Below are 144179 nucleotides of genomic sequence, written 5' to 3'. Positions count from 1 at the left end.
TGGGTTTTATCTCCAGGGAACACATCCAATTTTATATTTTTGATGTATTGTGTTTTAATTGCTTTTTCAACAACCAGTAGCTCAACAGAAGTGTTTTATCTTTTTATTATTGAGTCTTCATTTCTCTGTAGCATGCATGCAGTTTCCATTCATTTACAAACACTTTCGTTTGCGTGAACCCTCATCCGTCTTGAATTATTGGCTTATATTTGAAGTGAATCTGGGAAGACTGCTGAGGGGCGCAGACCTTGGCAGCAGAAAGACAGACAGATCTGTGGGTTAACCTCTGCACCTCTGGTGGGAGAAGACAAGAGAAAGACGAGCTATAAAGCAAATAATTCTCAAATTTCAAAAATAGCATATGTGCAGATTGCTGATGCTTGTTAACCCTGAAAGTGTTGGTAGGGTGAGGAAGAAATATTTTCTTCCTTTCCAGGGTTCTGTAGGCTCTCATGTCTCACCCACTTCAGCTGTGTATGCAACGTAGGAGTGGACTGTTGTGGAAGTGAAAAGGGTCTGCACGTGTGAGATGATCCCAGCTGTGACACCAACTCTGATCTAGGCATGGGTCAAAAACAGCCCAGAAGCAGCTTCATTGACAAGACCTCAGCATTTGCCAACATCCTGCTTCTCTTTGCCATTTCAGGTTGCCAAATTCAGAAGATGCAGTTGTAAGTCTATGGCTCTGCCTTTTGAGCAGCAGAGAAAGGCTATATCTCAGCTTGGTGGACTAAGGACGTTCTGAGCTCCCAGGTGTCCAGGTGAATTCAGCTGTGTCACAACCTCTTACCAGAGCAGAATCTGGGGGTCCGGGTAGTTATCGTTGCATTACCTCATATGGTCCAGGTAGTTATCTTTGCACTAACAGCAGTCACACAGCCTGAAAGACAGCTATTGCTCATGTCAACCAAACCTTGATTAAGATGGTTGAGAGACCAGGACTTAGACGTGTGCCATGAAGCACACCCACCTTTCCATCTAACTGCAGCCTCTAGGTTTCAGTCTTGCTAACGATTTGAGACAGGTTAAATCCTGTCTTCATCAAGTTCAAGACTCTGATTTGGAATCAAGATCTAAGGTTTGATCTAAAGCTATCATAAATAAAATTAATAAAATAATGATGAATTAGCTTAATTTGGATTAGTCAAGTATATATATATATTCTCTGCAATTCACCTGAGATGTAACACGCCAAAACATTGCAGCAGATATCAGTCAAATATGTGATTTCTAAAGTGCTAATTCTAATGTTGTTTAAAGACAGATTTCTCCATTAAAATATCACAACTGCTTGTAAGACATAGCTTTTTTTTTTCATTTTATATGCTAAAATAAATATAAAGAAGGACATGTTGCTTTATTTACATATCTTAACCTCAAGGAGTGGCAGACACCTCAGACTCATGGAATTGCACATCTATTGGAAATCTTCCCGCAGAGATTGCAGCAGTATACGTGGTACCTGTCTACTTGTGTTTAATGTAATTGTATTAAAAGATGGCTGTAGCGAAGTCTTATAAAAAAAAATAAAAAAAGCAACACACTAAACAGGAATATCTACTATAATTTTGGCAGCGCACGGTTCAACTTAATTTTGAGATTTTCATTTCACGAGGGAGAACGGAAAAGCTTCCTTATTTCCTTAGATTTTTACTCCTAGAAAAAGCAACAAAGAGAGGGGACTTGCTGCAATCATTCTTCACAGCAGGGCACTGTAAAACTGATAATAATACTTAGAAACTGGTAACGGCAATATTTTTTTATACCTTACAATGGGAAGACCACAAATACATTCTGCCTCTATTAAGAGTCAGCTATGCTAGTGGACCAAAGCAAGTGACTGAAAAGTGCAGCATTCTGAAGATCACTGAACTGAATTGATTTAAGCATTATAAATTGGATTCTGTTTTGGTTCAAATAATTTTCTTTTCTCTATCAAAAAATAATTGTCCAGTTTTTAAAGGGGGTATCTAGCAGTTTAGTAAAATTTATTTTCCTTGTTAAGTTGCAGAACTTGCTTTTGCAGACTGAGCTGCCTAACCCAATGCCATCAACAAATTATCTAAAGCACGTCTTGAGCAGTTCTGCGTATTTCAGCACAAGTTTTCTTTGAAAAGATGACTTACGTAGATCTATCTACAAGAAGAGGCTCCTTTGGGGAGTTTTACTTTAACAGACACTTAAATGTTTCGCAAAACAGAGGCAGACTCTGAACCTGAAGGAATTTTCTTTTAAAATGGTGCTAGCGGATTGTTACTGAGAAGAGAAGGAACAGGGAGTAAAGCATGCCTGGAAAACATTACTGCCGGTCACTGGTCTGAAATACTTGGAGAAGAATTAGTTCGCTCACTTGAGCAGATCTTTTTCTCCAAGTATTCCAGAGATCATACAGATTTAAAGCACTTTCAGATCAAGTTTTTGGCTCTGTTTTGCCATTTCCATTTTTTCAGCATAACATTCACACAGCTACATGCAGCTTTACTAGAGACCACAAATAATTATTATTCATGGTTTTGACAAGTTGAAGAGTAATTACTTAAGAGATTTAACTCCTTCTTACGTAAACTGCCTAATATTCTTTGCTTCTGTAGCAACCAATGTGTTTTCAATCCAGAATATTCAGAAATCATGAACTACATTTGATGACATTAATTTCATTTTCATGACAGCTGGGGTTTTTTTTGGGGGGGGGGGGGCAGCTAACAGTGGTGGGGGGTTACTTTTTTTTTTTCTTTCTAGAAAGAAAGGTGAGATTTTCACATCATTACTTGCTTTGGGGATTTGGAGTTTCAGGAAACTTTGAAACTTTGCAGTGGATGCTTTGTCTAGCATCCAGTGGGCATCCAGTTCACCCGAATGTCTACTGCGATCTGGAAAGAAATACCATCTGTCCGATAGCACATGGGTAGATGAATTCCTCCTACCTCACCTGCATTTGGCTAATTGTATCAAAGTCACTACCGCCCTGTCCAAGCTGGGAAAGAGGGACAAGACCCAAGATCTTTAATTAGTTTAGTTTGGTCTGACGTGTCTGTTTCAGCTTAATATCTCCACTTCTGCCTGTGAATAGTTAGAGGATATGGACAGATACCTTAACAGTGAGCTGCCACTAGTCGACGTACCTCAAATCAGGCATGTACGCCCCAAACTCTAGTAAAATCTCAGGTAATCAGAAAAGCTTGGTACCACAGTGGTAGCACATCCAGAGATATCAAAACACTTAATAAACACAGATAAACTGAACTTTAGCATCCTATTGCTGTATTCATTAGAAAAAGTTAGGTATTACTAGATTAGCAATTGTTTTCCTGCTTCCAATTTGAATGCCAGAATAAACATCTGGAGATCCAAAAAAAGCTGCAGGAGTGGAACTCTCTGGAAGTCTGATGCTGCCCACGGTGGTGGCAGGCTGTGCTGAGACAAGGCGACCCGGCAGCTTCACCCCTTCAGCCCTGGCCTCGTGGGCGCTCAGCACAGGCACAGGGCTTTGCCAGCATAGCTGTTCCTGAGAAAGGACAGAAATAAGCATTACTGCCTTCCCTCCACCGCAAACAGCCCAGCAGAGTCATCTGAGTGGCAAGGACTTGTCATGCCTTTCTTCATCAATAGTGAAAGAGAAACTTTGATTGCCATTAAAGAAGCTTTTTTTACATTTTCGCCAGGCTCTAACAAGCATTTCAACTGTTCATTCGCATTAATGTTGCAAGATAGGGTGTAACCTGTAGACTAACTAATTAAATGCTCTTTGATTTTGAGTGAAGTGTTTGGTACAGTTTAGACAACAGAGTCTAATTAGCGCTGGATGTTTAATCCAACTAAAGACCCACGAAAAGCAAAAGGTGCTGAAATAAAAAGTCAGTGAGAGAGATGTGAAGATAAAGGAGAGTAAAATAAGGAAAATAAAATAACCCTTTGCTGTGCTAGAAACACCATTCCCTCAGAAAGACCTATATTAATTATGAAAAATTGATGAAATCTCATCAACTCAAATGTCCGGCTGTTTAGGGTAATACAATGGGAAGCTATCCAAAACACATTATGTCAGCAAGAAACAGATTAAAGGTATTTCACACTGTCTCAGTGCATTTCATTTCTTCCAGGCAACAAATTCAGCCCGGTATTTTTACAATGGAATAAAAGCTCTGTATGTGTTGCTTTGTGCGCTATGATTCACAGCCTCTCAGCAGGAACTAGAATGTTTGCCTTAGCAGCACCTTCTTCTGTGAGCAAATGCAGCCAATTTATGGTTTTCCTTGGCTGAGAAAAATGTGTATGCAACTTTCTACCAGTATGTAGTTAATCCATAAACTTAAAAAAAAAAGATAAAGATCTCAATAGATGGGTCTACAGTATAGCTTTAAAACAATAAACTTTTATTCAGTGCATATGTCCTCTCTAAGAAGGGATTAAGCTGGATGGTTTGGGAATAACAAAGTCTAGATCACCTCCCCAGCTCTGCACTAATTACTCGGTACTATCATCTGCTGAAGACCTGGAAGCAAGGTGTATCAAATCAGCGCTAAAAGCCATGGCCAATTTAGTTTTTCAGCACCTCCGGTTCCTAGGCACCACTTTTTTTTTTTGCAATGGGGAGTTAGTTTTAGTTTTAGGTTTTGGTTTGGTGAAACTCTTGGTTTTTTTTTTCTCTTTCAGTGTATTTTCAATTTATTTATTCTGAAGGAAAGAAGGTGAACAATGAAGTCAGGAGGCTGGTAAAACATCGTATGGTTACACTACCACCACTACTGCCTGAATCGGGGTGATTGAAAAAAAAAAAGCACACAGATTAATTGCAGTACAAACACAGATGCCTTAATCCTGCAGCAGCAACCTGGCAGTGAACGTAGAATCCAGCCCTCGTTTTCTAAGAAATAACATTTGGGTAATGGTGTGCAGCACCCCTATCCATCTGGTGGTGTGTGGTAGGGCGAGGATGCCTATGAGGGCAAAGCTTCCTGAGGAGGGACGTGTGCCCTGTGCTCTGCCCCAGGCTGCTGGGGAGCGTAGCCGTGGTATGGGTGGGTGCAATGACAAAGTGGTGCTTGGCCCCTGTCAGACGTGGACACTAGTAGCTTGAGCAGCTCAGACCTTATGAGGAGCTATGATGGGGCAGGAAGAAAAATGGTCCAGCGGTTCTGGAAGCCTCTCTCTGCCTCTGACCCCTGTGGCCTGTCTCCTCACACCTCACTGCCCACATACAATGTTCGACAGTGTTTGCCTTCTACATACAGCAACTGTACCCTCTTGTTTCTCCTCAAAACATGGAAATCAGGACGAGATATTCCCCAGGGCTGGAGTCCTGTGCAGCGGGGAAGCACGCTCTTTGGGACAGGCCTCAGTAAGTTATGGCCAAGGTTCCTGAGCAAGGCTTACTCATGGTCCCCAGTTTCTGAGAAACTCACAGGACAGTCTGGAATTGCAGCCTCACACAGGCTAACATGGAACCCAGGCCCCAACCCCAGCAAGTCATGTATGACCAGACCCTCTGCATGGGCTCCACGCCAAACGTCTCCGTGCCAAAAGGAGGACAGCATGTTCTGCTGTGCTGTGGACGTGTTTTTCTTCATGGGCTTCAGGTAGGCTGCCTTTTTTTTGTTTGGATTGGCATCTTACACTGTCAGAGAGTGAAAGCCAGCATCAAGCAGTTGCTGAGCTGCTTTCGTATATCGCTGCTTGAAGCAAAGTCCAAGTCACAACAACTGCAAACTGGAGCACTGAAGTCACCAAACCCCTGTGTGCTTTGGCCATTGGTACAGAATTGCCTGGCTGCTTCACAGCCCACCACAGGCAGCATTTTACAGCACAATGTCCATGTGTGTCATATGGAGACTTGTATGTGGCTTATGAGTGAAAGAGGCCGCAAAGGTTGCTGGGCTGTTTTTGGAAGATTACATCAGTCTTAGAAAGCCAAACAGTTTTGTTTACATCTGCACTGCATCTACAGGCACGGAGCTTGGCATTAGCAGCCCTCTCATCACACCCATGTTTTCTTGCCAAAAGAAATGGTTAGTTCAAACCCATTTCAAAGCCAGGGCACGAATTAACAATTCGCAGTTTGGACATCTGTAGGGAAATGAAATGAATATTAGATCACATATGGGCATTGCTGCTACAGATGAGAAGTTTGGCATGTTTAGGGTGTGCTTACATTTATTGTCTCCCAACTTTTCCTGCTTACCACTTTGATAAACTTGGTAGAGCTTAGCAAATGCTTGGTGGGCTTCACGGAGCAGCCTTGGAGCGCAGGAGCTGTTTTCCTTCTGGCCATAACTAAACAAAAATACGTGCTCCAGAAACACATGCAATGTGCTTCATCTGCGTCTTGGGATTCAGCCCAGAATTGACCTAGTCCAAAGCAACCCTCCTGACTGGGGTATAGTCTAAAATTCCGAGTGTTTCTCTCTACAAATATCTTGGTATTGGGCAATACAGCTCTAATGCATCTGTAGCCAGAGTGCTCTGACACTGGGTTAAATGTTTTCACCTTCGCTACTTGTCAATCTTGCAGCTACTGCCATCATGAAGGAAAGGGAAGAACTGACTCAGCAGTTAGAGCAGCAGGGTTTTATACAGAGCAGCGCAGCACGCAAGGTGGGCACCATATGTTCCTGCCCTTCAGCATCTAAGAAATATCAATTAATTCCAGCAGGCACCAACACAGAAGCAAATACTAATTAGAGATTTGGAGAAAGTGGTGGTATTAGCAGTCTAAATATTGGGGGAAAATCATGCTATGCTTAGAGGCACTCAAAGGAGGACAAACTGAAGGTCATTTGCATATTTGCATTAAAAAAAAGATGTAAGAGCAGTCAGCTTCCCCCTCCTCCCTCAGCATGCTAAGCCAGAGCTAGCTTGGTCAGGGCTAAATCACAGGAGATTTGGAAAACAGGCTTAGCAGCTCATATTTGGCACAATGAAGAACAGCAAATCAGGGAAGGCTCTCATATGGGTGTCTACAATGAAGCTACAAGAAAGATACCTTCCCTCTGGAGTTTTGTGAATGTCACAGAGCATCTCGGTGCTACTGATACATAACTAAGTACCACAATAACAAACAACAATGTCTTCAAAAGTACAAATTTATGTAATTTCAATTATTTTGGGAAATCCATCACTAGTTATAAGTACACTAAATTTTAACTTTGATTTACTGCAGTCTTTATCAGGAATGTATTCTTAGTGGCTGGGAAGCTTACATGGCCACAAGGAAGAAGGGTTTGGTTTTAGGCTTAAGAGCTATTATAGTCTCTGGATAATGACAAAGCAGAGGTGTATCTTATTTTCTTTTTTTAGGGGTCATTTTTATATATACATTTGCTCTGTTTAGGTGAGTCCCAGCAGTGGATGGAAACACAGTAAGGGCAAAGTTCAGCCTTAAGAGGTTGGGTACCCAAGCTCTCTCAATGAGCCCAGTCCAGAGAATTAGAATATCATCAGCACTGACATCCTCTTTAATCTGTGCCATTGATTAAGAAAAAAAACCCTCAACAACAAACCAACACATTTAAATGCAAGTCCATACTTTGAAACGCAGCCAGAGGGAGAAGGGCCAGAATGCCCAAAGCCATGGAAAAGTGGCTTTCATATCAGTGACCACAGCTTAACAAACCCATCGACTCTTCTGTGCTTCCACCCCACCACCTGCAATCTGTCAGACCCTTTTTATTGTAATATACACTGGCAACCATTATTTGCACAGAAAAAAAAACCAGAATAAGAAATAATTACTGAACTTCCAGGTGTATTTTCATAGCAATTTTCATTTCCTCCAGTGCCAATGAAGTCTCTGGAGACCAACAATACCTCCAGTCTCCAGTATTTCTCTTGGAGCAGAGGGAAGTCATACCACTGGTGGCATGCCCTTCTCCGTCAACTGTTCTTTTTGCTCTGAGGTAGGTTAATGCAGTCCTTTGTTTTTCTGTTCCCCCCCCCCCCCCCCCCCCCCCGTAAAATCTTTGTTGATGCTAGAGGGGAAATGATGAAGAGCTAGTTCAAGCTGAGAAGATGAGAAATGTTGAAAACTTTACTCCAAGGCTGGTTTTCATGAAAGATTAAACAGAAACAACTGGAGCAACAAGACTACTGCTTGGGCTGCATGTCATCTGCTATTCACATGGATTAGTGCTGAGAATGAAGAAATTAAATGGATGAAGGTCAGAATTGTAGACAGTACCCTGGCACACTGCTCATGCAATTAGTTGAAATGAAACTCCTCAAAACTTAAATTAATATCTGGGGCTGGGTGTTGTTTATGAAGTCACAGCTGTTGCTTTATGAGGAAGGAGGTGAGGTGAGAGAGATTCAGTGTTGCTCTTTGTGCTTAACTTGCTGCAATAATACCAGATCTCTGAAATTAAATCACAGCCCCAAAGTATGGTCTTTTCACTGTCCATCAATTCATTATTACTTTGAAGACTGGGAAAGGCACAAGGTCACCAAACTTCAAAAAGCATACAAAAAGCCCTTTAAATGCTTATGAGAGAGAAAGCACCTGAGGTTTAGGAGAGAAACTTTTGCACCAAGAAGGGCATTTACAAGATCATACCACCTCCTAATAATAAAAGACTGAAGGCCACATGAGACATTGCTTCAGGCCAGTTTAGTGGTTAGACAAAAATGGAGGCAAAATATCAAACCAAATAGTCATTATACACAACATGGACTACAGTTTCCTGTGTTTTTTTTTTCTTTTTTTTTTTTTTTCTTTTTTTTCTGTCTCCCTTTGCCTTTCTCAGCCCAGTCGCTCTTTGAAGACTTTACACATCAATTAGTCTGTCTTAAAGGCAGGTAGGGCCTGACTTTTTGCCATTGTCACCACCAGTAGTTTTCCTGTTTGCTCTAACATCCCAGGACTTACTTTTTTCTCCATCAGGTCTTTAGATTCCTTTAAGTCAAGGACTCTAAAATTCCCTGCGCTAAGCTTTGTCGGTTTTTTGAAAGAACAGGTAATATTCAGGTGGTTTACTGACCCCAACCCTAGAATAAGAGAATACTACTAAAGAGAATTTTCCCTTCAGCATACTATTTTATTCATGACCTAGACCACGCAAAAATCTGAAACCTTCAGAGAAGGTTAAGACATAGACTTAGAGGTAGCTGAGAAGTTCTGTGCATCGTATGAAAATAAAATCTTGAAGACGGTAATGGATGCTAACCATGCAGTACAAACCAATAAGTACACTTGCAGTCCCACATTTTGGTGTTCTAAACACTTTAAATATTGGGCTTTCAATCCACATCACAAACATCACTGGGGTTTTAAAAAATTCTAACCTCCAAGCCTGACCTCCAGGCATATTTTATCATTGGTGGCACCTGGAGGTGCTTGAAATGCCAAAAGACTCTTGAGCAAGAATACAAAAGTTTCACTTGTGTGGATATGCTGCTCTCAGGAGGGTGAAATTCAATGGAAGAAAGTAAATGTTTTTTTGTTGGTTTTTTTTTTTCCTTCATGAAAAGACTCATTGTTTGTGATAGAAACTCTAAAATGCTTAATCCTAATTAAGATATGTGTGTCTCATATTTGGTAAGTGTATGAAATGAAAAGAAATGGCATTACTGCAGTACCTGTCCAGCAAAATCCTTGAGAGACTCCTTGGGTTTGTAAGAAAGAGTCTAATGGGAGAGTTTGCTAGAAACAAGAGTGTTGCTCTTCTGATCCGACTGACAGCTGGGGAGGCAGCACCAATTTTCCTGCTGAATTCAGACTGCTGTATGATAAACGCTGTTTTAAACTGAAAGCTTGAAATATGAATGTAAATTATTTGCATCCTGAATAGCATTGCTGACCAAAGGACACCGGGTAGGCAGCACAGGTTATCAAAACCACATCACCCCAGCCCTGCTGTCTTCAGCAATTCTAATCTAACAACAAATCAAAGGAAAGGTTTGATTCATCTGGTTTCATGAACAAACTGTAATTTGTAATTTTATAGTTCAAAGGACTATGGAATTGGGATTTGTAATTGGATCAGAACAACGAGTGCTCACCTCTGTGGCAGTGCCACTTAGGGAGCACCCGTGTTACGTTTTGCATCCTCATCAGTCAGTTCAGGAGTCTGAGGTTTGTAGCTCACTACAAAATGGTTCTGAGATGACCAAAACATTTGCCATTTTCAGGGCTAAATACACAAGCCACTTTGACCTCCGGAGAGAGGCAAATCCAACTTTTCCACATTCAGTAGTCCTGGGAGGTGCTGGGATGTTAATCATCTCTATAAGGACCTCAATCAATAAATTGCAAAGCAAAGGCAAAAAGGAAAAAAAAAAACAACCACCTAGCACAGAAAGCTCTGCTGAGGCTGCACTCAAGGTGCTTTTATAACATAAATAACAAAAGCAATTTTACGGCTTGGTGACTGAAAGGACACGGCTGTATGGAGCAATTATTGAAGTGGACAAAAAGCAGATTTTCCCATGGGGGCCAGATTAGACCCATTGCTATGGCTGTGCAAAGCTGCGGGGTGGAGGAGGGGACAGAGCATTTTACACCTGGCAGCAGGGTCCCTGGGGAAAGGGGGGCTCCTGGACTTCAGAGCGAGCTTTAGCCACTCCTTCGTATTCAAAGGTGGGGAACGCTGAGGGAATCAGTGAAAATAAAATAACTTGCTAAACTGCTGAAGCATTCACTTCAGCAAATGCTTATCAAAATTTGTTTATACTCCGGCAGAAAATTATTGGTTCAACCTTTTGGGGCTGAAGGAGGGTTAGCTGAGACTGGGAAGCCAACACCAGGCTATGGAACCGGAGATGAAACCTGAATATGGCAGGATCTGAAGAAATTCAGGTCGGCAGGAACTACAAAAGAGACCAGAGAGGGAGCAGACTGCCCTAGAGGAAAGGGCAGAGCCTAGCAAGGATACAGACACCGGAGATTTAGGGATAATCAGCAAAGCGGGATTAATAGGATCCTATCTGGACCTTCTAGGGTCCTCCTGGCATGAAGGCAGGAGAGATGAGGGCATGGCTGAAAGAGATGAGGTGCTGCAGGGGTAGCTGGTGAGATGAGATGCAGGATGCGTATGGTGGGGACAAACTGCTGCTCTGGTGGGGGCCCGTGGTCCCCATCAGTACCTGGATGGCCAGCCCGGGGCGCTCGGGCAGGCTGGGGCAGCGGTGATGGCACACTGGCAGAAAACCTGGTGTCTGGGAACAGGGACAAGAATAAAAGGCTTGCCTTGTAACGAGAATTGCTCCTACAACCTACGTACAAAGCAAAGCTATTTTGTATTAAGTGGCTTAAATTTTCACTGTCCAAAATAAGAACGCAATCTGTTCTGACCCGTTTGCTATGTTTCAGGTTAGCATAAAAACGTATAAATTTTATACGCATTAAAACATAAAGATTAGCATAATTTAACTCCTAAAGTTCAACTTTCCGTCATAGCTCTATGTATTTCTGTTCTAGATTTTAAAGAGAAAAAAATTTTGAAGTAACCACTCTGTTTTAAGCCAGTGTTGCGGTTTGAATCCAGACAGCAACTAGGAACACGCAGCTGCTCGCTCCCTGCTCCCTCCTCCCCCAGGAAGGGTAGGGAGAAGAAGGAGAAAAGGAGGAGAAAGGAAAAAGAACTAGTGAGTTGAGATAAAGACAGTTTAATAGAATAACAGAAAAGGAAAATAACAATAATAATAACAATAGCATCAATAATAATAATAACGACAGAAATCACTCTCACTGCCCGATGAATTGGCACCGTCGGGAGCAGTGACCACGAGCGCCCACACCCCCAGCCAACCCCATTTATATACTGAGCATGGCCTCTAGGGTACGGAATGTTCCCTTGGCCATTCCGTCCTTCTGTCTGTGCTCCTTCTCAGCTTCTATGGGAAGCTGAAAAGAGTCCTTGAAAAGCATAAACATCACTTAGCAACAACTAAAACCATATGCACTGTTGACATTCCTTTCACCACAATCACTAGAAAGAAATTTAACTCTGTTCTGGCTGAAACCAGAACAGCCAGTTTGTTTTCCCTCAAAGGATTTCCTTCAGAATAGGCCGTGCTGACCCATCTACCCACAGATCTCTGTGGCCTGAAGTGGATTAATTTTCCACCTGCCATTATGCCAGCATTTACTACATTTCCTGGAAATTATAAAAGCAGAGAAAAAGGACATGGTAACTAGGAAATCTCCAAGCTTTTGTCCTGGATTAACAGATTTTGGAGGGAGTTTGATGGAAAATGGACAGCAAGCACAGCTTCTCTTATCAACATGTTCTTTGCCTTCCTTGGCTTTTAATTTGGTACAAACTTTGTTAAATGTTAGTTACCCTTAGTTCAAATTGCGCAGATCCAAACTACAGGTGTACACTCCTAATAGCAGAATAAGTAATTAAAAGTAAAATAAATCGTACATGAGCTTGGGCATGGCAACCAGGCCATGGCAGCACAAATTGGTAAGGAGGACTGCAAACCCCTCAGCCTGACAGGAGAGGGACTTTGCTGATGAGTGTGACAAGAAGGGTCATGAGTGGAATCCAGACTGCCTGTCTCTGTTCTGCAGAACTCTGAAGTAGCTTGTCAGATGGAAACCATTAGGAGACAGTCTGAGCATAACACTACTTTGAAGACAACTCTGAGGAAAAAATAGCTCCTTGTAAAACCAACACATTCAGCTCTTGGGGTGTTGTTCATGAATAGTAAGTGCAAAGCAGCTGTAGGAGAGCCCACACACCACCACGGGCTGATGAACTTTACTTACCCTGGGGAAAACTGTATTTTTCAGGCTTGGTCCTACCAGCGGTGTACGGTCCAGAACCGAGCGTAGTATTTATGCCACCATGCCACAGAGGTCTTCCTCTGAAATGCAGGGAAAGTACAAATGAAAACACAAAATGTCTGCACAGTCATTTTCCTGGGGTCACAAACAATTGCTTTGCTTGACATGAAGAATTAATGTAGCGCCTCAAACGCAGAGAAAGAAATGGAGGCTACACAGCGGTACTGGTGGAACATGTCTCTGAAAAAAGTTCCTGATCCTTTTTCTTTTCAGCAATGGTCTTTGATTAATTTATTGCTGTTTTTAACGTTATTTTTTGCTTTCCTTTCAGCCGTCATGCCATTTACCTGTTGTGATTTAATGAGATTGTGGCTCCACAGGCAGGAGTCTTAGTGATATGTACGTACCCAAGCACCCAAAAGCAGTGCTCAAACCCCTAGGTTCACAGCTCCCAGAGAAAGCTGTAAAAATTTGATGCTTTAGTGCTTCTGAAAATTCCACAAGAAGCAAAACTTTACAGGTAAGCATGACCAGATTTCCACTGATTTAAAAGAGCATCAAGCAGCCAAATATCCTTGAGGATCTGGTCCTAACTGCTTTATAACATGGAGCCACAGCATGATTAGGGGACTAGAATATCTGTCTTATGAGGAAAGGCTGCGGGACTTGGGTCTTTTTAGTCTGGAAAAAAGACAACTGAGGGGGGATCTTATCAATGCTTATAAATACATAAAGGGTGGGTGTCAGGAGGATCTGGCCAGGCTCTTTTCAGTGGTGCCCGGGGACAGGACAAGAGGTAATGGGCACAAACTTGAGCATAGGAAGTTCCACCTAAACATGAGGAGGAACTTCTTCACTTTGAGGGTGGCAGAGCACTGGAACAGGCTGCCCAGAGAGGTGGTGGAGTCTCCAACTCTGGAGACATTCAAAACCCGCCTGGACGCGTTCCTGTGCAACCTGCTCTGGGTGACCCTGCTCTGGCATGATCTCCAGAGGTCCCTTCCAACCCCCACCGTTCTGTGATTCTGCGATAAGATGGAGCCAGACCCTAAGCTTGAGCTGCTTTGTGTTTTCAGTAGCAGCGACTAGTTTTTTCACTGGTGTACATAGGGGTGCTAACAGGCCAACTCCAGAATGACTTACGTATGACCAAATGTTACGTAGATCACACTTGGATTGTCTGGCACGTTGTTCTCATTGTATTCTTGATTTTTTGTCATAGAATTTGAAGAATTTTAAATATTAACTCTCTGTCACATCTGCATTTGAAGAGAAACATCTAAAACTCAGTTTTTTAATATACCAAAAGAATTGAAACTAACAAGTTGCTACTTTGTGGCTGGCATTAATGAATCTATAGCCTGTATGTCTTCTACCAGCCAAGAAGATATGCTTTAACGCACGAAACTATGGAAATGAGGTTGGGGTTGCATGGGGACACTCTGAAATAAAAACACAAGCAGCTCTGCGAGAACACGGGCTGTTGGAGGGATACCGTGTTAGCAACTGGGAGCTGGAACCCAAGTGAAATGCCTGAATAGGCTGAAACAAGGATGGGATGTGATACAAACTCCACCGGGCTCTGGCTGTCCCAGGGGACAAAAAGTGATTTGTTAATGCCCGCAGTAGCTGCTTGTGGCAGAAATATGTCCATGAGTATTGCTCGTATGGGAGCTCAGCAGAACTCCTGTCTCAGCAAAATCATTTGAGAATAGGGTTTATCGTAAGCTGCTGATGCTACACACTATCTTACCAAGGTGTTGAAAGACGTTAATATTTTCTTTAGGACAACTGCAGGAGACATACCTGATGGATCGACGGCCTTGCTATGTGGGGGGAAAAATTCATGTGCCTCTTTTGTCAGGAATGCATAAGTAATTATTTGCACTTGTTCATTCTGGAAGAGAGAAATTGTTTGCATGCGAGCAATAATAAATTAAGCATTTTAAATATTTGATCCTCTGCTGTCAGAAAAATGTCGGTACAAAAGCAGTTTCCAGTAGCTAAGATTTATAACAGAGATTCAAGCCCTTTGTGGAAAAGGCCTTGGATTTAAGGATCTCATCTTTTTCTGTGGTGGAAAAATAAGTAAGAACATTGTCTATTTAGGAGAATCTATACGCTTGATAAAAACTTTATAGCTTTTTCAACTGGCTATTAGATTTAGTATGAACCCATTTAAACATTGTTATTCTTCCCCTTATTCTTAGCTGAAATGTTGGATTTTGCTAATGCACATGGCTGGTTAATGGGGTCACCACAGTATTGAAAGAATAATTGTCAGAAACAGGGCAAATTGTTTTCTCTGTGGTTTATTGTTACCATTACTTTGTTTTGAGATGTATATCAAACAAAGTTACCTAAATTGCCTCTGAGAATCTCATTGCAACGTGATGGATTCCTGCAGTGTAGCTGGAAGAACCGATTGCCTTGTGGTCTTAACACACTGCTCTGCTTTCTCCCCTCTCCCCCCGCCGGTCAATTCGATAGATATTTTGGTTTAGCTTCTGAATAAAAAGTTACCATTGTGCTACCTCACCTTCATCACAGCACTGTGACTGTAAGTACTTCAAACAGACTTTCTATATTTCCTAGGGCAAGAATAATTATGCAGGTTATAATCATAGTTTCTACAAAATACATTATAGTAACTCTTATGAAGGGAGTATCCATGTAAAACTGAGTGAAAGGCCAAGTACACAAGACTCAATTGAGTCCTGCAGTAAAAACTTAAAGAATGTTTCTTCTGGAATGCAGTTATGTAAAAATGACTTCTGTTTTCCAACCGAATTGCTCCTTACCATAATCCAGTCACATCTGCTTAGTTATTTGACAGAGGTGACTTTTATTGCCTCTTCCCTTTGAGATATAGTACATACCAGTGCCACTTTAACAGTCTCCTTTCAGTGCAGAACCACGGCTCGCAGACAGAAAGAGACAAAGACTCCAGCAAGCCTTTTCAGCCCAGCCCAGCTCTCCTCTCCTCCCACCCGCTATAAAGATGGTCTTTCTCTAAATTTCTTTTTTTGTTGTACAACTTGTAATTTATTGCAAGTATCCAGAGAGGTAAATTGTCAGGCAGCTTCACATTAGGGTGATATTTCTCTTCTGACAACACTAGATGGACCCAGACATAGGAAACAATGTGGGATCATGAGGTGTTTTTTCTGAATATGATGCTTTCAATTCAACATCTTCAAGACTGCTTCAGCTGTAAATCTAAATTTGCCAGATATAACAAGGATTTGACATTGACCCTTCGCCTGACAGTAATACATTTTTTATCTTTTAATAACATACAGAGTGCTGTGTTGTGATTTCAGGAAGCTCTTTGAGTAAACAAATCATATTCATCGCCTAGAGACCAACATGCCTTCCCAGAGTCTATAAAGATGAGATAAGCTGAAAGGTAGGCTTGGAAAAGTTTTCAGCCAGCTAACAGCAGAAATTTTTTGCAGGAGTACATTCTGTTTAGAAATTAATGTTTAAAATGTTTTGGTTTTTTTTTTTTAAGGTACAGTTGTTTGTACGATTTCTTGAATTGATTTCTCGATACTGTTTGATACAAGTGTACTGAGGGTTTCAAACTGGATCTTCAGCCTAGTTTCTCAGGAAAACAAGTTTTCTGTGCTCATATAGTCCAGCTGCCGATGCCGAGCAAATTGGTATTGAACTTAAACTTCAATTTACAATGTCACTTAAATTTCATATCACAGTAAAAGTAAGTCCCTCCAAATTCTGATGCATTCTCTGGTCATCAACAGTTAGAACAAGAAAAGCAGATGTATTAGTACTGTTGCACTTCACCCCACGGCAGAATCACTGAGGTGTGGGCAGGTTTTGGTCTGGTCTGGTCATCTGCCCTATGGGCAGAAATACAGAAATGAGTGAGGGTGGGCAAGGTCAGTATTGCAGTACAATAATAGTGATGCTTTTAAACAGAAAATGAAGACCACACCAATAAAATTGAGGAATTTTGTTCAAAAGACACTCTTGCAATGGCTTTCCAGGGGATATCGGCACTGCAGTGAGAAACCAACACAGGCATCGAACGCTGCACGTACCTTCAGGTCCTCCCAGCAGAGAGCAGCACGGACTTTCCTCCAGATCTAATTTTGGATGACAGCTGCCACTTACAGGGAACGTCGGTTGGCATCTGGCGGTAGGAATGAAATGTGTCCAGCACAGTAGGACAACAAAAAATTAATTAACTGTGGGCTAGCTTGGGAAGTTAGCTGGCTGAGGGGAAGCAGCAAGATTTGTCTGAAATTAGAGGAATAACCTCAGTGAAATATTTTAGAATGTGAAGGGGGGGCACAGGCATACTGGCCAACTGAGAAGTGTTTCCAAGTACGTATTTGGAAAGCGAAGGCAGAAAGACACATGCAACATTGAAGAACGGAGGACCGAGCATCACCCACATTGTCTACATGTATGTCTTGAAATTTCTAATGAGAGTTTTGAAACTGTGTTCAAACTGGAAGGGAATATTTTTGTGTAACACAGCAGAGAATAATTGCTGGCAGATTGAAAACGAACAGCATGCGTATTGTACCATTTATTTTATCAATTGAATTCTATGATTTGTTCCTCATCCTACAGTCTCCTAATGGCATTAAGTGATGATTGTGTGCTAGCATGGGTAATCAGAATGAAAATTAGCCTTTTTCAGTTGAATTAATTGTCTCTATTTATTCTGCTTCCAATTCAGTTTTTAGCTATTATTTATAGTCTATTTAAGAAAGATTGCATCTCTTCTGCAAAACCACTGTCTTCAGCAAAACCGCTGTCAGAAATAAGAGCAGTCTTACAAAAACTGAAATAACGCAGCATTTCTCATTTCAGTTGGATGTGCCTTCCATACTTAGTTTTTGGCTTGAAAAGAAAGCCATTATATTCAGATAATAGTTTTCCCAGCCAAAAGCATGTGCTCATATGGAAAAGATTGACTGTTAAACTCTAGCAAAATCTGTAATCTACGTACAATGATATTTTATAATAGAAGACTGTGCTAAGTAAAGGCATTTTGTTTTTATTTTGAAAAACTCCTGAGAAACCACAGGGCTGATGTATCTGAACCCAGACCAGGAGCCTAATGTCTCATTGTGCTGTTGACAAAAGCTGATTTGTTCAGTGCTAGGGGAGACTGGGACGGCTGTATCAGAGTTGTTGCAACATGACAAAGGTCGCTATCTGTAAAACCTTCATCTTTTATGGGAGCTGGGTACATTAATTCATGAAGTGCTTATTACTGATCAACCATAATAATTGCTAAATGACCCGGGGCTCACTTCATTACTGTCAGACCTAGGTAAAAACCCACACTGTTGCCTTGATTATGTATTTTGAGGCAATTTTTTCCCCTTGCTCTGGGTCTCAGCCCCCCAGGCCCACCAATGGGCAGTAATCACAGGCCTTTGTAGAGCATCCTCTGAGAAACAAGAATTTCCCAGCAAACACTAGTTAAGAGGTGAGCAGGATGATCCAGGGTGCACCATTCCCAAGTGCTCAATTCAGTCAGGTTTTGTGATTGAATGGTGCTGCTCTTCCTCTCCTTGGGGGATTTTTCTCAAAGCTTGGGAGAGGTAAAAGGCTGTATCTGTAGCTGGTCCCTGTATTGTATGCTGTTGATTAGAGGATGAGCTTAAATTGAAAACTAATAGCATGAGTTGGAAGAATCAGAGAAGCCAAACTGCTTCTCACAGGTCTCCAGTGATACCTAATGTTTGCAAAACAGCATGTTATGTGCCGGCAAGCAAAGCCTGGTTCTGCTGTGCAGTCGGAGCAGCAACGCTCCCCACACAGACCTCTTCCCACCATCCTCAGCCAGCACCACCTTCTCTGTCTCCCAACTCGCCAGCTGCCCGCCACGACATTGGCAATCCACAGGCTTATTTTCTTCTCCTGGTCCCTCACCTGTCCAAAACACAGCTGCACCCTGTCTGGGCTACAGCAGAGCCAGCCAGGGCCCTGCCCAGCCCCATCCAATGCTTGAAACACCACCCCCACCCCTGCTGAGCTCAGGTCCCTCTGGGTCTTCCTTTCCTGCCCACCCCAGTGTCCCATGGACATGTCAGCATCTTGCCCCATCTGAGGCGTCCCCTCCGGCACCTGGGAGGGAGCCTGGCCACCACCAGCTGCACAAAACCTTCCTCATCCCACCCTCATCCTCTCATCTCTCCTCCTCCCAGGGTAAATACCATGCTTTTCACCCACCTGACAGGAAAAGGCCGGCTGTTCGTGAAGACAGGAAGTCTTGGAGGAGTTTTCCACAAGGTCCATCTGCCACACTTCCACTCCGGTGGCCCAGCTGCATTTATTTGCCTGGCATGATGGGCAAGGAAAACGCTCCACAAGGAGCTGCAGTGCCAATCCACAGGAAAACTAGAGCACAGGTTTTGGAAAAGCTTTTACTGTAGCTCACACACAGGTAGGAAGAGTTTAAACAAAATCAAAACAAAAAAAACACAGAGGTGAGTGTGGGAATCTTTTAAGTGACCCTATCAAAGCAAAAGTTTCTAGAGACCCCTATTTTAGTTATTCGGGAACTTGTTATGGGACGTTTTATTACAGCATATGCTTATTACTGTATTGCTCAGGTATGCAAAGGACTAAAGGATAACGCTATTGGGAAGACATACAACTCACCATTGCCTACACAGTAAATCTTCCAGTAGGGGGGAAGAGGAGTTTACAACTTCAATCATCCTTAATGCCCTATGATGTACCAGCACAGCTTTTAATTAAAAGTGCGGAGCAGGAGGAGTTTTTATTTCACTCCAGAGCAGGACGGGTGGTAACGATGAAAAGGGGATGGCTCTTTACTTATTAATTTGCATTATTACAAGTACTCCACCCATGAACATCCATCTGGTGCCCAAGAGCCAAGGGGCTTATTACTTACAGGGCACGTTCTCTGCCCAGCCTGTGAGCTTGCTGCAGATCCCACTCACAGCGACCTGGCAGTGGAAGCTCAGGAATTTGGCATGCCCACGAAGCCCTGTCTTGTGAATCTTCAGCCAGAATGTGGCACTTCACCATACGCTCTGGGAATAAATGAAAAAATCTGCTCCTGTGTCATGTGTATTGCCTCCAGGGAGCAAGAGTCCCAAGGTAAAGTAAAGCAGACTGGCAGAACAGCAACTGTGAAGCCAAAAGCTACTTGAAGGGCACTCTGCAACTAGTCATTTCTTTACTCGGAAGGGTGCTTTCATCTGCAGTGCCCTATGGACAGATGTGGCCACATGTCGGTGCACTGAAGGAAGCTGCACACATCATGCCTTAGTGACATTAAGCAACATTGCCAGTTAGTTTGGCCCAGAGCAGTGAGGTTTTTTTGTTGTTTTTTTTCTCTTAAAGAAAAAGATCTACAAAATCAAAGGCCGTTTAATTTTCAACTTTCCTGCTAAAGAAACACTAAAATAAAACCTGCATTTTTATGTTCGGTTCAGAGCCACCTTGGAAAACCTCAGGGGTCAAAGCCCTGGTGTCAGCAGGGCTGCACGAGGGGTCCCCGAGTCACCTCCTACCAACTGTGAAGGGCAAGAAGCCCACTTCTATCACTTTAAGGCAGACAGAGATCCTGGTCTGGATGCTGGGGAGGAGGCAGCAGCGTCAGACTCTTGCTTTCAGTTTCCTCACCACCGAAGGAGGACCCCTGGGGTCAGTGCTCTTCTCGCCCTGGCTGACAGACAAATTTAGGGCCTGTCACAAGCTGCAGTGCTGCTCCAGGTGTAACCGTGTTTGGAAATGCATGGCCCATATCTGGTGGTGTTTATATGGGAAGTGATGCCCAGGATAGTGTGGGTCCTCTGGTCAAGCAGGTGTCTCCTCAGGCATCGTTTCCAGCTACTCTCCCCAGGCACTAACACTGCGGCTGCCTCACAGGCACAAAAAAGTGCATCACTTCTGCAGCAAAGCCTGTTGGATACGTCCACATGACAAAGCTTCACATCAGCGCTCATTTAGATCCTTTCCTCTGGTTCTGACAGATGCCATCCTGCACAGCACAGCTGCAAAGATCATTTTGAAGCCTGCTGCGTCGTGCTTGTTGCCTCCCCCTGTGCTGCCTTCCCTTTGCTTCCCCCTTCTCGACAGCAGCGAACGCAAGCAGTTTGTCTCCATGTTTATTGCCTTCTCAGCACCCTGTCCCCCCCGAGCTATCATTGCTCTTTTAGTGGGATGCTAGATCTCCCATGATTGGTGAACTATGCCAAACACTATCAATTCGGGTTAGATTTTTCAAAGAGTCCCGCTTTACTTTTTCCATGCTGTTTTTTATGTCAGGGAGCAGCTCCCTGTAAATGCCCAAACAGCCGCTTTTGCTCAGTTTAAATGCATTCTTAAAACCTTTCCTATTTCACAATAGCTGCAAAAACAGGGCAAGAAGAGAGCCGGTGTTGTGCCAACCGGCTCAGCCAAACCTTGTCTCCGTGTTCCTGCCCCCTTGCCTCTCTGACCTACATCAGTCATTCTTTACCAAGCTGAAGCCCACAGGACCGGGCTCAGATCAACGATTTTTTCCATGTTTTTATACTGCCTGTAATAATAAGGTAGTACAACTGTGAGTAGGGCCCTCAACAACTCAATGCCCTCAACAGCAATACACACAGCTCACACTCTGACCGACAACCAGTCACTACCTTATAGTTTATAATGCAAATATAAAGAAATTCCTTTCAACAGCTACAGGAGAAATTTTAGGTTGCCATCAGTCTGATGGAGGACTACGGCAAACAGCCATTAAATTAATTCACATCAGCTTTATCTTTTCCCCAGGTTAAATCACAAGGAGCAAGGTTTTCAGGCTTGAAATTGGCTCTCCAGCACGTGGTACAAGGGCAATTCCTGTCGCTGTTTATATTTTGGAAGACCACGTCTGTTCTTTGCTTGAAGCTCTGTATTAAAGCCCTCAGTTAAACTATGCAGCCACTCCAGTCTGACAGCAGTTCTCATTCCCAGTATTGAAATACAACGAGCTAGTGAAAGGCCTCGGGTGCCGTGCTCCCCCATCTGACATGGTACGACTCCCAAGGGGTTGCACTGTGCCCTGCAGAGTGCGCTGCAAAGGATTTTTGGTTGTCCCTTCAGGTATAATCTACTAAATACATGGAGTCGCTGTGATACAGGTATGAGAGCCTCCTAGCCAGCAGTGCTTAGGTATTTTTCAGTTCTTCTTTACCTGCAGGAAGAGAAAGTTTGCATTGGTGACAGCTGACAAGCTGCTTGACAAAATTGGTGCGTGCAGCGTGACTGGACTACTGGAGAGGAAGCAGCTGCTTCCAGAAGAACCCCAAGAAGAACAAGCAGTTGCGTGTTAGATGTTTAGAGCCCCATTAACTAATGGTCTTTTACAACCAGATGAAAGTTCTAGAGGTCAACGCAGCTTCCACGGATCCTGGCAACAAATTACATTTAAAAATGTGTAAAAAAAATTAGTAAGTTTTCTAAAGGGGTTTGACTGGAACAGTAGAATAAAAGAATTGCGTTCTATCTTCTCAGGCACTTCACAGAGTTCTTTCAAGAGATGCTGGAAACTAAAAACCAACCAGAAACTGATGTGCTTAAAGACAAAACAGAAAGTAGGTGAATATTGTGGCCTCCTAAGTTCACAGCTAGAATTGATTCTGAATTTGAGCATGTTAGAGAGATAAATGTGATACAATGACCTTGATTAGTCCTTTTCTATTTTAATTAGATTTTGCCTACCCCTTTCACAGGGGATGAATTTAAAAAAACCCCGATCCTTCATTATATGAATTAGCACTATGTTGTGAAACACATCTTGAATGACAGGCATGTACCTACTCAGTCTAAAGAGAGAAACTGTATGAAAAGCAGCCTCACGGGGGCCTGGCCCACTGTGCTACGTTCTTCGGGATCACAGAAGAAAAAGCACCATAGTCAGTAGGTGACGCTCTGACATTCAGATAAAAGGTACTTACTTAGGTAGTGCCATGAGACTTGCAGGTGCCCGAGAGAATTAGGAGATACCAGCTTGAAATTGTTTTCTGTTCACTCCCACACAGGAGACTGCATTCTGCATTAGGCTTCCCAGGAGTCTCTTGCACCACAGAAATCATGGTTACATAAAATTTCTCATTATGCCTGCTTAATTAGGCAGAAGAGTTGGTAAACTTATCAAAACATAAGCACAGTCTGACATTTTGATTGCAAGCCCCTTCAAGCGATCAACTCTCTGAAGCCCTGCTCACGCTGCGACTGCAGCAAGATGCAGAAATGCTGTTATCTGCTCTGAAACAGAATATGAGTTTTCCCATTTTTCTCTTGGCTGTGGCTTTGCTACAGTCCTCCATCACCCATTCTAAGTAGTTCTGGAGTCAAAACAGCTCTAAATGAGAGTTTGAGGCTAACGGAGGGCTCCCGAGGTCTCGGCCAGCCAGAGGGTACAGCTCCCAGTGCTTGCTACAGCAACTGAGAACTCTGCTACTATAATGAGTTACACGTGCAAGCCCCCAAGCCCTTACTCAGGGAGCATTAATTACATGTTATGAAAAATCAGCTAAGAACCTAGAAGGGGAGAAGCCGGTGTTTGCTGACATTCTGCTCTTGTGGGTTTATCTCTGTGCAGGACTGTGGGGAAAAAACACCCTATTTCCTTAGGCTGGAGTGGGGAGTGGGATGCCTCCAGCAAGGCTGCTACGTTTTCTCCTAAGAGAGAGGAAAGGCCCAGTGCCTCTTGCCTGGCAGACGCATGGCCAAGGGAGCAGCCCAGGTGCACCAGGGCAGGAGGGAGCAGGCGAGACCAGGGCACGGTTTTCAAGAAAGACGCACCAAATCTGTCATATTTGTGTTTCAAATGCTAACTTGTACAAGCCATTGAAACAGTATGAGAAAGATGGTGCTACAGGAAGAGACAAAAAAAATAAGAGATCTATTCAGCTTCCTTTTGACAATGTATCAGGATGGTGCTTTTTTCCCTACAAACTTTCTCCAGGTACTGACATACTAGCTGCTTCCAAGGTAGACACGAACAAAGGGTATCATTCCTACCTAAAGTGAACATAAAAGTAGATCAGAGGAATTTCACACTCTTGAGTGCCTACTTTTCCCCCAGAAATACAACCCAGAATTTGAAGCAATGGTCAATAATGGGTGAAATTTCTTGAGCTGTATAAACAACTCTTTAAAAGGTGTTATGCCCTATTTGAAACATAAACAGTACTAAATTGAGTGGCGACTTGATAATTGTGAAAGAAAATACCTAGTAAAACCAATAATTTACTTCATTTTGTTTTTAATAAATAAACTGTATATTATGAGCATATTGGAGAAAAAGTGCAAGCATATAAAAATTTGTTTCTGTAAAGACTTTTAAAAAAAAATTAAGGGAAGCCTCTAATCTCTTTTCTCAAGACTAGAAGAAATATTTGTTGCTTCGCTATACTCAGCCCTTAGCACTGCCCCATTTAATTAAAAGCATTTAATTTACAGTACTCTAATTTACCGTTGTAACATGATGTGCAAAGAAACCCAGTTTTGTGTAGGTCTCATCAAATTCTGGCTTTTGCTAAGTCGAAGCACTTCACTTACTTTGCACCCTCAGTCAGACAATCCCCTGCTGTCAGCCCGCTGGTGCTGTGCGCAGCCATGCAGCCCCCACAGGGAGAGCGCTGTTCTTGCCGTGTTACTGGTGATGGCGGAGATGACCAGAGCTAGCAAGTGGCTGGAGGCAGTACGACAGCTCTCAATACCTTCAATTTAATTGGAGAAGTTAATACAATTTTTTATTCCAATGCATCATCCCATTAATAACTCCATGTGCTGCAGAGCTTAAAGTTCAGAGTACATAACTAATCACTTATTAGAGAAAAAACAGGAAGGCAAGAGAGGTCTGGAACCAGTAGACTTTTCCCACAGATGAAACTGCATCCTCTCTGCATCAATCCCACACTGAAACAACCAGCACTGAAATATTTTACTATTTGACATCATGAGATTACAAAAATTTCACTGAAGTGCAGCAATTTCACTTCCCAGAATTACTGCCCCAGCCTCTCTTCAGATTCAGTATTTTTGCATCATTCAGAGCACATTTAGGTGCTCAGGTGTGGTGGTTGTTCCCCCCCCCCCCCCCCCCAGCATTAGACAGAAAATACATCTGATGTGCCGTAAATATGTCAAAGAAAAAAAAAATCAACTTCATCTCTTCTCCCCATGCACCTCAGATTCTTAACGAAGGCTGTCAAAATGCAGCTACAGAAAATGCTTTGCTTTACTGTGTCTTTGTAACATGAGTGCCCTTGACTTTCCTGCTAGCTTAAAAGGATAACAGGACTTCACATCGCCACCATCAATATGTGCGTTTAAGAGCGTTTTTAGACCTGCTTGGAAACTTCACCGCAGGCAAAACATTTTGCCTTTTGTGGTCCTTCGGGACCAGCCCATGGCCTGTCTGCCACTGCTTCAGGCACACGCCGCTCCCCTCCTTATAAATTGCGTCTCACAAAACCCTAAGCAAAATGAAAGAGCCTCTTTTGGCAAGGAGTCACCACATGCTCCAGCCAGCGGGAAAAGAACCGCTTAGGAAGAAAAGGAGTAAGCTCCAACTCATTTCAGGAGAGATTTGAATAGTTTATTTTGCCCAATCAGAGCCCTTCAGCATAATGACACATTCATATACACATATATGAACATTTTTTCTGAAACATTAATGTATAATACATTTTAAATTTAAAATACCAGCTGCACAGGTATTTTTATTTACAAAAATATTCCATACTTAATTTAACTTCGTTATGATGACATAGTTCAGTTCAAGTACATGTAAGTAAAATAACTCTATGCAATCTAACATAGTTGTATTTGTAACAGTACAGTTTGCAGTTCATATGAAACTATATTTGTAGACAGATGGATTTGCAACCCTACCTAAAATGCATATTCCAGTAATCACCCTCAGAAGAGCTAGTGGGGCTCAGCAAGACTTAACTGAAGAATAAGTTGCAATGAACAAAAAGAAAAAAGAAAACACACATGTACACACTAAGATATACGTAAACGAGAACTGCTACACACCAAGCATGCTTACCCACAAGTGGGCAATGTTAGAAAAATTTACTGATGTTTTTTTATTTTCCCCCCCATGGTGCTGGTACAATGAAACAGTAGCATAACTAGAAAGCAGCATCTTTTCCTAGTTCTAACCACTACAGATAGCAGAGCTCAGGTCTAAAAATAACACAGTACTGCTTATTTACAATTCCATTTTAAAAGGGAATATTTAAAACATGTTCCCACCCCTCTCCCTTTGCATCACCTATTACTGAATGGTAGTGGTAATCCACATACAACTCCTTACATGTTTTCAACTGAAACAGTTTAACTTCTAGTTATTATTTGCCTGGTAATATGTAACTTAGGTACTAACAAAAACAGATACAGGCGTCAAAGGAACCTACAGCTGTGTGACTTAAACACTTCTAGACGCTTTACATGAAAAACTAAAAGGAATACTGATTGACACCTTTCATTTGATTGTTCTATGTTTCTGTCTTGTTTTTTTATTTGTTTTTAAATGAATGCTCCCATCTTTAAGCCTAAACTTTATAAAGTGAAAAAGAACCCAGAAACACAGCACACTCACCTGGCTTGAAACAGCAATAAAGTAGATGATATCCAGCACATCTTTATAACATGCATAAGAAGGAGAAATTGGCCCATCTTAACTTAGCTTTCCAATGAGAACTGAAATAAAATCGGTTCAGCTGATTTGCCTACACTACACATCTTTTTTCTGTTTTACTTACTTCCTCCTCTCAAACATCATTGATTTCTGTCTACAAAGTATTTGAAGATTTTGCGGTAGTAGCAAAGCTCTCACCATCCACTCAAAGAGATTCTTGTAAATTATACAGGAAATTGGCTAGAATAAAAACCCAAAAGTTTACCTCGCAACAAAAGTAACCTTGCAACTGGGAGAGGGACACAAGGCTTTGCACTTTCCCCCCCACCCTTAAACTTCAGCTGCTCTCAATGCCCACCCGGGTATGTTAAACCATGAGGAGAAAGCAGAGGGCACTTCGGCCACAGGCTGTAAGTTTTCCAACACACATTCAGTGTACAAAGAAACCCCTGATTTACACGTAAAGAGCTGATGTATAATCAATATTCATATGTTACTCAAAGAAAATATTTATTGGACAAACCCCACTTCAGTTTTAGGGAATTTTAAAAGTCTACGGAATAGAGCTGAAAATAAGCCTTTCATGTGTATACCTTAAAAAAATAAATAAATCACAGACTGCAGTTATTGAGAAAACTTTTACATTAGGTTAATTTTCTGAATGCACTATCTTCCTTCTCCATACTTAGAGAATTGTTTAAGGATGTTCCAAATGGGAGGTAAAAATAAGTATGATTATTTTCTGCAAAGCAAAACGGGCTATTTGTTTTCATTGCTTAGTAATTGTATCATCTCGATATGAGATATGAATGTATTCATAAGCTTAAAACAACTTCTTCTATGGATAATATACACACTTTAAGTACTTCGACTTAAAAATTGAACATAAGTCTTTTTAAAATTAAAGGTAGAAGTGTACATATAAAAATTATTTAACTAAAAGTATATTCTTAAGCAGTATGTATAAATATAACAGATTTTATTGTATTATCTAGTAACAAATCTGAAAGTGTTGCAGTAATTTATAAACTCAATGTCGACACAGGATAAGTGCCTTTCATTAGATTCTATATTGTATATACTTGTATATACATATTTTGCTAAGAAAACACACATTCTAAATGATAGTCACATAATTAGCAAACGTGCCCAAAAGTAATCCGTTCTAAAGTCTTTACTGAATGTGTGTGTTTATATACAAATAATGAACCTGAACTGCACAAATACAGAAACAAAATTAAGTAATAAAATCCATGATTGAATTAAAGTGCAGGAAAAATTCAAGTTTAAAAGTTCAGGTAAGATCAGTGCCATTAATTAAGCAAAAAAAAAAAAAAAGGAAAAGAAAAGGAAAACAAAAAGGAAAAAAGGAAATTAACTTGCTTCCAAAAAATCCTCCTTTGGATGTAGCTTTCCAACATCACCTGCCATCCAAGTACCACCTCAGGCAAAAAAATCTTTGCATAAAGACAGACAAGGAACACAGCTATATATATTTTGTAACTGACTGCTTGCTGAAGAACAAATCACTGGAGATGCCTGTGGTGTAACACTTTCAGACTTATTTGGAATACACGCATATTTACACATATCAACATTCAAAGTTACAATTTGGCAGGACTAAGGTGAAGAAAAGCTTCTTCAGTTTACAGTTCCTAATGAGAGACAACACATATAAACAGGTACGTAGCAGCAGTTTCTTACACTTCCATCAAAAAAATAAAAAATAGCTCAATTGCATTTTATAGTTTTCCAGACACTCTAAAAAGAGATTCACACAACTAAAATGCTAGTGAAAAAAAGTGGGGTGCTTCCCCCCAAGGATTTCAATAGACTTTGCTGTAGAAAAGGTGCGCCACCAATAGCAGAATAAGATGCAATGACGTGTGTATGATCAACTTCTTTCCACAGAGAAAGAAAAAGGAACATTTTAGACTAAAATTGTACATGGCCCCTTTTATTGACCAAGAATCATTTGTGTATTCATCTCATGAGCAATCATTTCATTAGTTTTCAAATCTAGAAGCATGCTCTGAACATATGTAAAGAAAAGATTCAACTATGATAATTCTATAACAACAAATAAGCCACTACTCTTCTTGTACTGGCAGATGGTCTCTCATTGCCTCTTGTTTTGTTTGTTGGTTTTCTGTTTGTTTTGTTTTTTTTTTATTTTGTTTTTTTTTTTTTCTTGCTGGTGGTTATCAAAGGCTTCATGATGGGGAAGTTAAGTACGCATTCAAGACACTCATCTTTCATTGAACTGATACCATGGATTTGCTGAAGAGTAGAGTACTTTTGCCATCCTCTCCCACAGAGCCCAAACAGACTAATTTTCCACAATTCTGTGGCTCTGAAATGTAGTTCCTCTTCACCAGGTGAAATAATCATCAGTCACCTCAATTTATAAGTGTGAGATAAGGAAGAGGACAAGTGTCAGATAGGGTATTTTATTTTTGGAAATGGTACGGATAGTTTATCTAGCTTTCTTTTATCTGAATTTTGAAAAAAATTATGTTAAATATGCATTAATTAGACACTAAAAAGGAAGTTAATTAACATGCAGAGGCAAACATTGTGCAGCAAGCTGAGTTAAGTAACTGGAGTTAACATTGCCTCAATAGGTATGGGACAGAGCCATCAAGAAATCATAATGCTGCTTGTTCAAATTATCATGTTCTCTTTTGTTAAGTTCTTTGAACTGTGGACACGGTATGGCATGCCCTTGTACTGGCAACCAAATTCACTTTTTTTAATTAGATGTTACTATGCATAAAATCAGAAAATTTATCAATTCGTGCTATGAAGTCCAAACATATTTGCCTTTCATTTGAAAAAATGAATTAAGAACCACTAGTAACTTTAATATTTCATATCCCTTAAGTGTTTTGTAAGGTTGCCTTATCTATGCAATTGCAACATCACTTTATAATACAAATATAACCAAGGTTTTGCTTTGGGAACATTTGGAAAGTGTGCAAAAACACAGAAGATGTGATGCTTGGAGAAGCAAACCCAAATGATTAATTTCAGACAATGCAGACCTATCAGCTTCTAAGTACTCTCTTTTATAAAACAAAACCAATCAGTAACTACTGCCGCTTTGAGGAAAAAAGTCTAAATTAATTTTTGAAATGCAAACATTTATTTTAAGGAATCCTCTCTTTTTAAAAGAGTTACGGTTATTCCTACTGCTACAGCAGCCATTAACAAGTTAGCTCAGCTATTTTATTTACCTCACCCAAACTGAACAGTATTTCAGCAATTCCTGAAGTTTTAGTGGACACTTACCACTGCTCACATTGAAAAAAACAGCTTCAGAGACTAAATCCAAACTTTAGGCCAACTGTCTTTAGTGCCGGGTGGGACTGAGATAGGTACTTGTAAAATAGCTCCACTAGCAGGATTTAGGAATTTGCTAACGAATATACTGACAATTATTAAATATTAGATGCTTGCCATTATTCATGCATCAGCACCTCCATGGAGTGTAAAACTGTTTGAAAACCTGAGTCCGAGATCATCTGATTTCATAGTAAAGGACTGACGGGGCACCTAGAACTTCAGTTTGAGCAAAACTATCTACCTCAGCTATTTTTATTAATGGCTGTAAAGATACATTCTGTTAAACATTTATAAAAAAATCACAGCATGAATGGAACCCACAGCCAACTCTAAATGTTATACAAACCGAACCAATAGCTATTTTTGGCAAAAAAATTATATTTAACTGAACAGAAGTTGAAGTATTCTTACCACAATGAAGATGTTACCACATTTCACATTGCACGGCCATAACACAAATGAAAACTCCCAGCATGACACATTCCAGTCATATTATTCACTTGACTTCTTTAATGCAAAAAATTGTGTGTTCTCTGGTTTTGCACTTCACAGAATATGATGTGAATACAAGAATACTCGATCAGGGGTCCAAGAAAAGACTATGCACAGGTCAACTATGTATACAATTTTCAACATGAAATCTTCCAAGCTTCCAGCTTTTCCGATGAAAGAAGTGACAGCAAACTTCAACTCTTCATCAACAACAATGGTAAGTATAGGGAGTCGTAGAGAGGTTAAGTGTAAGTCAGCTACTGTCCAGCAAGACAAACAACTTTATTCCAGCTCTTGGACCCCTGATTTATTGCCTCTCCTCACAGGAGGGTATAACACTGGCGGCAATTACAATAGCACAAGAACTTTTGGCATATGAAATATTAACACAGGATTGACCCTGCATTGCCCCTGCCCATCTCACACTAAGTTTTTCCTTAACCCTCTTTTCCACATGTTCTAGTTACCTTCTCTGTTCCAACTCTCAGCTAACCAACAGCTAAGAAACACTCAAGTTTGTTTCTTTGTGTGTGTTTCTTTTAAATATAAAGCTCCTCAGTTAAAGCCACGACTGAGGTAAAACAGTGTGTGATTTGTGCTAGGAAACAACAGTATCCAATGGTGAATACTCCTTTAGATTTCAATGGTCCTGCCAAAATTAATGAAAAACCAGGATTTTTCCATCAGGACAAAATTAAACAGATGTCATTGATGAGCATCATCAGAATTGGTACCACTTCTTGTCTTTGTACTTCAACATCATCTAAAAAACAAAAAACAATTTCTAATTACTGTTTCTATAATGTACCAAAAAGCTCAGTGATACATACAAATTATTTGCTTACAAAGCAGCAGAAAGATGGGACTTCAGTAAGACTTCTCAAAACTGCACCACCACCATTGCTGAACAGTGACGGTTTAGCATGATGAATTTTCTAATGGTAGCATCACTGCTGATGATCTGGCCTCAGATAGAAAAAGACATTTTTGGGAGAATGGGAAGGTTGCACAGGAGTTTAGGGGATGGCAAGAGATCTGCCTAGACATGGAAAAGAACAACCATCCTATGTAGTTACATAGGAAAAAGAGTTAACTTGGACTCATAGGGTTCGCACGCAACAATTGTTTTTTTTTTGTTTGTTTGGGTTTTTTTTTGTGAATCACAGGAATCTCACACAGAACATGACTCTTGTCTAATTCTGTGACAAATTCTTTAAGTAATGGGACCTGAGCTGTGCTTTTGGAAGTTTACATGCCACAGGCAAAAGGTATGCTCTAGATCAACATGCCACAAGACAGAGCTGTTTACATTAATTATTAGGAGTAATGATCAACTGATAAAAGGGAAGTGTCCTTTATAAGTGATATTGCATTCTCTTCAGATGCCTCTAACATGCCTTTGCAGATGTCAGTTACTCACAGAACTTGCATTTATTTGCTAGAGAATCAGTTTAATGTTAGTTTAACATGTAACACACTCACCTCATGAGCATGTTTAGAGAAAGAATCAGCACTGTAAAGCATAGCTGCAGTTTTTTCTTCCAGTTCTCCTAGTTTCTGTCCTCTTTCATCTAGTGCCAACCGGGCTCGTGCTAGTTCACCAACTACACCAGATGCTGCTCCTTTGACACCTTCAATACCCCCAGGCCCTGGAATATGCTGGGCAAGACTCCTTGATGCCTTCCCAGATGCCGATTCTCCAACTGGAGGCATTTGCAAAACAACAAAAACAGAATAGTAAGGTTTTCTATCATTATTACATAAATACCAATGTAACTAGTTTATTAAGAGGTGTTGTTTCTTTGCATGGACACCAAACATCTAATCATAGGCATGACTATAAGCAATACTCACTACTCAATGTTACTAGATGTTGCTATTTAAATAAAACTGAGATTTTTAAACATATTTCTGAGTTTCCAGGCAGGTTGTAAAATTATAACCTTTTCATGGCTCAAGTGTGAAATTCAAACTCTCTCAACAGTGTTAGCATCACGGTCATCAACAGAATTGTGCTGGTGAAGTGATTTTTAAGAATATAGCTTACTTCACAGGGAAGGTGTTGGGAGTTTTGAAAATACAAGTTGTGGGCAGTTCTGGAAGTGCATTTCTGGTGTAGCCAGCCCGTATGACTCCACCAGCAGAAGTTTCCTTTGATGGAAGTTCAGTTTTAGATGCAGACACCCGAGTATTACGTGTCTGTGCTCTCATTATTGTAAAACTCTAGTCAAAAAAAATAATGTAAATCATGAAAAGGCAGTACAGCTGTAAGAACAAATCAGCTCATCCTAAAGTAGACACTCACGACTTGTCTGCTGAACAGCTCTCTAGACTCCAGTGATCGCACTGACTACATCTGCTTTGCTTGTAATGGGACATCAGCCACGTAGTTCGGTCTAGACACTTAAAGGACATGTCAATCTCATGCTGAATTGTATACTCTACAAAAATGAGTGAAGGCCAAAACATTTTTGTGTGCTGAAGTCAAACCAAATAATCTTTACCTTTTATTTTTAAACAATGAAATTATGGTGTAAGTATTTTTTTTCCACCTGTAGGAAAAGTAATATTAACTTATTCAACAAGTTTTGCTGCAGAATTTCAAGATTTTCTGATTTGATGCTTCTAGAAAGAAAAATTTACATTTCAACTAACACTATGAACACCTTTCTGTGAATTCCCAATAATAAAAAATAGAAATCACTTCACTTATTACAAATTCTGCTGTGACCCTCATGTTAAATATGGCTATTTTAAAGACATTTTCAGATGTGTTTTGAATTGTCACTGAACTCACTTTCAGACTACAATTCATTAAGCTTTTTTTCTCCCATTCAATACTATTTTCCATCTAAAGATCTGAGCCAAAAGTTGATGGTGGAAACTTGAAATGATGTAAAGAGATACCTTCTAAGGTTAACAAGAGTGCTTTTCTCTGTTGCCATGTAAAGGCAGATTTTCCCTGCCCCAGTCATACTAATTAAACATACAATTTTGCACACAAATTTCTCTAATAGAATACTTGACCAATATTTCAAAGTATTACACACATATATAAAGACAAGTAGAATTTTTAATGCAGAAAGTGACCTCTAAATATTTGATATTTGTTCAAAACGTACAGGCCCAAGTAGTAAAGTCTAATTTAATTTTTATTGTACAGATCAAACGAACCAATAAGAAAAGAAAGGACTGCCAGGAAGTCTTGTCTGTTTTAACAGCTATGTTTCATGTTAAAAAGGAAACAGTTCTTACAAATAAACTTGCATAATATGGTGTTATATCTAGAAAATATCTCAATAAATGGAAGTTATTTTCCTTAAATATATTATTCTATGATTCTATTCAATGATTCCATAAAATGCTGCATGCCACCACAGTAAAAAAAAAAGTTGTAATCAAAACAACAATGAGGAAATGATAAAGTAATAAAAACTTTGCCAAATCTGAATTTTACTGTCCTATGAACAGAGGATTGAGTTGAACCATCATACAGTTCTGTCCTTGCTCTCATTCCTAAGGCACCTCTGCACAAGTCTAATGAGAAAAAAAGAACCTTGCAAATGAACTGAAGTAGAATGGAGTTTTTATTTTCTCACTGTCCAGAACAGTGTTATCCAGAACCAGCCCCTTTCAGTTCAACAGCATTAAGAAAATGATGGTCAGTACTATATACTTCACAAAGATGAATAAAAATAAGATCAGTTGTCCCATTTCTTGTTTTAAAATCTACTCCTGAATAAATGAGGTAAAGGAGCCTGGGAGAAAATAGTACGATGCTTTTCTGATCTTGTTGGTAAGGTGTACAACACAAAAGCTACGAAAAAGCATTCTTCATTTCCTTTTTTACTTTCCTCTTTGCAAATGTAATGTTTTATTAACACAGGTAATATATTTCTCAAGGATCATTGGTTTCCTTGGGTAGAAATACCAGAAAAATAGTGAACACTAAAAACTTACAGAGTTCTTCTCTGTCGAGTGACTGTGCCCCACCTCCAAACAGGCCTTTAAAGAACCCCCTGTTCGGTGCTTCTGGTGTTTCTACAGGAGTGAAGAGCTCACCCAACATTTCCTTTGCAATGAAAAGGAGACACAACAAAGCACACATTATTTCACACACAAATTAATGGAATATTCTTTCGCTTCAAGTATTTATTTTGTGTATTTGGAGTTCAAAATTAATATGCTTTAATAAGCATCTGTCTTTGCAAGGCAACTTAGGAAATAACAAAAAAAACATACTAAGAAGTCTGACAGTTGCAAGCTTGTAGCTCATGAAATTTAGTAGCAAAGAAATGGGTTCAAGTAAAGCTGTATTTGCCCCTCAACAACTTGGGCAACACTCCAGATTTTGTTCTGCTGAAACTGTATCTACAAATGCTCGTATCAATGTGTGGTACAGAAGTAGAGCTTACAGCCTGCAACTCTGCTATTTCAGTATTCTATACAACTTCCAAGCTGAAGCATGGCTGAGAACCTTTTCAAGCTGTTAATAACCCTGAAACATAATAGCTTCCTTCAAATATCCTGAGTTAGCATTCCCTGTCTATGTCAGCATGCACCTCACCAGCGTCAATTGAACAAGCGAGTTTTGTTAACCGCACATGTTAAACAAGGAAGTTTCCTATCAATCAAAACGGAAATCAAGTAAGAAACTGTTTCAAATACAAGAGGATGGATGAAACAGTAACATTTAAGAGTAGGGGAAGTGATTCATCCTGAATGAGACTCTACAGTGAGGAAAAAAAAAAAAAAATAATCAAAGCACAAAAGTCAAAGTGCTCAGCTTTACAACAAAACTGTAAGCACTGTGAATCTAGAACCAAGAACTTCAGAGTCTAAGAAAACAGTATTTTTTTTTAATGCATTACCTGAAGATTTTCACATGTTTCTTGACTGTAAGTGAGCCTCTGTATCTCAGTTGGTGAGACAAGATAGAGTGCTTGTCCGTTATTGGTGAAGCAGAATGTTCTGGCTATCCGCATATTGGTGAGTGGCAGATAATATACATCCAACAACGGCCTTAAACTTGGCAAACTTAAGAAAAAGAATTAAAAAAACACCACTAAGTATAGCAGGATTGTCTATTATTGATCAAATGGCTCAATTCATTATTTTCTCTTCACCATCTGTGTAAAGTACCACATAAACAGGCTATCATTTAATGCAATTACAAAATCAAAACATAAATATGAAATTTTTTCAAGATAGCACCTCAAAAGTGAAATTTAAATAGCTGCATCACAGATGCATGTAAAACATCATTTTAACAATACTCTGAGCATGTAAATCACATACTGACTTAAAGCATTATTCAGTAAATACTAAAGAAGTATTTTGATAAGTGTCTACCAAAGGTTTACAATTAAACATCCAATCTCTTCTCTCAGGTAAAGAATTTCTCCTTGACCAAAAATACAAGTCTAAAAGATCTCTCCTCAAGAACACGTGTAAATTCACAGGGATGTGTGTGCTTTCAAAGGAAAACAGAACGCAGCAGCCTCAAACAACCATCTTATGAATTACGTCCACCTTGTTTGTCTGATTGCACATTTAAGAGGAAGTCCTGTTAGAGCAAAGTTTGCTTACCTTGTATTTTCTGATTCTGCGTATGTAACTGCAGTACCTACTGCATCAAGCTACTGAAGAACAGATACAACACGCTCAGGCTGTAACAATGCTCTTGCTACTAAACATTCCTCTCCCTCAAAGTAATGATAAATGCAAGTAAAAAGTGACTTTAACACCTGATGTCTTGACAAACAGAACCCAAAATAAACTGCTGTCTCAACAACATCCCCTGTGAAATTTCTGTAAATACAATTTACATAAGATGGTAGCTGCAAATGTACCAACAATACATTAAGCAGCTTCTGCTGCAGATACCATCTGCATAAGTTTATTATTTCTAGAAACTAAAAAAAAGCAGTAAAGGGGCAAAGTGAAGCCAAAAACTATGAAAAAGAAAAATGCAGTAACCGCAACAGTAAGCGTTGTTTGGTTTTTTGTATGATACTGCGATTTCTAATTACAGATTGTGGCTGGTATCTATGACAAAAGGAAGAACAGGTAACATGATTTTGGAAGGAAGTTCTACAGCTAAGAAATAAAAAGCCATATTCTCTTGTAAGCACATCAGCCAGAAATGACGCTTCTGCCATGCATATATCTAAAATAAGAATATTCATAAGAGTTAGTAACAGGGAAGTGCTTTGCTTCAGATTGATGGAAGCATAAAACATCCTTACAGCTTCAAGAAAACACAAAAACATTAGCTCAGATAGCATAAGCATGAGAGTCATGATAGCATTTTCAGAGTATCAAACAAATTTAACAGAATTATAAGTAAGTCCTGTCTACAAAGTTATATCAGTAAATAGGTATTGGGCGTCTCGGGTATGACACAATGCTCTCAACTTTACAAAAACAGCACATCTAATCCACTTCCCAGCAACAAAATTCATGCTTATGAAATGGAGTTAATACTTGGGAGTTCAACTTCCCTACATAATGGTAACAATTCAATAATTATAATTTAGCACCTACCTCTATGCAAAGTTCTTTAGAAAACAAAATGAATCCTGTGGAAAACAGGATTTGTTTGAATATATGGTACCTGAACATTAAGTTCTATTTTAATTAGGGAAAAAAGGAGTGTTTGCCCCACAAAGTGAGCAGCGTTTTCTAGAGGTGTTTAGAATATATGATGGGATACAGATCAATAGAATTAACAGACTTATCAAAACTTATTTTTTAGTTGTAGCATGCATCAGATCAGCTTTAGCTTTATTCCTAGCGACTTCCCGAAGAAGTATCTTTTCAGAGAATTTCCCCAAGCTGAGCACTTGTTTTCACAAGCTTAAAAGTAACGTTTTAGGGATTTTACTGGCATAATTTTTTAATGCCATGTTCCACATTCATCTTAGCACTATCAAGGACTAAAATGTAGGTGCAAGGGTACAGATATATACACACTGCTGTTCAGAACAAAATAGCACTTGGAAATATCCAAGAAAAAGGACATGTTAAAGTTACATAGTAAAGGACACGTAAGGACATTCAAACATTACTTCTACACCTTTAAACCCATAACTTAAATCTCTTACTTTAGATTACTTATTTCTATATTACAACTGCCAGCAATTAATCTTGTTTTTATAGCCTGAGTTTAAGGCTTTTAAGACCCAATCAAGCTACACAACAAAAAAATAAACTAGAGGCATGAGTGTGATGTAAACAGCTGTACAAAAATAAGCAGAGTTGTGGTCAGGTACCAGCTGAAGGTCTGACTCAAGGCAGTTTTCCTCAATCAGGGAGTAAATTTGCATTTGAGAATCTTCGTCAAGTCCAGGACCTACATCACAGATTTGGAACTATTTGCTGAATCAGGGTAGCTTGAGCTAAACTGGTAAACATTCTCACATGTTGAAGGCATAACTAATAAGAATGCGTAATCAAAATTATCCAGGCCCACATGTTAGAAGTTCATCAACACTGAGTGAATGTAGATTTTAATTGGTATTATGGAAAAGGAAACTTCTTATCTAGCCAAAGACTATTTGTTCTTTTTTATATTTAAGTTACTGTCAAACAGGCCTTACCTAAAAGTCATAATATGTCCATTGGCACAGAAACATGCAAGGCAGATACTGTTACTCAACGACACTATGTCTCCACGAAGAACAAAAGAAGTCTCTGTTATGTTTTGCTTATAAATACAGTTCTGGGATGGCAGGGAAATAACTTTTGCTTGCTTTTCCGAACATATCACTGCATATTGGTTTTCACTGATTTCCTGAGAGGAAGAGGGGGACACTGAGACAGGTCGGCGCTTTTTTGATTTATCTTTTTCATCTTTATCTTCAGGAACATTGTGTTCTCTCCAGGGTTCATGTGCTGGTGGGACCAAAGATCCTGTGGTATCCAGAAAAGCCATTCTCAAGATTGCCCCTTTTAACCTCAGGATGGTTCCTAGGACAAAGAAGGTTAGCACACTTCTAAAACAGTTCTAAGTTGTCTTTCAAGCTACAAAATATTCCTTTAAGAAGCTACCAAAACAAAAAGAAAACAAGAACTTAGGCTTGCCTCTGTAGCAAAACAGACATACCAAAACCTTTGGATGTTTATCTAAAACACAATGAAGTACGTGCAAGAGCACATACACATTCAAGAAAGTGTCAAACCCTTTTGCAAGGGTTAAGTGTATGCATACTCTTCCATTAACTTCAAAGGAAATGTATACATTTATTAAAAAAGCCAAGCTGGAATGCACATTTGTACTCAAGTTCAGCATCACAAATGCAATTCTCTTAAGGAGTACACAGTGTGCTTAATATCAACAATAAATGTTTAGTCAAAGGTGAGCACCTCTTTCTTCAATACTGGCAGTTTCAGAAACAAGCAACATGTGAGATTTTTTCTGCTGCAGTTCATGCTTGAATCCACTTCTCTTTAGCATAAAATGAAAGAGGTAAGGTTTTCCATCCCCACTGTTTAAGTCCCTGTCTCTGTAGGCCAGATCTTAAGCTAATACATTTCTTATTTTACTTACATTTTTTCAAGCACAAGTGAAAACATGAACATTTGCAAAGTACACCAGAAAAATCGCACATATGGTAGTATCTTTTAGGGTTCATGCTGCAGATCCAGTGATTAAACATAGTGTCCAGTCTGCAGCCTTGCCTTTACACTCAAATGCTACCAAATCTGAATACTGCTGCCAATACTGTAGTTGATAAGAACAAAGCAAGTATGGTCTAGAGATCACTCTATTCCTAATACCTATTTCAATCAAATAGCATTGCAATTTGCATGTCCTAATACCAACTGTGTGAGCAAAGTGGAGCACAGCAGCATGTTCTGCCCGAGACAGTGGTAAGCAGGAAAGGTAAATCTATGCCTAACAGCACATTCAGCAAACCATTAATACTTATTACAACAAAATCAGTTGCTGTGTATCAGAAAAACAAGGTCTTGTAGACCTCTCACAGCAATCCAAAGGAATATTTTATCACTAATATTTAGAGCTAGTTGTTCAATATGCAACCCTTAATTTGTAGTCCCTTTTCGTGATTCAGGAAAACTGGAAGCTTCCTACCTCATGACTGAAAAAAGAATAAATTGAGCATTTTAAATACTCATCTTTTTTGCTGTTTCTGTTTAACACTTGCCACGTACTAAATTAGGGTTAGAAAACATGCTTTTCTCAGCAAGTATATTGAGGTGGTATTTTTATATTATATGAGATATTTTCAACTTTGCATGTTTAAAACTCTGGTAATGAAGTAACTAATCTAGATTGCTAACTTTAGTAGCTAAATCAATAAAGCATATATTAACTTTCAATTAATCCATAATTGAGAAAAGTGTTTTGTTTTTTTTTTTCAGAAAGAACAACCACCATACTCTATCAAAGTATACTTCAGCACATCTGCTTTGTACATACCACTAGGAGAAACGATAACTGGCTGAAGAAGTCTTTGCTCTCCTCCTGGGGGTAAGTTCAGTACAATGACAAGCACCGTACCCAGTGTGGTCCCAACCCACAGGCATGGGGAAGGTGATGTATCAGCCTTTCTTGTGAAAGTCTCACAAAAATGAAGAGCTGAAATCGCCTCGCGTGACTCTTTATCAATGCTAGTTACACTAGAACTCCGAGATCGACTGAAAGAGTTGTCTTTGACATCTGAAAATAAATCAGTATTAATGAAAAAGAATGGCAAAATGTAGGCATTAACAAAAAGTAAAATTTGAATTCTCTTATTTAGCATGAAGTTTATACTATCATTCTATTGATGTTTACTCCTGTATTCTTCCTTAGTCATATTTCCTTTTGGACCAGTTTTCAACACCGTATCCTGAACAAAGCGCCCAACTTTTTTTTGCAGAGGTTGCCATTAGGTAATCGTCATAAACAATTGTTACACATACTTCTGTCTACTCGGGACAGAGAGTAACAGTTACCATCAAATAGGACTTCTTTTAAAAAGTTCAATTACAAGCCTCTCTGCCAATTAGTTCATTTATCAGATTAAAAAATATTGGCTTCCATGAAGATACAACTATTTTAGTTCAAACATCAGGACAGCATGATAACACATAACCTGTAATGACTCACAATAATTATGTCCCACTTCAGGAAACTGTATGGAGGACATCTAACAGGCTGTTTACTCACACCCAAGCTTTTAGTAAGAGAAACATCAAATGCTACCAAATGACACCTGCCACTGGTAGGCAGAGCTGAAAATTTCCATTTTGAATACTGTAATGTAGTGCCAGAAATGGCACTAAAACTTCACAGGATGTCTTGCTCACTGCTTAGCAAATAAGGTTCATGTAACGGAAAATGAATTTTAATATTAAAAAAGCTCAAATCACTAAACATGATTCTTCATTCTAGCTGTGTGGTGTCTGTACACGTGGTGATATTTAACACATCGGCATGTCTGAATTTATCTGTGCATTCACGAATTAATGCTTTACTCAACTCAGCATTCCAAAACTTTAGCACAAGACAAGACATATTAGGAGAAGTTTCATGCAATTTATATATTGATTTTTAAAAAATTAAGTTATTGTTTTGGATCTTTGGGTAGGTTACACATGCAATTGGCATCTTTAAAGCAGGATTAAGAGCTAAAGAACAACATTTTAACCACATACTTTCTGGAAGTATCACTATGATAATTTCATTAAATTATTGCAAAACTTTCTACAAAGAACATCTAACATGCATCTGAAAAGCATGCAAAATAGATTTCAACTGACTAAATACAGACATCTACTCGACACAAACCATGAATCTTCTCAGGAGATACTTGTCTCATTTCAACAAGGACAGAAAAATTATTGTCCTGGCAAATTTTAGTTAAGTCAAGTGTAAAACACAGATTATAGAAAGAAACTAGGTCAACCACTCAGATGTTGACATCTTAAATTTTCACATTTAAAAAAGTCAAATCCAGAGTAAAACAATGAAAACAATTATTTGTTTTTATAATTCTTCTAATGACCACCTCCTCTTAAGATGCTTGTTTCTTCAGGCTTGAATATTTGCTAACTTAATGCTTTCACAACTCTTAACACGGATTGATCAGCCTGAATATAATCACACGTTAACTGCAACATGCATAAAATTTGTTGAGTTGCATCTCGTTGAGTATTTCAAGAGCATGCGTACAAATTCCAGAAGCATTGGAATGGACAGGAAAAACCCCATAAAAATTAACTTGCCAGACAATACAGGCACTGTGAAGAGCAGACAACTTGTTCAGAACAGAGAACTGAGAGAAAAGAGTTTAACTGCTTTAGGGGGTATTATTTATCCTGAAGTCAAGGAAGAATCTATGGTTTGTTAAACAGATTAGTTTCAGATGAAGAGGAAGGAATAACAGTATGATGACCCACTACGCACCACTTTGAGAAGGATGGAAAGTTGAGGTTCTTTTGAGCAACTAAACAAAAGGATAGGACCTAGTGGCAACGGTACCTTAATCATCTGGATTACAACATTTAAAAGCAATGGTATAATGCAGACTAGAGTATGTTTGAGATAACTTCTGTTTTGGAAAGTGGAGGATAAATACAGAAGCACATACTTTAGATTTTGTTATGGATGAAGAGAGATCTAAAGACAGGAAAGTAATTTGAAAGAACAAGATCATGGAAAAGTGGGTTTCAAGAAGCCATGGAAAAGGAGAGAAAGTGACAAGGACAATGAATTTGGGAGAAAGGTATTTCAGCTGTCTCCTAGAGCCAGTAGATATGGCCACATCAGTGACAAAAAAAAAAATACAAGCAAGCTGACAAGCTCTGAAGAACACTATGGAAAAGCTATCCCAGTAAGAGAAAAGATAGAAGTAAAATTAAATATATATATATTATATATATATAAAAATAGCCTAAGGAAGTTATTTACAGACATGAAAACCCAGAAGAATTTTACACAGAACAAAATGAGGCATCTAAGTGCAGATATCCACACACATGCTAAATCAAGCAAAACCAGTCAAAGGCTATTAAAATTCAGCAAGTACGAACTATTTTATTAGCATAGCAGAAGTAAGATGACAAAAACGTCCACTATTTCAGTAGAAATAAGAGCAAATATTAAATGATGCAGAAAATGCTGAAGTTCTTTCAGGATTGGAAAATGCTGAAAGAATTTCAGCATTCTTTTCTCCAGTCTTCATTAAAAAAAGAACACTTCTAAGTACTTATTGCTATCAAAGAACTGGGAGTAAAACAGCAGCAAAATTTGAATGAATTGGATAATATTTAGGTACAAATGTATTCCAGTTTGCAAAGCATGATAAAATTCACACTAAACTGAAATAATCCCTAAATCATAGTAAGGAACGACAGAGACTGAAGAGACAAATCAAATTTTTTCTGCTCTTCCGTGCCAACAAGGCCACAGTTAAATCCTTCTAGTTCTGGGGATGAGAGTTTTAGAAAGACGAGGAAAAATTCCAAGAGATTAACAGAAGCCATCCTAGATGTAGACAACATAACCTGAAGACGACACTTAATTTTGTAAAAAAAGGAAGCTATCTGCAAAAAAAGAAGATTAGAGATATGATGATAGCTTTCAACAGCATAGAAAGACAGCTAACAAAGATAAGGCGCCCTTGTTATCCCTGTTCATTGTGGAAAGGACAAGAAAAAGTTAACAGGGAAGCAAGGAAGACTGATTAAATAACAGGAAATTTGTCTGACTATAAAATATCGGAACTTTCTATCTGGGATTTTTTTAAAAACTCCTTTATTGGAGGCTCACGATTAGATGAGAGGTTAAATTGTCAGACATCTGGATCCTTGCCATAGGATTTTAAGGATCCTTGCCATAGATCCATTAAAGGATCTCTGAGGGTACTTTCCAACTTCACATTTCTCTGAGTGGAACAAGCTGTAATTGTAAATCAGGGTGGTCCAGCTCAGTTTCAGGATATCCCAGTGCCATGGACCCTTTCCTTGCTGATAGCAGGAGTTGTCAAATACACAGTTCTGCAGCTGCCACTCTGATCCTCTTGGCCTATCTTCTGCTGGAGTTGTTGGTGCAATTCTGCTGCAGGAGGGGAAGGCGAGCTGTGGCAGGCAGAAGGCAGCTTTCACATTTGGGCTGCATCTACTGCTGTAGGTCTACAGCTGTCCTCCATCATCTTTAGAGAACAAGGCAGGGGAGCTGGAACTGATCTACAAGCTGGCAATCAACTTTTGATGACAGAGTACTAAAATTAATAAATCTACTCATTCATATGCTGTTTTAGTTATGCAATACAGTGACCTCCAGTACTACAGACTTTACAACTGAACTGTTTCTTATATAAAAAGGCTTTTTCAAGAAAGATTAAATTCTCAGACTGGTCATCCATTCAAACAGCTGTACATTATTTTCATTTAGAGAGAGTGGTCACAAGACAATTAACATTTGTAAAACTATGTCCAATTATTTGTTGAGTGGACCTCAACATATGCCATTATTCTTAAGATACATCATTTTTCCATTTAAAGTGTGGTCCTAATGGTCCTAAACAGGCATCAGTTTTCCTTACATTACCTGCTTATTCATGCTTTTGCTATCACAGCACTACTGATAAAGTGAGTGACAGATACCTAAAAATTTTGATGAAAGTGTGATAAGCCATGTACGAGATTTGCAGGCTTACCTTACGATGACAGCAATGAAATTTTGTGCTTGACAGTCCCCAGAAAGAGCGGAATTAAAATCTTAGTTTTACACTTCGGATAAATGGAACATAAAAATCATGATAGTTTATGTAACTTAGGACTCTTACTTTAACATACATCGCATTCTGTAAAACAGTTTTAGAAAAATAACATCAACTATGTAAACTTACCTAAATCAGGCTTTAACTCAGTTGGCAAACTTAGCTTCCTGGACATCTTTGCTGAAAAGTGAAGTATATCTATTTTTTAAAAAGAATAAACATGATTCTGCTGGCCTTTATTTGCCTGTTTCCCAATATTTAATATATAATTGCTTATTACATTAATTGCAGTACTTAACAGGATTTCTACTAAAGCAAATCCTCACTTCCACAAGGGAGGCGTGCAAAGTAAAACACGGAAGATACCAAAATCCCTGAATACAGCATTTTATGACTTTTGCCAAGCTTCGTTTCTCCTCAGGCTTCAGGTAGAGCTTGGTAGGTTGGATGACTTTTGCTTTGGCTCAACCTCAAGTCTTATCTCCTCAGGTGACAGGAAAAAATACAGACTCTTGGCTACTGCAAGAATGCGCGCTAAAGTTTATATAAAGTTAACATCCCATCCCCTCTTCTGCCCTACTTCCTGATCAAACCTGAGATATTTAAAATAGAGAAAAGATGAGCTTTTAATTACACTAAAACACTAATGCACATGTGTAAAAAAACGAGTAATCTGAGATGCAATCCATAACTTTAGAAGAATTAAGACATTACAGAGAATAGTTATAAAAGCAGAAGCATACAAAAACTTGCAACACTGTCAAACAAGAGACAGTATAATTTTTATAATATTGCTGAAGTAAGAAATAACACTTGAACCCATCCCTGACTTGGAAAATTCTCTTTATAGGAATGGAAGTCTTGTGGTCCATTTCAAATGCAGTACAATACTAACAAATGCTGCTATAAAAATAGTCACTAGTAAACCAGTAGCCATACAACCCTCTTCCACCTTCCTTTCAACAATTACTGGACAAGGAATAATTTTGATGTTGCTTAAGTACTAGATCAGGGCTAGACTCCGAATCTATTTCACAGACACATGATTGAATTTTGATGCATCATTTAATTCTTCACTATCCTGAGTTAACTCATTCAAATTATCATTTTAACAGAGATCATTCTGTTTTCTAGGTATCCTGAAGTACAGCATGTGATTTAAAGTTACTTCCACTCCTTCAAAAAGTGAAATATTTAATTATATCATCAATTATGCTCATCAATATTGCAAATGCTAGTTATCTGAATACTTGAACAGTTTTATCCCTGTCATACATTATAAAAATTTGAGAATTAGACTCCAGAAATAATCTTCTAATTTCCTTCATGTGTCAATGTTACAAAGTATGTCCTATTCAAATTAAACTGAAATTACTTACTCTCAGGCTGAAATGCTAGTCCCTTTAACTTATTTTAGTGCAGGCTGAAACTGAAATGGGCAGTCCAACTACATGTTTTTTACCCTCATCCTTGCATTGGTACTGGCATCTGCCTAGCTTAATGGTAAAGCCAAAAGTCATTGAAATGAAGTTTCTGCCAAGGGTTGTTTTCAACAAGATCAACTCCTGTTTCAGATCGGAGCTCAGCTATGCAAACAGAAAACTGCGGTAGAAAACAGCACTAGTGACCAGGAGCCCATGGTTTTGCTGTCAGCTTGACTTTACATCAACTTGAAAGGAGATCATGGAACCTCGTTTGGAACTGTGAATGAGCATTCCTCATCTTAAGAGTTGGTTTCTGTGTTAGGCATGTAAATCATAAAAGCCAAGATACTGAAACAAAAGCTCAGGTATGCACACAGAAAATAATTTGAGTTATTTTTGGCTTTTCACAGCTTCTACCATGTGTGAACACCGGCAATGTTTAGTTAACTTAGTCCTGGTTCAAGACCAGAGAGGTGACTTTTGGTTTTTCAAATAGAAACATTTGACATGCAATTTTAACAACTTGGAGAAAACTGACCAAAAAAAAAAAAAAGACAGTAGGAAACAGGTAAGACAGCAGATAACAAGTACAGGCAAGCTTGTTGGATTCTAAGAGTCAATCCACAGTTTTAGCTTTTTCTTCCTTAGTGAAAGGCCAGCTGTATGAACTATGTTGATAAGGCAAAACAAATTTGTCAGACATCATTTTCTACAAGCACTGAACTATGTCTCATTAATAGGACAAGAGGACACATGAATTGTTAAAAAGGGTGTCATTGCTAGAAATTGTGAATGAATGTGCTATCCAAAATACTACATTTCAAAACATACCTCAATATGTCAAAACCCTCAATAATTCAAATGTAAATAGGAAACAAGACCCTATTTAAGTAGCAGTAGTGCCATCTTGTGTTTAAAGAAAAAAGTGCCTAAAGATGCAGTAAGAAAATAAGAATATTTCGTCAGCTACGCCTTTTTTAACTTACATTACTTAGTATAAAAATCCTGCTTGTATTCATATCTGGCTTATGGTTTACAATAGTTTTGCTGTGCCTCAGATGAAAAATGGCAATGTGCTAGACAACTTCTACAACACAAGAGATATACATCTGAGAAATGGAAAAGACAGGATGGAGTTCTACAGAGAGAGCTCAATGTCAGGCTTTTTACTCCAGTTGCATAACAGGGCAGAGGTGATGGTGACTGCTCCTGCTGCGTGTGGCTGACCTCAAGTAGTAGCCGTCATGTCACAGCTTAATACCTCTCTTGGTGGTGGTGGTTGCTGTAGCATTCACAGCCAAGACTACCCTTCTTCAGCTCGAGTGAGACGAGGAGACAGAGACTGGCACACTGCTGCCCAAGGCAACTGTTTTGCCTGTGTTTAGACCTACATTTAGTACTCCTCTAAATTAGAAAACCTGGAGTAATACACAGGCACACACACGTTCTTTTTGTTGCTAATATATATATAGATATAAATAAATATGATATAGAAGTATGATACTAGAGAACCATCCAAAAACAGCTTTCAGGATTCTTGGAGATTTCCCATAGGTCAGGCTTGATGGAGCTGGCATTAAAATATGAAAGGTTACCTTGGCATAGCATATTTATTTCAGCATAGCAGACTCAACCAATTCAACGAAAAAAACCTGAAGGCTGAGACACGACCGAACTACCAATAGGAAGCTGTGGCTTAAAAGTAACAGCTACATTTTATTTGCAGTGGGTTATCCTGAGATGATGCTTTACAATGTCTAGCATATCAGTTTGAAAGCTAAAGAGGGATTTCTCATACATGTCCTATTTAAAGAAACAGTCTAAACCTTTAAAAAAAAATCCTAAAGATTATAAAAGAGAAAAGCCATCTTGGTGTTTCGACAGACAAGAAAACAGTTTACATAAAGCCTATTTCATTTAACATTTCATGAGAAATAACTAAGCAGCATAGAATGTTAGACATACCAAAATTCCAAAATTATTCTCTATTTGACAACTACAGAGCAGTGAAAAAAACTACATTACCAATTTCAAGATGCCTAAAGAATTGAATACTGTGGTGGTGACAGTACAATGCAGAAAGAGATTATTCATGCTGAAATCTCTAAATTTGATATAAGAATAATAAAACCATTTTACAAGAGAATGTAAGAAAACATGTATTTGATATATCCAAAATTAGATCAAATTATTAAAAACGCAATGGAAGAAAAAGTCTTACTCTGGCACTAGGGAAAATGAGAACTTACAAGCATCTTAAGCTTTGATTCCATGAAAATAGGATTAACAGTCAATGACTTTAGTAAGGTTTGAAAAATTTAGGTGTACACTTAGAATGTAACATACATGGAAAAGTTTGTTACATTGTAACAGCACGGATAACAGAAGTTTGCAATTAAAGCTACTCCACTTAGATCTGTCTACTAACATTGTTTGCAACTGTTTTTAAATTTATGAAGTGGAGAATGTAAATAAAACCAACTTTCCTGAACTGTATTTGACATGTAGCCTACTGGAACAGTTCTGAAGGTCCTATAGGCTATAATATTTTGCCTACACCTTTACTAAAAGCTTGTTCCAGAAATGGGTGTTACAGTATCTCTTAACTTCTGACCTGATTTGTAGCTATATATTTAGTCACATATATCTCTTCATGCCAATTAATTAACTGACCAAAGTACACATAAAACACCTTAGGATTTTGCTTCCACTGAATCTGGATCACAACACCTTTCTATAAAAGTGACATAGCCTTACAAATCAAATACTTCCTACCAATTCTTCCTGTAAGTTCATGTACGCTTAGTACACTTCTCTGTACTACTTCACAGCATGTTATTTATACTTTCAAATATTTGCCATTCCTAAAAGAAATGGCTGCTTTTAATAATGGCCACAGTATGTTCTATAATCTCTAGAAATGGTTAGTAAAACAAAGTATCTCCATGTATCCAAGGTAACTGTAGCTATTCCAAAGTTCCCCTCTGATGCAAATAAAAGGGAAACATGACCCAACAGCAACATATTCACAATAGGCCTTTAACTTGAGTTACTACGCATTCCTTAGCACAAAACATTCGCAACTGAGTGTTTAGAAAAAACACAGAATAACCGATCTTAACAGTATATATGGCAAAGCTGAAATGTTGGTACATGAAGCATTTACTTAAAATTTATGCTATTGTTGCAGTCTTAAGATGATTTTTGACCTTAACGAAGCAAGAATGATACTGTCGGATACTGCCACTAATAACACAAATTTGTAGAAATTAAGATGTCTCTATTATATAAGTTCCCATAAAGCGATTAAATTGACAATGGCTTCATATTTCTAATGCACGTGTACTATATTACCACCTTACAACCCTATCACTGAAATGAAATTACTTCTCGCTTTGCAAGCGGTATTCCCTTACTCACTATTCCCATATGACAAAAAACAGAGGAGTGATCTTAACAGCAACTGAAATTATCAATGTAAATAATACTTGTTCGGTTTCACAATCCATTTGACATTATATTTCTTGACAAAGAATGGAAGGAACTTGAAATGACTGCACCATACGCCAGTGTGAAGAGCTACAACCATGCTACATACAAATTCATCCATGTGAACACAGCTAATGGTAAACAATTTGTTTCATACAACATGTTGAAGTTAATGACAGTAAGCGACACGTTTTACAAAAATCATTGTCCACATTTAGTTGGCAATTCAGTTTAAAACAATGAAATGCAAAACCATGCAACTTAACGCTGAAGAAGAGGTGTTTTATTTATGTGGAAGAGCTTAGAATGCAAGTTCAGAAAGAGCCATGCAGAATAAACATGCCAGATGAAGTATAGAAAACAGTGACAAAACCCATTCCATTCATGGCATCAAACCACCCAAAACTAACAGAATGCAGATGACATAATTAACTTCCTTTAAAGTTCCAATAAACTGATCAAGTTACACAAATCACACTATGCACTGAGACATGCTTATGAATTACACATCAAATGCATTGTCTCAATTAACTCTGCGATTAACTTACACCCTAAAGAATGCATTACTTGTACATAAATGTTTTGCCTTTTTTAACTGTGAAAAACATTCACAATACTTTAAGTTGAAAGGCTTCAAGATGAAACAGATGTCAATAGTTCTACAGAATCGCGATTAGCATGTTTTATTAATACTCTAACATTACTCTGAAAAAGTGAAAAAAATAACAAAGTCACCATACTGTTTTTTGCACAAGACAGGCTGTCTTAAATTCAGAAGAGACTGCTTTGGGACAAAAGGGAAACATCACCTCATCAACTGACAATTGATGTAACATGCACAAGACTAAGTGTTGTTTTTCTCATTAGAACTGAACATAAGTTTCTAGTTAGTCTGAATTTCCTTTAGGATAACACATTAATCGATACTCATGTAAATGATTTGTTGCTTTTTTTTCATTACGGATGAATTGACATAATATATTATTGACAGCCATTTGCTTTCTGGAATTATATTCAGGCTTCCACTGTCTCAGAGCTCATCTTCCCTAACATTTCTGTTATCACTGCAAGGAGGGCTCAAGACAGTACTGAGCAGAGGGCATATCTTTGCTCTTCCTCATTCTGTACCTCAGACTCCAAAGACTACTTCGTCATACTCCTATTTATCCCACTGAATTTTGAATGATTCTTCCTAATTACTGAATTGCAATGAAAGGGTTTAATGGTTTAGGATAAAAGTTAAATTGCCAAACAGCAAATCAAAGGGAGACTACAGGAAAAGAAATCTCTCCCTCCCTAGTCTTAACCTGTAGTTCAACGCAATCTACAACATAGTAGTTTAGCAAACTGTTTTACTATCTAAAGTAGTTTCAAACTTTTGATCTGACTAAAGAGATAAAATGAAATCCTCCTGCAATAATGTACTAATGTACTCAACGAAAACCAAACCATTTATACAGTGATTCTGAAATGAAAATGAACATATCCCAGTTAAGGAAGAGTCCCTTTCCCAAAATTAAATCATACAGTCTCTACCCTTCATTTATTTAATGACCCAGTTGTCAGAAGCAGAGTTAATTTCCATTCCAATCATAGAAGGGTTCAATCTACCTGCATACAACATATTCCAAGGCAATTTTGCCGCCAAAGTGTTACAACACAATCTGGAGCTGGTAGGGTATTGTGTCATTGTTGGATGCAGAAAGGTAAATACAGTTCTGGAACAGTAATGGGGTATACTTACATATATGATCAAGTTCTCCTCCAGATTATTAAATGAAAACATGATATTACCTCTATCTTGGCCATATGGAAATCTGACCATATGGCTATGAAAGCAGCACATAAAAAGAAATTAAATCACCCACATCTTCTCAAAGCAAGTGTATCTTTGCAAAAATAGTGGAATAATGTTGTGACTTGCATAGACTGAACTCTTAGTACGGATTAGAATTTCACCCATCCAGAAAACAGAAGTGCAATTGTAAGATCAGAGAATTTAAACCACCAACATCTTTGATTTTTTAAAAAATTATTGTGCCCAGTGTATTTAGTATAGAAGCAGCCCACAGAATTACCAATTAGCATAAAGAATGAGAAATTAATAACTTAATGCATTAAAATTTGAATTTTATTTTGTTTGGTTTTTTTTTTTTGCTGCTGGGTTAGTGTTGCATAGAGTAAGGCACTGGATTAGGAACAGAGCAGAATTTTTCTAGTTCCTACCTATGTCATTGGCTACCATCTTGGAAAACTTTCTGCTTTTGGTCTTCACTGTAAATAATATTTTAATAAAAAAAAAATCAATCTAAGAGTGTCAAAGGATGAGTTGAAGAAAAAAATAAGACTATAAAAAAGAAAAATACTGTACCCTTTTCTATAAAATTATTCATTTTTTGATCATCATCAGAATTGTTTGGTGAACCAGAACCTACGAGTGAAGACAGAATGAAATGGAGATACAAACATATATTTAACACAAACCCAACGTATTAATACAAGCTTTGAGTTTAAGGAAGATACAAAGATGTATTAGAATATCAAATACTAATACCAGTATCCTCTGTAGCTGTACTAGATACTATAAAGTCCAAATTATTTTGGTATGACAGGAATTCTGCCATATTTAGATCAACCATAAAAATTATAATGCAAGGTACAATGTTGCACAATGCAGCAAGCTTATTGCTAGAAGTATTTCCCTCATTGAATAAAGTGTTTACATTGAATAACTAGATTGCTGTCCTAATCTTTGTTCCAGACACAAAGATTAATCTAAATTATGATTCACAAAACACTGACGTAACTATAAACTCAGTTTTGAAAATTGTTTGTTTTTTTTTTTTCCAACGTAGTCACTCACTGTTGGGCCACAGTTCAACTATTCTGCAGACAGCTCAGCCACTGCTGCCACCTGGGATTTTTCTAAATCCTTAATACTGAAAAACCAGTGGTTGCTATAGGGCACAACTTGAGGCTTACTGCTGTGATGAAATTAAAACAACTAAAAAATGACAAGTTTCATTGGATTTTATATTGTGGAAGTGTAAAATAAGAATAGAATGCAAACATTTTGACACTCATGAGCACAAAAACTCAATGGTTTACAATGCTATACAATGTTTTATGGGTCAGATAAATGCCCCTGGAGCCTAAGCTTATTACCATTTAACTTCTGTAGAAAAAGGAGGAGACAAAGTTATTATTTCTTATGCATTTTCACAGTATTTCCATAGCTTGGTGTTATTAAAACTGCAGGAGACTCTCCTAACTTGCATAGGCAGGTAATACCTTTCACAGTCCTCTCAACTGTTAAGACCACCCACTGGAGGAAGTCTAACGGAAGTTAGCTTCCACTTTTCTTCACCTGTGCACAGAAAGGTGGAAGAGGTAGAAGACAGATTATTTGAGCAAATGCAGACTTCAGCCCAAGTAGTGGCTGGTCTGTTTTACCGATCATATTGTAGCAGTCAAAGCCAAGAACACACTCAGTTGCCAATCTCATCCTCTAATCTTAGAGCTAGCAACAAGCAAACTTTTTGTGCTAGTGTACTTTCCTCTTAATTAGAGAGCTTCTAGACTGGAAAAAGTTCATTTAAATCTGGCCTCTGTCCTGCATCTCAAGCTCACCAACACTGTGCAGAGGGTTTCTCAAAAGTGTCCTCTTATGTCTACAAAAACAGAATGCCATTTTCAAGCTTCACTCCAGTCTTGTGCTCTTGCCCAGAAAAAGATATAAAGCTTAAATTAAACCTAAAGAACTGCAGCTCTTCTCTCTTCACAAACATCACCAAATGATTTCTGCATCAGGGAGATGACTCCCTCTGAGTACCCTTCTCAAAGGAGAACTGGAGAAGCCTTATCTCATTCACCAAGAGCTGGGAGGACAGTACAGAATTCAGGGAAGCAAGACACAGTCCAACCTTACTACTTCAAGATTCTATTTTACGGGGGAATGCAACAGTGGGTTTCTCCCCCTCCATCTTTTGTCCATTCACTATTTTGGTACTTTAAGATTTATTTGTCTTTACTATTTCGTGTGTATAACACGCTATATGCTCTTTTCACGGAACACTCAGTTCTTCAGACTTCTGGATTTTGTTCTAATATGACCTAACTTCAAAGTAGTATTCTCAGATAGTCAACTCATAAATTGGAGATCGATTTCTACCTCTGCAGGATTAGAAGTTTCCCTCTAATTTGGTTTCCTTTCAGGACATTTGAATCCATCTATTCTAAGTTGCCTCCTTTTTTGATCCTCTTAAATAAATAATCAAATTGCATTGTTTTTTAACCTACTTCAGTTAGCACAACTGAGATAGAATGGAGGGAGGTAAACAGAGGGAGGGGAGGCAAATTGTTAAATTTAGGATTTTTCCATATAAACCTTGATTTTCATCTTTGGGCTTGCTTTCATTGCACTGTTAGTAGAAACAGTGAATTGAACTTTACTTCAACTCCAAATTATGAAAGAAACCCTCTAATTCAAATTAAATAGTGTTTTAAAGTTTTGGGGTACCAGTTGGAAGTGGTATGACTTTCAACTTGAGTGACATTGGAGCAAGGGGAGAAAAAGGATACTGATTAAGGGTTTCAACTCATTAGCTGTTCATTATACACGTTTTATAGCAGTCTATCAGAAACTAGACTTAGCCCAGATTTTTTAAGTGGGTCAAGTTCAAATACCTTAGTAAGAATTATCATCAGCCTCCTCAATCTTGACAAAGGGATTTATTGCAACTGCAGGACTACACAGCACCTTGTTTACAGACATTGGTATTTAATATTGATATTTAAAAATGAAAGAGGAAAGATGCACTTTAGAATATATTCTAAACACCCCAACAAATGCTTGCATTAAAAATTATGCTGAAGTTGATAACTTCAACATGCCAATACTTATCTTTATACAGGTTTTTCATGAAATCACATCTTTAGTTAAGACTTTTCAAAGTTTTCAGCCAAATTTTGTTTTAATTATAAATAAATCTAAGTTAGTCTAAGAAACGATTAGCAAAAAAAGATGATGACGTTGACTGATCTAGATGAGTTTTGCGCAATTTAAAGTTAACATCAAAAGACAGAAGTTGCCAAATCAGAAATTAAAATTTATGTTAAAATTTCTACTGGAGCTACAAACAGGATATTTTGTTTCATTATGCTTTCAACTTGGCTTTGAAAGGTACAGGCTACAACAGAAAAGGGATCTATCTTTAGATGCCTATACTGATTAGCATTTTGTACTACATTGTAAAGAGTGCATATGCTACTTTAGGTACTTGAGTAAACATGCAATTTTGTCCTCTACTTAAACTTTGAGTAGAGCTTTGAATGAAAAAGCTAGAGTGACAATTAACTTAAAAGTTTTTTCAGAGTAATGGTGAAGGTAAGTGACAAATGTTTAGCTAGTACATGAAATATTCATCTCGAATACTATATATTGACGTGCACGATTAAATATTACATGGCTATAACCTCAACTAGCCAACATTAAACAAAATGCTAAATAGTATCACATCTCTCTGAAGCTTTCATTTAAAATATTCACATATAGTAGTGGCAACTAAAAAAAAAAATAGGACAGGGCGAGTGTTAAGTAGGGAATTCCTACTTCGTGAGGATGCCAGTTTCTGAAGACCTCTGATTCCAAAGAAAAAAATAGTTATTTACCACTTATGAGGAAGCAGAAGTAAACTAGCTCTTTTTACAGAAATGATCTTTACCACTTCTCAGGACTCTGAAACAGTCACATGAGTTATTACAGGAATTTGTGCATCTCTTATCAGGGTTTCAAAATTCCATTGTGCAGTATGTTCCCTGAAGCGTAAACATTCAGATTATACCTCTTTTCACTCATCTTTATGACATATTTCTATTGCATCTCTTAAATCAGCCTTGTTTTAAAAATGCAGTTGTGCAGCACAGCAAAATTTATGACAGCTCAAATAGCATGTGAGAAGACAACAGCTTTTATGTAATTACTTAACCAGTAAACGTTGACTTAAAGCATGGCATCTTCTGGGCAAATAAAATGAAGATTAGGATTAGAGACAGTTATGATTACCTGAAGTGGGTGATTTGCAGCGATCTTCTGGAACCGTTGTACCTTCATTAATATCACAAAGACCTGCTGGAACACAAAACCAGTGTATAATAAATACAGCTGCTATTTTATCCTTTCTTCCACTGCAGTTAGGAACTTCGTTTCTTATTAGCTACGAACCAGCCAGTTGTGACAGAATTTGTTATGTATTCTGTTACTTTTTTTTTTTTAATTTGGACATTCCCCTTTGTGACTGTAGAGTCACTTACTTCTTCCTACTAGTTTTCTTTACAAAATATGCTTCCTCATTAAATTTCAGTGAAAAACACCATGTTTTCAGCAAGACAGACTTATCAGAACATTAATTACATGCTATAGATTATATATTAACTACAAATATAATTTCTATTTTGCAAAAATCCTAGAGTTATATTAAAATGTAATTGCAAAAGAAAGTCAGATAAAAGATTTTTGAAGATTACAACCATGCATGCAGTATGAGCGAAACTACAGTGCCTTTTTTCAAAAATTGTTTTCCCACTGTTACAGTGATATGCTTCGCATTTGCTGTTGCATTGCCAAGTTCGTTTTCCAGCAAAACTCCTTATTGATGTCCCTTACGGAATTATAGGTTCTAGGGTGCTTACAAACATATTCTTCCTTGTATGGAGGACTTTTACTAAATTCTTACATTGTCGAATCTGATCATTTGAATAACTGCAATATATTAATATCTAAAAATTCATTCCTTCCTTTCCAGTGAAGAAAATAAAGCACAGGAGTCCACAATCAGATGCTAAAGATGGATATTCCCTCATAAGAGTCCTAAGTATTATTCCACAGCACTAACTAGAAGTATACAAGGAATTTTTCTATTTGAGAAGAAATTGCTGTCAAGACCGCCCACAATTAAGAACAGTGAATTTTATTGATATTTTAAGGCTAGAAATGCATCTTCAGGTTTATATGAAGTCTTCCTCCACAAATTTCATGATGTGATACTAATACAAACAAGCATGTAATACTTTACATTAATAGTTAAGAAATATTTATTAAAATGAAAGGCTTTTGCATGCACACAAATATTTCAGATAGTCAAAAAGCTTGAGAGGTGTAATGGTAATGGCTAAGGCAATGAGAGCTTGACATGCAGAGCCTGTTTATACAGTTGTGTTCTACACATTCACTAGTGTAACTGTACATATCTGTCAACAGACAACAAAAAAAATGGGAACAGCACTACCCTATCAGTGCTTTAGAATTTCCAAATACTAAAACAAAAGTTAATAATTTAAAGAAAAAAAGTTCTTTGAAATATTGTATCCATGTGGAACACAATATGTTGCATTCACACACAGTTTCATTTACACAAAGTAGTTTTTTTTTTTAAGATTACTAAGAGCATATACAGCTTGAACCTCAAAACTCAATGACTAGGATTGATATGAAATTGTTAAATCACCTTGAGGCTTGGTTAAGCCTAGACTTCACGATAGTCCAGTAACCTATTTCAATTCTAAAATGTATGGTGAAATCCCAGGTGGAAGCTATAACTTTCCACTACACAGGAGAAAAAAAAGCTATTTATTTATCTATTTATCTATCAGTAAATCAATGACCGCTATGGAATAATCGTGGTACACAGTCTCTAACAAAGTATGATCTGACCTCTGAAAACACGTGAGTTTTAGACATGCATGGGAGTCTAGATGTTTTGTACTAGACAGGGTTGTGTAAAAAGGTCTTTCAAAAATAAGCGGTGCAGCTCTCCCAACACGCAATACAAGTTTTAGATAGTAGCAGTGCTGGGAGGACAAACCTGCACTGTGCTTTTAGAAATAGTGTTTCTAGATCACGCTCCTTCAGGAGCCAAACTACACAAATCTAAACACAAATTTCAGGAACTTAATTCCTTTTTCCTGTAAGTATTTTAACACTTTATCTTCATAGGAAGAGTTTAAACTTCTCACACCAATCTTCTTATGAAAAGGGAAATCCTGCATTGACAGGAATAGCCTTTAGCCAAGAATGAGTCACACATCTGCATGCTTGATTTCTAAGAAGTTTTGAGGCTGTGATTTGATTAATATACATCTTTATAACTCTTATCAATTGATCCAAAAGAAACCCCCCAAAACATTTTCTCATCATAAACCTATACACTACTTTTATGCATTAGGTAAGATTTATTCCACTAAAGAGAAGTGTGACTTATGACAACTGTTACGGTACGTAACCCTTGGAAATCTAAGCATAGCCATCACTGCCATTACTTAAAAGAAAGGAGAAGGGTCAGGAATAGATAAAAAGTAATTTTATCTATGACTGTATTAGTAATTAAACTAAGCAGAGAATAACAAGAATGATCTGAGTCAAGTCCATAAGCTATGAGCATCTGTCCATGACCAATGCGAAGAAGAAACTGCTGTAACAATCATTGCTGTTCATCTTAAAACCCCAGGTACCCTGATAGAAGCAGTGTGCACACTGGCAGTAAGACCGCTCTCGTGGAAAAGTTCTCTGGCTTCAGGCTTACAGCATATGTGCAAATTGCTATGGGTTACAAAAGCAAACTGATCCAACATTTTCCATTTCAGAACTGCAAAGACTACAACCTGACTAAAATACGTATACGGAGGAGTGACTTTCTAATAAGCTTTTAGCTTATTTCTCTGAACTTTAGTAGCAAGAAATTGGAAAAACTAAGTAGTGAACTAAAAAAAAATCTAATTTTATTAAAGACATAAAAATTACCATGTTGCATTAAAAACTCTCTAGAAATATAGCTGGAATTAACTGATGTACAAAGTAAGTTTCACGAGACATTTGCCAGTTTTTCACATAAGCTTTAGGCAGATACATCTCTGAAGGCACGATAACTTGACTGGAAACTAGTCTAATTGAGAATTATAATAGAACTTGATATGAAGACATACGAGTTAGAATTAAAAACAATTAACCTGAAAAATGGAGCACAAAAATCCCCAAACCCAACAATCAAACTTTCTCATTCAGATCTGGACTTGGCTTAGCCACAGCTGATATTAGTCTGGTTTACTTGACACTTAAATTAAAAATTCAAATACAGTTAACATCCACATCCAGTTCAAGGGAAAAGGGGACAGGGAAAACTAGAGCACACAGCCCCAGAAAGGTTCTAAGCATGTATTTTCTTCAGGTTTGACTCAACCCCACTTCTGAAACCCTTGTAGATGGCATTGAAAGAAGCCTTTTTGATATATAATAAAAGTAAAAGAGTCTCACATGTATGCAAGAACTGCTTCTATTTTGTCAGAATCCTAAACTGATAAATCCTCTGGTAGAGCTAGGAGATACTAACTTATAAAGAGCTGTATTATATTGTACTAGTTGAGCAGTCACACAAAACCTTGTAACTCCCAACAATAGTAAGTTGCAAAAGAGTTCAGATTGGTGTCCTATGTGAACTTAATTGTATAACTAAGCAAGGAAAAATAACAGCTGTCTAAAGTTTTGGTGTTTAGTCATAAAATTATGACTTGTTTGATAAATTGGTATACCAATATTTGCTGCCTTCTTAACAGCTCCTGTCATATTTATAGCAAACAGTTTATCAAGCAAAGGTCTCTGAACAGTGTAAGCCTCCACTGCATGTAGAGTTTTCAATCACACTATGAAGTTTTTACTTACACATGTTGTGTCTTTTGGCACATGGCCGAAGGTCATTTCCCCCCCCAACTATTATGACCTGACGGCAAAGATTGACTTTGTTTTTATCCTTGACAAGAACCTGATGACACTGTCTCGAAGGCCTTCATAAAACATATATACTGCATGCTTCACAAACTATAAATTGCCACCCAAAACATGTGAGTAATATACCTGGTATGAATCACTGATAAATTCCAAAACACGATCCCAACTGGGAGCTTGTATCTGTTGAGCTAGCCTGAAATGACAGTTTACAGTCTAGCTAGTGTAGAGAGCCTTGTCTCTAAATAGATGCTGCTTTAAGACGGGAATCTGAATTTCTTTTCTGAGTAGAAAAAAATAAGATGACAGAAACATACATCATATTCTTGCAACACAAGTGAAGGGAAAAATCTCAAAATTTTTAAAAAGTCTTTTAAAATTTTCAATTGGTTGACCCAGGACATGCCATTTACTAAACTATAAATATGTACGCAGATACTGATGATCTATTAAATAGACAATTTATGCTGGAACATACAGAATAGCAGGGTTCTTCACGAGGAAGGATGAATTCTTCCTGTGTTTTTTTTGGCAAAACCTATGGAAATGGCTGAGTAACAGCTAATGTTTTCCTACCCCCCTCTATTGAAATAATGTAATTTTTGGTTCCGTCAGTCTTGGGATACAACATACAGTAACAATACGCTGCTCTGTTGCATGCTGTCTGAACCTGAACTTAATGTAACTAATTAATAACTTGCTGATTGCATGCATAGGCTAGTACAATTTTTATTTTTTTATTTTTCTTTAAATGCATTGTGGTTGTCTCAAAGAGGATGGGAAATATACTCAGTTTCTCTAAAACAACTGCATTAAATACATAAGCCCTTTTTCTAGGAAGATTTAGAAATTAGGTAGTAATACTCCCGGAAGGTTATTAGAGCTATGCAGTAGTTGAAAATGTCTTATTCGTAGAAAAATAAGTTTAGAAGTATTAAAATACAAATGTTTTAAAGAAAGAATTCAATGAAGGCACATCTTCCAAAAACAAACCAAGAAAACATAAGTTCCTTGCATCTTTGGAGACACTAAACACAGATATTAATGTCTAAGAAAGGGAGGATGCAAAATCCAAAAGTGTTCTGATTAACTCTTATAGTTCCAATCCTATAAATATAGTAAAGGATAATTCTTTAATGCAACAGACTTATTTGTGGAAAATTACACAGCAATAATGCTTTATTATTTAAGCTATTGAAGTCTGGGCAACATATACATTGAAAGAACTACAAATCATTAGAAATATTAAATAACTCTAGAGAAATTATTTTCAGTTTTTAAAGAGACTAGCTCCAGCTAATCAAGATATTGAGAGGATGGTGAAGGGAAAGGGAATTAACTATATGGTTAAGAAATTAACTCTTTCATACAAAACCTGTTTTAACTTATTCCTAAATTAAATAGTCCAGGTAAATTCAGCCTTACAACTGTTGGCTTCAGAAATCAGTTTTGGGACTTCTGCCCATCTTTTGCTTCTCCTCACAATAATAATTCAGTGGTCAATCCTGGTTTTCAGTTCCATATCATCATAAGGTAGAGGCACTTCTTTTATGCCTAGCTCCCTTTCTCCCTTTGCAGCAAAGGATAGAAGACTACACAGAAACCAGTATTTGGTTATTGAGCCTACCCTCTCTGAAATGTATTTATTTTTCTTGTTGGGAAAAAAAAAAAAGCCAACAGAACTGGACCATAATCTCAAGTCTTTTTATTTTTATTTTTTTCATTAACTCAAAGGTCATTCTTCTCTTAGCTTATTCTACTCTCCTTCATTAAAAATGGGGTGAGATTACCTACCTCTGCCCAAGGGCTGGAGAAAACTGGCACCCTAGGGAAAGGAACAATGTTATGCTTTTAAAATCAGCTTTATGTTCTCCAAATTCTTGGATGCTGTGAATGATGGAATAAGTCAGAGAAGCCCTCAGGTAAATCATGGTTCTGATGGGCCACCTCCCTTGCATAGATGCCTGAACTCCAAACCTGCTTGGAAACCACACAGGGCTGTGTAATACACAGGCGCCTCCACTCTTAATCTCTATGATCAATACCTTTGTAGAAGTAAATCTTCATTTGTAATAGACAAATCACCATCTTTTACAACATTAAATATTAATATGTTATTAATAATAATCTAACACTAGAGTTCTGAAGCTTTTTCTGCCAGAAAGGGGACCATGCAAAGGAAGCTTCTAGCCTCACATCTCAAAACAACACTAAGTTTGGCAAGATCTTGGGTTTGTAGACATCAGTAACTTCTGAGACAGGATCTTCTTTTGATTTTGATATTTATTTACTTATTTAAAAACATAAAATACAGAGACTATTATGATTGCTTTTTTTCATTCAAGTTTCTTTTAAAGATGCCATGAACAATAAACACGATAGATGTGTGATGGATTAAAAATTAGTTTCTAAAAAGTAAAACGATTACTTAAAATGGACTAACAAAAATATTTATGGGGAGTGAACAAGTTAAAAAATCAAATTCAGGTGTTCAAAAATATTTTTATTGCCATGAGATGACTTACTTATATAAGAGGTGCGAAGCTTTTTCACAGACTCTGAATATAAGTTAGAAAGGCCGCACATGCAAGAAGCCACAGTCAGCATACCTTTATGAAGCAATGAGAAAAGGAAAGACGGAGACACTAACAGTACATTTGAGACAGAAAAGCCAGCAGAATAACTTGAATAACGAGGTTTATATAATGCTCTTGCCATGCAGACTGTTAATACTAAAATGTAAGATGAAAAAATATATGATATCATGTAACAGTTATATTCATGAGCAAAAAGGACTTCATTCATGAACATCTTAGAGACAGTTGTAACTCAGAGTTATGTGGATCCAATACATTAAAATAACAAAAGCCAAGAAAATAAAGCAAGTAATGTTTAACACTCCAAAAAACAGTTTATAATCTAAATGCATGAATCAGAATTTAAGTCCCGTACTCCCAAGAGGAGTTAATAGTGTCAACCAAGTAAAGTTATTCCTTTCTCTCTTAAGTAGTTTTTTTTAAATAAATTTTCTTTATTAGAAGAAAATATTATATCTGACAGGATGTCAGATAAACTATGTGTGTTCTGCTCTATGTTCATGATTTTTAGATCAGTTTTCTCAGTTGAAATAAGGTAACTGGTGCTAATTAGGTCCTTCTCAAACCAATGATTTACTAAAATACATTTTAGAGCATCCATTTCAATTTGAATACAATATTACTTAAGGAACTTACCTGGACTTTATTCTGGAACTCAAAATAAAGCAAACACTAGAGCATGAAGAAGTTTTTTTAAACAGTTTACTTCCTATTGAAAAATAATCATCTGGGGCAGCAGTGACATTGTTTATCATTCTGTCCTTAGCCATTTTCCAAATTAATTTATTTTCTTCTCCTTCTTACATAGTTAACTTTTAAGTTATGTTTAGATACTTCTAAGTTAAAAATACTAAGTTTTCCTTTTGGCAATAAAACGCTTGGAATTTTGACTGAAAAGTCTTGTTGCAGATGAGGAGGAAAGTACCACCCTTCTTCACTATATTTTTTTCCAGTCCTTTTTTCAAAAAAAAGATTTTACCAGTTCGTATTTGGAAGTTTATTTGGTTCATTTAAATCAAAGGCCTCCTCTCAAGCATAACATAACAGTATACACAATGTAACATGCTTTAGCTTAGCAGGGACATTTCTAGTCAAGGTTTAAAATAGGAAGCCAAAAGATCCCAGCAGATACACTGGCAATCTGCAAACAGTAATGAGTTTATACAAGCATGTGATATGGGTACTAGGTTAATCAGAAATACCAGGATACTCCTACTTCTTCATCCTGCGTTAAAATCTTGTAAACTGCATAAATCCATTGGGTGTTCATACTTGTATCTATTCACACAGATAATGTTTTCCTCATCTGCTTCTTCTTAAAACATACATTACACTAAAAATAAGTAATGATGTCAATCATCAGAAGATTTCACTAAGCACCAGTTTTGAAGGAAACATGAAGTGACAAACCTGCAATAGTGACATCAGGATAGATCAACAAGAAAGGATGAAACCGTGATAGAGAAAAATATGCTTGTATTCAAAAAATATACACTAATAGATCAGATAAGCTCAGAAGAAAGGCACAGTTGGTTAAAACAAGATTTGGGTTACTCACCTCCAGACGGTTGCCGAGTTTTTCTGGGAGATCGTGGCTCCCTGCGATAAGGATCATTGGAGCCATACAGTTCAATAGTGCCTAGATTCAGGAGCACTGTCTTCTGGAGGTAATCAACCATGGCAATACCATTACAGTTTCCAAAAACTACTCTGGAAAAAGAGAAGTGGAAGGAAAGATAGTGCTAATCAAATGTTGGTAAAGTTTTATATCAGCATTTGTTGCTGTTCAGAATTTTAAGCCTTCCTAATTTTTGTAAATTGTCCTCAATTACACATATTTATAAAATACTATTTTAGAATGCCGTATTGTTTAATTGTTGTCTTGTAAAAACATGTGACACTGAGTAGAACAAAGCATCGTCACTGCACTTGCCAACCTATCTGACAGACACTTACAGTGCTAGGTGAGGAAGTGTGATTGTGATGTTGATTTGTTTCTGATGTTAGCGTCACCAGGATCTGTCATGGCCCGAAGGGAATTATCTTTTAAGCACAGCAGACTGATTGCCTCTCTTGTGTTGCTATGTAGGTCATGTGAACACACATGGAGACTTATTTTTTATAGATAATTTTAAACCACTTTAACAGAATAATGAAAAAAAACCAACTGTGTAGAATATACTTACAGGCCGTATGCTGAGTTGACTGCTAAGCTGGTTATCTGTTGAGGAGGTTCTCCACTCACCCACACTAGCTGGATAACTAGCTCAATTTGGTAGCCTGGAGATTGCTTGAGAGGAGAATTTTTAACTCTGCAAGATAAACAAAACACAGTATCTCTTTATGATTCTCCACAGTCTCAATTTTTTCCTTATGGGCTCAGAATTCATTAAATTCTACACCACGTTGGACTTCAGAAGTTGGAAAATTGCAAATAATCAACACAAACACATAAAAGCAACCAGAAAAGGTTTCTTCTTTTTAAGGGCCCTTTTGATTCATTATCAAATTGAAAAATAATTGAGCAATGATCACAAATACTTCATTTCTACCCTCTGCAGAGCAAGGCTTAACTGTCTTAGCATGCTATATTGACTTGAATAAAGGTGTTCAGTGCCTAAAAGGAAGCTGTTACCAATTCTTTTCAGAGCTCCCACAAGATCTCTGATTTAGAGAATGGAAGGGGGTGAGGGATGCACGTCGAAGAAGCGTACTGAAAAGGGAAATGGAATCACAATGTATTGAGACAAATACAAACAAAAAGCTGATGATTCAGTTCCCGAATTCCCCTTATTTTACCCATTCATTCTCATTAATGCATATTGTAGTTTGCCAGTATTTTATAAAAAGTCAGTTTTCCACTTTTTCTACTCTGTCCAGTTTTCTTTAGAATTTACCATCTTTAGGAAGACACCTCTGCAACTCAGTACAACCAATGAGACAGGAAAACACCCACTCAGAGAAAATAACACCATCAGAATTAGTTATTTTTTGGGTGGATGCACTTAGAATTAAAATCCAAGTTGAGACCTTAAAACTTCAGAAAACAGGATACACATCTTTTAACTTCGTATCTGAAAATGAAGTTCAATGTACATTCTGTAAGGAAAAGGAGATGGTGTAGAGGCTTCACAATGCAGTCTTGTAAAACAGTAAAAGAGATTGCCTTCTTTTAATCTTCATTTCTCAAATGAGTAAGAAGTTCATACATGAAGAACCTTAAGGAAAAAACGCCTAATTTTAAAAAAAAATCTGAAAACTGGCCAAAGACCTACACTGCGAGCACTATGAGGCATGAGCAAAATGAAGATCCATGAGAATGGGACATTTATTTAATTGATTCCTGTTCCTAAAATACAAAGTAGTTCCCTTAGAGAGTTATAAAAAAAAAATAATCTTTGTGAGCCTAAAAAGAGTTACCTCTTATCTGTAAGCATTTTCATTGATTTAGCTCTAAAAATCTAAGGCTCTGGAAAATCTCACAGGTGAAATCTATTCAGACATACCTGACCTGAACTTAAGGAAAGCCACAAAATATTAAGTTGTCTATTCATTTCGAAGGAGAACAAGATTTCAGAGCAACTATATTGCTGCTATTGAAAAATGTTTCCATGAGCATCTATAACTATACTAACATTTATACCAAATTTCCTAAAGCAAGCAGCAATCATAAGACTTCTCAGAGGTTGTTTTTCTAGTATCATCTCATGAAGTTTAAAGAAATTAAGATCGTAATATTAATTTCTTGAAACAGAACTCAACTTCCAGATCTTTGGAAAACATTGCCCTAATAAATAAAACATTTTTACTAATAATGACATTTCTGTAATAGAAGTACATACATTCTCATCACATATTCTTGTAAAGTTTCACATTCAACAGAAGTATAACAGAAGATGCTTACTTTAAACATGGGACATTATCACGAAGTCCGTCAGATGAACTGCTACTAGTAGATGGATGAGACTGGGGAACAATAGATTGAGGATTGGAACCCGTGCCTGGAGTTGGTAAAGGTGGTACCTGCTCACCATCTGGTGTTTCAACATCATTTATTTCATATAACAGACGTACTTCCAGCATCTGTAAATGAAAATTAAAAATTTATCAGTAAATTCTGCCTTTCAAAAAACTATATATTAAATAAACGAAGCGCAACTGAAAATGCTAGTGATAAAAGTGACACCCAGGACCCTTTCATTTTTTGAAAGATAGCAGTACTTTAATAAGCTATTGAACCTAAACACACACGGTCTTCAGAAATACAGAATCATATTAACTACTATAGACTGAATATCTGAAAATTGTTTAAACTTGAAAAATCTAACCTATTTCTCAATATTTAAAAGTTTGTTGCTTTATCTTGGAAAGAAATTAAATAGCAGATACAAGACCAATGTAATTATCATTCTGTGCACATAATAAATTCTCAGTTATAAGGATGACTTGTTCTATGTAGTTCAGGAATTCTAAAACTAAAAAGAGCTGAAGCCATGTAGACAGCTACACTTTATACTGTTGTAACGCTGTACACACAGGACTTAGTTCAACGTTTAATATTGTACTGAACCAGACCATACATTTTTAAGAGAACTTTAAGTTCACCATTATTTCAGATTTCCTTCTGCTGGGTCTGTAACAATAACAGTATTAATTGCAGTGAAGTGTAAAGAATGTTTTCCACTGGTTTATTCTCATCATCTGCAAAGTAGCACTTAACTCATGGACTGAATCAAAGAACTATGCAGAATTTTTTAAAGCATTCCTAGTACTAAAGAATAGTTTTCTAGGGACTGTTTTGTAAAAATCATTTAGAAAAACTACTCCCTCAGAAGGGAATGTACCTGTACATCAGTAAACACCTGAAGGAAAAAAACCAACCGTGCCTCATCTCCTTAAACTGAGACTTACTTGAAGTGGGCAGAATAAGAGCTGGGGGGGCGGGGTGTGAAAAATAAAGAACAGCTACATTTTGATTAATGCTTTCCTCAAAACATACAATATTTTATAATTAAATGGCTTCAAGTTAGCTTTCCCTCATACATTCAGGTAAGTAAAGTTGCACGTGTGCCTGATTTAACAAAAGGACTTCTCAAACTTGTAATAGAAGTCGTCATTGTACCTTATACAGAATAAAACAGTGACACAGCAAAGTTCTTAACAGACCTTAGGGTACATCTGGCACGCTTCTATTCTTCTAGTTCTGCGTACTGCAGAAGTTTTGCAAAGACAGATGGTATTTATTAGGAATCAAGGGAAAAAAATGGAATAAACTCCCTAAAAGCTTTGAAAATTCTTAAAACTCCACATCTCATTCACTTTTGGTTTAGTTTTACCTTTGATATAGTCATGTTTTGATCCACTATTTGCTTTGATAGATAGAACAAAGACTTATTATTGGCTGCAAAACCTGAAAAAGCCAATGAAAACTAGAATCTTTGTTTGCAATTTTCACTTCCGCTCCATTTCATAATTTATTATTTTTCCTCTACAAAAACACACCTCTGCATTTTGACACAATTTTTTTTTGTCTATTTCAATAATGAAATGAAAAAACTAATTACCGGAATAACTTCTGTTGTGACTTCCTGCTTGCTGAACCTGTAAATAATGACATGCGCAGAAACTCCAGCTATGCACAGCATTCTACTTTCTGGACACCATGAGATGATCTGAATAGCATATGGATCTTCATCTACTATATCTGTGTTCGGCCTGTCCTCTTTATTCCGTGATTTTTCAAACACTTTAGCTGTTTTTAGCTTATAGAGTACTTGCAGCGTTACTAGGAACAAACCAAAAAAGATAAAAATTAGTTTTGATCTCAACAGATAGTTCTCTTTTTAATTTTTCTAATTCAGAAACTTCTCTTCATAGATAAAGCCACTATATTCAACAAAAGAGGGCAGAGTACAAGCTCTGAATATCTGTATTGACTCTGCCCATGCAGTCCACCACGTGCCCAATGCAGGATCAGTTAGTATTAAAAAAACAAGCAACAAAACATAACACTTTTCCTGAGGAATATATACAAAGCTTAAGCTGTTAACTAAGGCCTCACAGTTTCTCGATGCTTAACTATACTTAGGGATCTCTTTATAACAGTAAGATCTAGTTACGTATGCCATACCCACAACTTCAGCCCACCTATGGTAGAGAAAGTGAAGCTCCTTTCCTTTCTCCTTACAGTATTTCAAATCCATGGCCTCTCACCTGTGTTCTCAGACTTAACAGCCCCAGTTCCTCCAATTTTTATTTTGTCCTGTCTGATCATTCAAAAGCGCTGCCCTCTGATCAGTCCACATTTTTCTCGATAGCATGCTTCCCAGTTCTAGGGAGGCCTTGCCACAGTTTAGAAATTGTCAATGAATTATTCCATGTTGGTTTTACACATATTCCCACTTATTTATCCCAATGATTTTTTTTTTCCTGTAACACTGACACTGCAATCCATTAGATCTCCATTTTTTTTTTCCCAGAAAATAAGTTCTAAGTGTAAACCATTGATCCTATATTCAAATAAATCATCTTGGATGCTATTCAAGAATTAGCAATATCATTCTCAATTGTAATTCTAACTCTTTCTTATATTTTCTTTCAACTGTCTTGGTGTTGCTTTAAAACTTCACAGACGTATTCTCTAGCCAATGACCCAAATTGCTGCTACAAATACTAATCCTATCATTAGGACAAGATTTATAGCATCCTTTCTCCTCTTCTATATTTCAGTGGTTTCACCTGAATCACACTTCCCTAGTTCAATTGTAAGGCTGTGCTATTAGAGAGATTTAAAAGATTTAAAATGAAGATACAGGATACCTGCAGTTTCTCCTTTAAGAGGTTGGTTTATCTGTTTTAGAAGTAAACTAAATGCCTTTAACAGGATCTCCTTTTGGCAGATCTATGCTGAATAGAATTTTTAAGCATGCAGAATCAATCAGGTTATTTTTTCCCCATCTCTCTCTCTCCCCCAGGTTCCACTCCCACCCCAAACTGAAATTAAAGATCTATAACTCTCCAAACACTCCTCCTCCCAGTTTTTAAACATATACCTTACATCTGTTCCTTCCCACACCCACACACCCTTAGCATTTTGGAATCTCACCAGTCTTCCACAAGTTTTCAAAGACAACTGATAATGATTCCAAGATTGCTTCAGACAGCTTTTAAGTACCAAGAGTAAGGTTAGTTAAAACTAGATTAATTAAAACATCTAACTGTGTAGTTTGTTCTCATTTGAATTCTTACTGAATTTCTCACTATTAACTGGGCAGACCATCAGATACAATTCACCCTTTAACAGAATAGAAATGTAAAGCTTGTTCAGTGTTCCACCAAGAGTGTCTTTATTTTACTGTTCTCCTGCCTTTCTTCACAAATGCCTAGGTAATTTTATTAGCACAAACTACTACTGTTTCCAATTCTCATTTTTAGATACTGTAATTTATGGTGAGCTGATGTCTTATAAATCCATGCCTCTTGCCTGTCTAAAAATACAGAAATTACTGAAAGTCAATTGTTCTAAAAAGGAATGCATTTGCCTGCCAGGCATCTCTATGCTCAATAATGTGCTTCTGAAGGTGCTTCTAAAAAATTTTGGAACTCTTCCATTCTATCTGGTCCTTGGAATACCACTGCATTTTCACTGAGGTGGTAAGAACAGTGTAACAATTAACTAAGAAATTTTGTTAATTTTATTTAGTTTTAAATCAAAGTCTCCTCTGGAGTTACTGACTCTACATAAGGCAGGAAATAATGAGAATGACTAGTCTGCAATTACATTCCATTAGAGAAATCAGTAAGTTTAGAAAACTGCTACTGCACAAGAAAAAAAAAATCTCTACTGAAAACACTTACTTGCTGAGGCGTCCCAAAACTTGATTGACCCATCAGCATGCCTATGAAATATTAAAAAATTAATAAGATGGTAAAATGGTTAGTTGGAGTGTTAGACCTCTTTGCTACCGATTAGAAAATATATGGCTAACGTTCTATTTTTGTTAGTATTCTTTGTGTTATTTTATTTTCACGATTTATTGGAAGCCGATATTTTATGAACACGTGCCCCAATTACTTTAGACAAAAGGAATTAAAAAAAAACATGAAGGCTAGCTCCCTGAAATTCCACTCTACTAATACTAATTTACCATTTTAAATACTGATTTCAGTTACCTGCATTTCCCATAAGCAGTTTGCTATACCTTACCATGTGTTGTTCCTAAAAAGATACCCTTTATTTGGAGTGACACTTGTAAAGGAGATGCCAAAATATACTGTATTTCAGTGTAAATGAGTCACCTAAGTTGTTTATTTATCCTTGAAATTGAGAATCAAATGACTAGATTTTTTTCAGGACTGTCTCTCAAAGTCTCTGCAATGCATAGTATAAAGTGTCAGTAATCCTCATTACGGCTAATGGGCTGTTCTAAAAAAACTTCAGCAGTGCTCTCACTTTCAGTGATGCACTGCATGGCTATAAATTTAATTTTATTTATGCTCCTTAGAGTAGTATTAGAAGGATCAGTCTCAGAAGAGATCATAACAAACAGATTTAAGTATTTGGTTGTCCTTTTCGAAATAAAAAACTTGGCTTCTCTTTGACAACTGAACTCATAACTATTTCATGGACTTCCTGTGCTTTGAAACACTACACAACTATTTTCCAAAAGTTAAAGAATAAAAAACAAGCTTCATCCAGGACATACTGATAGCAAGCAGATATAATCATGATACCACATCATAATTATAATCCCTGTAAAACACCTGCTATTATTTTGTTCCTGTCTTCTCTTCCACATTTTGCTTTACTTTTGTTAACGCTTCAAGAATGCAAATGACTTGTCTGGTGACATAATTTCTTAAATCATTCAAACCACTCATAGAACATTGTTTTCTATAAGAGGAACAAAATACTCTCACTTCTACTTAATCAGCTAAGAAAGTTATTACTACTACACTGCATCACTTACCCTGTAATAATTATCTCTGGATAGCTCTGAGTGATCAAACCCCAGTTGCCTCCACTGATAGGCCATTCCTGGAAGATTAACAAATACACTGAGGAAGAAAATATTATATAGTGCAAAATTAAGACGCTGACATTACTGCACATTCCAGTATATGACATGACTTCAAGAAGAAATTAGATATACCCACCGCAAAGAGGAAAAAAAAAAATCAACAAGGGCTATAAACAACACCCCTGGCTCCAGAAAATCCCTGAGCTTCCAGTGATATGGTGATCAATGGGAGCACATCAGGAAAGCATGACTTTAGACTTAATACATACCATATCCTCTCTAGACATCTGCTATTAGCCACTGCTAAAAGACAGGATGAATATGGTGGAGCTTTGGTCTTAGGATGGCTACTGTTATGTTGTTTAAAGCTGTTGATTTTTAGTATTTTCTAATACATATGCATGTACTAGATGTTGTACCTTCTTACTGTAACCTTGACGTTTCTGTCGAGCGCCAACTGAATAGAGTGCAGGTATGAGGTCCACAGGACAGTCAGCAAAATATTCACAACAGGTAACCGGAGATTCATGTATAGTCAAAGGATAGGGATTCTCAAATATAGGGTACCTTTAATGGATGAAAGGGGAAGACTTAATACAGGAAAAATTTTTTTTTAAACGCAGAACACAAATAAAACACTGAAGACTATGTTTGCATTCTCTTCATATTGAGGAAAATCAACGCATATCAAATCAGACTATGAAAAAATATACTATGCAACTTTACTGCTCATCCAGTACGCTATCAAGACACTGTAGTACGTTATATAGAACCTGAATGCTGTACTGTTTCTAGAATATTTTTAGAACACTACTATTTCCTATAGTTTTATGTTTTTAAAAGCTTATTATTTTAACAACCTGTGGAAAAACTGAAGTTACTGAGTTCTAACTGTTGTAATGTGGAGCTATCAATTCATTTCTAACTCTTTAGTCTATTCTTCCAGGGAGAAAGACAGGAAGACTCCACTCCTCAATTTGTATTGTGATACTGTTTAGACAAAAAGTTGTCCAGCCCTTTTCATAACCTACTGGCAACTCCAAGATCACTTTCTGAAAGTTATAGATAGCAACACTCAGTTACCAATTAGAAACAAACGCACACACACATATATGCCCCACCACCACCTCCATTCAGAAAAGTGACAGAGCCTTAATGAGGAAAAAAGCCAGTAATAATAACAAAGAGGTAAATATATCTGTGTTCAAAGAACATTTATCTCCAGAGAAATGCATACTTTTTTTTTTTAGAGGCAAAAAGGGACACAGCTTCTTAACCCATCTAAACAAAAAAATAGCAAAAACAGTTTAAAATATTCTGTACACCAGTAATTTTATTCAGAGCTAAAACAATGTTCTAAAAAGTGAATGAAAGAGCTGCTTAATTTTAACAAAATATTATCTATATGACACAGGGGAAAAGGAAACTTCCTCTAACAAAAATCTATACATTTTATTACTTTTTTCAGGTGTGAAACAATTAATAATTTGCAAGTCAACTGTAACAACAAACATCATAAGCCTTCTAAAAACATAACTGCTGAAGATTTTTTTTTAACATGAAATGGAACAAGCTTAACTTCAAATTTCAGGCACTGCAAACTATTTCACTAAAGAAGAAAAGCCTTGTATGAACCTTTTTATTTCAAGCTCATTAAAGCTTGTTTTATTAATTTTTCAACGTATGAGTGCTGGAAGCTTAATGCCATTGGTGTATCAGAAACAAGTTCTGGGTACAGCATATGGCCATGTAACTTTGGGAAAATTTAAATGAATTTGCTCAGTAGCTGCAGAGTTATCTGTATTGAACTTGACATTCTTCCAAATTTGATGGAGTTTTCATTATCTAAGGTATCATCGTTGACTTTGCAGATACATATTTACAGGTTTTTGTTTTGCTCTACAAGGATGTTCTTCACAAGGATTTTTTTTTATCTTCATTGACCATTGGTGACTTTTAATCAGGAACACCACAAAGATCTTATTCCTCAGGTTCCTCTGCTACTAATACCTTAATAGTTGTTACTGCCTACACTAATTTCAAAACTGTTGGTAAACAAGATTGCAGGATCTAGAATTTTTAATCACCACCTAATAGAGCATACAGACTGTTAGACAGACAAACTAACAAGAGACAAAATGTGTTAGGCAAGTATTAGTCGTGAAAACTGTAATAGGATACTACTTTTCTACTTTTAAGCAACCTCTTACCACAGCAGTAAAACCAGGGAGTAGACGTTACCATTCTAATTTTATGTATATACTATTTATTGCATCAGTAGTGAGTTACTTTAAGCAATACAAACAGCAATTCATTTGGCAATAAAATCAGCACATTTTTACGTTATGACAACCATACTTGTGTCAGCCAAATTTACCTGGCTTTCCTGAACAATTGTTCCCCCTGCTCCCTTCCTGAAAATTCTGAGCTCCCCTCATAGCACTAAGGAATCAACTTCAAAATAAACCGTGATAATTAAAAAGCAACAGTGATCTATGAGTCAATCAAGCCTGGGGAAAAAAAAAAGTCACGTAATATTCTACTCATCTACTACACACTAACTTGAGAAAAATTGATCTATAGAGATTCTCAGTTCTACTGAAGAAACTGTATATTTAATATTCAAAATTTTATGTTCTGGACAGGGAGGTATTAACGGTAGGTTAAAAAGCTATAGAGCAGAACAATAGGCTGACCGCTGCAGCCAAAAGACTACACAAGATTCTTACCCGTTTTGTGCAAGGTCAATCAGTACTAAGTCCTTTTCTAGGAGAACAACTACAGCATATGGTTCCTGAAAGTCTGAAAACAAGAAAGGAAAGAGTTACTTATTGGTAAATGTAGTTCTTGCATGCACAGCCACGAGAACATGATCAGTCCTTGCACTCTATCAGTTCAGAGTAGAAAAGTTTATCTTGCCCTCTTTCAGGTAGGCCTCAAATCCTGCACTAAGCTATTTTATATCCTCTGATGGAAGCTGACAGCTAAAAACATTGGAGTCATCAGAAATATACTAGGAATCTGGCACAACTGCCTAAACTGTGACAAAAAGTTCTCTTCTGCAGAAGAGAGATTACAGGTTAGTGATGAACTTCTTGTGAGTATTAGAATGAATAGTGTCACTAAAAATTAAGAGTGCTACATAAATGCTAATCAAGATTTAGAATTGACTGGAAAGGCCCTATGTGCTTAAATAAATATTGATGAACACATCTGCTGCAGTAACTACAGCTTGCAATTGTAATGCTACTTTTTGTCTGCACGTGCTTTTGGGATAAAAAAAGAGGAAAAACCATGCAACCAGTAATCAGCATTCTTCTAGAAGAAAAACAGGTTTAATAATAAACTATTCTATTATGATGCTTTGGGAAGCAAAACAGACTTCAGACAATAGGGATAACAGATGCCACTGCTGCAGTCTGACCCCCAGAGATAAAACAGAAAGGCAATCGTAAAGAATATTCTGATGGGATAAGACTCCAGAAAGAAGAGGTCGAAGTACTGAGAAAAGTCTTTACAGAGCCTACCATTAGGATATGGTGTCTCACAGAGGGTAAGAAAATCAACAATAGAATAATCCATTTCTAGCACAGCAGTACTTTTCCCATGCATAACTGTTAAACAGGGTCTTCTTCCTACAGTGTCATATGACAAGCCTCCTGAGAGAATGATGAAAGGGTCCCTGGAATAAAGCAGAAGCATTTAGTATCAAGCCAAGATAATACATACAAAGAGATTGGGTGTGTTTTGTAACCTTATTATAAAGTTCAATGAGATACCATTATGCAGAGATACCTTAAGCATGATGCAAACCAGCTCTCCCTGTAACATGTAGCTTGGGTATGTGTTTCAAAACTTAAAAACCAGGAGTGAGAAGCCTACAACTCAAGTCAGACATCTCTTCCAAACTCTTTGGCTTTATATTGCTTATTTAACCAATCCTTGCAACTGTTTGCCAAGATAAGATTTTTTTATTTTATTGAACTTTTTAAATTATTTTTCTACTGAACTGCAGATTCTGATTTTCTAACAGGCCCATTTATCCATATAAAGTATTTCAACAGGATCAGGAAAATTTACTTGTACAGAATTACCCTAAATTTTGAAGGACGAACGATTTTGCAAGCAGTGTAAAATAATTTTGCAGTCACAATAACATGACTGTCTTGGAGAAGCAACCAGTTCCTTGATAAGATTCAAAAGACCTAACATCTTTTAAGAAGCAAAGACATAAATAAATGCCCATAGTTTGCTCATCACACATTTACTCTAGACATTTTATCCATTTTCACCCCTACCACCATGCATAAATTTCAAGGAACTACTTCTAGATCATAGACTACTCATACTGCATACTTAAATGGCTGAGTTCAGCAAAGCAACAAATATTTCTTCTAGTCTTGAGAAAAGAGATTAGAGGCTTCCCTTAATTTTTTTTAAAAGTCTTTACAGAAACAAATTTTTATATGCTTGCACTTTTTCTCCAATATGCTCATAATATACAGTTTATTTATTAAAAACAAAATGAAGTAAATTATTGGTTTTACTAGGTATTTTCTTTCACAATTATCAAGTCACCACTCAATTTAATACTGTTTATGTTTAAAATAGGGCCTAATGCCTTTTAAAGAGTTGTTTATACAGCTCAAGAAATTTCACCCATTATTGACCATTGCTTCAAATTCTGGGTTATATTTCTGGGGGAAAAGTAGGCACTCAAGAGTGTGAAATTCCTCTGATCTACTTTTATGCTCACTTTAGGTAGGAATGATACCCTTTGTTCATGTCTACCTTGGAAGCAGCTAGTATGTCAGTACCTGGAGAAAGTTTGTAGGGAAAAAAGCACCATCCTGATACATTGTCAAGAGGAAGCTGAATAGATCTTCTATTTTTTTTGTCTCTTCCTATAGCACCATCTTTCTCATACTGTTTCAATGGCTTGTACAAGTTAGCATTTGAAACACAAATATGACAGATTAGGTGCATCTTTCTTGAAAACCGTGAAAGATTTAATTTATGCACATGCTTCATGAGTTGACTGAAGTGTGCTCTGTGTTTGTACCATTGAAGGCAAAGCAGACTGAGATAAGATTTCAGTTTCTACAATTATTTCACAACCCGCCTGATCCTTCAGAAAGCCCCATAACAAGAGTTGGGCCAAAGAATTCTGCTGGCTGAGGAAGATACCTCAAAGGAGTGGCCATAAATTAGACCACAGGTCCACTGAGTTCAATATCCTGCCTCCAACAGTAGCCAAAAGTGTATTTCTTAGAAAAGGAGTAAGTTTTCTCAAAGTTTTCATTTAATCTCAATTCTTCGTACTGGAACTTCACACAGTCTTTTATGGTCAGGTCCATGAAGTGATTTCACCACAAGGACAAACTTTAACCTGATATTTTTCAGGATGTCAATGAAGAGAAAAACAATGTTGTGATGTACTTGCAGTATCTCATTTTACTGGAATGATTTATTGCAGTATTTTTTGTATTCACACAATCATTAGTTCTTTAGACAATAATACTGCCAGAACAAATTTGCAGTAATTAGACTTGCAGCTTCACCAAGATCAACTGACAATAACAAAGTGACAAATTTCAGTTTCTAAGTTTCATAAATCACAGTGAAAACTGCATGCTGGTTTCTCCTGCTTTTATTTCTCAAAGTAATCAGGTTGCTTTGGGCAGGCTTGCCAAGGTCTGTATTCCTTATGAAGCAAAGAATGGAAGAGCTAAGAATAGATTATGCAGATCTGTCACACAGATTTTTCACAGATGAGTCAAAGATTAAAGTTGACTTTAGTCTGCCACAAACACTAATACAGGTTTGTGTATGAACTTTTCGTATTTTCATGAAACCATGGATTTACCACAAACACAAGCTGTGTGTTTTCTAATTAAATACTTAAGTGCTGCCCTTCAGTTGTGATACATATTAAAAGGTTAGTGCACATGAATGTTAAATACAAATGCATAATTTAAAAGAAAAATTAAAAAATATTGTATTTTACATAATCAATAAGATTGATCCTCCTTTGATAGTTACATTTTACCTACCTGAAACAATGGAAAACATTTAACAAAAAGCAGTGCTGAGCTCTTGGATAACTGCTATATAGCATTTTTAGCAGCTGCTAACACAGAGGTTCTTCTTTGAAAGAGTTCTGCTTCAGCAGGTTTGGAAGCAATCCCTTTATATGAATATCCTTATCAGTTAAATCTGTAAAATCACTTGGGGAGCACTATAAAAAAATTCACTACAAAGGGTGGCAATGTTTCATTGAAGAAATTTTCAGAAAACACAGGATTAGGTCTTGCAGTGTATGAAAAAATAATACAACTGAGCATTGAGTGGCTCAAAACCCTAGAGGATATTTCTACTCAATTTTAGAAGTAAACTGTCAGTCAGTTTCTGGCAATCTGGATGCAGGAGAGAACAGTATATATAGAAGTTAGGCCATGGGTACCAATTAGCTTACTTTTCAAACCATAGCTGAATTTGTCAAGAAGTTAAACCCTAGTAATAAAGGTGGAAAAGACTTCAAGAGTTATTTTAGCTTAAGACTGGAAATCTTGAAATAGCAGCAAAGATAAATTATAAATTCATTTTGGGAAGTGTGCTTTTGAACCAACAAGCTCACACAACAAAATAGTACTATTCAAACTAAATTAACAGGTCAAAAACTTTTACTTATCTGGAGACTTTGTTATTATTGTAACTTCTGTGTCCCAATTATATACATCCATCTTGCTAAGAGGTAATGCTCTATAGTTAGTCAATGACAGCTGCATGAGCTACCAAAACAATACCCTTTTTGATTATGTTTTATGGAGAGACTTTTGAGCTGTAATTTCTATTATACAGCACTCTAGTAGAGAAGAATAAGCTTGGACAATTTTGCAATAATGCTAATATCAACCCTAGTAAATACTATAAGGGACTACATCTGGAGGGATGGGAAATAGCATTAGGAAGCTCTGTCTAAACTGAATATAGAGAAGCTCTTGAAAATTATGCCTAAAAGCAACATGGAAACCATTTCAGCAAGCTCAAAAAGGTAACCTACCTTGGAACTCATTGCTTCAGAAAGAGATGGAGTATTTTAGATGAACTTAAATGGCTGGAGAACAATGACATTGTGCTCTGGGATTAGAAATTTATGCCAGTTTGCTGAAGGAAGGGGAGAACTTTGTAGAGAACTATTGTTTGAAGGTGAGAACTTCGTAGAGTAGGGTTGATGGTTAGACTCGATGATCCCATGGGTCTTTTCCAACCTAAATGGTTCTATGAATATACCAAGAACTTGCCTTTTGACCCCCTAGTCCAGGTACAGAACAACTTTCAGTAGTAATCTTTCTACGTATATTCTTCCAGAAATAAAGCTACAGACATACTGCTGTTGAAAGGTAAACATCTTTGGCTTTATTGCCGACAGTACGTGTGAAGTCTCCAGACTTAACCCCAAAGAACTGGAAAGTGAGAGGTGTAACAAAAAAGCCCACACTAGCAAAAAGTCTCACCAAAGAGCTATGTATTTTTAGGAATTATACTAGAATAAGCTCGTCTTTGAACTGTGTGAAAAGTCAACTAGTTTTCACATTGGATTATAATTGCATAGAACAAGCTTTGAACTAACCTTTCTCTTCAAAATGACTATTCTTAACAGAAGGCTTTTGATTGCAGAAATTGTAACTTGCTGAAGCTGAGACTACTTTTGGTTACCTGTATCTTTCTTTAGATCAGATTTTGACATTTCAATTGAGAAAGGAATATGCAGACAGATGTAGGCTGCTTCAAGTAAAATATGGCTTTCCAGCTAACCACAGATGTTTATACATCGGGGAATTAGCCCTAGTCTTAAATTTCTATTTACCTCACTTTTGGTAAACAATAAAAATACACAAACCCACTGATATTATACGTACGGGTATACCAATATACAGTAGAAGCATATATTACATCAATTAAATAACAACCTTCTATAGATACGAATGGCTGGAAAGCAAAATACAATATATAACCCCCCCTCAAAAGTCAAAGAAAAAATATGAAAAAACCACCATTTGCAAATAGCTGAACAGGTTTCCATGAATATTTTATCTTTGTATTGCACTTTTTACTCAAACATTTTAAAGTGCTTTAGAACCATAAATAAAAGAAGTTCCACACAGTTCACAAAATCCTTCAATCTTAATTGCAGTCTTGGTAACAAAACATGCTACTCAGGATACTGTAATTCCATCTGAGCCTCTTGTTGCAATTACTGCTTTGTTACATTCTCAATGTGCATAATTAGGCACAGTTCACTGCATAAATTACTGCACTATACCAGAAAAAGCTTCTGTCAGCAACATTTTTTGGGGAGGAACACATTCAGAATTTAGAATATTTGCATCAGGCTCCTATTTGTCAAAGTTCACTTGTTCAGGTCTGTGCTTCAGTGTCTTCTGTGCTTTATCAGCCTTTTTTTCTTTAATATTTTCAAAAGATTGAGCAAAAATACAGTCTAGTAGTAGCATGGAAGAAGCATGTAGATAATGCATTAGCAGTATCTTTACCTAAGTTAAGGTTTGTATATAGTAATTTGTTCACATATGTTTTTGTAGTTTATTCAGCAATATCTGATTTACCAGAACTATTTCAGATGTTTTACCATAGCTCAGTGCCATCAGGATACATATCCGAACAAATGGAAAACAAAGTACATCCCCAGAGAGCTTCACTTATCTTACATATGTTAATTTTGCATACAGAAAAAGTCTTACCCCGCTCTAGTTGTTTTATATTCCACCTTAAGGATAGGTTTGCAGGGTTCTGGCTTCTTTCCATCCTTCAGCTGCTTTCCTAAAGTAAATTATTTTCTTATATTAATCTTACAGTTCCATAACATGATGACAAATTATGAAATCCACCATGCAACTTGCAAAATAGAACACTCATACAAACATATATTCAACATCTCTGACAATTAGAGTATGCCTTGAAATACCATTAAAGATTTATTAAAACTCTAAAGACATGAACCTAGAATATTCAGGCTTGGCGTTTTTGTTGTTTAGGGTTTTTTGTTGGTTTTGTTTTTTGTTGGTTTGTTCTTTTTTTCAAGTGTAGAATATTTGTTTTCAAAAACATAGTCCTCCCCTAAAATAGTTGTTTTAAGTGGCACTGGGAGATTTAAAATTTAGCTTGTGTCTACCGTTTTGCAATTAAAATTGGTCAGCTTACAAGTAAAATGAGGTTTATTCTGAGTGTTATTCTTAAGGGCTAAGACTTGAATTTGAGCATGAAGGCCCGCTCTTTCTCTATTGTGCTCTATTAGCAACTGAAGCTTGTACAGATATAAACTCCCATGGAGTCAGTAGAAATTAAGAGTATAGTGTAAATATGCATCTCCTATTTGAACACTGATAAAGTCTGATATAGCTATAAAATTCTGCAGAGAATTTAATTTGCAGCCCAAGATCAAAATAAAAATGTTTAATAAAAGATGCTAAAACATATTAAAATAAAGTCAGTCTTGTCTGACTAGTTTTATTACTACAGCAGCTGTCAGTTTATTTTTTGACTGCTATGGATAATATAGAAATCCACAGCTTCCTTTTTCCACTCTAGTCCACAGCCAGCACAGTACACATGGACTTACTGGAGGCTCAGAGAGGTAAACCAGGATGTTTAACTAAAGCATCTTGTACTACAGCTGTAACCTCATATATTATCCTCACTGTTACATTCACACTTAAGAATCTAAGGTGAATAAGTTGCCAAGACATGATTTAGACGCATGCTCACCATGTAAACCTAGCATTTATACACGAATTTTTTTTTGAAGAGCAGCACTGTGTTTCACAGAAGAACAACACACAATGTTCATTTCCTAGACTAACATTAATACAAGGCTCCTCAGAAGTGGGAACATCTTACCAGATGCTAGTCTTACTCTGTTACAAGCCTTTCCAAGAATTTATATGGTAATCTACACATTTATACATGAAACAGATGCTTGCTTATATGTACTTTAAACAACATATGGGATTGTAATGTCAAGCAAAAACCAAGTGCTGCAAAATATGCATTAGTGAATTTTGAGATCAATGCCATCGTGTGAAAGGCCGTCTTAAAGTTCAGAGATTTAGGCAAAATTGCACTGATTTGAATTCTTATTTCATTAAGACTGGTCTCTGATTATTTTTCTTTTAATGAAATCTATCAGAATTTGGTATGACAAAGTTTTTCACTTGCACTGCAAGTGCATTTTTAATACTTGGTTTTGCAAAACACACTTCTATTAAAAATAAGTTCTCTGTGGTTTAAAAGCTGTCAAACACAGTGGGTATCCATTTTCATCTTACCATGTGGAGTGATTGTCTGGAATGGTTTGGTAGGAGATTTTACATTCCATATGGTCAAGGTACCATCTGAGTGACTACAAATAAATTGTTTTCCTTCATGATGCCAAGCCACAGAGTGGATAGCCTGTGCAAGAAAAGAGAAGAGTCAAGTATCTTGGTATCATTTTATCCTTACTCCTTTCTCAATGACATTAGATAGCAAAAAGAAAATAGAGAAAGTATTAATTAAATCATACCGCTCTTAGTATGTCCTAATTTACCCACAGTAAGTTTTCCAATCGTAAGTACTTCTTTCAGACATACTTTATCCATCAAAACTATTGTCTTCATTGTAGTGACATGGTAAAGGCGGGAAAAAAAATCCTCCTCAGAGTGCAGTATTAAAGTATTTTTCAACAATGGATAGCATGCAGAGAATAACTGCAGGCACTTATTGGAGCTTTGCTAACGAAGATTTTTTTTTATTATTGGGAAAAATACACTGTCCATACAAAAAATACCTACTTGATGGGATTAAGTCAAAATTTTAAATGGCATTTTGAGCTGTCTATATGGATATGCACAAGAGGCACGCATGGGCTGAGAACATAAGTAAAATTGAAGTAATAGGATTTTTTTTTTTTGGAAATAACAAAACATTGGCTTGAATAAGCATTCTAATGTTGCAATAGCAGTTTTGAGGTACAGGAAAGTGTAGGAATCTACTGGTAAATCTTTCCATAGATAGAGAAAGATCTTTACATTCAGAAAAATCAGGAATGGAATGATTAAGCCATGCCACGTGAAGTCTTACTACAGAAAAAAGCTGACTAAACGAAATCTAGTTGCTGCCTTAAGGTGAAAGAAAAGTAAACAATGAAACAAAGAGTACAGCTAAGGCAAGGAGATTAACTAGCACAAAAAGACTGGTGCCATTTCTGTTTCCTGCATCTCTTTTAGTTCATGGAGACATTATGAAACCATTAGGTGACGTTCAAGGGAATTTTAGTTATAGCATGAAAATACCAATAAACAGTGAAAACCTGAAGTATTTCTCTACTACCCAAAAGGTGCAGAAGGAAGTTTTACCTGATGGAAGTACAGAGCTTTGGTATTACTGAGTAGGTAGTTTTGCTTAATACTTATGATGAAGACATTACTCTAGGTAAACTGAAAGCAGGACCTGAATATGTGAAAACTGATGGGCTGCACAAAACCATCTTTTGAGTAGACACCCCCAGTATCTACTCAGATACTGACAGATACAGATTCTGTCTGTAAGCAGGGCTTAGACTCACTCCAACTCCTCAGGTACCTATGTATTTCCTCTGAGAGGAAATCAGGGTGTGTGAGTAGAACCCCAACTAGCAGTGAAAGCTTAGGCAGTAAATTACTAGGTGAAGAGCAAATCACATTAGACAGATCTAAGCTAGCTTTGCCTAAAGTACACAGATCGGATCTTCACGTTTTATAAGAGTATACAGAAAAGCAAGACAGCTTCCAGCAATATGACTGGGAGAATCCAGAGATTAAACAGCAGAGGAAAATGACATTACATGAGTGTAGAGTCTCCAATAACAACTTTTCCAACCTAAAGTAGTAGAAGATCTGGACAGCTGTAAGCTACAGATGAGTTTAGTATTTCTTAGTGAAATTTAATCTTGTTCCTTATGCAGTGTGGAATCACTACAGGTTTTCTTAGAAGACAGATTCCGTGTACCAATATCACATCTACAGATATATAGCTCAGAAGCCTAGACAACTCACAGGAATTCTTGAAGAGCCAAAGTGAAAGAGTCTTGCTATTTTTATTTTGGAAATAAAAGCAAGTATTATAAAACAAATTTTGCATAAATATTGAAAACTTGTTTTTGTTTACCAACATAGTACCAAACAAAGTCAGCGATCAGCAGGTTTGAGAGTGTAGACTCGGAAAAGTGAAGGTTGCATTTCAAAATGCTCTTTTCACTATGAAAAAAGATTATCTATGCTATGATTAGTAATACGAGTAATAAGTATGTTTTAAGTGCTCTCCCATGCAGAGTCTAACTCTCACAACAGTAGGCAGCCCATAGTGTGTGTACCAAAACCTGTTCCATTTATGTAGAATTAAGTCTTAATAATCAGTAAGAAAGCAAGCCTTATAGAAGGATAAATCTGAGAAATGAACACTTTTTTCTTTCTTGAAAGAGAAGGTCATGAGGAAGAAAATGCAACAACCCATTACCACTGAAATAGCATTAATGCTTATGAACATAAAGAGATACGATGAACTGAGCATGAAGGAGAAGGATGACTGCTGTCACTTAATTTCTGCAAGGAACCTGATGGGATGGAAAGCAAGCTGACAGAGAATAATGAGGTCTTCGGCTTTATGGCTATTTATTGCCTACTTTTATAGAGCATCTGGTTACATTTAGCAATGCAGCTAAATATAGTTTAGAGCATAACAAAAATACGTGTTTTATTTACTTTAAAGTAATCCAACTAACAATTCTGTGGGCTGACTATGATAAACTCTGGTAGAGAGCACCATCCTTTGCTATTACACAATTCACAACTGTTTGTAAGCCTGAAAAATAAAACCAGACCTTTAAGTAGCCATAGCATGATCTCTAGGTATACAACAGGCTAGTATATCTACAGTGTCAAGTCAGTTACTATGAAAAAAGTACAATAACCAGTTGATTGATATCAATAGCCTGAATCACCAAAACAAAACCAATAATTGAAAAATCATCTCAATACACAAGAGTGAAAGTTTTGACAGTTTTTCCGTGGTTAATATTAGTGCTAAAGTTTGAAGGAAAGCATAAATCTCCAAAATAGATAAATCAGGCAGAATCCACTGAGGCTGCAAGTTTATACTTAGCTTCTTAAACAGTACAAAGTCCCAAGGAGTAACACATTTTTCCCCGATATTATTTTATTTATTTTTACACAAAACTTACTGAGACAGAGTAAAACTCTCAAAGTCTTAATCATAATTCCTATCTTGATTGAAAACTTCATCTGGTCCCCTTTTGGTACTATAATACCAACAATGTGGTTAAATCAGCTGGTGCTGATTCAACTATCTCAAATATTTTTGTGGAATATATCACTGGTCATATGGATCCCAGCATCCAGTAATCCCTTATGACAGGATAATGCACCAGTACAGGAATACCTGTGCTAACTCTGGTCAGTAACCTAAAAAAGAAAGGGTAAAAATGCTGCAAATGGAAAAAAAAAAAGAATATAGCTACTGAGACTTAAATGGCAATATATCATGAAAATTGTTTTGATGCAATGAAACATGCAACTGCCTAAGGACTGCATTGACATGCTTTGGTTTCTGGCAAGTCACATGTCAGGGTTGCTTCCCCCATCCCCCACCCCCCACCCCCACCCCCACCTTCCTCTTAATCCCATAGGCTACTTTGACATGTTTTTATGCCATAAAATAATCTCTTACACTCAGCCATGTAACAGAACATTGAGCCTAAAAATAGTAATCTATAATACAGTTGCTGAGTTAATGCTATCAAAGCTTACTTTAAATCAGAACAAAATATCACTTGAAGAATGGAGTTTATTAAAAACTAGTTTTAGTTTTCAGAAGTTGCACTTCAATTTTTTAGAAACAAAACTAATAGTTGAGAAATTTGTGTTATTTCTTTCATGGCTGAAAAATACAGTATGGGAAATCTTTGCGGTATAAACTGTATTCCACTTAAGATATGCATAACTTCCTTTTTTTGTTTGAAGTCCCCAATGTTTGAACATAAAAGACTTAAGAATGATGCAAAAAGAATTTACAGTTTTATTTTTCTACTGAGCCTGCCCAAGACAAAAGGGGCGTTTTGTGGAAAGGGTTTCAAAGAAGCTTTCTAAAGCAAAGTTAATTTACAACTGTAGTTCCATTATGTCACAGATAATTTCCTCCAAATTCTCTGAAAAAGAATGTTACATTTGTGCATTCTTCTAACTAATTCTAAACGTGAGACATATTGCTGTTACAATAAAAAGTATACAGTACTGGAAGTTCAGGATCTCTTTTGTAATTCTAATTAAATTCCCTGTTAGAAACTATAATGTTGTGGAGGGAACAATATGCCAGCAATCAGCACTAATACTGCATGACCTACAGCTGCCTACCCCAGCCACGGTTAAGCAGAAATATGATTAGAAAGGTTTTAGAGGTGGTGGTGTTGCCCACCTTATAAGCATTCCTGTCTTGGCATGAGTGCTCCTAGCATTCTTCTGCTGCAACTACCAGAGCAGGGTGCTGGGCAGGCACATATGTTCATACAGGAAGAAAGCGTGGATACTGTTCCACTGACCTAGCTTCCTAGGCAATAAATGAGACTGCCGCACCACAACATGGGAATTTGCTTCAAGAAAGCCTCCTAAAGGTGAAGTAATTTGGAATGAAACCAAGCAGGAACCAACAAAAAGATACAGTAGGATTCAGATTCTTCCCTGAGGAAGTCACATATGTATATGTATTTTTCCATAAACCTCTGATCATGCAGGGAGTTTGACCCTTGTTGTTCCTTAGCAGAGGAAGATCATAGCATTTGGACCCCTTGACACACTTGAAGTTTTGAGTCAAGAAGAAATGCATCAAATGATGGTGGTAGACTGCACACAGCCCCCCAGATTACATGTTTTAATATCAATGTCCACTACAAAGTGATGAGAGAGGATGTTGCGAGAAAGGGGCAAAGCAGTTTTGGCACCATCGTGAACAAGTCAAGGAGGACTCCATCACAGCCTTTGACTTCCGGGACCAGTCGATGGGCCGAGCCTTTCTTCGCCCCCATAGGGACGCCCGTGGGTAAGACTTAAGCTATACCAAGTGCTTCCTTGGGAAACTTAGAAATCTCTCTAGAGAATCTCTTTCCTACATTTATAGCCAGGCTGTATTGTTTATAACTTTGTCGCGTGTTTTGTATATTTAACAATACCTTTATTTGCACGTGCTTTGCAGACAGTGTATTTATCACCAGCAATCATAAGAACCTATATATCTGTTGCTTAAATAAACTGCACTGTTTAAGTAGCTAGTCGTTTCAGTTTCTCATTGAATGCGACCAAAGACTCGAGAGTGGCCGTGCTAGTTCATGAGCACGACTAGACTGAAGGTGCAGTCCACTATTAGTGTGCCCAAATCATAACAGTTTAATACATATTAAACACAACTGGACTGATAGTGGTGGATTGGGCACCACTCAGAATTTAAACCTAGCCACACCTAGTCTCCCACCTCAGTGAGGAGTGTTAGAACGCAAGGGGGTTTATTTTCTGCCAAAACCGCTTTGCCCCTTTCACCCAACAAGAGGGGGCGGCAGATTCAATGGCAAATTTCCAGCAAACAGTCTTTATGGTATCGATGTGTCTGGCCATCATGTTCATGATGCCTGATGAAACCTAGTCACCCAGTAACAGCCACCATCACTCAAAGAAAACAGAGAAGTGTGTTTCACAGCACTGCTACAGGAAAAAGACTGCACAGCAGGAGACGATTCAGCTCCAGGGTCCTGACAGCTACATCTTACACCTTGACATCATGCAGAACCACAGCTGTGCTGTTGCTCCAAGCTCTGCTAACATCGGTCCTGTAAATCCCAGCAGCAACAACGCTCACACCCCAGGTAGAGCACTACAATTTCCAATAGGCACAGAATCAGTCATCACCTTTGCAGTGACTGGTGATGATGGGTTTTATGAGATTGATGGGACTACACAGATAGCCAGTACCAGAAGAATTATTTGTTTTCAATAGGGTTAGAGCCAGAGAATGTTCCCCTGGTGCTAATAAAAAGGCCTGATTCACCAAACAAGATCCCTCTGTGATTTTCCACTTCAGCAGTCTGAGACAGCACAGTCAGGGAGGAAGAAGGGAGACCAGACAGCATTTCCTATGTCTGATGAACAGCTCTGCACCAGATCTCACATGTGACGAGATTGGACTAAGTTGCTCTCTTCTTACTAGTTGTCAACTCTACACTCAGAAGAGCTCTCATCAAGAAGGAGTGGAGAACCAAGAATATATATCCTGAGGCTTAAAACCCTGCTCCTGCTACAGGGCAGAACGTCACATGTATTACCCTCTGTGAGGGAAGATGTGAAACATGTTCACGGATGGAACACAGCCCTTACAGTCAGCATATGAAAGAAGCCTCTGGCAAAGCCACAGACCAGGAAATCGACAGGAAGCAAGAGCTAGAAAGATTCTGTGCACAGAAGTATTTGAATTCACAAGGTTTGCTAGCAAGAGGCGAAATAGCAGAGAGCTTTCTCTGCTCTGTGCCATGCTTCTCAAAAGCGGAGGAGACCTCATGAGATAAGGGATTATTCTGCCACTGCTAGACTCTGTGTGGGTACTCTCTTGAGCAAGGAAACCACTACATTGCCAGAAAGTCTGAAGATTTTCCTCATATCTTAAGTTTTCATGTGAAATGGGTCCTTCCAACTGATACTTTTCTTGGGTGTACAGGAAGAGGAGAAAAGAGTTAATTATATTGTGACTTGCTGTATTGTCACGCAGCCACAACTCATTATGGAAAGCTATTGCTGGGGTGGTCGGGTTAAGACTGCCTTTTTGGGCAATCTTAGACTAGACTAAGCTAGTCAATAAAGGTTTTGGCAAAACATTACAATACTTTACGATATGTCACACTAGTTATTTGTTATTGGGGACAGAAGGGAGAAGCAGCTAAATGAGAAATTAATATGGCAACCAATTTTTTAGGCTCCTTTGTTATAGAAAGTGCAGATGTCTTAGTGCTCCAGTCAACGAGAAAAGATATTCCAGAAAAAAAACCCACAAAAACAAGCTTAACTCTAAAAGTTTTGAATTGTGTTAAATCCTGGCTACATCCATGTAAAAACACTTTTGTTACTTCTATTACATATCTTAAGAATCAGATTGTGGTTACACCTTCTGGACCACAGTTTTTCAAATATTTTTTAGTATTTAGTATTATATGTTAAGAGAAGAAAACTAATATCAGTCTCAAATGTGGAAAAAAGGAAAAAGAAAAAGTCAAGGTACAGTCAAATTTAGAATGGACACACAATAAGTTATTTCTGCCTAGGACTGTCTACTAGTTACTCCCCTCTTACCCAAAACCTTGGTTAGCTGTACCATCCGTGTCTTGCTCAATTCAGTGAATTTCTCTGGTTTCTGACTTTTCCATTCTACTTTAAAATCAACACAACTGTACTAGCCTGCAACTGAAAAGAATTAGTTGCTTACTACATATATAGACATTTCATTTTTGGTTATGTATTTGAATTGCTAAAATAGTCAACTAGAATGAACAGTTTACCTTATTATCAGAATTCCAACAATGCCAGTCAGCATTTTTCACAGTAACAGTTATGGTGTTACTTCTCTGAGACTCAAGAAGTTACCTTTTCACAGTAATTTCTTTCAGCATTAAGCAAGTGAGAATGCTTTTCTCTGTTCTGTTAAGGAAGCTGCTCATAAAAACTAGCAAAGTTTTTATTATTTGGCTATATCATTGATGTCCCTGCTTACCGCAGGGGGGTTGGAGTAGATGACCTTTAAAGGTCCCTTCCAACCCAACACATTCTATGATTCTTGAAAAATGCAATACAAAAACTGTTTCTTTTGGATTTCTTAACATTTACATTCACCTGTTTGAAAGTGTGCTAGCTGAAAAACAACAAGTATATTTATATAGGCCACTAGTTAGTCAGTACTGACCATATTATGGTCACATTATGGTAACATTATGGAGTTGAACGTTCCTTTCACTGACAAACTGAGGGAGATTCTCCATTTTTGCAGCTAAACACAAAACTGAGAGGCACTGAAGAATAAAATGAAAGAAAGATACAGGAGAAGCCCCACTTCACCTGACATGCACTAAAAAAGAGACAGACAGATATATATAGCATACATAGAATCATTCACTTTCTGCAGCTTCCTATTCGTTATCTTTTCTGTATCTGATAGGCTCTTCTCTCAAGGCCATTGGTCCAGAAACAATTACAGCACTCTCTACAATGGCACCTTTCAAGAAACACATATTTTTCAATTCTGTTAGACCAAATTAATCATTTTATTTCTATGCTATTCAGGCCAGAATCCAGAAGAACTTGAAACTGCCTAACTGTATCAAATCCAAATAAAAGAGAGGGACATTCTATTCTGCCTTCCTCCTTAGAAGATTAGATCTAAATAACTTGCCCATTGAAGAAGAAATTCCTTGTCATACAATGTTAAATGGATGAGAACCAACAAATTATTACTGCATACAGTAATTCTTTTTCAAATGAGAAATTTTTCTTAAAGGGCAATCTGAACTCACAGAAAAAGCATACTTCACCTTTTAAGACTCAAATGGCCAATTTATTTTTTTTTTAAGCAACTTTACTGTATGTTGATTCTCATTAATAAGAACAGTGAAATTCATCAAGTTCACTCCATACATCCTCATTTTTTTCTCTCCCCTTCCTATCCATTCCCAACTTACGATAATGCACATTTCTTTACCAAAGGATCTTACCTAAGGTATTTTATTATCTCTCCTGCAGTCAAAAACCAAACTGAACAGCAATGCATTCACTTATAAATCCTAAAGGAAATCAAAGATGAAAGAGCTGAACTATTCATTGCTGTTTGCAACCTTTCAAATTAGGGTTGGTTCACAAAGATCACAAGTATGGAGTCAGTTTTTAAACAAATGGTCCAGAAAATCCAACGAAAAACAGAATAAGCAGCATTGTGTCTACCCTGCGTAAATTTCTAGAAATCGCAACAAAACTTTACTAGAAGAGTAGAGTTAATCAACATATGGATGAGTATAATATACCAGGTAAGAGAAGTCAACATGCTTTTTGTTAAAGGAAATCATATCCAGACCTCCTAAATGTTAACAGGCACGTGGCTAACGGAAACCCCAACTAAGCTGTCTACACAATTTTCAGTCTTTCAACAATATCTCTCAAAGGAAACAAAAAAAAAAAAAAACAGACCAGAGATCCTTGAATAGATGAATAATTGGTTAAGGTATCAGGAAATAAAGGCAAGCTAGAATAAAAACAGGCTGGCAGTAATTGATTTGTTCATGGATGAAGGTAATTAGTAGAGACCCTCAGAGACCTGTGCTGCTCAGTATATTCATAACTAACTCAGAAACCTAGAACAAGCATACTAAGGTGATAAGTCTGCTGACAGTACCAAGGCATATTCAAGGTAGAAATCAAGATTCCAGTGAAGAACTGCAGAAAAACTTTTATTGTCCAACTAAGTAGATGTGAAACTACAAGTAAGTGCAATGGACTTTGAGACGACAATTAACACTGAAGCATGAGACTCTGGTTTTCAGTAGGCTGTTCCAAGGAATTATCTGCTTAACACTTTCAGCATTAAAAGGATAATCCAGTATCAAGATCAAGAGACAAAGAAAGCAAGACCAAACAATTATTCCACACCATAAATCCAGCACGCCCACACCTTGAATATAATATGTTGTTGTGTTTGTCTTTTATAAAACAAAGATGAAGTAGAATGATTAAAAAAAGAAAGTTAGAAAAGCAAGAAGAGTAAGAGGTATAGGAAGAACTTGATTAAGACTAGAAAAAGATGGAGGAGATACAAGTAAGTTTATGAAACAAAGAAACAGAGGGAATTAATTAGGTGCATGCAATGAAACTGGAAGGTAGAAAATTGCTCTTCACATAACACACTTTGATGTTTATACAGACATTTCTGAACACACAAAGAAACCTCATTCAGCTCTGATGTTCTAATACAGCTCTGATGATCTGAGGTTTCGACTACTTCAGAGACTGCCCCTTCAAACAAACTCTCCATTGGTAGAGCTAACAGACACACGAGCACAGGTACTGAGCCAGAACCTCCACAAAAAACCCAAATCCTGCCTTGTGAAAAGCTCATCACAGAGGTAACGAAAATACACACCACCCTCTGTGATACAAGAAACAGGCCTAGCTGTACTGAACAATGATTCAGACATTTTATAATCAATGAAATGTAATTGAAACTAATTTTATGTTATTTCAAATAAAATACATCAAGTTGCATGTTACGTCAAATGATTTTTCTTAATCTCAGTCTTTCAAAAAGCCTACATTCTCTCAAGAATCAAGTTTTAAAAAAATAGGGTCAGTCAATGCCATTATGTGTTTGTTTGGTTTTTTTTTTTAAACTCCCCCAGTTTTATTTCTACTGAGTCTCCTGAGACTGTTTAATAATTTCTCTACCTTTTCAGAATATGCGTGAGATTCCAAATTACAAAAATTGCTATATCACCTTGTTTCAACTTAAGACTCAAGCTCTTAACACAGGTGAAAGTCACATTACTCAATAATAGAAAAAGTATCTGAAAGCTTCCATCTCCCAGCCCCCCAAATTAGTGAAGAAATCCAACCCATGCTACCACTCATGGTACTTCATAAACTTCAACTCAGTGAACATTTATTTAATCTGAAGTTTCTGTTATTCAAACTCTATGGCTCTTTTCTCTAAAAGTTTAAGTACTTGCAATTTCAAATTCAGGAGATGAAACAAAAAAAATAAACTAAGTTGCTATTAGAATAGCGAATGATATCCCCATAGTAAATAATGCAGATGAAAAAATGTTACCTCATCATGTGTGTATCTGTAATCCGCCTTCTTTGACTTCAGATCCCATAATACCACTGTTCCAGACTCAAAGCCAATCAGAAGCTGCAATAATAAGCAGATATATCAAGTCTTTATAAGGATAAGCAAAATAATACCATTTGCAATGCCTGCAGTTCTTCCCCCAAAGAGATGCAGCATAATACTACATGGAGTAACTACAAGTACTTATGAAGACAAAAGTTAGCGAGAAACAGTGAAGACCTCAATGTTAGAGAGGTTTACTTTATACTTGTCATTCTCCTAAACTTACAGCTAATACAACTAGCATTCATGCAAAATTGGAAAAAAATAATGCATTCTTCTGAAGAATCCTTGGAAATCCCTTTGAGTTCCAGAAACATCAACATTAAAGTGTATTCCCTCCTGTGTGAAAATGTGAGGGAGCTGGAAAAGAGAACTTCTTATTGTTCATTTTCCTCGCTAGAATTTGTTCTGCTTAGATTTGCTGGAAGAACGCATATCCTTCCTGAAGTTCTAGGTAACAGCTCACAACTGATAAGTGGCTAAAGGAACACTGAAAACATTAGTTTTTAAAGAGAGGAAAGCTAGAGAGAAATTAAAAAAGATAATTTTCCAAATAATCTTTTTGCTAGAAACAACATTAAACCATTTCTGCAGGGACTGAAGATTCAAATTGCTCATAATAATTGGTCTAACACATTGTTCAGTATTTAAGTGTTTTGCTCTCCTATCTTAAGTCACACTTCTTTTAATAAAAACAAAACAAGGTCAGCATGAGGCAGTAGTAACAGTCTTGGCAGTTGTTATATGAAAGACGAAGCTGCATTGCTGCCTTCTATAGCTGCTGGATCTCCTGTGAGATCGTTCCTTTGAGCAGGATTGCTACAGGAAAATGCTACAGCTGCTAGCATTAAGTAGCACACCTTCACTCCCACTTCTTTTTCCCCAGCATGGACTTACAAAAAAAGGCGTAGTTGGGTGCTGGGATTTACTCGCTGTTGAAACAGCCTATTTCCTATGAGCAAACAGAAGTGCCCTTAGGAAAGTCCTTCATATTACAAGTTAGAAAACACTGCCTTCACACACATGCCATTGTAGTCAAGGATAGAGCTCTAAATCAATACCTAGAGGTTTTGCCTGGACAGTCTTTTCAGCATGTTAAAAAGGTGTACAGTTATTTCCAGTATGAAAAATAGAAGATCTTGTACCAGATTACAGGTAAAGTATTTGATCTATTTCAGTGCTATACAGCACTAAAATACCCTAAAAATATTAGACACATTTGATTTAGTAAAAAGTGATTACACTGTGAGTAATAAGGAGCTTCTTACAACTGCACAGGGTTTTTTTTCAACAATATTTTTCTTATTAGAAAGGAGTATAAGGTCAGATTCTAAAACACTGGTTGCTGGTCTCATCGATAAAAACAGTAATTCTTAAGCTTTAATTGAAAATAATTAAAAGTGGCATGAGGATGGAATACATCAGAACAAATAGATCACTTGTCTTTTCTGAGTTGCCATAGCTTCATTGCATGCATATTCTAGGGTCCACGATTCTGCAATGCGATTCAAACCTAGTTCTACAGAGAAACCCACTAGTTATGCACTTACTGCAGTGAACTTCATCCCAATGAAGAAAAAAGTTCTACTTGTGAAACTCTCCTTGATGGACTGAAACTCAGGTGTGTAGGATACAAGCTTGTAACTAGCATGCTATTAAAACAAGAAGTTGTGAAACAGCAACACCCAAGAGCATTATTTCTATCTCACTATTTCTGCACTCAGGTTATGAATGTTCTTTTTTAGCAACTTCTTAATTTTTACCCACCATAAGTGAGTTATTTGCTTTTGTTTTCAAGAGATTTTGCAATTAAGCACTTCCTGCTGTATTTTCAGATGTTTCTGATTACAAAATTCATTCAATTATTCCAGTAGCGTGTCCTACAGTTATGTATGTGCCTTGCTTCATATTATTTTCAGAGTCTAAAGCCATTATTTTCTGTCCTTTAATAAAAAGTCTTGCTTGAAAAAATAATAGATTGAACAGTCTTTAAACATATCCTACCTTTCCTTCGTCCATCGGATTGTCACTAATGTGGACAATAGGTCCTGGGTGAGATTTGGATGACCTAAACAAGAAATATTTTCATTTAATTAAAAAAAAAATTCCCTGCCCAAAACTGCATCTCAACACAATTGCAAGTAATGCATTTCAGCATGGAGTCACTTTTATCTTCAAGCCCATAAATACTTTCTGTCTAGTTCTAGGCACTTAGTTTCTGTTTTCTTATAAGAGGAAAAGACTTATTTACTGCTTATTCACAACTCAAAAAATTGCCATTAGTTTTACAATATCTATCTTAATGTTTATTGTTACAGAATTGACACAGTTAGATAAAATGTCTATTTTTATGATAGAAAACAGGTCTTGCCATTATTCATAAACTGCCCAAGCTAGGCAATGTTAAAACAACACACAGTTAAGACTTTACGTTGACTTTTTGCTATTGAAGAAGAAGGACTAACAAAGAGCTGTGTTTGTTTCAACAACCTTTGGCAAATGATGGACTTCATATGTTTTGAAGATAAAACATAACAATCTGGGAACAAAACAACCACACAGGAACAGCAGCACACAAGTATGTCTTCACCCGCAAAACACTATATTGGCATACACAAATTTATTATCAAAAAAGAAGCAATGACAATAGCTGTAAAAAATACACTACGCTCCTGGAATAGCCTTATCTAAATTTACATTTTCAGCCAGTAAATTTATACTCAGCACGCATCATCCCTGTTACAATGCATAGCTTTATACTTTGGACTATGACCCCAAAACCATAGAAGTGATATGCCTGCCCAAGTACCAGCTGCATTATATTTTAACATATATTTTTTTTTAGTTCTTTATCATCACAGATAATGATTTTTACGTCTATTTCAGGCACTATGATAAAAAATAGTGTTATAAGCAGAAACACATATATTAGTATTAACACTTCACATTTATGAGAATAAAAAAGTATTTACATGACTATTTATGTACTTTGATCATGTAATTGGTGTAGTGCAACTGATGTTAACATCTGGGACAGTTCTGTTCCCTCCCCTCAACAGCCAATACTTGATTAAACTCACAGTTCAATGGCTTTATTCCACATGATGACATAGCCTGAGAGAGTAAATGATTCCACATTGACAATGTGAATGTTTCCTCTTTCGGTGCCCACATATAGCCATTTACTTTGGAAAGGCAGATGACAAAATGTTATCCTGAAAGAGAAAGCCACCAAAAAAAGGAATTAAAGAAGAATCAAGAGGCAAATAGGAAAAAGAGGCAATAGGCAAACAGGAAGAAATAAGGCAAGAAATAAGGGAGAGAAATGTAGCAAAGCAAGTACGTGACAAAGAGATGCACAATGTAAAAACTGTGAGTAAACAAGAAATAGAAATCAAGACATTCTAAAACTATTAAGTCATTCAGATAAAAATCATACAGCCACCTTTGAAAGTTATCATATTGAATGCATTTACTCCATATTGCTGTCATTTTAAACTTAAAATATACTCCTACATTGCAATCTATAGATCTCCCTTTGACATCTATTTGAGTTAAAAGTTGTAAAGAACAAAGGATTTTTAGAAGTAGCCTTGTGCAGATTAAGCTGGTTTCAAGTGAGGAGACAAAGGCAGAAAATCAAGCATAAGAAAAGTTAAGTTTATATGTAACCCAAAGTATGCCCTAAAGAGCAAACCTAACCCCAATATTATAAAAGTTATTTTTCAAGTATTTTAAATTTGGGGCTATTAGTTTACTTAAACCACGTTTTAATTTTCTGCCTTACAGGTTTTCTCTTCTGCTAGAAGGAAGTATCTTCTGTCCTCTGGGGTCCTGCCTATTTCTTCAAAACTGATAAGGATGTAATGTCTGTAGGAACTGAAGCCTCTAAACTATCTGATTTTTCTATACTAACTTGAAATTTCTGGAAGCTTTCTGGAAACTGTAAACTCTATAAACTACTTTAATCTGACAAGGTCCAATATTGAAATAAATTGATAAACTACTTGGGCTATCAGAAACGTTTCAGTAATAAGGTAGAATAGTTATTCAATGGAAATTTGTTCTGTCAGCTCTAATCCTTAGCTTTACAGATTTTTTTGTTCTTTTTTTCTCCCATTTGGGCTCCCTTCTTGCCAAATCCATGCATCCCTTTATAAACCTGTTAATAACTATTTATGCAAAGAAAAGCTTTAGATCCTTTACATTAGATGCTGTATATACACTCTTAACTTCAGCACAAAAGCAAAGGCTAACAGCAGCAATGAAAAAACTTGCTAATAGCTGGAAGAGATGTTAATTTGTATTACAGGTTTCAAAAGTTAAGGCTTCTGTAGTAATACTACCTGGATCAAAAGTGTACCATTTTACTTTTTATATCACTAGTTTCCTTCTAGTTAGGGAATGCAGTTTGCTCAAGCAAATCTTTAATTTATCCATTTTCTAACTTCCTTGATTTCTTGTGCTTGAATATTTAAGCCAAAAGGCTGCACTAACTTTTTTCATTGATGTTTCAAGAAAAAAGGACTATATACAAGATTTAAAATGGTCTTCCAACTCAATGAACCTATAGAGGTTGTAACATTTTTACTAATCATAGTAATCTGCAAATACCACAGGTTAAAGATTTGAGTTTCCCCAACATCCTTGAAAAAAAAAAACTATTTTATTGGAAGCTAAGTCACATACATCTGTACAGGCATTTCCCCAGGCAGGCCCCCAGACCTTACAGCCCAGTAACAGAGCTCTCCCACTACAAGCAGGTCATGGGAAGGGGAAAGATATACAACGTGAAAACATAAACCCTCAGCACCCTGCAACACCCCAGCTTCTTTTTGTGCCAGGATTCCATGTGCCAGAAGCAGCTGGCAGCCAGATCAGCTGGATCTAAGAACACGGCCTAGCAGCCAAAAATAACATTCAGGAGCAGGGCTGTGGGCCTATCTGTCTTGATCTGTGAGTTAATATTGTCAATTACAGTTGTCCAATACTTTCATTATAAGTAACAATCTATTTCATGTCTTTTAAAGGTGGGCAAAAATACAAGTTGGGGCCGTAACTTTGATTGCTATAGCAAAAGGGCAACACTTAAAGAAGTGTCCAGCTCCTCAAGACTCTTGATACTCTTCTTGAATATGCAGTCATAATCAATTTACTGTCTCCTCTGTGCAAGTAAGATTAATTTCATTAAGAGTTAGCAAGCAATAAAATAATTCCACACCAAGAGTAAATTAGAGTTGAGTAAGTAATTTCACAAAATGTTTACAAACTCTTGAAGGGAGGAGGCTGAAGTAACTTCAAAATTGTTTAGGCACATATAAAACAGGGTTCTTAACCTTATCCTTAGAAGTGTGCTTTTACCGTTCTTCTACAATCAGAAAGAAAGTTTCGTCTGATTTTTGTGTAACCTAGAACAATATTCTTAGAGCTTTTATGTTTCACGGAACAACTGATGACTAGTTAAATCCAAAAGGAATTTTTCATGCTGAATTTGCTATAATTAAAGAATTACCGTTTTACATTGAATGTAGTAAATATTACTCCATTTGTAATATAGTTTTATTTGCTATTTCTTTGTTTTCTTAATAGAAAAAACTAGCTCTTCCAACTTTCAGAAACTCAATTGTATTTTGTCTGAAGTGATTCGTTTCAGATAACTGCATTTACTACAGAGTAACATTTCCAACATAAAAGTTCATGTTCTGAGATTCCCTCTCTTCAGTGCTTAAGGCTTCATCTTAAACTACGTAGATTTTGAATAACATTGCAAATGTTACAGCCCTCTTAAAAACTAAAATGCAGTGAAGCTATGACCATCTGAAGTACCAGTGACAACCTACTAGCATGTCAACATACAGTCTACATTTAGTGACCTCGCTTGCTCTGTTGAAAATTGGACTGAGGATTAAAGGGATTCAAACTTGTTTTGAAGGACGGAAACAAAAGGTCAGGGTCTTCTTGGTGGTAAGGCAGTACTTGCTTCGTTAACACTTGGCCAATCACAGCATATTTTTTTCCTGAAAAATGCAGATTTTTCTTTTAGAAACCTATCTCTGCCACCACAAGATTAGAATATACTCCAGCCATCGCATATTTTAGGATCAACAGAAATGGAAGTTGCCATACAATGCTCTGGCCACTTTTACAACTCAAGCGTTCTTCCCCCACATACCCACAAATGGATACATACATAAATGTGGAAAACACAATCATTTGTTGGGAACAGATTCAGAGGACTACAGAGACACTCAATCCAAGTAAAAAAAAAAAATCTTTGCAAGTCTCCCTTGCACACAAACCCCAACTACTTGAAAACAATGTATCAATACAAAGTAGAGTACTGTACTCTTCCTCTCCTGTATCAAGCCATTCTGACAAAAATACTACAACAGAAGCACCTATAAAAAAATAGACCAGTTTTATGCATCTGAAGAGACAGCCTGGGATTGTCTGAGCCAGTGATCACAGAAAGCAGGCTTTTGCACGCAGCCCTTTCGTGGCACAACAGATTCCTCATGTTATCTCCAAGGAAGTTTCAGCTACCTCAGTAAGTACAGTACATTTTGTGAAGCAGATTGAACTTTTAGTATAACACAAGTATTGTGTATAGCACCTTATTCCAAATATTTCACTTTCCCATACCTGTACAAAAAAAATCCCTTTATAGAAAAACAGGTTTTTTTTAATCTGAAATCTACAGCGTGATTTTAATATATGCCAGCACTACTGCTAAAATGAAGTAGTTATGCAGCCCCAAAACAGTCAGGGTCGTTCTAAACTCTGTTGTAGCTGTACAAAGTATTCCTCCTCACTGCATACATATTTGCAAAGCCAACCCTTACCCTGTCCCCCCCCTTCCAAAAAACCCACAAGAAATTTCACTTTCCTATGAAATGAGTTTGTAAGAGTTGAACCACTGGTTCAAGAAAACAAAGTTATATACAGAAAAGCCAGTAGTACACTAGCAGTGGAAAACACTGACAAAAGAAAAATCCTCACAAAATACTTCTTGTTCTTACCGTACTTAAAATATAAATTGTGCTATTCCTTATGTGAGAGTATTAGCAGTGACAGGAGAGTCTTTAAGAAGGCATTTGTACACGTACTGAAAGGATTTACTTTCTTAACTGCAGACCATGTGTCTTTTCTGATAATCTGTCAAAGTTTAGTTAAGAAAAGTCTTAGTTGTGGTTGTTTCACAATGTATATCAAAATAGTTATTATAGCAAGTGATAATATTCCCTAAAGGAATTTAATTACAGAAATATTAATTTAATAAATTGTATTCTTTGGTACGTAAGAATTAGGCTTTTAAGGGAAATATTAAGTAAAAATGATGGGCTGTTATCTTGAGTGTATTATTATGACAACAGAAATCCTTTTAAATTAATCTTTACCTTTCCTTAGTCTACTGCATTATGAAGCATTATATGTTCTTCAGAATTTTCCACTGCTTTAACAAAGCACAGTGACAAATGCTTTGGTGAATGACAAACACTGATAACAGGTTTTATTTTTAAGTCACTAAAACTATTTATAGAACCCTCAGGCTAACATTATAGGTTTGCAGTTACTGTAATTACACTAGCTGCTCAAATCATTATTGTATACATAAAATAAAAATTTTCTAAAAAGTTTTAAGCTACCAAAGTTGTATTCTGAATACCTCTATCTTCACCTTTCACGCATGAGATAACCACCATGTAAAACTCAGAAGCTGAATAGTTTAATTCCAATGTTAGTCTAGACTTCATGTCCATGGTCTCTTGTCGAGTCTTCAATGGGCATAAAAACATCAAGAGGCAGTGTCAGAATATCATACTGATGGAAGCAAGCAGTGGCTGTGATTTTGCCAGACTGCTGCAAGTGGTCTATTTTCAGATCCGGTAACTGCAATAGCTTAAAATACCTACCTGTACAAAAAAGGCCAGAAGGGGCAGAAGGCATATGCAGAGCAAGACCTCCTCTTCAATGCAATCCAAAATTGTCCTCCCAAAAGACCACGTGGATAAATGCAGAATATCATAGAAACTGGACCAGGTACTTCAATTCCGTTTATATCCTATAACAGCACTCCAAATGCTGCTTCTCCAAACATATTTACCTGAAGTGCTGCCTCTAAAGGCAGCTGAGAAGAGCCTATGGTTCAGTATCTGAGTTGTAGTGTATTCTAGTGGTGTCAAGATGGAGTAATAGGGAAGCAAGAGCCAAGAACAGAAATAAAGTTTCCACCACTGATGCGATCAATACCAGGGCCATTTAGATAATTTTCCAGGAAAAGGCTCAATTTTAGAGGTTTTTTAGGTTGCTGCAGGTATTTGTATTTTTACAATATAGTGTCCCTAATATATTTCATGGCTTACATGTTCTTTCCTTTATGGAGTCACATTTCACCTCTCATTTTAAGAGGGCTTTTCAAGCTTCAGTTGTACTTCACTCAGAAGGGGTCTCCATATTTTTATTTTTACACAAACAAAAAAGGGCTCTTCACTACTTGTAATGCTGACAGAAGACCAATGCACACATGCCTTTTGAGGCAAATTATTTGAAAACTAAGAAAGTTTTTCAATATTGAAAGAATTCACACGAAATACCTGAAAGATTTGAAGATGTCTTACCACTGATAAAATCCCCTGCACTACATATTTATGAGCTCCTGTTGGTATATCTGACATGACTTAAAAAGTAACCATCACCTTTGGCATCAGAAGACACTCAAGTACCTTGCTCTAACACATGCAGTTAGGCGAAATATTTCATCTGGGAAGTCACACACTACAACTTGAAAAATGGCCATGTCAGAGATGTAGTTTTCCCAGGAGACAGAAGAATTATGCCCATCACTGATGGATTAAAGTTCGTCAGACAAGCAGGGCATAAAGACTAGAGGTCAAATTCTGCCCAGGAACATGGCAGTTGTCCATTATGTGCCTCACACCACTGTGAAAGTCATCAGTATTCAGGGAAAACAACTAACAGGACAATGCAGACTGTTTCTTAGAAGCCGAAATCTCAGAGTAGTAGGACTCAGCGCTTTGGTTCTGCCTCAGTGCCAAAGGCAGCAGAAGGTAACTGATGCAACTGCAGTTCCATCAGCTGCACCAACATGTGGGACTCTGCATGCATGCACAGCCTCAAGAAAATGTTTTTCAAAGGAATCTGATCTTGCATGAAAGAGACATTCATGTTTGCAGCAAATCCAGACAGTCAAGGGGAATTCATTTTCTCCTGCTAACTTCTTGAAAAAAGATAGAACTCCTAAATACATCATCTAGCAGATCACTATGGAGTAACATTTTTAAGCCCACCAGGTAAAAGAAGGCTTTATATGACACCATAAAGGCAAGCAGACCTGGTGATCATTTGCTTTAACTCTCAAGAAGAAAACCAGTTTAGAAGAGTGTAAAACATAGCTATTTGTGAAAAAACTTTTTCCTATATTAAACTTGTACTTGGTATATCATTGTCTCTCCAAAGACTTTAAAATACTTAGCTTCTCGGATGTGTTGTTTGGAGATATATATATCTGTAATCCTTCTGTTAATTATACTATAATCCTACCCCAAAACACATAGGGCAAAGGGGGAAGTGACAGCCCTTAAACAGAGGCTGGAAGTGAAACAGTGATACTGATAAACAGAAAGAGGAAGAAAAAACACCACAACCAAAAACCTATGAAGAATATCATCACCCGCTCTCACAAGCAAGAAAACCTGTATGTCCTTCTGCTATCCACAAAGTGGCAGAATTGGTCAGTTTACAAATTCAGTGAGGTGGATGGAAAAATTCTCTCACAACTAATGTCTGCTAATGCACAGGTTGGGTGCAAAGTTAGTGTCTAATTAGGTAAGGTATGTGTCAAAGTTAGAAGTCTCGTTTATTAATAAGAAGTAAATACAAGTGGGGTTTTTCACTCACTATAGACAGAGTTTGTGTTTTAAACACAGACCTAAAGTTGCTGTTTACAGCAGGATACAAAGCCAGCAATACTTAAAGCATAACTTTGTAACTATGAATTGCACAGTTTCATGGTGAAAAAACCAATTTAAATACCACACCATAAAAGCTGATATATTAAAAATTAAACTGCTATCAGTGCACTCAGTGATCGATATGCAACGCACTCACACACTAAACACCCAGTTCTATTTTTATGCTATGATTCTGGTTCTTGCATTTATGCAAAGTCACAAAGCAAGTAAACTATTTCTTTTGGCATTAGAACAAGGAATTTCAGTTCAGGAAGGACACGAGTCTTTGATAACTCAACACATTTTTCATACTTGCATGTAAAGTGGGTTGGTTTGGTGTTTGGTTTGCAGCAAAGATGACTCAAAGTTGTCATCCCACACCACTGTTGCTTTGTTGGCTTTTTTTGTTTGTTCAGGTGGTTGGTTGTGTTGTTTTGTTTGTTTTTTTTTTTTTAAATCAAATTAGTCTATCACTTCACTCACTCTTAAATTGGTTCTGTGGAAGTCTGGCTCATTAGTGATGCGTGATTGCTGACCTTAGGTCAGCGCAAAGTTTAACAGTTCCTGCATAGCAAGAAAACTAAAGCCAGATTGAATATTTATCTCACAACATGCTTTCAATATTTACTCTAAGAGGTATTAGCTATGCTCATTTTAGAATTAATCTAGCCTAGCATCAACATCACATGTGAACAGACAACAATTTTATTATGAGTAGGATATTTATACAGGTATGTAGATGACAGAGAAACTACATTGTGATTCCCTGAAGAAATCTTAGGGAAGTACAAAACCTAAGATACTAAGTAAATTCACTGACTCATGTGTTCTGCAAAGACGTACTACTTATTTAACTTGCATGACAAGTCATGCAAGCAAGCCCCACCATGTAAGCATCATTATGCATTTTTTCCTGGCCCCTACAGACCACTTTGCACAGTCAAGGAAGAATAGCCAAGCTTAGTATGACATTGGCTTAGTATCTTCTAACTTTTGTTTGGTAACTAGAACACAAAGCAGTTCCAAAACCCAACAAATACAACAGGAACAAAAGGCTAGAAAACTTGCAGAACTGTGCTTCTGACATCTGCCAATAATTTCAACTAACAGATTTGTCATACATCAAAAACTTCATCAATCACCAATTCAGAAGACTTGCTTCAAATTACTAACCATCACTGGTACAAAAGGCAGTCAAGAGCTATGAATCCATTAAATGGCTGATTTCTTATCTATAGATACTCAACTCATTTAAAGATTCAATAGAAAGCAGCGTCTTTAAAGACTCTTGGTCACTACTTTTAAAGAAAGGTTTTGCTTGTCTAAAAAAGCTGCAGGTTACCCAATAAAGACATTTTCCACAGCTCAGAACAAAGTCTGTATTAGGTATACAATTATTTTAAAAGAAATAGCAACTCTCACCACTCCCTGTTCTTAAAATTCATGAGTAGAAATCAGCAATTCACAACCCTTTCCATTCTCCACGACACTGCATTCTGAATTAATTTACAGGTAATTTAATACTCTGATTCAATTTTCAGTTAAGTATACAAAATACTTAACCCACAACACAAGCTGTGTCTGTTTTTTATTCCTTATCCGAAAGACATTCAAAACAGGCCTGAAAACAAGCTAGCCAAGCTAAATTACCAACAGGAGAAACACATGAAATCTAGAAATTGCGTTCTTAAACATTGGACAGTAATTCTTCCATATGGCTAAAAGCAGGAAATTAGCCAGGGCTGGTAAAAGGATATGCCAGGAGAACACAGAGTTCATTAACAAGTCATAGCCTTCCCCCCGCTTCTTAAACTTGGTTCAAGAATCATTTTCAAGACCAGGACATCCTTTAATCTGGGTAGCCAACTGCTACAGTTAGCTTTCTATACCACAAACAACCTTCTAGTTCACACCTAATCCTTACACATTAAACTCTGATTTGTAAACAAAATCTGAAGAAAAATAGGCCTGTGACATTTTGAGCTGAACCCCTATTAAACAGGACACAAATACTACTTTTTCGCAATGTCAACACACTTCCAGGAAATCTGGAAGTTCCAATTATATACCAATCAGGTATATAATTTTAAACCTTAACATCTACAGAGTCCTAGAGCAAATACCGATATAACTGGAATAGTCGCTTCAGTCATGTAGTAAGATTTGGCTTTGTTTCCCCCCCAAGGACATTTTTTCCAGTTTAACTTATTTATTCTTTTACCCAAACTAATTTCCAAGATATTGAAGTTCCCTACACAAGCTGGCAAATTAAAGTATCATTAGAAAAGATATTATTACAAGGCTATGTTGTAGTATTTAATATTTTAAATAATTCCTGTTTGAGAAGTTAGTTATCCTTATGAGCAAATCTTAATCCCCCAATATAAATTATTTAAAAGATTTCATTAACTAGGTATCAAACAATTTAGCACTTACTAATTGAGAAGATCCAGTTTTATTCATGAACACTCTTCTCAATAAACTTAGTTAATGCATATCATAAAACTGATCAAAGCAAAGCCCATTTGCTTCAAAATCACATAACATATCAAGCCTATTAGGTGTAATTATAACACTAAGAGTTCTTAGTAATCAGAGACACCTATTTAGAATTATTCAACAGTGAATTTGTGCAATTCTTTAAAGTTCAAAATCAAAATAATTCCCTAGTAATGACATGACACTATTTTATAAGGCTTTATTTTATAAACTAGTCAAAAGAAAACAGAATATTTGAAAATAGTTAACAGTCATCCAGTATGACTTGATAAGTGGCTATGACAATGTATGCTTCTGGGATCTTCAGTATTCTGGCTACTTCTATACACTATTATAAGGGATACTTTAAAATTAAAGTTACTAGAAGAATAAGCCCTTGTCTCAAACCATACCTTCACCACTCTTGGTAACTATGGTGCTTTCATTACTTATTCTAGCAAGGCACGGGTTTTCCTGTAAAAATCGGTATTCTGTCCAAAATTAATAACAAATACAACCAGTGAAGTGACATGAGTGACCTAGACTCCTTTCCACTCCTTCCCCTCTTTCTGGTAAGAGTTCAATTCCCTGTGACAGGCTTGATTAGTGAAAATGTCACATTTACAGGAAAAGGATGGTTTAAAACTTTCACTCTGTTTTCCACTTCCATAAGTCTTCCAACAGACAGATTCATATGCAATCAGAATCACCTCCTCAGATATCTACTTTAAAGCATTAGTTATAAGTCAATATCCAAGTGTGGTTTCGGGCTGCAAATCTGAATTTTATATTGACACTTTGAATAGGTGCTACAAATAAAGTTGTTTAAGAAAGAAGGGGGAAGGGAAAGGGAAAAAATTCAGTTTGGATACACTACTGCATCTCCTATAGTTGGACAATCCTCATTGAGCTAGAGGCTATGAATTGCATTTCTCTCCTTTTTACTTTTATGCCGCATAACGGAACACTGTCACTCCCCTGAGGCAGAGAATTTTGCTCTGTCAGAGTTATTCCACAATCCACCCAACAGTCTGTTTATCACTTTGTATGACATTACATTAGAAGGTTTTACATAAATATTTATCTTGCCTCTTTCTATTGCTACCCATTACTTCCAGCTTATTACTTCCTGCCCTATTCAACAGGGTTATAAGTCACAGATTATTGTGTGTTCTTGCTAGCATCCTTTGAGCTCCCCAAGCAGTCCATCTCTGGAGCACGCTGCTCAAAAGCGGACATAGCATTCCAGTTGAGACTTCACCGATACTGGAAAAGAAGGGCTACTTCCCAAAAGGGAAGGACTACTTGTTACTAAAAAAAAGAGACACATTTTTTTGCAGAAACAGTATCAACTGACTTACAGAAATTTAATCTAAAATGTTTCCCTAGCTTGCTTACAGTGCTGCTACTTGAGTCTCAAAATTGTTAGTCAAAACGCATGTTGTTTTCAACTTCTCTGATACACGCAGGAGCTCTAACACTGCAGAATTCCAATTTGTCATCAACAGGAGAAAAACCTCCAACTAGAAAATTTAACTAGTTTTCCTGTTGACTTGTCGGTACACACATGCACTTTTTGCACCAAAATTCCTCTGGAGACATATATTGAAAGTCTTCTATACCTCTGCATTTTAAAGATGGGAGAATTGATGTTCAGCAATTCAATATGCAAAATTATAGAAGAGTCATCTCAGTTTAGGTCACAAGCATGTCTCCTCATAAGTAATTTGGGCCCTAACAGCCTGCAACTCAAACTCGATGTAGATCCAGTTTCAATTATTAACTGAAATTAATAATTATCAATTTAAGTTATTAATTGGACTGCATTAAAAATCAGATCTTACAATAGCACATAGTGTAATGGTAAGGGGCAAAGCAATAATAATCCAATCCCTACCGTTCTCTGTTAAATTTCAGTGAATGAAGTATAGCAGGTCTCTTCTGACGTAAATTCCACAGGTGTAAGGTATCATCAGCCAAGGCACTCACAAGAGCTCCCTATGAGAAAGAAAAAGTTCTAGTCAACTTACTTTCATAACCCTAGTAACATTATAGCTCCATCATAGTGAAAACATATTATATATTTGCCTTCAGGATGAAAAAAATATTTATAAGCATGCTCATTGACATCATAGCACAGGCAAGTTCCAAGTAGTAGTAGTAATGAGATAACCGATGTGATCACATCATTCAGCTCATTCACATTTGGTTCAGTGCCATACCAAGGGGCAGGGTGTGGAAGGAGAAGCTATTTCTGGTGTGTGCACATCAGTTCCCTCATGCCCACCTCCATAGAGAAATTAAGCAACGAACTCAACTGCTAATATCTACGTCCTGACAAAGCTAGTGAGGTTTGACTTCACCATTCTTCTGAGCTAGAAATTCCCCTACAAATCTGGCCCCAGCTAACTGAAGAACAGCACTGCTGTCAGATCTCAGCTACTACACTCCTAGGAAAAACACACCTGAAATTACTGAGGGATCAGATTAGGGATATATGCTCAGCTCACATCTAAAACAGTAACTCTATCAAAATAAAATTAACTACCTACTGAAACTGTTTAGTACTACTGAAGACATACTTTACTACAAGAGACAACTTGCAATGTTCAATGACATGAATAAGTATTCCTAGGAAACAAGAGTTCTTACTTATAGCAAAGGAGTACTCTAGAGACAACGCTATTTTCAGCAGTTAGTCAAGCATTTTCTAAAATTAAAAAGTTAATTTATTTATAATTATTATTATTACTTGCCATTCACTCTAAGAGTCACTTGTGTTAGCTGATTTTGATGCTTCCTTAATGAGAAATTGAAGGAGATACAGAGTTTATCTTCTCTGAATTATTGAACACGTACATCGTTAATGTACTAACCTCATTAATCAGGAACTGAAGCTGTATTACTGCAGCTCCACTGTCATGCTGGCAGTAGCATTCAACTCCCGGCCGACCAAAGCTGCAATTTGTACTGTTAAGGAATAACCGTCATATGTAACATAGGAAAAAACCAAATACCATAACTAACATTGTCACTGCCACTAATACCACATTCAAACAGGTTAACATCCTGCTTCTAGCTAGTGCACTCAAAGTATTTAATCATGTAGATCTGAGTGATCACCAAAAAAGCCATTTATAAACACCACAAAGGAGTTAAAAAGCCTCTCTTACTTATCCCCATGGAATATGAAAGTTATGTCTAAGTCTTAACTTACAGTTATTTAAAGGATTCTTCATCAATGAGTACCCAATGGAGAATGATGAATGAGTTATTTTAGTAGTGTTAAATACCAGGACTAGTATAAAAGGAAGTTAATCTAAAACATCATAATCAAATGATAATATTTTGCCAGTGTTCAAGGAGCTTTCTCTCCTTTATAAACACTCCTTATAGATAAAAGAAGAGCTGAATGATGCAAAGCATGTTAAAAAAAAAAAAAGTCTGCTGTGACAGATAAAAAGATCAGTAGCCAAAATATGGAGGAGGAGTCAATGGGAAGTTATGTATAATGTAAATTTCCAGGATCTCTGTACCAAGACTTCCTGGATTCACACCAACTATGAGATAACAAAAGCTTGTTCATTTTCCCTCCCACACATAAGTCGGTCCTATACTTCCATAATGAATACCAAATAGAAGCAGCAACAGCAACACAGATTCTTTTAATTCTCCATACGTGATTCATTAGTTGCAAAGGTTCTATATTTCAAATGCGGCTATTCCCTTTCTTCTGACACGAAATTAAGTAAATTCTCCAACCTCTAGGAGACAGAGCAGAAATAAAGTATATCCACATGAATTACGCAAAATGATCAGTATTTTATCATTATAGTATGCCCAGGGCTTCTGGAGTAAAATTTGTCAAAGAGCTGAACACCTCTTGCTTTAGAGGCGCATTAGTTTTTGGAAAGAAAGGAAATAATTCCAAAGACATATGCAAAACAGGGAGTATAATGTACAATTTCTTCTCTCAGCATACACTAGAAATTAGTAAAACAGGGAAATTTGCAGAATGGGTGAGAATTGTACATTTACTGAGAAACTGTTGATCAAAACCCAAAGTGGATATGAAGACTTAAATAATACATGCATTCATGCTACAGACATTTGAAAGGCTGAAGAGACTACTAGGCTGCAGCAAATCAAAACTCAAACACACCTGCTGCTCAACCTCTAAGTTGGCAAGATAAAATGCAAGTAGAACTGCAATGGGAACTAGTCTGCTTCAACACACTGCAACATTTTAGCTTTTAAACTTCAATCACATTCTTCTCCTCGACTAATGAATCTGTATAACCTCCAGCTAACTGATGAGAGATATACCAAACAGATGTTGAATAATCCATCAAACTTAATACCGGCTTTCTTCCCCAAACAGAATTAGTAATTTAATTTTGTTCTGCCATGGAAGGGCTTAAAGAGCCAGCTCACCTCACCTGTTTTTCCCCTTGTATTTTACATTCCTATTAATATGGTTCCTATATAAAGAACTCATCTGTACTCCACTGACAGTTTATAGCTCTTTAAAAAAAAGATACAGCTTAAAACTTGGTGGGGGAGGTGTTGTCCCCATAAATGATACCTCCCTACACAAACTCAGGATACTTTTACTGTAAAATCATTCCTTTTGCAATAACTATTGATTGACTACACCCATTGCCAGATTGGAAAAAATATTCCCACAAGGAATACCAGGAATTTCAGAGCAGATTTGCTTCAGCCTAGCTCATGCTTCTGCGTTCGCTTAATAATTATTTGCAGAAATAGACAAAAAGCCATTTCTGAAAGTGAAATTCAGACATTTACAGGAACTGAATTTTAAAACGTGTTAGCTACCTGCACTGACACAGGTAGTTTTCTAACAAAAGAAGATTCTCCGAGCCCTCTCCCTGAACATCAGCTTCCAACAGAATTAAAGGTAACCTTTGTTCATTTACGCACACACAGTATTCGGAATTGAGGCTTTACAGCTACTCCACCTCAAAACAAGAGAGGTATGACCCAGAAAAACAGAGAAGCCCATGGATTCCTCAAGTTACTACAACATTCAAATTTTATCCCTCAAATGTTTTCTTTAAGCACTTCTGATGCAAGTGTTTCTGGAAGCATTGTTATAACTAGTCAATAAAAATTTCAATATTAAGAATACCTGAACATTTCTTTAAACAAAAAAATCCTTTTACATTTTCCAGGACGCCTGAACCCGTTTCTCTCTCCAGAAATCAGTAAATATGCGGCAATGTGAGTAAGTTTACACAAGCTTTAAACATTCAAAGCAAATTTATTTTTCTTGACAAATTAGTGGAAGCCTCACATGCAGAACTGAAAATAGAGTTTGGCCTCTTTTATAGTGCTTACAGTTATCAAAAAAAATAAAAAAATCCTTGCAGGTAGTCCCATTTAGTTCCTTTACACATGGATTATGTCATCGTCACTTTTTCACCTAGTAGCTAAAATTATTCTTCTCATCTCAAATTAATATCATCCTCCTAAACAGCATTAATCTTCTTTTCTAAAGCAATGCAAAGCCTCCCAGTTTTGCGGGGTATGCTGAGTTGAAAAAGCACGTCACTTAAATACTGACTGTAGAAGGATAATACATGCCTGTTTCAGTACATGTTAAGCATTCCTCTACCACACAAAACAGGCAGCATCCCAGGGAATGCAGTCTGTCCAAATCCTCTATACTTGCATATGTGTGCTTAAGGCAAGAGCGCTCACTGTACTAGGCAGTGATGATCCACCACGTAGCAGTCCCCAAAACAAGCAAAAATTATAATGAGTAATGACAGATTGGGCAAAGCATTTTAATTTGGTAGACAGCTAAAACTCTCTGCCGAAGACCTAGGGTAGCTCTAGAGGCAATAATCTGCTTTGACCAGCACATCCTTTCTCCTTCACTTCCAAGCATTTCTTTCTACTATTCCTGCATCATCCACTATTCCAAATATGAACAAATAGGATAAATTAATAGCTTCTCAGTAGCAATATTCAAAGGTACAGCTGTATTCCCCACTGCCATTAGGAAATTAACCCTGTAAAACACTAGTATTTCATTGCTGTCTTTTTTCTTTTTTTCCCCCACTTTTCGCTTGTTTTTTGAAAATGCAAGTAAGAGACAAAAGCTGTGGCTGAGAGAAGAAGAGATAAGGTACTCATGTCCTAACACCAGTGTTCATTTTCATACCTGCTAGAAGTGCAGGTCATACATGAAAGCACATTACCATGCTAACTTAATATCACATAATGACAGTGATTTTACTTCGGTTTATGAGAAATGGCAACAGTTCCAAAAGGTATTTTTTCCAAACAAGCTTCAGACCTAAGCTTACACTTTTTCCCCCCCCAGGCAAAATTAAAACATTTCAACTAGTGAGTTCTCTCCAGAATATATTCTTTAATATATTTTTTAAAAAATATTACTATTATTTGCAGCTTATCTACATAGGAGCATATATGCCCTTAGAAATCACATTTTGAAAGAGAAAACAAATTCCAGAATATTTATTAAAGCCTCAGCCCTTTTTTTTTTTTTTTTAATTCTTTAATTTAAGTTACTCTAAGTAGACCTAGGGAATATTGGGAGGTTCTTCACCTGTTTCACCCTTCTGACACAGGACCCAGTTGCAAAAACTGTGGCCACCAACTCAGTCCCTAGCATAAGCCAGTTATGTATACAGAGACACAGTTGTAATATAAACTCCTTCCAAACTATCAACACACAGATATTTACATCTTCATGTCTTTACACAGCTATAAAAAAATTTTGATTGTACAGCACAAGATACAGATCATGTTCCTTTATCAGATTTGACACTGTTACAATAGCTCGAGATGTTTAAGACAAATCTGTAACTGTAGCATTTTAAAATTCATTCCTAGATACTTCTCAAAACTGTAGCTGTAACATCTAACAGTACTTAAACATTTGACAATTTTGAGGCAAAAAAATAGATCTCTGTCTACAAGAAAAAAAACCATACCACTGATCTGAATTACATACAAAACACTAAAGGAAGCAGATTACTCACAGCATTTTTCTTATCTATACCAGTCTGTAGCATATAGCCCTCCAGGATGGCATATTTTACTATAGTCATTGCTATGTATCAGTTTCCCACATTACTTAATCAGACCCTGAATTATTTTTATAGACAGCAAAGCCACTATTTATTTTGCACACACTTTTGTACGTGCTTTGATTGCGGTCCCCAAGAACTATGTAATAGAAAAAACACACAGTGATGGTGAGATTTCCAAATAGTATTTTAAGTATATAAAGATTAAAAGTCTGTGTGGTATTACTCACCATCGCCAAGTCTCGATACAATCCAACAAGAGATAAAGAGAGAGACTTAATTTACATCAAGTTACAGAGTACCATAAAGTCCTGGTGATGTGACACATCTAAGCAGGAGTAAAGCAGTAGAAGTGCAGCTTCACATGACTTTCCCATCTGTCAACCTTACCTGCACCTAGACCCAATCAGTACTGTTACTTGCACATACAAAAGCATGATCTCTCACAGAAATAATTTCGTAAAGAGCAGACTATCAAGACACACAGCTATTTACCAAGAGAGACTTATTCAAAAAGTTGGAAAGTACCACAGCCAACACTGCCTACAAAACTGACTTTGACATTTCACATACAATCATAGAATTGCCTAGGTTGGAAGGGACCTTTCAGATCATTGATTCCAACCATCAACCTAATTCTGACAAAAACCATCACTAAACTGTATCTCTAAGGGCTATGTCTACACATCTTTTAAACACCTCCAGGGATGGTGACTCAAGCACTTCCCTGGGCAGCCTGTTCCAATGCTTAATAACTCTCAGTGTAAGAATTTTTCCACTCTAAACCTCCACTGGTGCAACGTGAGGCCATTTGCTCTTGTCCTATTGCCTGTTACTTGGGAGAAGAGACCAACCCCCACGTCTCACCACCCTCCTCTCAGGTAGTTGTAGAGAGTGATAAGGTCTCCCCTCAGCCTCCTTTTCTCCAGGCTGAACAACCCCAGCTCCCTCAGCCGCTCCTCGTAAGACTTATTCTCCACAGCCCTCACCAGCTTTCATTGCCCTTCTCTGGGCACACTCCAGCACCTCAATGTCTTTTTTGTGGTGAGGGTGGCCCAAATATCTATATATTACCAAACAAGATAAAATAAAAATCCAAAAAATACTTTCAGGAGAGTTTTAGACTCAATACCAATCCTGATATGGTATCATATCATTATTTTTCAACAACTTTAGGATTACAGAGTTTCTTCCTAAAGCTTTAGGCCTGCATAGCATCTTGCTGTGATTACTCAGCTGAGCAGGTCTTTATTCTTCCCCATGCCTCAGTATTTGTGTTTGCAATAACAATACCATTAACAATAATATTTGTTAAGATTTCAGATCTGCTTTCCTCTATGTAAATAACAGCACAAAGCAAAAGCAAACTAGGGCTTTAAAACTGAGATTAAAGTTTGTCAGGTGGAAATACTATCAAATTACTGGTAACGATTTACTATGGGAATTGCAGCCAGACTATTATGATGTATTCTCCTTCTGCCAGCTAAGGAATGAGAAGGCAAGAAAACTGACAGTAAGGAAACAGGATAAGGAAAAAAACCAAAACGTCAGATACAGGCAGTCAGAAGACACTGGCTGCAACTTTCGTGTATCAAGTACAGTGCTGGCTGATTTAGCTGGTATCTTGATACAGTTTGACCTGGTTACTTGGACAGAAGAAAGTCAACATTACATATTATGCTTGGAAACCAAATCAAGTGTCCCTAGAGAGGAAAGAACTATACCTTGCAGGCAATAAAAAAAAAAAATATCTCTACATTTAGCTTCATTCCGTTAGTCAAAAGGATGAAAACAATGCAAGGCACCTCAGACATTAAGAGGCTACCATCTCAGTCATGGAATGTTACTAAAAGGTTTTTCCCCAAAGCTCTTCCCTTCTCCTGGAGAAGGGGAGGGGGAAGACAGGAAGATAAATTGGAAGAGATCATTTACACACCAAAATACTGGAAAATGGATTATTCTAGGAATCTTAACATCATACAAAGTTACCAAATATTTTTGAGAGTGCAACAGCGTTGACGGTTCAGCATTTTTTTTTTTAATAAAAATGAAGGCTAAGAAGTTGCATTCAGATAGTTTATGTTTGTCCAAAAAGTATTTGAGATGCATTATCATGAAATTATTTAATACCATTTGAATTCAGCAGTTTTTATATCTCCTGACACTCGTAACAGTTCATGCTTTCCTAAGGAGAGGGGAGGGCACAACAATAGGTATGGTATTTAAACAGCTGATGTTAGATCTTATTACAAGTATGATATTAGCTTAACAGGTTACAGCAAACTACTACTGCCGTTAGCTACTGCAGCTTTAGAAATTACAGTGAAGTGGGGACTACACAACTGCCTGGAATCTGAATTTCTCAACTACCAAACCAGCTACCAATAACATTAGTTCCTGCATAAATGCAGATCAACTTCCTTAAGTATTCATTTGTTTACAAAACAATGCTCAGCTCCTTTAAACATCAGAAGCCAACTGATTCAATATTAACTTAAACAATAACTCTTAAATTCATAGGGTGAAAAAGGAGTTCTGTTTTGAAAAATACTGAAGTACATAGATCTCAGTTAAAGTTCATTAACTGGTTTCTGTGCACAGGAAGATGCAGCAATTTTAAAGCACAAAACCACTTTTTTTTGCCTAAATTAGTATGAGTTATATATTTTAAACAATTATTGAACTAGTTTGCACAGAAACTGATAGGGAACAAATAGCAAGCAGTTATTTGTATCTGATCCATTTTCTAACACCAATAAAAGCTAGGAGTCAAAATACATCTTAAACTTCAAAGTTGCTTACACAAATATACACAAATACAGTATTTCCCAAACAGCTATGAAACATGCCAGCAAGTTTTCTGTAACGGCTGGTTTTGGTAGAATTTTCTCTTAGCTGCCAGTGAGAGGCAATCGTTCATTCGAACGAGACGTAATTAAGCAGTACAAATGCAAACAGGATTAAAAATCTGTGATTTAAAATCAAACAAGCAACAAAATTGGTTTTCATAAGTTTCTATATCCACAATTCAGATAGCAGAGCATGCTGTTAAATGAAGAGTTAAAACCATCAATTTAGACTAAAGAACACAGTAATTTCGGAAGACTAACAAGGCTACAGACAGTCCTTTATTTTAATCACTTTGTTTTCTGTTCCAGGTTATGCTACTACAGTCTAAAAGCTATATTTCAGCACTAACAATGCAAAAAAGTGACTGATCTGATACTTTTTAGGTGGGATGAAAGGAAAGGAGAATGGCAGAACCCAAGGGGAAAGAGTAGGAAATTGCTACAAATACATCTGCATAATCATTCCTCTGAGTACACAAGACACAGTGAAATGGGTGGCAACTGCTAACTCACTGAAGTTTTTCCAAAGACTATATTCAGAAGAGAAAACCCAGGAAGTAATATATTTTGAAAGAACTTCATCAAAATTCAGAGGCAAGAATCTTGCTATTCAGTTGTATGCTTCTAAGTCCTGCTCATCTGTCATCCTAAGTTTAGACTAGTTTAATTTTAATGGCAAGTTTTTGTTATTACAAGGGTCATACTTTATCCATCCTTTTGGTAGCACATACTATATCACGACATTAATAATTAACCAGGCTTTTCCCCTATGTCCATAGCTTCTTGGCTAAGACTAAAGGCAGGGCCATTCTATGCTCCTAGAACTCAGGAATACTTGGAGTAAGAATGTCTCTTCCGAGTACCCAAATCTTTCATACAGACATTGCCAAGAGCAGCATTAACAAATGTAATGTTCTGAACTAGATGTTAAGTGAATTTATATACCTATTTAGTTTAACTTACGAAAGCATAAAGTACCATAGATATTATCTAATAAGAAGGACAATTTAACATTTTCAAAGAACATAGCCAATCAATTCTTGGCTGTCAACACTGATTTCCAATTGCAAAGCAATTCTTTGCTAGGGCCAGAAGTCTCTCTTAATTCACAGAGCATGATCTAAAGCATTTCCCTTAACTCTTGCCTGGCAAACAAATTTTCTTCAGTTATTTTTAGTCACTGACTACTAGATATTTCTCCCCCAGATTTTGCTGTATTGATATTAGCTCCTCCCCTTGGACACAATCCTTCAACACTTAACTTGTGGATGAGGCTCAGATCGACTCTTCTGCTTCTCACACCATTTTGCCTTGCACCAATGATGGAAATGACTCCCTTTTCCAAACACCCTTTTGTAGGTGTTTTATTAATATAGTAATGCAGGGGTATCATGGGTTTGTTTTTTTTTCTTACGCATCCTTTTGAAGTATTTACCAGCAAACTCACTGGCTGAAGTTCTAAGAACCTAACACAAACAAAAAGTAGAAACTTAGACCCCAAATGAAGGCGGTAGATAAAAGTTTATCTCTCTGCCTATACGAACTTGACATGACAATGTGTCCCCAGACTCACAGTGGTAGTGGTCACAAGGTGGAATGTCTTCCATATACCCAAAGTGATGTTCACAAGCAGTACTGCTGCTATTGCTTTTTAAATATTTCAGCTAGCAGTGTCTGAATACTAATTCAAACATAATACAATAAATGGGTCTCAGGAGAGATTTTTCCTGAAGTCTGCTCAAAGGCATAAGTAGGGAGACATCTCAAATCTTCTCCATTCAAAATGGCACTTAAGATTTTTAAAGTTAGCTTCAAACATAAGAGCCACCAATAACTATCCTCTCATTGATACTCTAAGTATTTTGCAATATAGACCTTCTAAGAACAGCGTTTTCAATGTTATTTTAAGCCTGCTCAAGCTCCACTGCAGTATAATTTTTAGTTTGACAACACTAAATAAACTGAGAAACTTACTATTTCACTACTATCAAAGTAGTAGTAACAATTTTATAAAAGTTAGCTCCAAGTTACAATCACAAATGATAAACTAAGGTACAATTCAAGCAATTCAGTAGATGGCACTCTTCCACCAAAATCAAAAGAAGAAACTGTCCTCATATAAATAAGGGTATCTTGGAGCCCGAATCCTTATTTTTAATATGCAAACCCAGTTCCTACTCATTAGAGCATTTCTTAAATTTTTTGTGCTTTTCATAGAACTTGGAAAAATAGTTTTTTTACATGCCACAATATTAAGAGGGATTACTATGTTTTGTTCAAATAACTGTAATTTTACTTAGCTATTTCGCCCAGACTTTTGTGCTATTACACATAGCTCCATTTCACACCACAAAAATAGCTGCATATCAGTGTTGCGTGAAGTGGTACTTTTGTGGTTTGTGTTTACCAGAAATCCAACTTGAGATGGACTATTAAAACACTGACATTGTCCCTAAGGTTGTATAAGCAACTTTTTAATTCATCTCTCCTCAAATGTATTACAGTTATTTATTTTTAAAAGTTTATGCACCATTGCAACATCACTAGTAAGCATTTTGCTTTATTTAGCTTAAATTTTATTTTAAAATAGTGCCAAAAAGAGATAAAAAAATCATTAGAAAAACCTAAATTAAGTTGCCAGATAAAAAAACCCGGCATTAAAACATGCTGTTCTTCAATATTATTAAAATGTTAAGCACAGCATTAAAAATAACACTACCCATTCTACCTTGACTTTTCTTTTTAAAAATTGTTGCAGATGCCACCTCAGATCCTGTATTTTGCTCTTTCTCAGTGTACTTGAGGACTTCAGATAGGTCCCTTCTTTGGCCCCAAGAAAGGCACCACTCAACAGTGCTAAAGCACTCCCATCAGAGTATAAACACAGGGCTACTGTTTTGTACAGGCTGTGGGATGTCAGAAACAAACAGCTTTTCTTAGCACCGGGAAGGGGATAATTCAGTGTTATGAGCTTTACAAGTACCCACAGCCCAGTTTAAGACTGCAGAGGGATGGAAAACAGATCATCAACAGAAAAGTACAGTCCAAGGTAGTTCTGTGCATTTTTCCTGCAGCTTTCCTAGTAGGCATTTTAACTACTAGATGGAGGGAAGCTAACACCTTGCAATTCTAGCTTCGGTGAGACTTTTTTTGGATCCTTCAGAGAATCTGTTCATCTTCTAGCCTTGTATACTTCCAGTCAGATTCCAAATAACATCTGATACTTCAAGCCGTTCTTATCTGTCCTGCTATTACAAGAATGTTTGTTTTACCAGTTTGTCATCTGCTACTAATTTCTGAGGCTGAAGAGGTATTTTGATTAACTTTGACAGAAGGGAAGAAACCTCGCAAGTAATAATTTGCTGTAAGTTTTATGAAAATAGGAAGCTGAGAAGAGGGAAGAAACTCAGATTAGATCCACATCCCATCAAAATGAGAAAGGTGGCAGCATCACCTCAACATCCTAAGATAGAGGCTCTGTATAAAATGCTGCAGTCACAGAAAACATTTCAAAAGTTAAAACAGGTAGGTAATTGCACTACAAAATAGAGCCATATGATAGCAGGTTTCACAGATAAAGTGTGTTTCTTTCCTCTAGACACAAGTATCCAAAATAATGAATATCCACATATTACAACTCACTTCCTGTAACTGAAACTGTTTAGTTCCAAGGGAAGGGGAAACCCCATTCTCTTCATATGATAGCTTGAAGGAAGTGTTATACACAGCAAACTGCAGTTTCAAGCCCTTCAAAGATGCAGAGCTATACCTGTTTACATTGCTCAGCATTTCCATGGTTCCTCCACAATCCTGTAGCTTAACTGAAATATCTAGCAATAATTCTGCAAGAATGATATTGTCTTGAAAAAATACATGCAGTGAAATTTAATAGTTTGACCGCTGATTTAATTAGGGGCAAGGAAAGGGTCAGGGGTGTGAAAAAAGCTGGGCACTTGTCTACACTGGCTGCATTGTCTAGGAAAGGCTGCAGAAACAGAGCAGAAGTTTTCCTTTCCACAGAGTGGTGCTGTCTCCTTCACTGCCACCTTGCTCCCCAAACGCCAAGGGAAGACATTCAGGTTTCCACTGTTCCTTTCCCTCCTCCTCCCCCCTCCTTTTTTTTTTTTAAATGGTGAAAAGGCAACAAGGTAAAGAGCAAGTCTGCACAAAGATGTGCTTGAAGAGAAATACAGACAGATTTCTCAGAAAATTACCACCTTCAAAATGACAGCTGTTAAAAAGCAAGACTAAGGAAGTTTGGAATTATTATTTTTTTTAAGCAATTTAGTTCCCACTGGAATCCTCAGCAACTTATTTACACATGGGAACCACTCCAAGAGTGAAATGGCTGCTGCTTAGTTAAAAGATAAAAAGTATTTCAAAACCTAGCAATCATACGTATTCCAAAAAAACCCAAACAAACATGTAACCTCTATCATCATCACTAGTCACAGTAACACCCCCGCAGATAAAAATTAAAAAAAAAAAATCAAACACTCACTGTTTGAGGTAGACTATCAACATAGTCCAGAGCTTTACTGAGGTTTTAGTATCAAAGCCTGAAGTTACAGATGTCAAATAAACAGTGTTTCCCACCTTCTCTAGGGAAATTTCCATCTGTGGGAAACAGCACTTTAGAAATGCTGGAACATGAAAATATCCAGGGCTCAGACAAGAGAAAAGTATTGTCTGGAACAGGATTCTTCATCTAGCCTGAAGATGGTTTCTAAGCAGCAAATCCAGATCATTAAAATTAACATGGCATTGTAGCCCAGTCAGTTCAGACCTGCTTTGAGTCAGGAGAACCTGCACTGATACAGTGTAATTCACTGCTTAAAATGTTTTTAAATATTTGTTCTAATGTTTTGAGTGTTAGACAGCTTTTTCTACTCAGCAATACAGAAAATAAAATCAATTTGTTTTGAAAGTTCACTTCCATTAACACCTTCCACCAAAAAATACAAGAGGAAACCAGTGATGTAACTCTCAGCCAGCTACTGCAACTCACTAGAAGTTGAAACATGGATGTTTTACATATGCTCTGCATGGTGAGGAGTAAAAACACAGGAGGCTCAGATATAATGTGGAATAGCAAGCATTTAAGTTGATATCTGTCAGACTAAATCACCTGTTATGTTTCTTTTAAACATTTACTAGAAAGAAAAGAAAAAAAACTTGGGGAAAACTATTGTTTCCATGATTGGGCTAGAAAAGTTTGGAGGGAATACCGTCTTTATAAGGTACCATTCAAAGTTTATTTCTTCTTTCTTGTTAGCATAGTGGAACAGCAATCTTAAATGGAAACAAATAATCCTGTTGTAGATTGATGGTGGTCAGTAGCTCTGTGTGAACTGAAAAAAAAGTTTTCAAGAAAGGCATTAGACTTCCTGATGGTAAAGAATTCCACCAGAGCTAAATTCAAGCCACATATGTATTAAGAGAATAAAGCTAAGTGTATTTTCCCCTTACAAAGACAGAATCTTTACTGGCCAGCTGCAAGCAGATTCATTTTCATTCATTGAAGCATTACAAGTCTGGTAGTGTTTTGCTTGCAAAGTATCCCAACTTCTCTTCAAAGGACTATAAAAAGCCCCTGACTGATAATGCTAGCACTGCAACCTCAAGCCTGACTATTACTCATTTTAACTCATGAATGCCCAGGTTACCAACTTCAGCCTCCAGAAAAGATTTAATCAAGAATCACTTACAAATCTCCACACACATTCAGAGTCTGCTGGACTCTAAACTTGGTGAGTCTGCAGAGAACAGGTGGCTTCAAATTCACTATGTGAACAAAGTTGCACAGTCAGGACAAAAACATTTCAGATTCAAGCCTTATCCCTCCTAACAAGCCACAAACTTGTATCTCTTGAAGTAGAGAAGAAAGAGGAAAGAGTTAAATCATTCATCCCAGACCACCTGAGATAGCCTCTTCCAGGATGGATACATTCTTGGAAACTATTCCTTGACAAGAGCTACGATTAACTCCACCAGAAACAGCACTGTACAAAAGCACACCTGACAACTGTAAAACAGTATTTTTGATGAAACATTTAGTGAGAAAAAGAAATCAGTCATCTACAGACACTGAAAACTGCATATGTTTAAGATAAAGGCAGACTAACTAGGTTTTGAAAGACAGATCATTTCTATTAACCAATAACTCAAAACAGCAAGTATAAAAGGAACAATCTTTTCATATAATCTCCTCAAACACAAATGAAAAAAAGGAACATCAATTAGTAGCCTGTACAAACCCAGGATGAAGTCTGTTCTACTTAAAACTACCATAATGACATGCATTCCGTCAAACAAAAACAGTACGCTGAATCGTTTTTTTTTAATAAAAGGACTACTAATAAAGACAACCAGAGAAATAACATACTAAATAATAGCTGTGACTAGCTGAGCTACTGAGATACCTCAGATTATTAATATTTTGAAAAGTGAGCTGAAAATAATATATTTATAATTATTTAATATCACTCATACAGAATGCCCTTGCACTGATCATCTTTAAAGATTCTCTATTAATACACAGAGACAACAGTTAGAACAAGTATTCCCAACAGTTTAATTTCATCAGAAGTGAACTCCCCACAAATTAATTACATTTGTATAATCTACACTTTATGCTTTTAATGTACTATAGCAGACAATGAGAAGTTTCAGAATACAGTTTTGTATTTTTTAAATAAGAGGTTTCTCTACTTTCAGAGGTTTTTTGTAGAACAAACTATGTGGACAAAGTTTTCAAACTATGCTTCTGAGTATTTTACCTGCTTTGTAACTGAAATCTGCTAATTTTGACACTAAATAACAATTTCAGGAATATTTTGCAAGAACAGTCTCTTTGAATGACCTTTCCTACAGCAAGTGAGATTATACTCCTAAAAATGCTGATCCATTACTCCAGCATTGTCAGTAGCAACTTCTCTGTCAAACTGGATACAACTACTGTAATAGCACACTGTGGCATCTGAAGAATGGCACAAAATAGTTTTTCCCCTTTAAAACTTACTCAGGGCCATTGTTTACTGAACAGCACTCTAATTGCAACAGTAACCTCAGCTACAGACAAAAAAAAGTGAAGGCAGAGAACATCATCAGATCACAGTGTGGTTACCACACAAGTTTTCATGCCAGCTTCCTCAACATTAAAACTCACCACTACACCACACCAAGGCTCTTGGTGTTTTATGTTTTACCATACCATAGAAGTTGTTTCATCAACTGTTTAGGCATCCGATAAGTTTTGCTCAAGCAGCAAAAATTATTTCCTTGCTAATAAACTACAGAAGCTTAGAAAATTTTAAGTTGTGCTTACAAAACTTATTGCAATGTGAAGTGCTGAGTTGAAATTAAGAAGTTTGTGCAATCATACTGTTGAACAACTTCATAGTTAAGGAATTCTTTCCTGTGACAGGAGTCAGCCAGACAAAGAGCACAGGAGCCACCATACTGACTCAAGCCCATGGAGCACACAGAAGCCATCAACATGACCTATGGAGAGAACACCAGCCTGGCCCCTTTTTGCAGCTTATTCCCTTTTCACTCCCAAACGAAATCCTCCTGGTGGATTGGGTATGTTAGAGGACAAATCCCAGTCTAGTCTCTTCGGCATTTGCTTGTAGAGCTGTTGTCTGCAAGTTTGTCCATTCCCCTCCCAAACGCACCAGTTCAGCCTGCCTACAGCCTCCCACACCCACAAATTCTAGAATGTCACTGTTCATTATATTAAAACTAAAAATTGCTTTTTATCTCTTAAATCAGTCTAATAGTACTTTAGTGAATGCCTCCTATTTTTTGCACTGCAAATTTGCTAAATGACAGCTCAGGGAGCATTAACTAGTGTCCTCCCTCAGTTTTACAACCCTTGATGATATTTACCTCTTCTCCGCCTCTCTAAACTGAGAAGACCAAGCATTGTTAATCCCCCCTTAAGGCAGCCACTTTATTCTCTAGTTTCCCTCCTCTAAATCCACGCCACTTAGAATGCAGAAGCCTTTCTGTGTAAAACACAGAACTCAAAATGCGGATACACCATTGTTCTACATGACAGCAAAGTTATGCTTTTTTTGTTCACCATGCTCTTCCGAGTTTGTTGGGCAGATTTGGTGGAAAAAAAATATCAAAAAGCCAGTAGTTGGTTCAAAGAAAATACACATCTGCTGATTTGAATCTTTGTACTTTGACTGCTGTGATCTTTATGTCTCAGCAAAGACATAGTTTAATCTAATCCTATTTTTCTTCATATATACTGCACATATGACTTGCAATATAGTATATTAAATAGTGTACTATATATTTAGAAACCTAAGTATTATATCTGATGTGAATTCAGACAGGTGAATTACTATGAAATTATACAAAAAAACCTTACAAACTAAACATTTAAGTGCTATTCTTGGAATTGAAGTAGTGTGTCCCAAGTTTCTGCAGCACGACTAGGAATTGATTTTTTTTTTTTCTCTCTCCCCTCCCCTCCTCCCCTCCCAGGTCAGTCTTGAAAATAATGGGAGACTACATTTGTAAAGGACAGCCCAACTTTAAGTGAGTTATGAAAGCTTGTGGGTAGACAACAACCAAATACTTCCCTCCTCCTGGTTTTAGAAACTATTCTTCTTTTAAAGGGTTTTATTAAGGTGACAGCTAAAGTCTGTAAAGTCCTGCCTGGGCCAGGGTACACTAGAAACAGATAAATTAAGGTCACTTTTGAACACTTAAGGGAAAAAGAGCCTGTCCATAACCTCAACAGAATAGTAAGGATTTCTACAACTTCAGCCTACTGAAATGAAATGCAGGCAGCTCCTATTTGCCAGAGGAACTGGTGACGGTGATCACCTCTAGTGCTTATTATACCAAAGTAGATGACTTTACCATCAGGTGCAAGAGCAGGAAGAGCCTCATTTTTAGCTATTTTATATTAGAGAAAACGCATCAAGGCAATTTTTTTAAGCAGCTACCATATACTCACATTTAAACCATGCACTATTACGTTTCTGGCCCCTTTGGCATTGTAATCTCTGGTACTAAAATAGAGTTAGTTTTAAATAAAGTCTGCTGCAAATACAAGTCAGTTCTGCTGCAAAGTAGGGGACCAACCAGATACTGATACATTCACATACTGTTCACTTAGGTCTCTAATTATAGACATCACAGTGCATAGTCATGTACTTGGAGGTCTGTAGAAGTTAAGTTTTTATTTCAGTAGAGCTGTATTTGCAAACTGCTGTAACTGGGGCCTTCATGGCTGTTGGCACTAACACTACACTGAATGCATTACAGGTAACTTCCCTGCATTAAAAGAGACATGTTTACTAAGTTTCAGTCAGTTTATATAAAGCTACAGAAGGTAAAAGGCTGCACAATCAAAAACCATGGTCTGGAAGTGACAGAATGCACTGTTAGTTATGCACAAGACTATCACAAAGTACTGGAACTGCTTCTGGTTATATGCTAAAACACAAAACTGCAGTTCCTAAATATTTTGTAACCGAAATTCACTGTTAGCATCTTCTGATGTACTGCTTCCCCCACTAGGAAGGAATCATCAAAAGTCAGAAAGTTTACTCAGGATTTTTACCCACATTTTTTTTTCCCACCCAGAACAGCATTTATTTGATCTGGAAGTTATTGGCAGAGTGTTCATATGGAGAAAAAAAAGCACCCAAGAAAAACCAACAAACCCACAGTTCTTCTAAACTGCCATAGTTCAAAAGTAAGTAGTTTTTGTGCTTTACTACTCAAGAAAAGAAACAATATTATAGAAGTTCCTACTGCCTCTTCCTCTCAGCATCCTCTAAAACAGGTATAAGTTCCATTCTATTTTAATTTATTTTTCTTCTTACTATCCCTTTGACTATTAACATAATTGGAACTATATTCACAGTACTTCCATGGGCAATGTCTGAAAGAAAACAACTACAACAGCCACGTCCTAGGCAGCCACATATATTGTGGGTAACAGGAAAAAAAAACTTTTTGGACCTATGTTTTTGTTGTTTTGTTTTTGTTTTTTTAACTGAAAAATAGAGAAGTACAAAACAAGTTTAAGAAAATGGTAGTATTCTTTGTGAGTTGTTGCTATTTGAATACCATTTCCTTTGGTCAGCATTCCTTTTGAAAATATGAGAACATTACTAATGATACTGTGTACTCTAAAGAGGTAGGCTACCCAATCTCCTTTTTCCCAGGTTAGTAATTTACCATGATTTCTTTCTTGAGTGTTATGTTTCCTACCTAATTATTTTAAAGAACGAAGGGATATTCCCCATGGCAGCAAGAAATCTTATTATATTTAGTCACTTAAATCTAAGTTTATTGGGTGCTTTTTTGGTGGCTTTCCTTTTTATCTGACATTCAAGGGTGGCTGTGAAGCTAATCTCACTGCACAAGTTTGGAACATGTATAAAAGGGAACACCAGGCAAGTTACTGCTATGCATCCCATTCTGCATATTAATAAGACTCACTATATCTTAGTAACTGTACTTCTAATATCAACACTACAAAGTTCAGTCAAGAATGTTTTTCAACTGTGAAGATGAACATCTGCTCTGTTTAACAAGGTAGTAAGACTGAACAGAGCATATGCTAAAAAAAAAATATACAGGCACGTTAATCCTATCAATTTCACATTACGTGATCACAAAAAATTACCATTCTATTATTTTTTTCCCTAACGAGCAAGTAGAAAAATGCAAATTGCTTTTGTCCCTCTGCTGCTGCTGACTACAAGTTGGCATTACTAGGTGGGAAAGAGGCAGGATCTTTAGCAGAAAAGGTTATCAAAAACATTGGATACAAGATGGATCACCTCTTTAGTTCACTACTCTTGAAGTGTTAAATATATCATCTTAATGTGAACCAAAGATCTAATAATGTTAATTGAACACATACAGAGTACAAGCCTGGCAGCAGCTTCAAGAGGCTATGCAATGCATTCCCCTGCTTGAAACGGCATAAATCGCACAAGATAAAATAGTAGCTTGCTAAGCAGAAGTACAAAGGCCTTGCTTCCTTTAGATCTGCATCCTTTCTTTAGTTCTCTGGTTTGCCAAGTTAAAACAGCTCCTGAGAAGACTTTTCACTAGAATAAAGGAGCAGGAGGAGAGGATTAGTTCTTGGAGAATCCATAGGAGTTACCTCAAAATGGTGAGTTTGGTCTACAGCCTTCTTGGTGGAGAACCTAACCTCCTCTCTCTGCCAGTATTGCTACAGTTTGAGCAGGACAGGCTGAGAATTATTCTGGACACAGAAGCAGTGGTCACTGCAATTACATTTCTATAGCAAACTAAGCTTCAAGTTGCTCAAACAGAACACAGGTTTTGTTACTATAATTTTAAGGCACCTATGAAACAAAATCCCATGACATGCAGTAAAATTAATAAATAATGTAGCCTTTCATTATTTCCATCAGGCTATAAACTTCTCTGTAGAATAGCGATCAAGTAGTTGATTTTGCAAACTGCAACACTTTAGACTGCACTCTCAAGTATTACAAGATCAGCACAATTGTCATTATGAAAAGCTTCAGTTTTACATATTTTAGTTAGCTCAACCAGCACAAACTAGCATTCCTCAAAGCACCGAATCTTGCACTTTGTTTTCTACACTAGCAGACACAAATTTCAAGTTTCATTTACTTTCACTATTCTTGACACTTAAGATAAAATTCAAAGCAAATGAAAAATCTGTAAGTACAGAACCAATGATGCAGGGCAGAACAACCGTGAACAAATGACTAGGGAAGATCTATTCCTTAACTTCAGTGAAAAATTTTAACTAACACAGTATTAGACTCAATCTTAATTCAGCAACTGATATGGCAGCCTCAATGGCAGCACTATAAATAACTAGAAATTTTTTATTTTCTTTAAGATAAGCTTAGGGATTCAAAATAGACTGTCTTTGCAGAAAGTGATTAGGTTAGAACAACTAGCACACAGACCAAGGCTGTCATCAAGTTGTACAGATCTCAGACATAAAAGCAGTTTTGGAATCTCTTACCAAAGAGAGATTTTCACTGTAAAACAAAGTGTTTTTCATCGTGGCAGAGGGTTTTAAACCGAACATCAGTGTGTCCAATCAGGCTAAGTGATAGCTGCAGAAAAAGTAATTTCATGAAAGAATTGTAAAAAAAAAAAAATCAAGATGAATCAGGATTCAGTATGAGTCTCCAGAGATTGACAGAATTACTACATATTTTAGAAATCTACTAAATAAGGAATTATACGACTCTAACACAGTCTTTACTAGCAAAATATTTCACTTTTCATTATTTCTAAGACCTTCATTATTTTAAACCGTGCCCAAATTCAGTGATGCAAGTATCACTGCCAGAGATTTAAATTATGTCATTAGACCTTCACCTGTATTTGCACTGGAAGCCAATAGAAGTAGTAACTTAGTGTTCCCTTTGATAAACATGTATGCTGTATTATTATCAAGTGCCTATGATAGAAGCGTTGACATGAAAAAGGTCACCTAAGTTATCACCAGTTGAATACTAAGAGGCTATGCTTGATTAGGACTCAAGTGCCAATTATGATACCACCATTTAAACTTATGGTTCAGCAAAATAAGGTAACTTCAAAAGCTGCTGAAAGACAGCATACTGGCAGTAGGTAAGCAATGCACTCTCTCACGTGGTTTTGGTTCACAAGTATCACAAACTTTTTCCTCAGGCCAGCAAACAAATAAATACACTTCATGTCAGAGAAACAGATCTCTGGAAAAGTAAGAGTCTTGTCTACTTAACCAGATGCACTTTGCAGGATTAAGAATCTATATTTTTCAAAAAAATTATAATGATCAGTTTGATGGTATACATCAAGAGCAGGAAGAGGAAAAGAGACAAACCCGAGATTAAAGATAAAGGCCTACCACAATATTAACGCTCTCAAAGCTTCTAAGAACTCTATTTTTTTTTGAAAACGTGAAACCATTACCAGTTAGCTAAGATTAAGGACAAAGTGAACTATTCCCAAAATACATGTCCTCCAGTTTTGTTTAACTTCACATAGAATGTAATAATTTACAAGTTTTACTCTGTTTTTCACTGAGCTTCTACATGGAAAACCCTAGAAAAAACAGATATGCTATGGGAACCCTGATAAGTAATGCGGGTTTTTACTGTTCCATTAAACTGAGAAACAAAACAAACAGTTCTAGAAGAGCAATAGGAAACAGATAAAAATAACCGAGGGTACGGGTACTTCTAGTCACCTTAAAGGTAATGTGTACGAATGCTTATCTTTGCATTGTGAAACCTTTGTAAAAAGGGAGATCTGGACACTTATCAGGTGTTTAATGCAGTTACAAAGATTTCTGCCAAACAGGAAGTTTCGTTAAGGGTTTGCAGTCTTGATTTGTGCTTTCAAGCTATCTTCATCACATCTCAAATTGTGAGCTGCTTCTACTTTTCCAGACACAACTTTACTGAAACTATTCATTTCTTCTCCTGCAGCAATAATGCTACTTCAGTTCTAAAAGCCCTTCCACAGTGACTGAGAAAGAACAAATCCAGTAAAATGTTGAATCAAGAGCGTAGTGAATCGAGCACTGCACCAGAAGTCTGAAAGCCTAAGCTGGGTCCCAGCTGTCCAACTCCCTGTTACGTTTTACCCTAAAAACAGCAGCTCACACAATCCATACCACCACAGTGTTTCACAAATAGCTAGGAGGTACAAGGAAACAGGCTATGCTAGTGCTATGGTAACACCTGCAGCCTTGCAAACTTTGCATGCTTTCCGAAGATGTTTCCTTCCCCAAGCTCACTATGACCCAGCAAGTTTGAAGCTGCAAGGCTATATCCATTAGGCTTCTGCTCTGTCAGCAAAATAGCTACAGGAAATAAGAGTTTTCATTCTAAAATTCATTTTTTGTAAATTGCAGTATGAGATTTAATACAGTTATACTTCAGGTATTTTTGAACAAAAGCAATTACTACTAAAAAGCTGTTTAGTAGAACTGCAGTATATGCAATAATACATCAAATCAAAGACCTGTTCAGTTTTCTTGCTTTGATGGAAGTATCACCGCGTCTCCCAATACATCTAACTACACCATCCTATTTATTATGAAGAATTCAGTCATAGCCTCCTCTGTGTACTACTAACTTGCTATAATTCCACACATTTTTAAGAGTTATGTGTCTCATCATGGCCTTTTGACCTTATTTCACTTCAGAATATCCAAAGGTAGCTGATTTTCTTCATTTAGGGGATGGGGAATTTTCACTGAAAGACAGACATAAGGGAGCTAATGATACCCATGTGAACTAAGTGCTGGAAGATATGATAAGAAATGGCAGAGCATAAAAAAAAGAAAAAGGAAATGTGATAAGATTAATGTATATTTTAAGCAAAGTAGTTTTCTTGTTTAAACTACTCTCTGTGAATTGGGTGTCAAGGTAGCCAATAAACATTTTCTTAATAAGAGATAATCACAGAGTCTTTGTCATGACACTATTGCAATATTTTTAGTAGTTTTACTGATGTACTCTTCCCAAAACAGTAAGATTCATTTGAAGTCCAGAAGAACATTGGCAAAGGTTGAGTCTATTCTCTTCAGTGTAAAAATGCCCAAAAAAATTACAATCCACAAAACAATAGTTTAGTTCGACTTTGTTATGTTCACAGAACAGATAGAATCACAGAATAATTTAGGTTGGAAAAGACCTCCCAAGTTCATCTGGGTCCAGTCTCCCACTTGAAGCTGTGCCAACTTCACAGTTAGATGCTTGGTTTGAAAAACTGAAATCTTTGCTCTTCATACTGTAAGCACAACTCCAGTCATTGCCCTACTGCCCTTCCTCTAGAAGGGAGGAGCAGGTGTAGATCTACTTCAAAAAAAAAAACCACACCAAAACCACAAAACCATCCCAAGCTGATGTTTCGGTGAGAGGAGGGAAAACACCTGGTCAGACTGCCTTGCATAGTCTGAATGATCTAAAGGAAAAGCATTTTCAATGAATACAACAACATCACAAGTTTAAAATGGAATTTTGTTACAGCTTCAGAGAATTCACAAATGGCTTGAATTTTTTGGTATGCATCTACAGCAAAACTATCCAGATGCAGCAACATAAACATTTCATCAGAAACTGACTTCACAGAACCATACATCCAGGCTTTGAGCTATTTTGATCAAAGAGTAACAGTTGTGAGTTCTTCTCACAAGGGCCAGAGAATGGAAGTCACAGAAAGCAAGTTTTATACACCTCAAATATATGAAAACTTCAGTCATTAGCTTACATAAAAGTAATGTTTTACTGCTGAAAAGAATAGGGGGAAATGAACAGATGCTGACATTCAGAATGATCTGGATCTTCAGATATTTAATGACAGAATGACAAACAACCTAATTCTTCTCCTTCCTGTGAACTTGGGTTTGCAATAGAAAAAAAAAGCCACCCAATCTTTAATTAAATAACTTACTCGGCTTGGGAATAAAGAGTCCTAGGCATAATTTGGTCTGTGTGGAAGGCACAATACTTATTCTACAGGTATTCCCTTTATTCTCAAGAATTTCTAGTGAAAACAGTCTTCCTTTTTAGAATTCTTTCTATCAAGAGAGAGACTGAGCTCCAAGCTGCAAATGAGTATTTTTAAGGCATGAAGCACTAATAAAGATATTGCATTCATGTTGGCAGACAATCAAAATACATCTCATTTGATATACTGTCCTAGTTTTGCTATTGAGAAATTAAAGCACACAAAACCGAAGAAACCTCTTTAAGATGGAACAGTTAAAACAGCACGGAGCAGGAGGCTTCCTTCCAATTTTCTGCTTTAGATTCAAAGCTTATTCTACCTCCTATAAAAGCAAATATAAAAGCTTAGCTGACTACTAAGTCCACAGCCCTGTACAATTAGTAGTTTAAAGTTCTGAGGAATCATCATCCTAAGACAGACAAATTCTGAAAAAGTCCATTTCACCTTTCTCATACCTCTTTACAATTTAAATGCTACTCTGTTCAGATCACATTTCACTTCTAGAGGGACTTCAAAGCAGAACAGTGAAAACAAGGGACAGCACAGAAGCAGAACTATTACTTATGATACTGAATGCTGCCAGGATGTCAGAGGGTGAAGTCTACCCAACTACACCATTCAGGCAAGCTAAATCTTGAGTACATATACTCAACTTGAGCTCATTAGAAGGTTTTTGTATCTGCTGGGAAAACAAAGCACAGAAAATTATGCACAAAACTTCCTAAAAAACTATGGACTATATGTCCTGCTGTTATGGTTTGGGTATGCACAGGTAAGAGGCAAAGCACAGATGAGCTTTTAACTACTTGGTATCTGTAACACATTTGGGACAGGAGATCAAAAGGTTAAAGCCACCATGGTAACAACAGCTAAACCCCTTTAAGCATGGAGAAAGTCAAAGAGATTGGCCTGCAGTAACAAATGAGGCCACTAGCAGCTTACACTGACCACTGCAGTTTGAAATCATATATGCTCACATATCCAGCACTCTGCAGAAGGGTGAGCCTAAGGCAGAATTGGTACATGTAAGAGCCAGACCATCAGCCAAGACTCAAAGGCCTCAGCAGCTGGAACAAGTGTCCTCTGATCAGCACCACGAACCCAGAAGAACAACTGGAGCCGCATGAGCAGATGAGTGTGGGTGTATGCAAGATAAATCAATTTAAGATTTTATGTCACTTGGCGCTGTGCTTCTGCTCTTGTGCCTACCTCATTACTCAATTTCCCCTGTAATACAGAAAACAGGATCAAACAGTTTAACTGTTTTCAACCGATCGTGATGTCAGGGAAAGGGTCACATCAGCTGGCTGTTCTACAGTCGAGAGTAACGGGTCCAGCATCTGACCTCTCTCCAAGATTTGTAGTCTAGTAAGCTATATGCTTTGTAACTTTCCCTCATAGACAGTAGAGGAACCAAGTTTTGGTCTGTTGTTGAAAATAGGAGAACAGAGTCTTTGCTGTTAATTGCTCAAAACGTTGCTTTCTATAGAGGGCACAAAATACTTCCCCAATTAAGGATAATACCTGAGCAATACTGGTCTGCCTCAGAAACACTTGCTTTTAGCTTTTCCTAGCCAGATCAGAGTCCGAAATATTTCTGATTAACTCTGCAAATATAATCAAGTTTGTTGTTTGTTTTTTTTTTTTCTTAAAAGGAATACAAGGGATACACCACTCAAGCTAAAATAGTAAATAATCACAAACTGTAACTTTGGTGACTGATAAGGTTTAAGTTTTACATTAAAAGCTGTCTCCTAATATTTTTATAGGCTTCTGTCCCTCTTAAAACTGCAAGATCTACAACCAGTGGCTGTTTATGGACACAGAATGGCAAAGTCCTGCCTCTGGCACACTAAGTCACCATCTCCACAACATTCTCCTCTGATTTTAACCCATCAAGCCTACAATCAGGGACAAAGAATATTAACAGAGTAGTAATTCTATTTCCAATTAGTGAAACATGCCACCTATAATTTAGGTATTTCCATTTTCACAATTACTTTGGGGATTCAGAGAATTCAATAGAGTGTTGATGTTATTCTTTTTTTTTTACTTATCTCTAATCAATAAATATACTTAGTGAACTTCCAGTATATTTGTATCCACAGACTTTTTGGTTCTTCAGAAAAAACTTTAGTTCTGTTTTCACATGTCGCTGTATCAATACTAGAGACAACATTTTGTATTTGTGTATTAGAATTCTCTGTTCCTCCACTAGCGGTTAGTCTCCTCATAAAGAAGAATCAGATGGAAGTGTGGTTAAGAAAATTCCCGCTCACATTAATCTGTTCTAATCAATACTGATTTTGAAATTAAAATACCTGAACTGCAGACTGGTCAAATACAGGATGTGAAAGCTTTACAAAGATGCACTTATACTTGAAGATGCAAGGAAAACACTAATACCCAGTTCCCATCTCACGGTACACAATGAAAGAAGCATTATTATTCCTTTACTTCTATAATCTCACAACATGAATGCAGAAGAAAATGAGGACTTTTCTACTACTTTTAGTATTTACTTGTCAATGATTTCTTTATTGACTCTTAGTCTTTCTAGTCCACACCTTGTTTCAACTAAAAATGCTTTTGCAGCTCTAGAGTAAGTGGCTCCCACTTTAATGAATCCTTGCCCATAGTTTATAGTTAGTAAAAACCTTAGCAGATAAAGCATCTTATAAGTCATCTTTGCACAACAGAATGAAATAAGTTCTTCTCGCAAGTTTCACTCCTTCTCAAAGAGTACTTTTCAAACCAGTTTCACTAGGCAGAAAGTAAGAGGCTGGTTTTACATTGGGAATGTGCGTGAATCTATCCCTTCTGTCTGCGCTCCTCCACCCCAAAGAGCAAGTAATCACAGGAGACACAAATTCTGCAGTGTTGTTGGGTTACAGGGCTAACCTATAAGCTAATGTTGAGGGCTTTTAACCAGTTCTTCCAAGAATCAACATCTGTATCAAAGTACTGAGAAGCATCTTCATCAAGTTAGGGGTGCATCAACACTTCAGCCTCTGCATGAAACTTATTCCCTTAGGAAATACATTTTCTGTCAACATTACTGCTTCCTCTCACAGTAACTGTTTCTTCCCTCACAATACTTCTCTCAGGTATTTAGAAAGCATTCACACTCCAAGAATTCACAGGTGTAGTCATGGATGAGTGCCAGTAAACCAGTTTTATCAAGTCATAATCACCCAAACTGCAACATCATGTTGCCCAAAATTACAGGTAAGCAAGCTCTAAACAGGTACATTTTGATCTCTCCTTTTCCTCCAACACAAATCCTTATTTTTAGGTCACGTTCTTTTCTCATCTATTCTAACAATATGAGCATAATTAACAGCACCACCCACAATTCATTCTTCATTTAAATCAATTTTATCACCTTTTTAAAAACAAAATTTATGGAGTTGAGTAGTTTCAAATATGGCATTAAAAGCACTGCACGATCATTACTGTTACTCATACTTTGAATTAAAAGACCTTGGGAGTTCATAATAGATATCATTATAGATACCATACAAGCTACTTCACTCCAGCCTCCTTCTTAAAGCTCCAGATCTGATACTGAAGTTCTAATTTTTCAACTTTTAGAAGACAACCCTCTACGGCAATTAACCTTATAGACAGAATAGTGATATTACAGAGGGAAACAAAAATGGTCTACTTGCAGACTAATATAAGCAGCAAATGAAAAGATGAGATTTACCTACAGTTTAAAGATTACGTCAATTTTTATAGGAAAATGGCCTAAGCCTTCCCCAAAAAGGTCAGAGTTCAGCCAATTTCAGGACAACAGGGAATTCAATTCATTCTCTTCTGCTGAAAAGTAACGTCTGGGCAATAGCAGCGTGGATTAAAGAATCTACAGGGCATCTTCTTTTAAAAATAAAAGTTTAAACACATATGTTGTTACATGGCTTGGATAGTACCATATGGCTATGGTACCATATGTCTACGAACATATGGGTAGTTCACTTTTTAGTGAACAAAAAGAAGCAGGGTTACTGGTGCTTTATTCCACAAATTCATTCTGCTTATCTCAGTCACTTGAAAACTATTGGTGAGATACAATTCCTGTATCCTTTAGCATTCCCACGTGAAATCATCTTTCAGCAACACAGTAGCAGTTAAGTACAGTATTACAAAGCTCATTTCAAGACAACGACTAAAAAACCCCACCACCCCAGAACAACCCACCAAGCAGCACAGAATTTTTCAATCCCAGAGGATACAGCAGAACAACGAAACAGAGCTCACCCCAGGTCTCTCCTTCGATCTGCAGCCACTTGCTGTAAACTATCAGCACACTAGTAACCCTCTACAAAATGTATATATTTATTTGAGATAACAGGGACTGAGCAGCCATACCTCCCATCATTAACACAACTTGAACTGACACAAAGAACAACCAGAACAGCCAGGCCACGCACCAACAGAAACCAGAGCTTTTTTTCTCCCATCCTGCATACCTGGTTCCCACCAGACTTCTGAATGGTTCCAGCAGCTGAATCAAAACGCCACTTGCGTGAGGTGCACTAAATCCGCTTCAGAATATAAAAAAGGATACAGCCTTAGTGCTCCAGTCTGAGTCCCGATGGCCAGTATTTTCTGAACAGGATCAAATGCCAAGGCTGAAGGTTGATAGGGGAAACCATGGCGTACAGTCTAACAAGCCAGAACATCGCAGTAATGATGGATCAAGCAGTAGACCAAAAATAAACAGAATCAATATCATATGTTAGGGAACAGGATTCAGCATTAATCACAATTAAGAAAGGAACTACAGAGCACTTTAATAACAGACTGAGAAAATCAGCTGTCTTACATGAACCAATTATAAAATTTTTTTTAGGCATAATTACTCATTCATCCTTGATCAGCAAGTGACAGTCATACTTACTGAAACTTAATTTGAATCTTATATTTCTTCTGTACAAAGACTCAGCATTTTATTTTTTCATCTACCTCATTCTCCAAGTAATCTTATTTTCAGCTCTAACAAAGACACTAAACTATTAAAGTCTGAGCTGTTCCTAGGAAGTTTGACAACAAAGCCAGACTTGTCATTAGAACTATTACAAATTACTAGACCTGCTTTTCTGAGACTCACTTCAATTTCAATCCAACAGGCCCCACATGACAGTGCAACCTCCTCCTTCAGCACATTAAGAAAAAAAGCAACCCAAGCTCCACAGAACTAGTCTCTTGCCCTCTGCTTCCCCAGAAGAAAAAAAAAAAAAACAGCTCCCCCCAAAAAAATGCACCACCACCCCCCTGACAACAGAGCAAAAAAACCCCTCAACCATGGGATTCTTTCTTAATATGAAGCTATTGGCACATTTAGCTTTTTGGTTACCCAAGACTAATTTGGTAATTGACCAAGCAATAACTCCATTACACTTCTCAAGCTGCAACTAATCAGAATTGAGAGCATAATAGAAGCATCACCTAGTTTCTGTTATAAACATACACAACATAGGCCACACAAATCCTAGCTTTTCCATTTCAAAACCTTTAGTTTAAAGCAGAGTTATTTTAGGACCTCATAGATGCATAACAAACTTCTGATATACTCCTTTTACTTCACTTAAGTTGAAGGCATACCCTGCAACTCTCAATATTTCACAGTGAATAAAATCTAACTGGCAACTGCTCTGGTCTTTTCCATATCCTTCGTGAACAACTTGCAAAAGTGGCAGAAATGCCTGCAATACTAGATAAAACAAGGAGGAGAATCCACAAACAAGCTCATCCATATCAAGCTAGGCCATGGGTACACTGTAAAGATAAAACCGGGTATTGATATTCAAATCAGTTTTTATTCCTCTTGGTACAGCTGGTGGATTAATTCGCTGCATCATTTTCTGAAGTGTGCAGACACAAACTGCAGTTATTGTATCATGCACAAGCAAATAAAAAACCAGGAACTTTTCCTCTGTCTCTAGAGAACATTTGCAATAGCAGCATCGGCAACTTGGCAACACACTGCAGCGAAACCACCACAAACGTCTACAGCCTTTTTCAGGCGCAAAGGAACAGGATAAATGCATTTCCAAATAATGCAGAGCGACAGATCCCCTGTCCTTCGGGCCCATTAGCAGAGGCTTCTACTCAAATGCCGCGATAATCAGATCTGCACTACAGCTAGGTATCACTCCTTCCCCCATCCATCCCACTCTTTCTACGAAGCCTTCACGAACACGGTCAATATTAAACGCATGAAAGAGCCTAGAAGACGACAAACCCTGAAACTCTCCAAGAAAGCCGACTACGGAAATCCAACGAGACCTGTACAGCTACACCCACCGCTTCCTTCCCTTCTCCCCCCCCTTCCCTTCCCCCTCCCCCCCAAATAATAAATCCAAACAAGTAAACAGGAGCGGCGGGCAGGCTCGGTGAGGTCGGTACCGAGGAGCAAAGCCCGCAGAGCCCATCGCGGCGCTGCGCCCCCTTCCCCGGCCGCCAGCCGGCTCGGGGCTGCAGCATTCGTTCACCTTGCAGAGCTGGAAGTGCTCGGACTGAAGCGTCTCCTGGATTTCGGTCTCCCGGTTCCCCGCCTGCTGCTGCTGGGCGGCGGACGACGCCGAGGCGGCTGAGGAGACCGCCGTCAGGCCGTCCAGCACCTTCCTGATGTTAAATTTCCTCATGGTCTTCGGCGGCGGCGCTCCCCGCTCCCCCGGCCTCGCCGCCGCCGCGCTGTCACCGCCGTGCCGCGGCCGCCCGCCCCGCAGGCGGCAGACGAGCCCCCGCCGGGGAGGGCGGTGCAAGGGGCGGCCGGCGATCCGGGGCGCCGCACTCTCCGCCGCGGGGCAACGCTCCTCCTCGTCGGCGGCGGAGGCAGCGGAGGGGAGGGCAGCGAGGCGTCAGTCCGGCAGCGCAGGGGCGCTCCTCATCGGGGCCCGCGGGCTGAGAGAGGGAGACTGGAGCCAAGCAAACAGGAGCCGGTCAGCCCACCAGCGCCGCCACCAGCGGTCCCAGACTCGCCGCCCGCGGCCGCTCCGCGCCCTGCCCGCCGGGGCACACGGTTCGCCCCGGGCCCGGCCGGCCCCGCCCCGGCCGCCCCTCCCGCCGCCGGGGGTGCGCGGACTGCCTCGCCTCGCTTCGCTTCTCCTCTCCGCGGCGCCTCCGCGTCCCCCCGCGCAGCCCGCCTCACATCGTGGCGGCTGCTGCTGTCATCCGTCCCTGCGTGCGTGCCTGAGTGTGTGCGTGTCTCTCCGTGTGCGTGCGTGTGCCGGTCCCCTCCCGCCGCCGCAGTCTCTCCCCCCTTCGCAGGCGCCCGCCCCGCGGCTCGGCTCAGGCACCCTCCGCCTCCTCAGAGCTGCGTGTGCCGCCAGCCAGTCACCGGCGGGGCTTCTCCCGGCTGCTGCCAGCGGCTGCTGCCGCCGCCCGCCCCCACAACCATCCTCCTCCTCCTCCTGCCGCCACGGAGGGCGCCTTCCCCGCCTCACGGTCGCTCCCCCTTGCCTGACAACGCGGAAGCGCAGCGCCCCAGGGAGGAGCGGCGGTAGCGGCGGCTACCGTGACACCCTGCCTGGCAGCGGCGGGACGGCCGCGCATGCGCTCTAAGAGCGCCGGCACCCGGATGTGGCGGTGCTCCATCGCTCCCCCCCGCCGCGCTGTGCCGCGCCGCGCGTGGGCCGGGGCGGCGTGAGGGCTGCGGGCGTGCGGGTGGGGCGCGGCGGCGAGAGCTGGGTGGTGGCTTCTGGGCAGGCGGGAGCAGGTAACAGGTGGCGGCGGCGCCAGCGCCGTCCCGTCCCCGCTGCTGGCACTGCAGTGGAAGTGTACGGCGGCTCCCGGGGAGCCGGGCTGCCGTGTCGAGAGCCGCGCTTCGCGCGTGGCTACAGGCGCAAGATCCCCCTGCGGCTGAGCCTCATCCCGTGGCGGCGACGGCGGCCCGGCCGTGGCGGCGGGTGTCAGCCAGGGCCGGGGCAGCGCCGGCGGTTTCCCTGTGACAGGGCGGCGGCGGGGCTGGCGGCACCCCCTGGGGCCGGGGCAGCGGGGGACGAGGCAAGAGCAACGTTTCCAACGGCAGGAATGGTTAACGGAGGAGCTGATCCACCCGTACGCCTTGCCCTAACCGCCGCCTTGCTGAGGGCGGCGCGGCCCCGGCCTGGGAGCGTTTGCTGTTCGTAGCCCAAAGCGACCGGACCGAGGGCTACCGCGGAGCTGGCCACCGCCGTCCGAGGAAGTCGCCGCCAGCCCTCGCGTGGCGGGGCGAGCCGCCGGGGTGGCGAAGGTGCTTCCATCCGTTCTTACGGCAACCAAACTAATTTAAGCAGGTGGCACAGAGTAAAACGGTTTTTTCCCCTGTCGTATAGCATTCTGTATTCTGCTTTTATTTTTCTTTTATTACTAGGTTGCATTTTTGGATTTTCTAGTCCATGGTCAGGTAATAGACATTACTCATGTTCCGGTCGTTGTTACATTGCTGAAGGTAATTATTATTTCTGGCCGTTTCCTGAACTTTCTTTTCAACTGAAGTGAACTGGAAGATCAGTCATCACTTTTGGAGGGAAGACTTGTAGAGATGTGATTCAAGACATTGGCTCACGTCTCCTAGCTACGGCGTGAGTGCCTTAGCAGTAAAAGGCTCTGCACACAGTGAAATGGTCCTTTAAAGCGGTGTTTTCAGCCTGATAGCCAGGCATGCCTTATTAGCACAGTAAATGTAGTAGTGCACAGAGGGATAAGCGTAATCAGAATGCAGCAAAACAGTTACGATGCAGCCATCATCATGACCTCGGAAGTAAAAATTCCACAAACTCTTCTCAGATCTGTAACCACATGTCAATTTACAGCTATATTGACAGCAGGTATATGATGTATAAGCATTTGATAGAAACCAAGACAGTTTACATGTTCTTAGAAAGTGACTGAGTCATGAATTTATAGAGCTGTTTCCCTGCGTTACCAAGACACTTGGACACTTACTCAAATCATCTTGGTAAAATGTGAAAGAATGCTTCCAGAGATGGCAAGAGTCCTAGAAATACAAGAAGCAGACTCAAATAAGGATCTGTAAGTATCTGATATTAAAACTTATTTTTAAGAGAGAAATCTGTGCATTTTCAGTATGTCTTTATATACCCATTACGTATTTTAGCTAGCAGTTTATAAGTTACAGAAATAATGTCTAATTTTTCCATCTATTCACACACGCTTATTCTAACACACTAAAAACAGGGAAGAAAACTTCTAGAACTTGTCTGTGTTTGACTAAATGGCAAACACAGACTGTTACAGGCAAAGATGTGTACAGATAGAACTTTAAGAATTTACGTTATAGTCTATTTGAGTTCTATTGTCAGTATACGTTAGGCCAGGCCTTGCAAACACTTCTAGTTATAAGTTGCATAGCACAAGTAGCCTCGTTATTTATAGTAATATTAATCAGAGCAACCCGCCCCCCATCAAAGCTGGATGAAGAATTAAAGGACTTACTTAAAAAGCACTCTTTTTGCAAACTGCAGTCACTTCCATTTTCTTCTTCATTTTCTTCTATGCACTTGGCTATTGAATCCATTCTTTAATTGGACGATACATTTTTAGAGGAGAGATTGGAGTTCGTTTTCTGTTTACATTAGCACCTAACACAAGGAGAACCTCATTCATTACTGCAACATTGTACCAATACTTGCAGAATGTTTAAGCAATTGATACAGGACACAGAAGGTTGACACCACAGCAGTTCTCTTCCCTCACACTCTGTAGTTGATGCCATTCAACAAGCCAATGCTTTCTGGGACTTCAGCTCTTCCTGTAAAAAATTAGTGGCAACTTTCCTCTCACTGGGACATCAGTTGGAACAGTAGTACGCCTTTTAATTTTATAGTTCAGTGAACATCCCCATTGTCTCCCAGGATTTAGCTGCTGTATTTCAGAGCCCCTTTGGGGCCTCCAGCTCTTACCCAATAACCACATCCTGTTTACAACCAAGACCAATTCTGCTTAATCTCCTTGCTTCATGTTGCCCACTCAGACCTTCCGGCCTCTGATGTCTGAAATCTCTTGCCAGTGTTTTATACTCCAGGCCAAAGACCAAGTGTCTTGCACGGCTCGAGAAGAAGCAATGAGACCCAACTAGTTCGCAACATATTTGTACTCTACTGTGACAGAGTCCAGCTGTGACAGAGCCACTGTTAAAGTGTTCATGAGTCACTTCGCCCTCAGCAGTGAATCTTCATTGGCCACACAAATCCCTGCCACCAAATTAATCCACTTTGGTCTTCTTTTCCCGCCTTTTCTTACTGATCCTGCTATTTACTGCACCTGGAAAAGGAGAGAGATGCTTTTTTTGATTAGTATTCTACAGATACCACATAAGCAACTTATTTCTAATAGGCATTTGAGGCAATGAGGCAATTGGTCTACAGACAATCTCGCAGACAACCTGCACAGTTGGTGCAGGTCAGACTTGTTGGGTCTTTTCTCTCAAGATAATCATAATAACTTCATGGATAACTGCAGAATGCAGACATCACTGTGCTTATGGTCTCTTTTTTTCTTCTTTTTTTTGTGCGGTAGTATACCATCAGTGTTAGCATGAAAAAGAAAGAGAAATGGTAGTCCCGCACAAGCCAGAATGAGTAAAAGCCCACCCAGTTACAAGGTATATGCTAAGATTTGGTGGAGTAACCCCAGAGCAGTGGGTAGGTAGTGAAGTAACAGGTCCACTCTGGTGTTTATTGTTAGTTTGTGTGTAAGCCCCAAAAGTGTCACCGCTTGTATCCAGAGAAGGCACTGTAGTCCAGGTGATTTGCACACCACAATAATTATTGCACTACTCAGCATAGACAAGAAAAGGGCCATCAGAAGTGACCTCAAGATCTCTGCTTGGCCTCCATCTGCACTAAAGCTTTTGACAGTCAGTCAATCCAGGCTTTGAAGACTAACTAAGATGCTGAGCTTTCCTGAGAACTTCTTAATGGTGCTTAGTCACTCACACTGCAGAGTCAGGATCGACTGAGCCCTAGCCAAACATTCTTGCCATAAATAGAAAGAAGCTGGGAAGTGTTTCTGAACTAATCCTATTCAGGTTGTTCTACTCAAATGTATTGGACAGGGCAGTGTAACCACAGCTCCAAGTGAGTTTTGGAATCTTTCCTGGCTGCTAGGAAACTGCTCAAGCTTTCTAGACTCAGATCTGTTGCCAAACAAACATCTGTGATTTTTTTGTCCCAATAATCTGCATTGGTGACAAATCCTGAGGAAGACTTCCAGCTACAGGTGAACTTCTTGATATTTCTGCAGCTTAATTTGAATAAGCTGTAAACAAGAAGGAAACAAGGCAGCATTGGAACAGGCTGCCCAGGGAGGTTGTGGAGTCCCCTTCTCTGGAGACTTTCAAGACCCGCCTGGATGCAGCCCTGAGGGATGTGCTTTAGGCAATCCTGCTCTAGCAGGGGAGTTGGACTAGATGATCTCTAGAGGTCCCTTCCAACTCTGAAAAATTCTGTGATTCCATGATTCCGCGAAATGAAAAGCATGTGTCAATTAGCTGTTCAGCTCCTGGAAAAAACCTGTGCTAGTTCTTGCCATAATCTCAATTGGAGATGAGCTGTCTATTGTTTGTAAATTCACCCATTTCAGAAACGTCCTGATTGACCATGCCTGTACTGATATGATGAGTTCCTGCATCTGGAAGCCTGCGTGGTCTTTGGCAGGATCACAGATCGTGGGCATCTTTTGTTAAAGACCTATGGAACAGCATGACTAACAGCCAATGTATGGATGCCATTAGGTTGTATGGACGTGCATGGTAGAGAGGGCGCATCCTACTGCTGCAGAGACTGCATCAAGATTCCCAGACAGGTCAGCAAGTATAATGACAAGTGTATACATTGGTTGTTGAAGTATGAATTGGAAGGGCTCTACAGCAATGATCTACACAACTAGTACAGATAATAATAGACAGGTGCCTTTGTAGCTGTTGCATGTTGAGCTATGGCATGGCAAAAGAAAGAGGCATGGCTGTCAGGAAGAATTTAAGGAATTGTTTACCGGTTTACCACTGTGAGTCTCTGACTGCTGGCTGCTACCGGTGGTACATAACAAGGGGTGAATGGCTACAATGCACTAGCAAGGGAGAGCACATAAGGCAAAAGGAAAAAATGACAGCAGCACTATGCAATGGAAATGTGAGACTTGTGAAAGAGGTTGTGCGCTGTCCTCCTTAGTAGCTCACATGCCTGTTTGCACTTTTGTCCCACCACTGTCATCTTGGACCAGACAAAAGCAGTATCAGCTATTAAACTCTACACAAAAAATTACTGTATTTAATGAAAGTATGTCTATTGCTTATTATCTATTGACCTACTTACATATTAGTCTCATCTTCACTGACGATACACAGTCCCTTCAAAAAAGGTTGTACTTAAGCATCCATCTTTTTTCATGAGATAGAAGTTCTTAAAATAAAAAAAATCAAATAAATATTTAAGGAGGTTGTTAACACCACTTTTTTTTTTTTCTTCAAATTTACTGTCATTATTTTCAGCCATGTCTTCAGTACCTAAGGTTAAGTCATCCTAGAAGCACAGTCCAACTGATTTGGCTTCAGCCAATCCTTTCCTTTTATCGCTGTCTGAAGGAGTAATTTATTTTTCTGCTTATCCAAATCTGCTTTGGCCAGTGCAGACATTTAATTAATTTCGTTCTTATGTTGTACTAAAAATGCAAACTTCTCTTTTGTTCATGCAGTCTGTTGATTTCTTCTGCTTTCTGTGTCACATTTTACTTGAGCTTGGGCCAGCTCTGTGTTAAGAATAGAGGTATTTCAACCCTAGCATGTACTCTGCTCTCCTGCTTCATGCTTTTAGTTACAACAGCTTCCTCAGTTGTCCTGTACCCTTTAAATTAATCTCTTGTGCAATCAAAACAGGCAGTTTGGTGGCAGAGTATTTCTTCTTTGTTGTTCGTGATTTTCTAGGGTATGGTGCATTAACAGCAGCAGTAGGAGCAGGGTTCACAATTCAGGATGCCTCCATTCCAAGCGGATGCTCTGTAAGCTGCAGAGATTGTCTCCTTCTGTCACCTACTTTCTTTTTGGAAAAAAATCAGTAAGTGAAGTAGAGGACAGATTCTCTTTCCATGACATTTTCCTCTGGATTGTGTCTACTCATTAGGCGGAAAGTGGGGTGTCTGAATTAAGATTCTGATTTTCTTATCACAAATAAGCACCACCAGGGCTAGGCAGTCACAGAATCAGCAGTTTTGAAGTGCAGTGTTGTGGTTAGGCTCCTAAAATCCACATCTGTTATACTTTGGATCTGATCCTTTGTGAATTTTTTCCATTTCTAACTGATTATATTTTTATGAGTACTTCCTTGTTTATGAATTCATCGCGTAATGTTTATTTCTCACTTGAACTGAAGTGTTTTGGGATTTTCAGTCTCCATATATTTGTAAGAAAATCATTACTCAGACACTGCTAGTGGATTGTAATGATTTACAGGAGGAGCATGTAATATGTACGTTCAACTGTTAAGTTTGCTTAATATGTTGTAGTTCTTTAGATACCAAATCAAAATTACAAATAATGATTCTAAGGAATTTATAATTTTAACCCGATCCATGCCATCACTTCAACATGTAGTTAACCTTACTTTTCCTTTAATGCAGTCCGTGTACCTTCTTAACAGTATGTATAATCTTAACCTACATCAGGAGAAGATGTGATTTAGTGAACTGATAGTATGACATACTTGTCACCAGTACAAAACTTGCATCATTGCTTGCCTTATATCATATTGCTTCTGCAATTTGGTCTGTTCTGATGGATACTTCAAACATGTTAATGCAGAATCATATAAGCACAGAATAACTGAGGTGAGAAGGGTTCTCTGGTGGTCATCTGCTCCAATGGTCCACTCAGTCATAAAATGGATCCAACTTCAAAGTCGGATTGAAGGCTCAGGCTCAGTGTCCTGTCTAATTTTTGCATATCTCCAAATATGGAGGTTCTGTAACCTCTGCTTTTTGCATTATTACAAAATAAAATTACAATTTCACATCCCATGTGCTGTATTTCTGTTTTCTCAGTTTTACATTAATAGTAGGCCTAAGCCAGGATTAAAATCTCAGTCAGACAGTGCTAATACAGTTAGAACAGGTTTTAAACAATGTAAAGCTTTTATCCATCTAGAAAAATATGGTCTGATACTTTACTGAATAATGAATATTGTTCCATATGTATTTATCATACACATTTTATGGTATGTGGTCAAGTACAATACAAGTGCTTCTTATTACAGTGCCACTTTAAGGCCTGCATAACAGAGTGAAGTAAGTATGAAATACAATTTATCTCCATTAAAAGGCAGCAAAATATTACAAGTGAAATCAACACAAGCTTTATAAAATAGTCAAATTAAGATGAAGTATGAGTGTCTGCCAAGTGAAGAAGGATTTTTTTGGACTAAATGAATTAAAGCTAAAATATGATGGACAAAACTAATTTATCCATTCTTAAAACAGGTTTATAGTGCTGCAGTTTTAAAAATGTTTTTCAAATATAGTGATCTGTTTATATACAGTATTTTGTACGAAGTGTAGCTTTTCAGACAGGATCTTTCATCAATGAGTCATTTTAAGTGACTGCCCACTACAAGAAAAAAAAAAAAGCTCACATATTTTATTACTGGCACTGTAATTACAATGCATTAGTTGGAAGGGGACTTCTGTTGTACAGTAGTTTAACAATCTAGACAAGTACTCATTTAGACTACTCAAACATCAGGCCTTTGTTAAAAACGGCTACTATTTCACTGGTATTTTTTCTTCTTATTTTAAATTAAAAGCAGCGAATTACATAAACTGCAAGGCTAGGCACACAAGCAAGCAAGTGGACTATCCCTTTACTGATGTTGAAGCTAGAAGATCCAAAATGCATCTATGCTTCATGTGATTTTTGGCTCTTTTTTTCTTTTTTTTTTTTTTTTTAGTACATTTATTTTCATTCATGCTACCATTTTTCTGTTAATGTAAACCCTTTTTGTAACACCAGTTCAGAAATAATAATAATACCAGATACATATTTAA

The 144179-nt window shown here is 37.7% G+C and overlaps 1 protein-coding gene across 11 annotated transcripts; it reads right to left on the bottom strand.

Moving 5' to 3' along the window:
• Positions 1-25188: 25188 nt before the first annotated feature.
• On the bottom strand, positions 25189-136693 carry STXBP5 (syntaxin binding protein 5). Of its 11 annotated transcripts, XM_054193754.1 has the most exons (29): positions 135635-136693; positions 133708-133805; positions 106585-106666; positions 105606-105706; positions 94340-94474; positions 93264-93327; positions 91194-91277; positions 80588-80711; positions 79004-79082; positions 73769-73923; positions 72971-73043; positions 70661-70808; positions 70191-70258; positions 69079-69119; positions 66786-67006; positions 65126-65304; positions 63408-63533; positions 62780-62931; positions 61150-61233; positions 54914-54979; positions 51221-51280; positions 51076-51123; positions 44066-44116; positions 39649-39888; positions 37805-38174; positions 35075-35240; positions 34164-34275; positions 31686-31906; positions 25189-30966 (listed from the first exon to the last, which is right to left on the bottom strand). In XM_054193754.1, the coding sequence occupies exons 1-29, from the start codon at positions 135785-135787 to the stop codon at positions 30925-30927; spliced, it is 3543 nt and encodes a 1180-aa protein (XP_054049729.1). In that variant the 5' UTR covers positions 135788-136693; the 3' UTR covers positions 25189-30924. The 11 variants fall into 11 exon arrangements, with proteins under 11 accessions (XP_054049729.1, XP_054049719.1, XP_054049718.1 ...); XM_054193744.1 differs by lacking the exon at positions 61150-61233 and having other exon boundaries at positions 44066-44134; positions 54914-54976; positions 135635-136692; XM_054193743.1 differs by lacking the exon at positions 61150-61233 and having other exon boundaries at positions 25190-30966; positions 44066-44134; positions 135635-136692.
• Positions 136694-144179: the final 7486 nt, after the last annotated feature.

The sequence above is a fragment of the Rissa tridactyla genome, chromosome 3 (genome assembly GCF_028500815.1).
Source record: "Rissa tridactyla isolate bRisTri1 chromosome 3, bRisTri1.patW.cur.20221130, whole genome shotgun sequence".
Classification (NCBI taxonomy): Eukaryota; Metazoa; Chordata; class Aves; order Charadriiformes; family Laridae; genus Rissa; species Rissa tridactyla.
Note: the sequence above shows the minus strand (reverse complement) of the source record. Positions and strands in the feature narration are given on the sequence as shown.

What these genes read in the sequence shown, in the direction of transcription:
- STXBP5 (XM_054193754.1), bottom strand. Translation starts at nt 135,787, where the DNA reads ATGAGGAAATTTAACATCAGGAAGGTGCTGGACGGCCTGACGGCGGTC. An exon ending in TGGAATAAAGCCATTGAACT is followed by an intron (nt 93,328 to 94,339) that starts GTGAGTTTAATC and finishes TTTCTTGTTTAG; the next exon opens with GTCATCCAAATCTCACCCAG. An exon ending in TCACAACAGAAGTTATTCCG is followed by an intron (nt 65,305 to 66,785) that starts GTAATTAGTTTT and finishes TTTCATTTACAG; the next exon opens with ATGCTGGAAGTACGTCTGTT.